The sequence below is a fragment of the Musa acuminata genome, chromosome BXJ1-6, assembly GCF_036884655.1.
Source record: "Musa acuminata AAA Group cultivar baxijiao chromosome BXJ1-6, Cavendish_Baxijiao_AAA, whole genome shotgun sequence".
Lineage (NCBI taxonomy): Eukaryota > Viridiplantae > Streptophyta > Magnoliopsida > Zingiberales > Musaceae > Musa > Musa acuminata.
This window is the reverse complement of record NC_088332.1, coordinates 5,279,057-5,394,489: the sequence shown is the minus strand read 5'-3', so window position 1 is coordinate 5,394,489 and position 115,433 is coordinate 5,279,057. Positions and strand designations below refer to the sequence as shown.

Here is a 115,433-nt window from a genome sequence, read left to right as displayed (position 1 = left end):
GGTGGAGGTGTAGGCTACTAAGGTCTAGTTCCTTGGACTGTCCTTAACACTATCGAGGATGAGGCAGAGGCATTGGACTGCTAAAGCATGGTTTCATGGGTTGTCCTTAGCACTACCGAGGACAAGCCTTAGGCATAAGGCTACTGAAGCCTAGGTCCCTTGGCTGTCCTTGGCACTATCGAGGATGAGGCAGAGGCATAGGGTTGCTAAGACCTAGTTCCTTGGGTTGTCCTTGGTGTTGTTGAGTATGAGGTAGAGGCACAGGGCTGCTGAAGCCTGGTTTCCTGGGCTATCCTTGGTGCCGAGGATGAGGCGGAGGCATGGGGCCATGATGTGTCTTAGCAGTATGTTGCACTTGTCCCTCTTGGAAGATGAAGTGTGGAAAAAGTGTAGTTGGCAATCCGAGGGTGAGATGTTACACTAGGATTATTGGCTAAGTCAATTGAGGGAGAAGTGGGGTGATAATTTACATTATATTAGTAAGAGTTTGGACTCGTTGAGTGAGGCTCAAGAATGCTTTTGATGGGATGAGCAAGAGACTTGTCTCTAGTCCCGAGGGGAAAAACCCTAGATAAGTAGATGTGAATAGAGCCTCGATGCCTGAGATGAGGCAGAGCCATCATTATATTAAATTGGGATAAGTGCCTTCTCTTCCTGAGGGGGCTTGGGACTAGAGGTAATATCTCTTCGCTCGAACGTTTATTAGGAGTAACAGAAGGGTGTGCCTACGACGTTCTAACCCTCATAGCGTCGGAATGATAATGTCATGAGGATCGTCAACTGGTAAGTCGACATGGTTGGTTCACTATTGACGGTGCAGATTCATCATTGTATTCTCCTCTGTGCTGATGTGAGAGTTCTTATATGGCAAATTGACATATAAGAACCCCCACAAGAGAGACGAATGATTCATCGAGATCGATCTGGCCTTAAAACAGTGAGACCGGGTAGAGGAACTAGGATATGCTCGGTTGTGAGGTCCTTCACTAGAGGATGGGTCATCCAAGTGTCTTTGGGCGACTGACGATCCTGCATGACAGGCTGACACCAGGGGTTACCCGACATGACTCCTCTGATGCTTAAGTTAGCCAAGGGAAGAAGACAACAGTGTAAGTTGTATGACTGAGTTAACGTGTAGAGAATCCCCTCTCGACATGAGCTGATGGGTTTCTTTTTATACCTGATCCCTAAGCCTTCTTACTAGCTAGCTTGGAATAAGATCAAGTTAATCGCCTAATCATTCAGGTCTCTGATCTTGATAAGATAGGACAATTATTGATCTCGATAAGATATGACAGTTATTGTCAGTCATTGATGCAAGGCACATAAGAATTCACTACGATGCCATTTTGGGCCTAGTGACTTGGGGCCCTGCTTAGGTATCGACCTTTGTGGTGAATGAGTTAGCATGAGGCAAAATCGTTCCTATAAAGTTTAAACTACAGGGTGCAGGAGTATATGAGGTGGCTTTGATATGGCTTTAAGGTATCGAGATCTCAAGGTGCCACTTGCACAAAGATTGATGTCAAGAGAAATTTTTTGATCTGATTTCTCCGACGCTCGAGTTAGTGATCAAGTTCTCTTATTCGGTATGAATTTTTTCTTAAAAAGAGAACCAATTAGTATAGCATCGGATATTAGCTTTTATACTTAGTTTTAGAGAGAATAATATGCAACAACCCCAACGTCCTCCTCTTGACGTTTTGTCGATGTGGATGACTAGGGAGATAGTCTCAAACAATTTATGTTGGACTTTTATGCATGTGGGCAGATGAGTAGAAGTTGACCAAAACTAACTTCTCAATTATATGTTGATCATTAATATCTGAGTGTGATTCAATGTGAATCTATCTTCTTATTATTGTAATTACTGTTGGCACTAATCTTATTAATTTTTGCCGGCGAAATTTGATGCATCGGTTCATGCTCATGATCAACAACCCCATGTTCTTCGTTCATGCTCAGCTCGGTCACGCAACATATTAAGAACTGTAGATGATCCGTTGCAGCAATGTCAGAACTATCAAAACTTCTAAGGTTTTTGTAGTGACCGGGATCCAAGAAAAGATCCATTGCAACAACGATAAAAGAAATCTGTGAAGGTTATTGTCTTTACAGATAGAGAAAGCATGACTCCCGCTCCTCTCTCTCTCTCTCTCTCTCTCTCTCTCTCTCCTATCTAATCATGGTGGTCAGAACGGGAAGCAGCAGGAAGGTGATAAGGAGAGCAGCGGCAATGATGCCGATGCAGAACCACTTGCGGGAGCTCTTCTGGTACTCCCTCGCCGTCTCCAGCTCCACCGTGCCCCGGCGAACGAACGAGCTGGCGTGCGCGACGTGGCTCTCGATGTCGTTGAGCTGGTGGCCCTGAGCCTCCACCAGCGCGGCCATGTCCAGGAACACCTGGTGCAGGTCCAGTAGGCTCCTCTCGATCTCCTTCACCGCGTCGTGCCGCTCCTGGATCTCCGATATCGTGTCCATCACCTGTCCCCGCCCCTGCTCCTGGATCGCCTTCTGCATGAACGTCTCGCTTGCCCCCGACGAGATGAGCGTCTCGATCGTGTCGTCGTCCGCGTGCGTCCCCGTCACCGTGTAGTACCGCCGCCCGACCGTCTCCTTGTACTCCGCCGCGATCCTCGTCCTCAGCCCCTGGAAGTCGTCCATCAGGTCCTTGAGCTTCTTGCCCAGCCCGCTAACCACCGACGTCCGAGTCCGGTCCGCCGAGCTCCCCGGGCCGCATCCGGGGATGTTCCGGTGCTGCGCGTTGGCTTGGTCCAGCGCCTCGAGCTTGGCCTTCACCGCCTTAGCTTGCCGTAGCACCTGACCAATGTCGGCGTCCATGCGCGCGCGGACCGCCTTCATCGTCTTCGCGCTGTGGGCCGTCTTGCTCTCCTCGTTGGCTTCCTGCAGCCGGCGGTAGAGGCTCTCGAGGCCGCGGAGGTCGTTCTTCACGTTCTCCACCTCCTCAAAGAACCTCTCGAGGTTGGCACCGACGTCGGCGCCCGGCCCGTTCATGCCCGCCTCCATCTGGTCCATCTGCACCTGGTGCTTCAGGTTGGTGTACTGCTTGAAGGAGGTGGTGGAGAGGAGGTCGTTCATTGTCTCTTTTTCGGGATGTTAGTACTAATGTCGATGTCAGTCAGGCATGCAAGCTAATACCACAACTGAATCCTTAGCGTCGATGATCGGGGAAGCGATTCTGCCTTCTCCGACGTGAATCCAATCCGATCAAGAATGCCTCAAGATGGAGTCGAAGAGAAGACAGGAGAGAGGGGAGAGCAGAACGGCAAGAAGGGCAAGAAGGGCCTCAAACGAGGCCAACTCAGAAATGGCCGCTGTCTCAAGGGAGGTGGTAGGAAAGAGAATGGAGGAAGAGGAGAATGGGGTGGTTGCCTTTTGGCTGGATCTCTTGAGGATGTCCTACAAAAGCTGGCATCCAAACACACGAGAGGGAGGTCTCAGGGTTGACTGCGTCTTTGTTGTAAGACCTCAAATCAGAAAGATCATCTCATGCTTTGAGAGCTTATTACTCTTTACTCTGGAGATATCTGTTCACTAAATGTACATTCTAAGCCAATATATGCCACCATTGTGTCGAGATGCATCATTAGGTTATAAGATGGATTTGATCATTGAGAGGAGTGATTGAGGAGGTCAAGTGGAGCCATGTCGGCCCATATTTTAGCCAACTTTGTTAAAGACCAAGTTATTTAGTCACAGCTGGGAAACTACAAACTCCAAGCTGTGCTTTGGGCCAAAAAAACAATGACCTGCTTTGCATCAAATCATTTATCTTTTCCTTTTCTTGGTTGTGGATTGCATATAGGACCAATAACTTCTCTTATATCTCAAATTGCAACTCATTTATTTTTTTTTGGTAAAACCCAAAGTATGAATAAATAATCTCATCTATCATTTGTAGATAATGTTTACTTTATTTTTTTTATTCAAGAGATGATCTTCTATACTGGCAAAATCTTCAATTGGGATGAATTCTAAAGCTCAGCATCTCTTGGGAATGTGTGTAGATGTGCTGTTGCATCCACTCGATGGATCAAGAAATTGTGCAAGTCTTTCTTCTGCAGATGTCATTACTTGGACTGAATCACAGGAACTCCAAGCAAGAAGAAAAAGAATCACTTTCCGCAGGCATCAACAATTCATGCAGCGGGGAGTACTTACAGGAATGTGATGAACGTATTTGTTGTTTCGCTGGAGAAACCCTACGACTTCGTGCAGCTCCTATCGTGAGGAGAGAGAGAGAGAGAGAGAGAGAGAAAGAGAGATGTGGGAATGTATATTGTTCTTCATCTTTCAGGAAAAAGAAAGAAGAAAAAGGAACGGTGCATGAATAAGCCAGAAGACATCAATATCCCGAGAAGAGGACACAAACCTTATCACAGATCATCTTAAGATCTTTCCTCTCAAGCTCATGAAGAAGAATCATGGTCTACAAGAGGGGTCAGCTGATATCTCAATACAGATCCAAGTTGATCAAGAACAAAAAGACTTTTTCTTTCTTGGCCACCAGCATCAGGATGATGAAGAGATAGTCTAGACAGTCTAAGATCTACATGTTGACTTCAGGGGCTTGGACACGGAGCTTGAGATCAATCTCCCGATTCGGCAGGAGGTCAAACTCATAAAGCTGACTGATTAAGACAGGCACATGCAAATTGGTCCCCCGTTTTCACATCATTTCATATAATTTAGGCTTCCAATTAAATGAAGGAAAAGATGTTTGGATCGGATCGGATAGATTGAAAAGTCAAAGCTCACAGCCTACTTTTTTTTTTCTTGTTTTTTATTCTTTTTATAAGAGCCTATGATTTTTTTTTCTCATGTTTATTAAGTTTCTCTCCTTTAATATTTATATTGGTCATCCCACGTTTAAAGGGTAAGATTTTTGTTTCTTCCTCGTTGGAGGCTGATGCCGATGACGATCCAATTTGGAAGCTTATGATTGGAGGCTTGTCGAGCTGAGGAATCAATCATCTTTTCTGGCAAAAATTGAGGATGATAATGTTAAATCGGACTTGATCTTTCCTTCAGAGAACCCGATGAGGTCAGAATATAATATTCGAAAGTTGATTGAGAGTTGGGACATGTGAGGATGATATCATTTGTTGTCCTTTCCACAAGGCCGAAGCTCACCTTATCATGTCCGTGTTCATCTCATCTCAACTCGTAAAAGTAAATATAGTTAATCCCAATGTACATTGAAGTTTATGTGAATGAATGAATGAACGAAGGATGATTTTATATTGGGTAATTTTTTTGAAATTCTTTTTGGGCTTTTCCCGTAAGATATCATCCGTTTTTAAATTTTTTTTAGTGTTTATTATTCTTTAATACCATGTTCTCTTATCGTCACTCTTGTGCCACTGCTTTCTATCGTTATTTTTTTTATCTTATCGTTTTGATCCTATTGTATTTGTTAATCATCTCTTTTACCTCATTGCTTGATCCTATCATTTCTCTCGATCGATAATAATATATTTATTAATTACGTTATCAAAGCAAAAGGAGGTAAAAAAAAAAAGAAGGAAAGATCCATTCATCATTGATGATTGACGATGATAGAGGAAGTGAGAGAAAAAGCAACAATAAAAGAGAAGAGGCGATGAAAAAGGTGTTATTATCATATGCCTACTAATCTTCCTAACTTTATGATGATTGTCTACGATAATGCGAGGTCTTATAGTAAAATAGAGGTGACGAGGCCAAAGCAATTACGATGAGTGAGATCTCATAGAGGAAAAGGAAGACAACTACGATAGGATTGAGACGATGAGATGAAAGCAATCTCATGGAGGAGAAAGAGACAACCATGATAGGATTGGGACGATGAGACGAAAGCGATGACTACGATGAGATAGTGGCAGACCTTAACAAAAGACATTTAGAAAATTAGAAAAGAATGAGATAGGAGAGAACTAAAAATGTCAGCATCTAAAAAAATTTGAAAACAAAAGAGAGTATAAAAAAATCTCCGTTTTATATACATCCATTTGTGTGGTGGCCAAGACAGGTAAAAATCATCTTTACCGGTCCATCTTATTACAAACTCGGTAGATGCGATCATGGAACCCCTTCTTGTATGCAATTGTATTGAACTTTGGCGACACGGATCACACGATCTCATCCGTATGGATCAATACGTTTGGCATCATTCATTGTGTTGTTTCAGCTGTCAAATGCTATCTTCACATGAGTATTTGCTGGCATTGTTGGCGAAGAGGACGACCGGTGAGACGCCCACCCCGCCATTTTACCTCACACAAACAAGAAACACTACAAAGCTACTGACAAAATGAAACGCTGGCGAAGAGACTAATTTTAGACTCTCATTTCTTTGGAGGTCTTTAAGGGTAAGAACAAAAAACAAAACATAATCGATCTGATTAATGAATTACAAAAAATAAGATTTAGAAATCAATCGGGAGGCTTCGGATTGGTGTATGATTGAATATGCTTTCCAAGAATAAGATCGAGTATTCTTCTATTGTGAACTATAGGCTGTTTAATTAAACCCATAAGAAACGTAAAACCTTAACCATTAAAGTTTTTTTTAATTAAAATAAATATTAATGTTAACAAAATTCAATCTATAGGAATTTTTGGTAGATAAAATTTAAAACATAAAACATTTATTGAAATAAATTTCTTGGTGCTACAATATGTAAAGTGTTTTTTAAAAACTTAAATTTCACTTAGCGTGAATAATTTTCATCCCAAGAAAATGAAATGAATCTAAGTTTTGAATTATGTTTCTCTAGCTCAGACTTTAATTAGTAAATATATTGAAACTATATGCATTATGTTTTATTGAAAATATTATGAGAGTTTTTTATTTTATTTTTAATAAAAAATAAGAAAATATTTAGCCAAATAGTAAAGGTGTTAAAATGATAGAAAACCTTTTTTAAAGTAATTGCAATACATTCTCAAAGTCGATCCATTTGTGTCATTGGACTTGTCGCCTACAGCCTTCTCATAAGAAAGGTGCGAGGCTCGACGGTTGCCCTCGTGCCCCCTTCTTTCTCGTGTAGGGCGACGGTGAAGACGACGCAGGATAACAGTGCAAGAAAGAAGATGAATCGATGATGAGGACGATAGAGGAGGCGACACGGGATGAGGACGGATAATTTGGATAATTCTTGAATTAGGAGTATGATTTAGAAAAAATAAAATATAGATAATTGTTTAGAAAATACCCAAAATAAGGGTTTTTTAAAAAGAAATAACCATGTCGTGATTTAACTCACGTCAGTATCCTCTAATTTGCAACGTAAATATCCATCATAAATTCTTTTTATCGACCATTGTGCTTCCAATTTTATTTTTATCTTATATCACGAAAGGGAAATAATTTAAATTATGTGTCTAATTTAAAAGGATAATCGAATTTAAAAAAATACTTTTATGTTGAATCAGATCAGGCCAAAATCATTCCTTAGATTGTCGAGGTAAACATTTGGAAAAAATAAATCTGATGTAATTAACAAAATTAAAAAAAATTATAAAAAAAAACACATATTTTGTGACTTATGGAAAAGAAATTAATCATTGACCGAGAAATCCACAGTCCTTCTACAGATCCGATTCCAATCAAAGAAACTTAACCATTAAAATTTCTCGAATTAAAATAAATATAAATGTTAACAAAATTGAATAATAGAAAATTCGAGTTTCCCAAAAAAAGGGTAAGTTTGACTCGATCATTCGCTATCTACAACATGAGCTGTGGATATAATATTAAATTTATGAGTGGGAATGGTGCCATCCACGCCTGCTACCAACATCGAGTGAGAAGCACAGCGTTAGCAACAGCAACCTTAAAACGTGAAGCCTGAAGCATTGGGAGCAATTCCATTCCTCTCGGCAATGGCGAGCGAGGCTAATGACAGCACAGAAGACGGTGTCAAGATGCCCGAGATCAAGTTCACCAAGCTCTTCATCAATGGCTGCTTCGTCGACGCCGTCTCGGGTAAAGAAGCACTCGTCTTCCTTGTCGCCTTGTCTTCTCTTTCTTTCTCTTCTGGGTTTCTCTGTATGATCACATCAGTTCGCTAAATGAGGGCAACTAGAACTTAAAAAGTGCTGGAATTACATAAAAAACCAAAGGCAAAAGCATATAATTGGCTTTTCCAAAAAATGAATAACAAGAGTACTTATTTACGACAATTGGAAACAAACAAAATTTGAGACACAAAATGGTGCTGGCTTCAATTATATCTTTTACATCGTTGCTGATACAAGAAACACATTTGGGACTTTTCCCCAATCATATCTGACTTCAATTATACTTGATACAGGAAAAACTTTTGAGACACGAGACCCACGTACCGGAGGAGTGATTGCCGACATAGCTGCCGGTGACAAGGAGGATGTTGACTTGGCAGTGAACGCAGCCAGAGAAGCTTTTGACCATGGCAAATGGCCTCGCATGTCTGGCTTTGTAGGTTGTCTTTCCCTTTTAATTATTTAAAGCTACCACCATGCTGATGTTGAGCATGCTGAAAATGATTGACCAACTACTTAGCAAAATGTGGTTTCCATGGTTAGATTGAAAATAACTTCAGACGTTAGGACCAAATGTTCTACATGCAATCAGCAAAGTGAGGGTGCTTATCTATGATAACAAATGACATAGTGAACCCAACGCTAGAGTATGACTGCTATTAGACAAAAGGAGTCAACCAGAACTTGGAGTCAATTAAATGATATCTCCAGATATAGTTTCTAATATATTTTTCTCCTTTTGATACGATCTTGTCATGCTATAATTGTTGTTCAGTTTGTATAAATCATTCTCTAAAAGCTGCAAGCTATAACGTTCACCTAAAGGACTGTCTGCAACTCATCTGATCTCATAATGGTGCTCTGAAGCTACTATAATAAACATCGGTGCTCTGAAGCTCATGTATCTAAAATATAGGAATGTCAGAATAACTATAAGACATATCTACCTCTTTCTACTTTGATCAGGAAAGGGGGAGGATTATGATGAAATATGCAGACCTGATTGATCAGCATGCTGAAGAACTGGCTGCACTGGAGTGCTTAGATGCAGGAAAACTATTCTTACTTAATAAGATTCTTGATGTGCCGGGAGCTTCGAACATGGTCCGATACTATGCAGGGGCAGCTGACAAGATCCATGGTGAGACATTGAAGATGTCAGGAGAGTTTCAGGGGTATACACTGCGGGAGCCCATCGGAGTAGTCGGTCACATAATCCCATGGAACTTTCCGACGATCATGTTCTTCTTCAAGGTCGCCCCAGCCTTGGCAGCTGGCTGCACAATGATCGTCAAGCCAGCTGAACAGACCCCACTCACAGCTCTCTACTATGCCCACTTGGCTAAACAGGTATAGTATATGAAATCACTTCTGTATTTTTACCTGTAAAGGTTGTTTCTAATATGGCTTTCTTGATCATAGCACATTTGGCATAAACTCAAAAAACACCTGCAAAGATTCTCGTATAAGTTTTTAACAGGAAATTGCTGTAAACAATCAACAAGGCATCATTTTATTAAGCAACATGGTTACCAATCAAGTATGAATATAAATCATTAGCAGCAGATATAACACTCTGACACTGGTAAAGAACAATAGTTTGAATTAAAGGGTCATATGATGTATGAATCAAAGTCAAATATGATGTATCTGGAATGAGATCAGAAGAAATTAGACTAATTCCATCAATATTGCAGGCAGGTATTCCTGATGGAGTTCTTAACGTTGTCACTGGTTTTGGTCACACAGCTGGAGCTGCCATTACTGCTCATATGGATGTGGACAAGGTAATCTCTGACTTGTGACAAATGTCTCATGAGCTTGAGTCATCCATCACATATATCTTGAGTCATCCAACAAATGTTTCATAGATCATCAATCTTTATAATGCATATCAACCTGGCTCCAAAACTTCTAAAAGATTCACTACATTGTGGATTAGCTTGCCAATTATATTTTCTTTGGTATTAGGTTAGTTTCACAGGATCGACAGAAGTAGGACGACTTGTGATGGAGGCAGCAGCAAGAAGCAATTTGAAGTCTGTCTCTCTTGAATTAGGTGGGAAGTCACCAGTTATTATCTTCGATGACGCAGATGTGGATATGGCTGTTGATCTTGCTCGTAAAGCCATATTTTTTAACAAGGCATGGATGGTTCTTTCACCCAATCTATATCTAGTAGTCTTTGTTTTCATACAGGAAGATAACACCATTGACAGTCAAATCCAACTACAGGGAGAAATTTGTGTGGCAGGATCGCGTGTCTATGTGCAAGAAGGAATCTACGATGAATTTGTAAGAAAAATAGCAGAAAGTTCAAAAAACTGGATAGTAGGAGACCCATTTGATGCCCATGTTCATCAAGGACCCCAGGTGATCTTCTTTAAAGAAATCCTCACTGACAATTTTCATTCACAAATATGTTATGCTCATAAGTTCCCTTGTCATCATGAAGGTTGATAAGAAGCAATTTGAGAAAGTTCTCAAATACATTGATCACGGAAAGAGAGAAGGAGCTACCGTGCTAACAGGAGGAAAGCCTTGTGGTGAGAAAGGGTTCTACATTGAACCCACAATCTTCACAGATGTCAAGGTAAAATTCAATAATTTTTTAGAATGCAAATTAGAAATTCCTCCCTAATATCATGTAATATTTTGGATAGGATGATATGCTGATAGCTAAAGATGAAATCTTTGGACCTGTTATGTCCCTTATGAAGTTCAAGTAAGTCTTCTTACTGGCGTTTTCATTTGATACGATACAGTATAGATGATTCAAGTATGCTTCACAGAAATCATGTGCATTTGCATTTTGTAGGCAAATGCAGCATGTAATGTTAAAGATTTGACATATGCACAAAGAACGTATGTAGGAAATAATGGGTACTAATATCATGAAACTAATGAAAATATAGTACAATACAGGCAAAAGATTTTGATTCAAAAACATCTGGTTGTTTCTAATTTAGTTTGGAGGTAATCCACTAGCACAAAACATCTAGTTTCTGATTCACCTAGATATATATGGATCAAACTTAACTTGGTCATAGTGATAATAAGTAACCACACAAAAGATGAAGAGGAGAATAAGCATAAGTAACACTTCAAAAGCACTACAAAACACTGCACCTTCAGAAAAGAGAATTATCTGCTACAAAAGCTTTCTTCAAGTCACCTTTGTTATTTTGCTAGGACAATCGAGGAGGCAATTGAGAGAGCCAACAATACAAGATATGGACTGGCAGCTGGGATTGTGACGAAAGACCTCAATATAGCCAACCGGGTCTCAAGATCGATTCGTGCAGGCATCATCTGGATTAACTGCTACTTTGCATTTGATGATGATTGCCCTTTTGGTGGATATAAGATGAGTGGATTCGGGAGGGACAGTGGAATGCATGCTTTGGAGAAGTATCTCCATGTCAAGTCTGTAGTTACTCCAATTTACGGTTCTCCTTGGCGGTAGAGAAAGTACTGAAGCACCCAAAAACAGTTGAAGGCAAAATATTTCATCCTTGTCTTTCAAATATGAACTGAGAAGAAATAAATGGATATGGATTTTGAGGCTGTAACAGCATATGGTCAAGGTTCTAAGTCCTAGCTATAAGATTTCTTCATTTCACGATAGCATAATCAATAACTTGAGGTCCTCGAATAAAGAGCTACAATAGAAGTATAAATCATAAAAATTGTTCTCATCCACATACTAGATGGATAAATCATGTTCAAAGGGAAATTTAGTCGAGTAAAAACACAACCTAACCGAACATATGAGGTTTTCCACATTTATAATGTTCATGGTTTATTTGCATAGTTGAAAGTAGGACAATTACCACATATCCAAGAATCCCAAGGCAAAACCACAAAATAAACCCTCAACTCAAAATCAATTAATATTTTTCTTTGAAAGAAAAGGCATTCATTGATTATGAAACACACTATAAGCAAAAGTTAGTTCCAAATAGAAAGGGAATCTCCATATCATGACTTCATTGAAATACTAAACACATTTTTTGAATTCATATATCAACCAATCTTCAACTGTACGTACATGAAATTGCCGCCTTGCTCCAGCTTATAGAAGGCGAATGCTGACAAACATGATCTATCCAACAATAAATGAATCAACATTGATTGATTGAACATTTGTGTGTTCCCCTTTCAAGTGTAACTGAGAAGACTCACAGATAAAAAGTGTGATCATTTGTTTGGCAGCATCTTATTTTGCTTTTCCAATTCAATAACCAGAGAACAGATGAAAGAGTAAATGATAAGATTAGGAGAAGATAAAGCATGATTAGGAGAGTTCTAACCAATGAATTCATGATCTCCCAGATCATAATTTTTCACGGTAAAGACTAGTTTCTCTTTAGGACCTCTTGGTTTCTTGAAACCGCAGCTCTTCCGTCTTCAACATCTTTCACGGTCATAATTAACAATGGGAATGGATTGTAGAACTGTTTCGAAACCCTAATAAACAGGCACAACTTTTAAGCTAAGCATGAACTCTTTCTTACCGATACACTTCTGTTTGGAAAGAATCGAACAATAACAACAACAAAGCCGTGAGTCAAGAATCGAACGACCTTTAAATATTTCTGCAAAACCCCCTTATTGGGTTGCTACAAGAGCATGCATGATATTGGCAACGACAAGAAATTTGTGCACACCTCGACAATTACAATTGCCATGAGAGTGGAATTAGTAGTTGAAATCACAGAGGATCCAGACACTCTGCACATCACCTGCAGCAGAGGAAAACAAATTAAAGATCAGAACAAGTTCCTTTTCTTCGCAATCCGACGACGGAAAAAACTCGAACCTTCCAAGGTTTGATCGGAATCAGATATGACGATCAAGTAGGTCGTACTGTTTTATCCTTGAAGAGGGGGCTTTTGAAGGCGACGGTTATCGGCAGCGGCGACCGGAAACGGGGAGCCGAAACGACGCGACTCGACTCGACCGTGACTTGAATTGCATGACAGATTGAAGAAACCGGACTTTATACGGGCCGCGTGACCGGCCCAATCGGTTCTGCTGTGTGACATGGCCCATATTTTGCCTATGTGTGCATATTTATTTGGCAAAATAACCATTCATATATAAATACATTTTCCAAAAAATTGTTCTCATTATTCGCAGATTTTATCATGTATGGCCAAAAATTTCTTGGATGCCTTTACCATGTGAGAACTTGGAAGGTGCATTCTTGAATTGGTTTAATTGCTACTGGCAATGAAGAGCAGAGGTCCTACTTCCTGCAGATTGAGTTAATGCCTCAACCAAAGTTATTTATCATCATGTACTTAGTAGTAGTGAAAATTCAACATCTTGTAGTCTAAGTGTTAATTGTTTTTTATCTATGAAATAGGGGAATTTATTCCATATGATTCATCTAACTTGTTCTATCTTAATTCAGTATCAATGCATACTATATGTGACATTAGATGGCTCATGTTTACACTGTGATCAGGTTGCCAAGAGGAAAACATGCATGCAGTCACTATATGTCCATCTCCTGGCCCCTGGCCTTCAATAATTCCTTAGGTATGAACAAGAAGAAACTGTAGCTGCAGTTCCCTTCATGCAACTGTCGGAGAGATATATCCAACTTTGCTAGTTCATGTGTGTCAAGACTGCTGATCACCTAAACTGTAGAGAAGACTTTGTAGGCTTACTGAGCCCTTGAATGGTGCCATTTATTGCAGGGAAATGAATAGCTGAGAGCACTTAAAGTGGTATGTTGCTACAGTACAGCTGGTGCATTGGTGTTTAATGTGAAGGTGTCTGGAATTTTTTGCTAAGAACCCTAATTTTCACTCTTTGTTTTTACTCTTCAACTTGTATCTGTTACCTGCATTGATCATGCAGGTGCTACCGACAGTGTAATCAGCATTGCAAATGATTGCTGAGGATTCCTAGATATCGCTATCTGGAATCATGCATGTCGGTAGGTTAGGTAATATCTATCTGGTGCTTATGATTGTTGAATGCAGAACAGCACATGTCGGTTCTAAGAATAGCTTGGGAATTAATAACCTGTGCAGTATGGTATTTTCTCGTTGCATGCAGATCTACGAGAAGTATTACAGATGCCAATGTGATAGATGGCAGGAAGTCTTCCCCTTCTTTCTGCAATACATGTTCCCTTCTGTTGACTCGATTCAGAAGGCATATGAGCGGTTTAATTGCTGCAGACTGTCAGTGGAATCCTCAGTTTCTTGACTTTCTAGTAAGGCAACGCTGCATTACAGGATCAGAAAGTTGCATGTGGGATGCCATCTATATACACCTAATGTGGCTGAAAACTAATCCAATTCAAGGTCCAATATGATTCCGATTTGGATACCAGGTATCTGCTAAGGTCCAAATAGAGTTCTGGTATCCATACTGATGCACAAACAGTGTTAAAAGGTGATGATATGATGGAACAAACTGTTGCACCGAGATGTTGTTGATGATATGACAGGGGAGACATGATTCATGATCCATATCTATCTGTTAACGAGGGTCTGAGCATGCAAGTGATCCAACAGTGTCTTGCTCATCTTGGTCCAACTAGTTGAGTTCCTCATTTGGACAAACTGAGAAGACATCACTTCCAACATCTTATCACAGAGACACATACTACATGCTGCTGTTAGAAGGAAGAGAGCTATCCGGCAACAGTAGAACACAAGCACACGGGCCAGAGGAGATGGTCACCAACACGAACGACTTCGGCCGGCGGCCATTAAAGCAGGCAGATACATCCCATTTCATCACAAATGTGTTGTCGTCATGAACTCTATGAACATAATTATCATTTTACTAATGTCTGTGCTCATTCTTACCCCTTGATGGATGGAATATGACATATGTACTAGTCAAAATTTAATATATCCGTGATGGGATATCAATTCAGTTAAAATATTATGATGGAAGGAAAGTTGAGTTGCATCTCTCAATAGTTGAACACTCGAAGATGTAATGTCCTCATCATGGATCCTTTTCTAGGATATTGTTTTAATAGTACAATTCATAAAAATACTGAAGAAAACAATAGAGGATGATATTATCATGTATAGGCGATGGACATGCGATCACGACCACCATCATCATCGTCATGATCGAGGGTGAGAAGGTTGACCTCCTTCTCCTTAGTTGGCTCCCACTTCCCCTTCAATGAATGTGCGACTGTTTGCCCACGCTATTGTCTGCACGAACCAAACACGCGTTTACGTAACTCGTCGGCTTTCTCTTTCCCCATCACAACAGTTATGAAATGGAGAAGAGAGAGAGAGAGAGGCGCGACGACAACCGACACCATCCAGCGGGCCCCGCTATCGTCGTCGTCTGCAGCTTTTCTGGTCCTCATCGCGTAAATTGCGGTCGCCAATTCCTCCTCCTTGACTCCCTCCCTCTTCTATTGACTTCTCCTCATCACCTTCTTTCTTTGTTAACATGCATGTTAACATGCGTGCTTATTGACCATCTACGACATCGTTGAGCTATACAAACTCTCCGAACAAAAGGAAAACTGAGCCTTGTCTATCAGAAGGAAGAATAAGATTAACAACAGAGGAGATAAGTGAAGCAGCTCAATCATGGAGGTGCTAAAAGAGCCTCAATCATGAAGCTTCTTTCTAGTTTCCTTCTCCTTTGGTTTAATGAGAGAATGTGCTTTATGATCCTCAAACAAATAAAGGTTGATAAAATACAAGGATTAAGTATGACTTTTTAGGGAATGGAACTGTTGTATCATGCTAACCTCTCTCTCTCTCTCTCTCTTACTTTGTGAAGCTTAGACAGAGAGAAAGAGGAGCACATGGGGTTGAGAGCAATACGTGGAAGACTTTGAGGTGATTTGGCAACCACCGGCCGTCCTCGACCTCTCTTCACGTTCTGCAGTCAAACTGGGTTTCCAAGTCCACACAGGAAGAGATAACATGTAGTAATATTAATAAGAATGATAATGACGATACTTCTCTCGGATGTGTGTGGGGTATTGGATTGAGAAGATAAGAGAGAAGTGGCAGGATGAGGTCGAGCGACGGAGGAGCCATGGAGGAAAGATTAGAGATTGGAGTACAGCTACTTGCCCACTGGCATTTGGAAGGTTCTACTTTTCTTTCATGGAGGGGGCCATATCTACCTAGCTCTCAATTGTTTCTTGCTGAGCACCTTTGTTTGATACATAGAACATAACCCATCCCTTGCTATCTAGTGTAGGCTCTCCTCAAAGCTTTTAATCACACTGATCATGCACCATTAGAGTGTGACGTATCAATTTGGAGTCCAACTAATCGTCAACATGCAATCGCTCTTCGAGAGGTGAAACAACAACCCACACAAATGGCTTAGCCTGGTCGTATGGAAAACCTTCCCAGTGATACCAAGAAAATGAGTCATGCATGGCTGTAGCCAAAGGTGACAACTTGATCCTTATCGCAGAACAGCTGTGAAACGGCGGAGTTCCAAAGCAATACGTTTTGCTTGTGCATCGCATAAAATTCTCCATTCAACACTGCATATACCGATCCATATGTATTGGATCACATTATTATTATTATTAATGCTGTTTTTTTTGTGGTTCTGATGAGGACATGAGCTGTGTGGCCTCCCACTAATATCGTTGATTAGCAACAGGAACGGCTCCACTACTTGATGAGAGGCAGTAATATGTTTTTTGTCGCTGGTTATTTCGTGAACTAATCGTAGGAGGGATTTGGCCACAGTGATGGTGATCGCGGAGGGCCAGCTGCCTAAATTTGGACCACGTCGGAGGGTGATTTGGATTCGGAACAGGAGTTGGGACGTGACGAGGTCGGGGGAGGCGCACTCGCCGCGACTCGTGGGGCCCGCGCACATGCCCGTCGGCTTCGAGCTGAGCCCGCATCATCCATGCACGCGTCCACATGAGACGTCGAAATGACAGTATTATCCTCAACGGCTCGTCTTTTCTCCCTGCCCCATGCGCCAAATGGCCACCGCGTTGGCCGTCGGTTCGGAACCTGCACCAGGGGCATTTTAGACTTTTAAGTCGAATGGTGCGCCCTCGAAAAAAATGAACGCCGTTCTCTTCTCCGCGTCCGCCTAATCAACGGACAAAACCACCCCTAATTCCTGGTTCTTAATTTCTCATGGTGTAAACCGGCCTGCAAGCCTTCTCAATTATGATTAAGCCGGTCTCGGTCTAGCGGTACATTCCTTTGGCTTATTCCATGTCTCTTCCTTTCCCATTCGAATCCAGCTAATAAAGTCGTTGAAACTAAGCCGTCCATCAATTTAAATAAAAGAACCGGAAAAAAAAAGCCGAACCAAGCAGCTTTCGTTTTAAATCGAACCAAAAGACGGATCGGCCGGCGCGCGGGTATAGAAGCGAGATTAGCGGAGGCAGCCACGCATCAGCCCTCCCAATACCCTCGATAACAAAAAGCATTCACGAGCTTTGGAGCTGCTCGTACTCCGAGATATTACCATCTGCCCTCCCAACTCGTACCTCGTTCCCTTCTCTTTTCCTATCCCAATTCCTGTAATCATTGTTCGAGGATGAGATGAAGAGGGGAAGCAGATCGGAGAAGAATCATCTGGTCCTCCTGTTCCTGATCTCAATTGTTGTGTTTGCGGCCACGACAGCGGCCGCCTTCAGCAGCCATGGCCTCACGGACGCCGAGGCCGGACTCATCCGCAGGCGGCAGCTGCTGTACTATCTCGATGAGTACGGCGACCGCGGCGAGCGGGTGAGCGTCGACCCCTCCTTCCACTTCCCCAACCCCCGCCTCCGCGACGCCTACGTCGCCCTCCAGGCATGGAAGCAGGCCATCCTGTCCGACCCCCAGAATTTCACCGGAAACTGGGTCGGCCCCAACGTCTGTACCTACCGTGGTGTCTACTGCGCTCCTCTGCCCTGCAATGGCTCCCTCAACGTCGTCGCCGGCATCGACCTCAACCATGCCGACATCGCCGGGTACCTCCCAGAGGAGCTCGGCCTCTTGACAGACCTCGCCCTCTTCCACATCAACTCCAACCGCTTCTGCGGCACCGTCCCCCACAAGTTCTGCAACCTCGGTCGCCTCTTCGAGATCGACCTCAGCAACAACCGCTTCGCCGGAAAGTTCCCCCGTGTTCTCCTCGATCTCCCCTCACTCAAGTTCCTTGACATACGCTTCAATGAGTTCGAGGGCGCGGTCCCCCGCGAGCTCTTCGACAAGCCCCTGGACGCTATCTTCATCAACCACAACCGCTTCGCCTTCGACGTCCCCGACAACCTCGGTAACTCCCCCGTCTCCGTCATCGTCCTCGCCAACAACCGCTTCCGCGGCTGCCTCCCAGCCAGTCTCGGCAATATGTCGAACACCTTGAACGAGATCATCCTCATGAACAACGGGCTTCGATCCTGCCTCCCTTCGGAGATCGGCCTGCTTAGGAAGCTGACCGTGTTCGACGTCAGCTTCAACCAGCTGCTAGGGCCGCTACCGGAGGAGATCAGAGGCATGGTCAGCCTGGAACAGCTGGATGTCGCGCACAACTTGTTGTCGGGGCGCATTCCGGAGTCTATCTGCGTGCTACCGCACCTTCAAAACTTCACCTTCTCATATAATTTCTTCACCGGCGAGCCGCCGTCCTGCTTGAAGGTGCAGTCATTCGACGACAAGAGGAACTGCCTGCCCAAGCGCCCGTTGCAGCGGTCGGAGAAGCAATGCAAGTCGTTCTTGGCGCACCCGGTGGACTGTAGTGTTTTCCGTTGCAAACCGTTCGTGCCGGCTCTCCCTCCGCCGCCGCCTCCATCCCCACCTCCTCCGTCTCCACCTCCGCCGGTTTATTCTCCTCCGCCGCCGCCACCTTCGCCGCCTCCTCCGTCTCCACCTCCGCCAGTTTATTCTCCCCCGCCGCCGCCACCTTCGCCGCCTCCACCTCCGCCGGTTTATTCTCCCCCGCCACCGCCACCTTCGCCGCCTCCGCCATCCCCCCCTCCTCCATCACCACCACCACCGTCACCGCCACCACCCATGCATTATTATTCTCCACCGCCACCTCAATACTCACCTCCGCTACCGGTGTATCACTACTTCTCGCCACCTCCGCCCTCACCTCCTTGCATTGAGCCACCACCTCCACCAGCACCTTTTGAAGGTCCATTGCCACCCGTGGTCGGAGTCTCATATGCATCACCACCTCCCCCTCATATCTATTGATTCTTTTGAGAATTGTCCTCGTCCCACCCTCCATTGGACAAGAAATTTCTTCATTCATTTGGGATTCTTATGCTCCATCAAGTGTTCAATTTATTAGCCATGTTTTTATGTCTCCCTATGTTGCTTCTCGTAAACAGCTTGGAGAATTTAGATGAAAGAGGCAAACTGTACTGAAGATTGTTGCCCAATGCATGGGACTTCCATCATGGAAATGAAGCAAAGTTTGAGAAGGCAAAGATAAGGGGAGGGTGGGAATGGTAGCAACCTCTCCATAGTAATTTAAATTATTATATATGTTTGGATTTGTGAATAAATGGTTGACAGAGCAAGTGATAATGAGAAGTAGGTGCAGGGAAATGAATGTATAGAGAGCATGAAATGCAAGATATCCAAAACAATTATGGGATTGTTTTCTTTTGTTATACTTTGTTATTTTTATTTATCACGAACACTAGTAGGTTCTCAAAGTTTTTCTTCACTACTACTTTCAATTGTGTCTATACATGTTCAATTTGTAGATCTGAGTGCTTGTATTTGGTCATCTTCTTATGCTGCTGCTTATGCCAAATTTAAGTGTATATTGAATCATTCATCTGTAGCTAACTTTCGACATGTGTGTCTAATGTTGCCTTGTTTTGCCTTTGATTTTGTCTTGGATTTCAGCAGGTAGTTCACAAGTTCTCAGTTATTTCAGATACAAAAACTGACTTCATATATTTTGTTTTCATGATCAAATATATGACTGCTTATCCACTAGGATTCTGCTGAACTTGCTGAGAGCTAGGTTCTGTTGCTTTTAAAAAGTTTTAATTTCAACATATTACTAGGTGGAGATCATCAGCACTTAAAAGTATGCATTATAATTAGAAATGTCATTCTGGCAAAGCTTTGATATGCACAATTCTGGCAAAGAAGTAGTTTTGGTTCATTCATTCTAAATCCAAGTGCCTTCTTTTCGGCTGTAATCTTTGGATATATAAGCATGCTATTTGATTTGAGATATGATCTACTTAGAGCAGCTGTCCAAGGAGCATGTGGTGTTGGATTTTGAGATTCATCAAATGGTAGGATTGAGTACCATGGTTTTGTGCTTTTAATTTATGTGCTCCTTTCTTTGTGATACCTATCTGAGGTTAGCTGTGATCAGATCATGCTTGTGGTACAATCCAACAACTTGGACTGTTGGGGTTTTACTCCCTACATTGAGTTGGGGAACATGAGTAACCATTCACTAATCATCTCTATTGTGAAGGCTCCTAGTCCCATCTCACCCCATCAACCCATGTTCTGATGGGTTCTTATCTTGATGAGTCTCCTTGTTTGTTTTTGCAGCAAACAGTGGCACATGATTCTTTTAATACCATTGGCATTACCACCATGACATTGATGTTTGACATAAATCATGAGTCCTGCCTCCTCTCTCAGCCAGCTAATCTCAGGGACCAACAGATTCCTGGAGGTTGAAGACAACTTGAATGATGTTGGATGTGCAATTAACTTGGATGCTTTTAGTGTGTGATGAAGGATAAATCTAGGGAAGGTGAATCATTGAAACAACAGGATAACTGTTCATGGTGTTTGAATGTTTACTGTATGCTATTTACTAGATTGGCTGGAATTAGCTTGTTCACAAGTGTGGGAACACTTCCACTGGAGAGAACAAATTTACCAGTATATAAGCATTTCAGAGATGTTTTGCATAGTGGATCTTAAAGTCGTAGAGACCTTTTGTTGCATAGATGTTTTTTAAGCAAGTAAAATAAATCTATTTTTATTATCAAATAAATTATCTTTTGAGTTATTCTTGTGCCAGCCTGAGTTGTTCTTTGGCACCAATAATCATTTGCCTGCATATTCATTTATTCACTAACCTATTTTTTTTCTTTTTAGATCCTGTAAGAATAGGTGTCCAAAGAGTGCAGTTTTGCTTGGATAAAGTCAACTAAATTCATAATAAAATACAGTTCAAAAAGAAAGCTGACATAAAAAGAATGCTATTCTAATAATTGCAAGGCAAAAATTAGTTACATGGATCAAAATCTACTTGATCGTTCAACCATTCATAAGTTATATGAGTAAATGATATAATTTTGTTGAGCGAAGAAATTATTGATGTCTTAATCAGTTTAATATAATCCGGATCTATATATGCAGGGTTGTCTAAGGTACCTCCGAGGTAGAAATGTCGAGCTCTCAAAGTACCACCTGCATGGAGATTAAGATCGTGAGAGGTTTTTGAATCCAACCCTTCCGATACCCAGGTTAGTAACTCGAGGTATATGGGTGTAGACGCGACTGGTTAAAAAAGAAAACCTCTCGGGATGGATCCACTAATGATGATATCAATCTGTCTCTCCACCAGCCCTTGAGGTTGCGGTGAGAGTTCTTCGTGCTTTCGGACAAATCGCCCGAAATGTCTCCAATGTAGATGCACTCAATTGCACAATGTAGGCATCGATATTTGAAGCATATCAAGTTGGATAATAGTATGTATGATCTTTTCATTTCTTATGATCCGTGTATAGTCATAATGATCAACATCTATTCATTATCTAATCTAATATTTTCTAAAAAAAAGAGAGTGGGAGGGCTGGCTTTGCATAACCAATAGAAGACCGTAGTAAACAAAGGTAGCAATTGTGACAAACAATTCATCCCTATATTAATTCTCATGTTCAAGAGATAATTGCTATACATCATCAGATATACTCAGCACCAAGTTGTCACCCTGCAGAATCAATAACAGAGGTATGTAAGAGAGCTTTATTCGATCTTATAGGTCTGATTCCCATTAAATCAACAACAGGTGCTAAGAAAACACTAGTATCGAGTGCCCTGTATGGGAGAAAATACAACCCTAAAAATAGGGTAGGGAGATAGCAAATCCGACCTTAACCTTATGGAATTTGTAAAAAAAAATAATTGCGGGAAACGAAAACTTACTCGGATCATTGACATCACGACGGTCGCACTAGAGATAAGATAGATAAAATTATGCAACAAAAAACAAAAAGATCATAAGGAAAACCATGAGGACAAAGAATATCTTCATCATCAACCACCTATTAGAGGATATACTGGTGAGATACTTGAGCAGCGCGCCTTGTGCTCCCTCCACATTAGCTAATGTGTCATCCACGTTCTCATCAATCCTTCCATAGTCAACATCGATCAGTTAGTTCTAAAACTGATATTTTGTAACCTCAATGAGAATTTAGTATCATCTAAATTCATGGTATATCAAAATCAACAATGTTGAACAAATGTGACCTGCTTCTTTGCAATTTTGCTATCAATAGCAACAGTATGAAGCCTCCCATACAAGCTCTGATGATTATTTGTTGGTCACTTTTTAAGTAAACTTGATCTACTATCGATATTAACAAATGATAGTACAAAAAATTGATCTTTTAAACATCTGAATAGCAGGAACAAGATCATAGAACAGTACCTAATTTACCAGTGTGGTATACATTACCAACAGACACATTTGTAAATAATACACTTCCAAAATCCTAAACCTACAAGCATTTCGCAAAGCCTAGAATCAAAGGTTCGATAATGAATCTATACATGATTAAGAGTTTGGAGTTTCTGAATTGGGATTTAAACCAAAAAAAAAATTTCTTCCATTTCATTAACCTGCATACAAGACAAGTTATTCCTACACAGACTCAAAACTCAAGATTTAACAAGGATGTCTCTACAGTGCACTAACCACTACGATATTTCTAAACTAATTTAATACCATATTTTTTCAAAAGATAAAACAGATACTCCAAGCAAGGAAAATAAGCACGAAAACATGTCAAGTAAGAGATAGTGCATTACCTCAATTAACAACGGCAGTGAATGTTTATGTACATATTTTAGAGCAAACTACCCTTATACCCATAAATACAATTATATATGCATTCCATAATATGCATAAAAATAGTTAGTTGGCAGTATCTAAATTCTAGAAATGGATGCTTCTAGATGAATCATATCAAAGATGCTTATGAGTCAAATCTTAAACATGAATAGAAGTTCAACTCAAAACTATGATCTTAATTTGGTGAACACACAATTAACGTATAAAAAAGAATCCCCAAGACATAAAAGAAGGAACCTGATTGCAAGCTCCCCCTGCTGTGAAACCATCGTAGCTAGTTGTGTAAAAATATTGCTCAATTCATGAATTGTTGATTCAACATTCTGAAGGGCTTCTGCTCTGCTCTGAATGTAGTGATCCTGTACTGGAGCCGTTTGCTGTTGTTGCTGCTGTTGGATCAAAGGTTGAATTGATGATGATGGCTCCCCATTCATCATCCTCCTGTCAACCAAGAAAATCAAAATCAATTAATACCAGATTGTCAATGGACAAGTCTTGTAGAATAAATTCAGGATCGTAGGCACATACAACACTAAAACCAAAACACTATGTCTGCAGTGCACTAAATTTATCCAATTCCTCAAAACAACTTATAAGGCCCAACAGTAGCAAGCTTAGCAGATGGATTCTGTATCTTTCCAAATTACCTGGGAAACAAAGAAGAAGAATGTGTTGAGCCATTTTCCCATGGTGCTGAGGGAGCATTAGAGTCACTAATTCCCCTGGACGACAGCGGTCGTTGTCGAAGAAAAGGATTGGTTACATCTTTCGCAGCAGATGAAGAAAACAACTGCCTTCTGTTCTCATGAACCTTGAAGTTCTATAGACAAAATTTCCAATCCTTTAAGCACCAGCTAACTAGTCTGACTTATGCTCCAAGATAAGAAAACAAAAGAAACGACAAGCGCATGGTCAAGCCAAAATAGACGATGTATCACTGGTTTTACCTCAGTCCGCATGGTTAGAACTTCTTTGAACTCCTTTGTTGCACTCATCAGGCGATTTTTCAAATTATCAACTACAGTCGCCGAGTGACTGGTAGTATCTTTGGACATAGTCCCACTTTCATTCTGTGAATTACAGAGGAGTTGCAGGTCTACAACTGCAGAATTCAGAGCAGTAATGTCCTGCTTGATGACTGCTGTCAGTTCTTGAATCTCTACAGCAGGGTCATCAAAAACTGATGTTCTTTTTGCCACTACAAAGTGCAAACACAAAAGGACCTCAATATATAGCATTTGAATAAACAGGAAACAAATGAACATCTGACATATCTAGGATTCATATAGTCATCTAATACACAGACATATATAGGCCAGAAATTAATAGAAAGATGACTTGCACAAAATATTGGCAGTGGTAGATGCACAGACTATTAAGCTCTATTAAGGGCAATAGCACCAGTTAAATCAAAGCTTTCATACTCCTTTCAATTTTTTTTTTTATAAAGTCCTCTCAGGCCCTCCAATCTCTCACATGATTAATTGATTAACCACAAATAACTCACTTTGTTAGTTGGTGCATCGGATGTTCATGCCACAATAAATGATTCACTTCATTTATCTTTAATTGCAATTATCTCTAATTGTTTGAGAAAGTAAGTATTATAGCTTTATTTCTAGTAAACCATGAATCCATCTCAACATCCTCTTCTTAGCAAATTTGTCATATATCTTTTTCTTAATTGTACATCATCTTCATCTGTAAGAAAAAAGAGCAATCTGACACATCATAATTACTTACATTTCGCAAGCTTGGCAAGTTTCTGTGAAGTCTGATGAATCCCAAGGCCAATTTTCGAAGCTTTCCTGTTAAACCCCGATTGGTTTGAGGCCGTAGATTTTGGTCCCTCCAAGATAGATCCAGTGCTTGAGTTCGAAGCATCCGCTACCAATGAAAAGGGCGTCTTCAAGTTCTCAACAGCCTTGACGAACTCCTGCGTCCGATCACGATAAGACGCTTGCCCCGGTCTTGAATTCATGTCCAATTATACCTAGAAACACAACAATCCACCGAAAATGCGACGGAATTCGGCCAAACAACAACACCCAAACTTGATATTATTGTCACCGAATCAATCTAATCGCAGAATTGCTACGATAAAAGCTAGAGTCGAATTCGCTTGCGAAATCTCCAGCCAAAACCCGACGTCTTGCGGCTCAAATCAACGTAAGACCAAGATAAAACCTGCGATTCCAGGAGAAGGAAACCCTATATCTGGGCTCATAGGCCCGCATGCCTGGGGTTTCCAAGTCGATCGATTTCAGGATCGGAGAGAGGAGCGATCGAGGCGACGACGCTGCGATGAATCAAATGTCTTCATCAAATTGAGGAAAGGAGAGCCTCGAAGAAAGACAAGGGGATCTGAAGAAGCTATTTAGCGTACCTTTGAGACCAGTTGCATAGAGAGATCGATCGGCGGATGGAGCGAGAGAGCGAAGGATGTATTGGCCGCGGAACGAGAAGTCGGTTAGGGAAAATTGTCATGTTAAGTGGCCGAAGGGATTCAAGTGAGTGGCGGCCCAATTAAATAGCCCGGGCCAATCGGGCCGATCTCCTAATGGCCGATTGATTTAAATTTACATAGTTGCGTCTTATCGATCAATAGACAAACAAACAATAACTCTACGATAAATTTAAATCAAATTATAAAATTTTAGTTGTTGTCGATTTATTCTTTTTGATCACTTAATCATTTTGACTTTGGACGTCAACGTCAATTTGTTTTCTATGCTCCAATAACATTCATGTTATCCTGCTGTTTTCATGTTTAATTTCAGCTTGGGAGAGGCTGAATTGTTTAGGCCTAACTGAAGTGTCTCTCAATATCTGTTCTTGGTTGTACTGATGGAATTTGGGATTTTTTTTCTTAGCCTGAATGCGGTGGCATTTGCATGGGGAGAGCGCGAAGAGTACATTGATCCGACAACTTGCCGCAAGGAGTCGGTTTAGCAACTTCCTTTTCGCGAGTTTTATTTTTTCATCCAGCTGTCACATAGGGTTTTTTTATAAAAAAATAAATTATAAAAACGAGATTTAAACCCAAAACCTTAGGAATCTCTTAAGTCTGATATATCATCACCATATCATTATCTACGAAGTAAAAAACATATCGAATAAACTTTCAAATTCTTAATCCTTTGTTTTGGAAATAATGTGATGCACGAAAAACAAATAAACATTTATCAAATTAAAACAAAAACTTTGCTCTTCCTATATATTTGTGAAAACACATTAGTTTTATCATTGACTAGCAATTTAGAAGATTCTATTTTGGGTGATAAACAAATATAAGACTTGAAAAAAAAAACCCATCATAATAACACACAGCATATGACTGATAAAGATACACATCATAGTAAAGGATGATTTGTTCGCACAAGCACTTATTTTGTAGAACAACCCTCACTGTACGAGCAGCAGATAATAACAATCATTGGCAGAATGATTGTGAAGAAAAAGTTGGTTTGATTTTCTAAAGAATGAACTGAAGCATAAGTTTTAAGTACTCCAGAAACTTGGCATCATTACGATGCACAACCATATCAATTAGTTAGACCAAAGAAAATAAACTAACATTTTTGTGGAAAAGAAACATGTAGAATACCATGCTGATTATATAAATCAGATATAGTTTGATGTTGAAAATGCACTACGTAGAATCAGAAAGTAATGTTGCCCGCTAATAATATAACACCATCTGAAGCAGCCAGTGAAGCTCATTTGCTCTCGATGTCGTACAAATCGGTTCTACAGGCATATCAAGGACAAACACTATCTGAAATATGCTCTAACAAAAGTCTAAGATGTGAACAATAGTATATATACCAACAAAGAGAGGAGTCATTCATAACCACTAAGCTCCAATTATGTTATGAACAAATAAATAAAGATGTAATGGTGTTTGATTTAGCACGTAAAGGTATAGCCATCATAAAGTAAATATATCATTTGTATGTAAATGAATAACTCAATAGTGTGCAATTTGTTTGAAAATTTTATACTAATCCAGAAGATCCCAGGACTCGCAATCCCTTGTAAATGAAGAGTACTAATGCTATAACCTAATATTAAAATAAGTTATAATGTTGTTTGATTTAGCGTGCCAATTGTACAGCCATCTCAAAATATATATAACTTGAATGAAAATGAAATAAATCCATAGCAACCTTTTGTGTGCTGTTTGTTTAAATATAAAAATAATCAAGATAATCCCTACGGTTTGCAATCCATTGTATTTATAGCAAACCCATTGTATTTATAGAATACCAGTGATAATCTAATATTGCAAACTCAATTAAAGTTTGGTTCAATTCTCAATTAGATAATGATATATGTTTAGTTGAGTCACTAATACAAAAACACTACAGCATGGTAACTTCTATCCTACTGTCCTGCTACTTCTTGAGGTTTACCAGGTCGCAGTTTATAGTGCAATTGTTCTATTTATAGTCTCCTCGAGTCCATACCTGTGTGGGTTATTGTGATCAATTTCACTTCTAATGCAGGTAGGAGACATATATGCTGTCAGAGTTAGAAAGGAATCCTTTCCTACTTCATCTAAAAGTCAAATTACATAGATATCCTCTTCAAAGTGGCCCATATCTATCCACAAATCCTCTGGGTCAAGACAAGGCTGATCACTGATTACATAGGTTGCCTTCACGCAATCTTTGAGAACAGTAATATCCTCTTAGGTGTCATGAAGTATAGTCTGTATGTACAAAACCCTAGTATACGCCCATACCTATCCACAAAACCCTAGTATAGGCTCTATGCATTTCCACCTGTCATTAATTACAAGTTTTCTTGGCTGTATTCACTTTAGTTTGGGACTGTTACATGAGAAGAACTCTAGCTGTGGTGCCCTAAATAACTTGGGCCTGCACCTTGCTTGTTTCCCAAGCTAAGCAGGAATAGCTTTGATTGGTTTATGAAATCTTCACCAAAGGTGAACAGACTCTTGCACAGACTGTACCAAGTGTCAACAAAGACAACGAAGGTGTCATGAAGGATATATCACAAAATTGGCACCATCATGCCATCCAAACAGAACCAACTCGTGATATTATGCCTACTCATATTGTTGAGTTGCCTATACTTCTAGCAAGGCCAACCATGCTTTGGACCTAGCCACTACCCTTGAGGCACTTCTCTCTTCTTATTGGTGATAATAATTATGTTCAATGCCAAGGGAGAGCATCAAATGATTCCCCATCTCCGACGCTGCATATTTCCAAAGTCATGAGTACAAACGGTGCATCAAGTATTGAGGATGTGCTGAATGAAGTCATCTTTTATTTCCCAACTTGCATCTTTTAAATGCCATCAGAACAACTAACTAGAACTCTGATTCATCAATATGATGGCAACAGCTTTGTAGGATCTCCACAAATGCATGAGGCTTACCTTTAATCAACTCATTTTATTATAGGTATAGCATCAGCTTGTTCTACATAGAGCTTCAACTTGGACACATGCATCATGATCTTGCCACCTAAGAACAACTCTAATGTGTTTGTTATTATTCTAAAGCTAATAGCACCTTAAAAGTCCATAGAACTCATAGATAGTTTGCCTCTATTTAGCACCATAGACCAGCCAGGTGTTTATGGGTGATAGGTAGTACTTGTATGAATTTAAGTACCCTGCAAAGGAAACTCGTACCAAAGGATGATGCAAGGACATTGCCTCTATTGCAAACGTTGGATCACATCAAATGTAATTTAACCATATGTTGAACATACAACTCAACCACTTGTTTCGTAGCATTAAGGATGAGACAAAGCAATGAAATACATAGACATAGTAAGCATCAAGGATGACACACAAATAATATGGAAAACAAATTATCAATAGATTTAGGATAAAGCATGGTTTAAAATATTACTTAGAGAAGTACATATCAAGTGGTATCTACCCGGTCCAAGCTTGAACTAGTAAGCGAACCGTATAAATGATTGGTGAGATTTATCAAATAACAAGCTTCCCACCCACTATTTGAACCGAGTGGCAAGGATACCATCCCAAATTTGGCCCATCCCATCTCAAGTTCAAGTCAATTGGTCAAAGTTCTCAGCGAACGCTGCTTAAGAATACCTTTTACTCGACTCTTTCTTTTGTTGACCTTTCTTCTTCTCTATTTCACACTCTATCCAATTTGACATTTTGGAGGGACTCTATCCTTCTTATCGAGAAGAACTCTCTTTCACTCTGAACAATCAACATTTAAGATAAGACTTTTGTTTTTTTTTCCATTTAGAATTTCAATTATGCTTGAATAAAAAACCTTAGTTTTTTGTTCTGAATTAGAACAAGCAAGAACCCACAAAAATCTAGCCTAGATCTATATGGATATGGACTGGATCCACCTAGATCAAAACTAGACCTATATGGGTAAACAGAGGTAGGCATCTATGTAATGTACAAAGTTTGTAATATGATGTTTGAATATATGCTCATGAATCATGATTGAAGTTGCATATGTGCTAAATTCTAGCATCTTTAGAAGTCTTGTTTGGTCCTTTAATTTTTTTCATTATAATAAAAAAACAAGTTATAGAAATAAAAAAGAACAGGAAACAGTGTATTAAACATATAAAAGAAATAAGGAACAGCCTGAAGTGGATATCAGATGGCCTGATTATTACCGACGTATATACACCGATTAAGGTTCAAGGCCAGAATAGCCAATGTGTGTTGAAGAACAAAACGAATTCATTAGAAACAAGGAAATCATGGACAAATACGAGTACAACCCTAAATCAGAAATAGGTGACACATATGTAAGCGAACAAAAGGATACACCAGGTACGCCCCGTGAGCGAAGGCACCGGCCAACACGCCGAAGAACAACCGCTCCCTCATCACCGGGTTGTGCCGCAGCCCGATTCGAACTGTATAATTTTTTTTCGCTTTTGAATTATAATCACATCTAAACAATACAAGGATAGAAGGACGAACCACCGAAACAAATAGAGAGGAGGAAAGAAGCACGTACTGAGAGGGAGGATGGGAGCGTATATGAGAGGGACTAGGAATTTGATAGGAGACCCCCTGTTTTGTCTCTTCATCACAGCATCTCTACGGCAACAAAACAACATCGATGCATGATTCATCTTAGAAGCGTAAACCCTAGAATCAATAGACAAAAAGATGACCGGGATTACCCAGTGGAGAAATCGGAGGACGACGCCATCAGCGAACAGATGGAAGCGGCGATCTACCAAGCGAGAGGAAGCCGTGGACAGGTTTTCCTTTGCTGAGAAGGAAACCGTGGGCGCATATAAGCGGAGCGGAGCGAGAAAGGAAGCCGTGATCGGGTTTCTCCGAAACCGCGCGCAGCTTTTGGGCCTTTTATTCGAGCCTATGGCGGTGTAAGTAAAGTAACGTGGGCTTCACGCTCAACATCTTTTCCGGTCTGGGAGCCCATTTTGGTTGGAGTAGTCAACTAATGGGCTTTCAATGTGGGCTTTCCGCCCAACATCTCTTACGGTCCGAACACCTCCGATTCAAATCGCCCAATGGACCGGACTTGATTAATAATTGTTCTTCGTTGTCCACACAATTCAATTCCAAATTAAAAGAATCAATTTAGGAAGATGATCATATCCAAACACTTATGTAATATTCTAACCCTTTTTTATATAAACACAAGTATAAAATAAAATAAAAATATAAAAATAAGAAAGATTACAATAATATCAAATCAAATATGTAATATATTTTATTAAAAAAATTAAATTTGATTTAATTTAAAAATAATATTTTTTATTGATGATATTCTTATTAATAGATTTTCATTTTTGTAGATTTACAATCTTCAATAAAGAATGTATATGATTTCCTATATTTTTTTTTCTATAATTGTTTTTTTTTTCTCGTTGTCCAGTAGATGTTGTCATGTGATAACTTGTCACATATGTAAAATATCTCTAAATTAATCAAATTTATTATACTAATAATAAGCTAAGTAAATTGCTCCTACATTATAAATTGTTTGAGTTCATATAATTGAGATATAGATTGAGTTTGATGATACAACATCATGATTAAACCAAAAGTTATAATATCAATTTGATATAGAACGACCAATAGTGATTTTTTTCTTGATAATAAATGAATAGAAAGAGAGAAATCAAAGGATAATAGTCAAAAAATAAAATAAAATAAATGGATAAATAAATGCAGAATATTCCCAAGATGAAGGTTTTGAACTACCATACATTTTGTACATTGATGATGAAATCATTTCATTAAAAAATTAATCTTTCTATTCTTGATTAATAAACTTTTATCTTTGTAGAGATAAATCTTCACTTAAGATTTCTAATCTTCAATCCAAAATAAATCTGATTTTTTTTTTATTTTTTTTCTTTTTCTTCATATTCAGTAGATGTTGTTATGGCTACTTATGACATGTAAAATATTCTTATATTAATCAAATTTATTTTATGAATAAACTAGCTAAATTAATCCTGCATCGGAGTTGATCTTTTGTTTTAAGAAATCAAATATGCCTTTGAGTGATTCAAACTCATCGATATGCTTTACGAGGAACGCCATGGTCGGAAGAAGTCTTTTTAGGATGAATAACTGTAAAGCTTACAAAACAAGATAGTAAATTAGTCCTAAATCATTTATCACATGATAGTTCAAAGTGAAATATATATTTATAATTTATATCTATAGAGTGCATGTGGTTCTCAAGTTAAATATTTTTCCTGATCTATCTTCTTTTTTGGATCTCTAAGAAATCATAAAAAATTTTAAAAAGATTGACTCTTTACGAATGGACATACAAAAGTAACGTACGATATAGATAAAACCAACTTTCAAGAGGAAGATTTCTCTCTCAAGGAGAGCTTTTGGGCTTTTTCCTCTATGGGTTTATCATGACTGGAGTAGGCAATTAATTGGCTTCCAAGTAATGGGACTTTTGTGCCCAACATCTCTTATGGTCTGGTCCAATTGGAATAAGAAGAATCACAAATCAAATCAGTGGAGCGTGCCTTCACTACTAATTGCTCGTGATGGTCCACATAATTCGATTGAGGATGATCACAGTCATTGCTAATATGAAAGCTATCACATCTACTACAGACGTTGATCTTAATTTTCTATCACCATTACCCATCTTTGTGGGGCATCACGTCGAGCTTACGCAACAATATTTAAGAGAGAAGACAGCATCACTCGAATGATGGAGATGTTGAAGATAATGGTGGTGACTTCGATTGTGATCGCTCCTCCTTAATCGCGGTTGTCTTATTCAATTGATATGTAGATATATAGATTTAAGTATAGATATATACTTTGATCCGAGATTTCTCATGTCCGTTTAGAAAATGAAAGTAATTTCATGTGATCGAAGATGCTTCAAGATTTGTCATTGAGCCTAATAATAAAATAAGACAATTAGAACTTGGATCGAATCAATTAATTTAAGGAAAATTATATCAATTGTTTCATAGTACATCCACTTACGAAGTATGAATTTCCCATGTATTTCGATAAATATTGTCTTTTCAAGAACTATAAATTCCCTTATTCAAATATATATATATATATATATATATATATATATATATATATATATATATATATATATATACACGATACAATGATTATCAAGTAACAATGGTCATTCATGTTTTGCATACAACTCTTGTAATGTTGCATCTTTGTGGTAAATTTAATAATGATAAAGTCTACAATCAAGGTATAATGAATGGGCAAATAATCATTCAAGAACGAAGATAAATCTTCTTGGATGATTCTTAGGAATATAGTAAAATAATATCAAATTATTTTAATCATTAATCATATATTTTCAATTGTCTGAGTACCCACACATCGTTAGTCTCTCGTATTATCAAAAGCTATTGAGAAGGTTAAAAAATTTAAAATTTCTATCCCTTTTAGATAGGAAAGACCTAACGATAGGTCGAGATTAATTATGATAGGGCATGCGTTCACGAATCAAATTATGATTATGGTTTTGTGATGCTATTTTGTTTTTCCTTGATTATAGGTATTTGGTTTCATAGGACAACCTACATTGTAAGACGATTGCTATTTTCGAGATATAGAGTATTTTCGTGTACGAAGGAAGATGTATATTCAGACACATTCTAAAATCAAAGATGATATCTTCCTCTGAAATAATCCTCCATGATTAATATTAATATTGGTTTGAAACATTCAAGGTTATTATCTTTTTTTTGTTGAATGTCATTATTATTATTATTATTATTATTTATTTTTTTTCGAGTAAGGGTTTACATTTGAAACTTCTTTTTTTATTCGCATCGATGCGAACATACATTCTCGCTCTAATTAGTAAAGTTTAGTTTTGCTATTAAAAAAAAAAAGGGAAGGATATTTGTTACCTACATTAAACTTTAGAATGTGGTTGACTTGGATCGTGGACAAGCAGACCGTCATTCTTAATCTGTGGATGAGGAAGAACAGTGCTTACTCTAATGAAGACCTCTCGAGGACATAGAAGGTTGAAAGCAAGAGAAATCAATGCAGGCTTTGACTCAACCTCTCCACTCCTAACCTAAGTGGAGAACAGATCTTCAAGATCAAGCCTAAGATCTTAATGATGATGGCTGAAAAAACAAAAAATCCTGGTCTAATCTAATATTTCATGCTCAAACCATACACCCTAAGATTTGTTAAGGATGACAAAAGGGAGGTTGGAATCGAAAGAGATCAATGTCTGCTTTGACCTGAGTTCTTACTTCCCACTTACGGCTGATCCATTTTGCTGGAGATCCAATCCGGAAGTGCTATGGTCATTGGATGCTCTAAATATAAAAATCTTCAACATCACGCCTACCTAAGATTTTGATATTATCAGTAGCTGAAAGATTGCTACTCCGGTAGTACTACTACTTTGATGTGAACTTTGGAATGACCTTCGATGCGAGAGGTTGGACAAAGGTGGTCATCGTGCACCTCAGTACAGTAGATCCCATTTGCCTACAATGGTGAGGGTACTTGAGATCCTAGTGAGCCAAGTAAACACTATACACATCATCGGTGCAATGATTGCCCAATGATCTCTTGGAAGAATGAGAAATATGCAGGAATCACAAGGCATAGAAGCTAGAGAGATAGCATGCATGCATGCATGCATGCGGATGAAGAAACTATATCCACAGGCCAGTAGGTCTTAGGCAGCTACAAACCAAGTAGATACCTCCTTTGAATGCTTGCCATCACCTTACTCGAGAATAACTTTGTACAACCTCACCAAACACATGACTCATATAAAACATTTGGAGAACTACTATGCTTGGAAACTTAGAAACAGCTGTTTGTCATCACAGATATGGATTGAGCAAGTTGAATGAGAAACTTTTAGCTTTTCTTTGATGCTGGTGTTTTGTGCATGCATTAGAACTCCAATCCATTGAATGTCTCACACCAAACCCCTTCCCCCAATCATGCTGCGCTCATGGCATAAGCCTCTCACATGCTAGGAGGAATCCAATCGACTGCTGTCTTTTACAAGACACTTCAGTAGGACACAGATGTCCAGCCAAACCTGTGCAGTATGTTCCAACAAGTACAACAAAAACTTCAAACCACAAGATGTCACCCCCCTCCCCCATCACTTCCATCATTTCATCAATTATTGTTTTTACCTTCACTAGCCTTCTTTTCCTCCTCTTCCCACCTGTTACTCTTATCGTTGCAGCTGTCACTGAGCCATCAAGGTCTTGTCTAGCCTTCGACTTGCTTTAGAGAGCTCAATTGCATGTGAAGGCCCGCGGTGATCCTCCAACGTTGACGTTAAGAACAATATCTTTCCTCGTTCTCTGATGAGAAGGAACCCGGAAAGTTCCTTCTCTTTCATCTTCTGAGTCGGCAGGCGGATGATAACATTAGCGTAACGCCGAAATCGAGCTCTTTTCCGATGGAAAAGAAAGTTAAAAGGGAGCACGAAATGGTGGTGGAAACTGCAGTGCAGGCTCGAGAGATTGGCATGTTTCTACTCCCGACACCCTTAACAGCTAACCACAGGACTTTGATGAACGCCACAAGCTGCCTAGTCTTGTCATATCATAACATCTCACTAGTAGCTTTGCTTTTCTTGTTTGGATCGGTGCTGTTAAATCTTAGGTTATCCATTGTTTGATACTGTCCTACTTTTGCTACTTGAGAAATAAAAAAGGGTTTGCTTTTAATAATCAAAGTTTTTGCTTTATCTAATCCTCGATGCTAATTGATGTTTTGCTTGAAAAGACCAGTATGGATAATGAGTTGACCTAATACAAAAACAAAGGTTAGGGGTGCTAGAACAAGCCAATTAATGATCGGTACGATAACATAGATGTTGAGAGTCGAAAAGTATTTTTGGGAGGACAAGGAATCAAAGCATGGAAGAACTTATGTGTGAAAGAAAGATCATAAAAATTAAGAACTGAAGCGTAAGAGCCAGAAAGTCCAAAAAAGTTGATATTGGAAGAGCTACGGTCAAACTAAGAGTGAATGGTAAGTTCTTATCTAGACTTTTATGTAGAATGCTACTAATCATCTAACTTAACTATATTGAAGATCTTTTAGTGTTGGATAAGGCCAGCAGCTCTTGGAGGGGCACATTCACATTAAATATTGCTGTTGAATACTATGAATTGAGACAGCTTCATCGAGAGGTAAAACCACATTTGGGATAAGGATAGCAGTTGCATCATTCGGAAAATTTGTATGCACCGGGCAATTCTATTGATTGCTGGCTCTAAAACAAGCTCAAAAGCTAAGGGTATGGTTTATGCAACTGCTGTGGATGATAAGCATGCATCGTGACAATGTCGTAGCCTTACGCTTCCACCGAGCTTTCCTCCTCTCTCTCTCTCTCTCTCTCTCTCTCTCTCTCTCTCTCTCTCTCTCTCTCTCTCTCTCTTATCAACGATTTCATGGAACTCCGAGGGATGTGGCACCTGACAGGGGGCCATGAATGCGGATGGCTTGTCTCTAGAGAGAGAGAGAGAGAGAGAGATAGAGGAACAGTGCAGCATAATATATGAGGCGGCAAATTCAAAAGAGAGAAGATAAACACTTTTATTCTAATTAGGAATATGATTCTTAAAAATATATCACCTCAAAAGGTTATTTCAAATTACATTGAGCTCATCAGAACACAAATTGAAGGAAACAAAGAGAACCCAATCCCCATTCCAAAACTAAGCTGAGGTTAGTTCCATTTTGTGCTCTGATGAGCACGAGATAGTTTATAATAGGTTTTTGAGGTAATATATTCTCGGTTTCTTTATCCGAAAGAAAACGAAAAAAGATATTATATTATTGTTATTGCAATTAAAAGATTGTTTTCTGCTGAATGAATCGAGACAGAAAAATATTTTATGATGAATAATTCATAAATCATTTTGATGATGAATGAATCTGAACTCCCACCATAACTACTTTGAATAAAAATATGACAGCAACAAATTTGTTTTCTGCTGCAAACTTCAAAGCCATGAAGTGGAGATGAAATATCATTTCGCAATTCCATCTTTTTGTTGCTGCTGCTGTGAACATAGCTACAAAATCCGGATAGGACAAAGTTATTTGGACCAAAAAAAGAAGTAGATATTGAATTTTATTATATTTATTACTGTCGACTTCGATGAAGCACAAAAATATGCATCATTCAATGGATTATCTTTTTCACTAGTGATTCTAAGACCAACTCTCTCTCTCTCTCTCTCTCTCTCTTGGTAAAGACGATGATCAGCTCCGGCGTCTTAATCTTGGGGCCGACTGCCATAAATGCACCGAGGCAATCTGTTCGAGACGATACAACTGAGAACATAATACATAGAAGTAGTCCAATCCATGAACAGAAGCATTGATGTGGATTCCACACTGTTAGCATCATCCGTATCCTGTTCCGCCCATTTATAAACACTAGAGCTTTTCGTAGTTATATAATTATTATTTTCGATGATTTAATACATCAAATTTATGTGAATATGACAAACCGTCGATTGAATATATTATATCAACTCTCACAAATGTCACGTCTTCATATTATCTAAAAATATTTTTCTTAAATTATTAATAATATTATTTCTTCTATATCTAGAAAACGTCGAGCTCCAAAGATGTCAAATGTACGAAGGACCGAGGTCGAATAAGGTTTCATAACTCGATCCCTTCAACACTCAAATCAGTAACTCGAGATGTATAAGTGTAAATGCGAGGGGTTCGAAAAAGATTCTTTCTCTTTATTGTGTTAAAGATGAACTTTTGGACAACCTATAAACGTTTACTTTAGACCTTAGCCCACATGGGTATTATGATGGAGAGTAGGCTTCGTCATTTATTTTCTCATGTGTCGAAGTAAGATTGACTAACGATGTACTCATATCATTTGAAAAGTTGAGATAAATATAATCAATTTTATCTCATTAAATTGATCGATGATTAAAATTAATCTTATCACACAATGTTTAAAAGCTATTTTCTAGAAAATTATATAAAAAAATGACGTCAGTTTTTTTTTCCTTCTCTTAATACGATAAAGAAATAAAAGAATGCATTCGTTAAGCTAAGCGATCGACGTTTCTCACAATTGGCAGTCTCATTCTTCTTCCGTCACACCGATCTCTTCCTCTCCGAAATCGAATTAGGTACGTATATATATATACGCATTATATTTGTCATTATGAAATAATAATTTGATCTCATTTTTGGTTATAAATCGATATGGATAGCGGCACAGGGAACACAGTTGACCGTTGACACGTATGCAGTCTGCCACCAACAGGGCCGCCATGTGTCCGATATCGGCAGAGGCGGCCTCACTGCTCTTCCACGAGGGTCGACGCCATCCATCTACTTCAGAGAGAGAGTGTGTGTTTCTTATTTCTCGAAGGACATCACGCCGCGGTCTACGGGACATGTGGCAGAATCTCTCGAACATGTTTGCAAGACCTTACTCTGCTTTCCAATGAGATTTTGTACCATTTAAGCTTGGCTAAAGATGTGATGAGTCGCCAATTATTTTCGGCTCGACTCCAATCGATTCGGCTTTGGTGACTCAGCCCGACAATCAAATAATTTCTGATCAGAAGATACAGTTCCATAGCATAAAGGACACTTTAGAGCATGAAATTTACAGAAAGTTACCTCTCGTTGATCCTCGTAAACTTAGCTATGCCTATATAAACTCGCACCCTCTTCTCCCTCCCTCCCTCCCTCTTCCTCTCTTTTTGGTTCTCTCTCCGAGGTCGTAGTCAACCTACGCGGTTGAGAGGAGCTAACAAGTTCTGTTTTCGTTTGATTCATCAGCTAGCGCTGCTGGCAGTGGTAGGAGGAGGATGGGGTGGTCATGGAAGTGGTGGTTGTGCCTGGGTGTGATAGGAGCGTCCGTGTTCATCGCGCTGGAAGCTGCGTTGGAGTTCTTGTGGTGGAGGCCGAAGAGGCTGGAGAAGCACTTCGCAAGGCAAGGCATAAGAGGACCCCCATACCGCTTCTTCATTGGCAGCGTCAAGGAGATGGTTGGCATGATGCTGGAAGCCTCCTCCGAGCCAATGACGCCTCAAACCTCTCACAACATCCTCCCCAGAGTCCTTCCCTTCTATCACTGCTGGAAGAAGATCTATGGTACTTCCTCCTCCATCCTCATGACCTTAATTGACTGTTTTTTGCTTTTGCCTTGTTCTCTTTTTAATTTTTTTTGCCATTTCTCCTCTATCACTACTGGAAGAAGATTTATGGTACCTCGTTCAGCTCTTCCACTGTTAGTTCTCCTGTAGTTCTCTGGTTGTAGCAGTTATTGTCATCTCTCCCGTACTCTGTCCCACTTCTATTGCCTTCCTTGGTTGCTCTGTTCCACAATTGAATCTCCCACCTTGTTTTCTTTTCTTATCTTTTACCTACAAACATTTACCTCGGCGACTGTTCTTTCTGGTTTCAATCCCTTTTCTTCACTGTATCGAGCTCACTTTTCCAGGCTCCACGTTTCTGCTATGGTTCGGGCCTACGGCGCGCCTCACCGTGGCCGACCCCGACCTCATCAGAGAGATCTTCCTGTCGCGGCCGGACGTCTTCGAGCGGTACGAGTCCCACCCGCTGGTTCGGCAGCTCGAGGGCGAGGGGCTGGTGAGCCTCAGAGGGGAGAAATGGGCTCATCACAGGAAGGTCCTCACCCCGACCTTCCACATGGAGAACCTCAAAGTAAGCACCACGGTACTGTTCTTGAAGAAATCCATGTGTCGTGGGAGTTGCATAGAAATGTAGGCAGAGGATCAGCTAGTTTCGCATTGATCGAGTTCCTCTGAATCCACTAGTTGCTGATGCCTTTCATCGCGAAGACGGTGCTGCGCATGGTGGAGAATCTGGCGGCCTCCGGCGAGGAGGTGGAGATAGATGTGTCCGAGTGGTTCCAGACCGTGACCGAGGACGCCATCACCCGGACGGCGTTCGGCAGCAGGTGCTACGAGGAGGGCAAGGCTATCTTTCATTTGCAGACACAGCAGATGGTGTTCGCGGCCGAGGCGTTCCGCAAGGTCTTCATCCCTGGCTACAGGTATCGTATCCGACCATCGCCATGCATCGATCGAACACGCATCTGCCATTATCCACGACTAATAATTTTCTGAAAGCAAATTCATAGATTCTTACCGACGAAAAGGAATACCAACTCGTGGAGGCTGGAGAAGGAGATCAGAAGAAGTTTGATCAGGCTGATCGGCCGGCGAAAGGAGCGGGCTGACGAGGAGAAGCCCGACGGCGGCAATCCGAAGGATCTGTTGGACGTCATGATCAATGCGGGCACCATGGCTGCCCCGCGAACGTCGACGATCACCGTACGGGACATCGTGGAGGAGTGCAAGACGTTCTTCTTCGCGGGGAAGCAGACCACCTCCAACCTGCTGACGTGGGCGACGGTGCTCCTGGCCATGCACCCCGAGTGGCAGGGGCGCGCGAGGGACGAGGTCCTCCGCGTGTGCGGCGCAGGTGACGTCCCCTCCCGCGACCACCTCCTCAAGCTCAAGACGGTACACGCTCATCCGCGCGCTTCCTCCATCCATAAGGAAAAGGATCTCTAAAAGGGTGGGTTTTGTGTCTCAGATGGGAATGATACTGAACGAGACGCTTCGGCTGTACCCGCCGGCAGTGGCCACGATACGGCAGGCGAAGGCGGACGCGGAGCTGGGCGGCCGCAGCATCCCCCGCGGCACCGAGCTGCTGATCCCCATCATCGCCGTCCACCACGACCCCGGTCTGTGGGGCCCGGACGTGGCCCAGTTCAACCCCGCACGGTTCGCGGACGGGGCGAGCCGGGCGGCGCGGCACCCGGCGGCTTTTCTCCCCTTCGGCCTGGGCGCCCGGACGTGCATCGGCCAGAACCTTGCCCTCCTCGAGGCCAAGCTCACTCTAGCCGTCATCCTCCAGCGCTTCGCCTTCCGCGTCGCCCCCTCGTACGTCCACGCGCCTACGGCCCTGATGCTCCTCCACCCGCAGCAAGGCGCGCCCATCGTCTTCCGGTCTTTAGCTCCACCATCCGATCCTTGGACGTCGACGGCAGCCCAAAACGACGGCTGCTATTTTCACTGTGACTAAACTGCCTTGTAAGCTTTGTTGTGCCTAATGTAAGGTGTCCGTTAATGATGCGAAACATGCCTTCTTTCTTATTTGGATCACCGACCAACGTGGCTTCACTACATGGCTTTTCTAAGACACAGTATGTTCGTCCCAATCTTCCCAAGACATCATTGTCTTTTCCTGTTCATTTTTATGTCCGCATGAAACCAACTGTTGTCTCCTGTCCAAGACTCAAAACGAAGCCTTCGCAAGATGCTCCGTGGAGATATATATGTTATAGTTCACGTTCACTTCAGATTAATCAAATTAATTGGGGATAGTATATATTCTCGATCAAATTTCACACAAACGGGTTGCTGGTGAAGCTCATAAAATATATCTCGAGGACGGAAAAGATGGAAGTGACGGCCGCATGATGTGCGAGGAGGAGATGGGAGTTGGGTTGTCCGTTTCCTGGTTGCTTTCATGAAGGATAAATGAGGGAAGAGCGTTGGATTGCTGTCGCGCCCTGCGACATGCATGCAAGCGCAGACAGTGCGCCGAAACTGTTGCGGCAAGCGCTCGTAACAGCGCCTGGTGATGTCGACATGAACGAGGAGAGGTCGGGGAGGGGAATGCAGGCAGGCAGGCAGGGGGGGGGGGGTGGTTTGGCGCTTTCCTGGTCGTTGTGAGCAGTCCTTGGATGGCCACGTCCCTTGGTGGTTGCGATGAGTCGTCCACGTCCTGTCTCCAGGGGCAGTGGCACCGGCAGTTAATGGCGGATGGGTGTTTGATCTAATCACGGGTCAAAGAAGGGATGATGACCGTCGACTAATAGCATCCAACGCCTTCTTTATGCGCATTCGAAAGACGAATAAGAGCTTTGGTATTCCTTCCACGATTGGCTCAGCTTTTGCCGCATACAATTGACGAATACGGAAGCAATCTTCTTCGCAAGTGTTACTTCATTCATATTGATTGATTCATCTTATTTCATGTTTGTCTCCATATGAATTTACGTCATACGTGTTAATTTAGAATGTGGTATTTCCATATGCATGCTAATTCAAACCAACTGAGGTTCTTTTTTTGCCTGATCGTACTTTGTATTTATTTTAATATGAACTAATATCATTCAATAGGATTTCAAGATTAATCTTACAAAACTATATTTGAAGCTATCTAACAAAATCTATTTGATTTGATGCTTAAGGTTAATTTAAATTCGAAGAATTTGAGAACATTAGGAGAATCCTATATTTGAAGAATATTTTTATAATAAGATACGAGACAATTATATTTGAGGTGATGATTACATACCCAAAATACCCAAAATGATTATACATTTGCGCTCTAGTCACATATGTAATCACATCGAATCCAAAAAGCATGAGGGAATGATTGATTGAGTCGAATATCTTGTGCTAATCTTCATAAGGTTGAATCGATCACCACATCATCCAAATGATAATGTCATGTCGTTTATTTGGAGCCATGGTATCAACCATATGACGGTGAAACGTCACACATGGTATAGACTCCATGTGACAGTCAGAGTGTTAACGATAGTGTAGACTACATGACAATGAAGTGTTGACATTGGCAATCTTCTAACACATCATCATCTCCGTATCAACAAGTCACCATAAGCAAATTACAAATATGCCTTCTTCAACCTCCCATTGCAGCAGCAACACTAGTCTCTAAAGCTTAGAACCAAAACAAAAAATGTCTTAGTTACAGTCATCAGAAAACATGAATGAACGACAGTATTCTTACTGCACTCCGACGGTCACATATGCCTTTTTGAGTTTGAGCTTGAGAAAGCTTGTTTATTCACTGCAGCAGATTCCAGTATATATATGCGGCCCAAAAGACATATGATGCAGATCTAAAGATGACAGATCAATAATTCAACAACAAAGGATCAAACATAAGAAATAGAAACTCTAGAAAAAAATGAAGTAGAATTTTCATAAATTTACGCTTCCATCACTTTTCACGGTTCCACCATGATTGTCACAACAAGGCATGGAAGTGAAAAAAGTTTTCATTTATAGAGGATGTTACAGGAGAAAAATCATATATCAAGTAGAAATCACACCTTTAGGATGGAAAGGCAAGACATAATTTCTGGCATTAGTACCATACCTAAGAAAAGCATACAAAACAAAACACTAGATTATCCAATCAACTTTTTACGATATATGTATTCTCTATCTTATTTCAATTCATTTAAACTGCAGAAATAATACTAGACCAGGAAATTTTGAACATCAGGAGTTAGTCCAAGATCAATTGTTCAAATACAACCATATATGTTACAACCAATCTCAGTCTACAGGTCCAACTACTTATGTAGGACAAGCTTGAACCACAGAGTCCTAAACTTTTGAATCCAAACTACTAGTTTCATACATCAATATAATCCATCGTCAGCATCTGTAATAATGTCAAGTATCATTATTTGATTGAACTAGTAACCGAATGATGGAGATTGAACAAGCCTAAGCTAAATCAATCAAATCCATCATCATGTTTTCAGTGTAGAACAATTGGGGAACCACATATTATGACAAAATATATTTATTGATGACCCGCAAGGGCAGAAACAACTAACACCTAACTGACGACCACTGTACACATTGCTAAAACTCATGACAATGGACGTACCATTTCTTAGACAAACATCTAATATAAACAAACGTCAGGTACGACAAACATTAAGTATTAGTGACAAACAGCTGAAATTGACAGACCAATTACCAACATCCCTGTTACTTTAACATGTCAAACACACTATGGCATGAAGTGCGATGGCAAAATAACTGCTACCAACAGTTTAAGTGCACATTATCCACCAGCAAGCTGTAAACACCAAAGGATATTTCTAAGCTAAATTTGTTTGTGATGCAGCATCAGTACCACACAATTATAAGCCAATGTTGTGGTACATAAACATGCATCCTGAAATATGCTATCCACAAGTATAGTACAGATCAAATGTCAGACAGTGGAAGAGGTTTCAAATAACAGTTTCAATTGAAGGACAAGACTGAAAATATTCCTGGTAAGCTTCCTCCTCTCATGCCCATCTCACAGGCACAAAGTAAACCTGAAATAGGAGCTAACAGACATAGAGGTAGCAAATTGAGCAAATAAAATGGGCATACAAATAAGATGGATGTGTTGCCACACTATTCAAAGTGCAAAAGATGTGACAACTTCACCATCATCAAAGACCTACCGAAGGTTAAGTTTAGAAGCCTCCTCCACCTTTGACCCTGGAAGAGGCATAATAAGCATCATAATTGGCATAATATGTCCACAAAATTGAACAATTCTCTGGTGTTAATCAAATGGGTCTATAGCATTCTTACTTCTATTTAAAGTACAGAAAAGCTTCACATGGCCATGAGATCTGAAATGAACAAAAAGTATATGAAGGTGACATGGCTTACCTAATATGGGAGATTCAGATCAGTGTGGTGAATACTTATACTGTCCATCCACTATTATATATTCATTAGCAAACAACAAAAAGGTGATGCTGTTCTTGTAAAAATGCTTCCATCATATGGAAGTCGAGCAAACTAAAACTGAAGCATTCATACGTATGCGCTCGTCAACATCTACAAGCAGTAGTTCTCATGCATCAAAGTTAACCACTAAATAATCAAAATCATCTTTTTAAAAACCGAACCTTTCAAATTTTCAAGGATTGCAATGACATAATGGCTTCTAAAGAAACCACAAGCTTGAAGTCATAAATTAGCCAACTTAGGGATAATTTGGGGTTATTAAAGAAATGCAGTTGATTTCCATCTTAGCAACACTTATGGGTGGAATGACTGCAATCAATGACAGGAAGAAGGATGGCCTCCGTAGACCATAAATTCAAAATCAAAGGTGCAATAACAAGTTTATTATAGGATGCCAATTCAATTTGACAAAGCAATCTCCTCAACCAGAAGATAGACTTCTGGTTCACTGAGCCCAGGTTGTAAAATGCTTCATTAATAGACTTCTTATAGCTAAATCTTTGTAATGCAAAAATATTTTTTTTCCACAGAAATACAATTAACAAAGTAATCTCCTTGACCAGAAGATATTCAAATATCTATTCATCAGATACACATACACAGACCTGATTTAATAAAGTTTCTATGCAGGACTGGAAAAGAGTTAAAAAAGCAAAACCAAGTTCAGTGTACAATGCTTAACTAAAAGGAGTCTATATAGCTAAATCTTTGTCATACGGCAAAGGATTTTTCCCACAGAAAGTGACTTCCGTGATATTTAAAAAAGTAATTTGGATTTTCAATATTCAGCTACAATATTGATACTCATTTTACATAAGGAAAATAAAAGAAAAAGGGTATTAAATATCTATGCAAAATCAGTCCATATGTTCCGGTCAACTATGAGATTGTGGTGGCTATTTCGGAACGTATCAAGTTCCTAATCTCCATTAAGTGTTCATCATTAGATATGTTTAACATTAGACGAAGGTTTGTCATAAATGCTTCCCGTTCCCAACTTATTGGACCAGAAGCATATAATGCTATCAAAGTGGACCGATATGCATTCAACTCTAGCTGATGAATTTCTTCTTGCAAGTCCTTTCTAGGAAGAGATGACTCGTTTTCCAAACCACAATAAGTTTCAGCATGGTCAGAATGGCCATACAGTTCTCCGGAAGGATAGATTACATACTGCTCTGATGACCTACATGGACTGCTACTGACACTACAACTACCAACAGAGGATGAAGTACTTTCTGCATCACTGGGTCCTGAAATCCTGACAAGATGATTTTGCTTATCTGAACTTGGTATTCCCCTTCCTGAATCCACTTTAGAACTGGTTCTGTTGTTAAAGGAAGAATGCACATATTTTCCATCTAGCACCTTTTCAGAGGAAGCAACATCGTCTAACTTTTCCATAAAACGTATTGCATGCTCAGAAGTTATTCCTTGATTCCTCCCATCCTTCTTAATTGCCCTCATCTTTCTTCTACCATAATTGCAAAGCTCAGCGGGAAAAGAAATATCAACTGCCCTTTTCTTCGTGCCTCTACAAAACCTCCATTCAGTTTTCTTAGAAAAATCATGATTTTCAATAGGAAAACAGGTCTTTTGAGCAGAATTATCAATCTCCACACATGACTGAACTATATGGTATCCAGACTTCCCTCCTCTCCAATGACTGCTTGGCATTCCACCGTTTTGTTTCCCAGAATCCTGATGGCAACAACACGACAACTCAGGATTTATCAAAATAAACAATAAACAAAATATTAAGTACTCAGTAGCACTGACTATGATAATGAGTATAAAAAGAAAAAGGATTAAAGCAACTGAAAAGAGTTAAAACTATATAAGATCAACTACACTTGCATATTTGAATGTTTGAGCCACACATAAGGATATCAATAAAGCAATCATAATGCATATGAACTAGGATCAAATGAGGAATAAAATAATGAGATCTTACCTTATCAATCGTCACCCACTTGTCACCTTGCCAAGACAGCGGTGTCCTTATCTGAGATTTGTGGGCTGCGAACTCCCCGGAGGAACCAAGAAGCCTCACGAAGCAGTAATTTTCATCAATGACCAACAGAACTTGTGCGAGTTTCCATGAGTTGTTGTCGAATACCTCAACGGCATCACCGGACATAACATCCTTCAGACTCCCCACTGGCGGAGGGCAAGGTCTGATGGCCTTTCTTGGCAATCTGTCCACCGCCACACTGCTATCCGTTGGGTACCCATCATATCTCACAGAATAGTGATGCCCATCCCCGGAGATGATCTCGGCACTCCACCAGGAGCCCGATGGCACCTCCCTCCTGTTCCAAACCTCCACCTTATTCCCCTTCTTAAACATCACGATAGCTACACGACTGCAGCCCCTCCTACAACCCTACAAACACGGAAAATAATCAGCACGTAGCAAACACGATCAGACGACCGATAATAGATCAGATTTTTGTTCCTTCTCTTTTCATCATCTTAACTCAGCATTGCCGAGTTTGAAACAGAAATTTTTTCTTCAGAAAGCAACGATCGATGGAGTCGTCGACTAAGCAAAAGCTTGCAAGAAATCATTCGAACCAACCGAGAAACCGATAAGGATCACTGACCATCCAATGCGTGCAGAAAGAAACGAGAGAAAGGGAAAAGAAATCGAAAGAAATACCAAACAAATCGTCAAATTACAGATGATCTCAAGCTGATCCCCAAGAAAACAAGGAAAAGATTACGCACCGACGACGGCGAGAGAGATCGAAACTGCTTCTTCTCGAGAATTTTCCCCTCCTCTTTTTGTTTTTGTTTTTCTTTTAATTTGCCTCCTCTGCTCTTCGCCGGCTTTTATTTTTCCGCAACAGAGGAATTACACAAAATTCGAAATAAATATAAAATGGAACCGAGAGGGCCTATCAAATCCGGCTTTTTGCGGTGCCTCTCGGTTCCGGGATTTACGAGGGGGCGTGAGCCGATCTCAGCCGTACAAAAACCAAAAGAACCGGGTCACCTACGGCTGAGATCACGAGAAGGAAAGACGCGATCGAGATGGAGGAGGATCTAACGGTCTTGATGTGATCATTAACGAAAGCGGGTGCGTCTTCATTGTTAGACTTGGCTTTGTGGGCACGGCTCGTCCTCCGGAGGATGACTTGTGAGGATTGGTTGGTTTGTGCTGAAAGCTTCCTCATCTTGTCAGGAAAGGAAGGCGAGCATGGAACGTTACACACGTTTGGAGTGTGGATTTGGACATCACGTCTCACAATTAGCACATAATTTAGAGTTGGTGATTCTCTTGCATTTGTGGCATTGGATTATTTGCTTTGGTCCAAATCTCTGTCTAGAAGACCATAAAGACCTAATCGAGGGATATATTATGTCAGTAAAATCTATATAGAATATTTTTTATTATTCCAAGTATTTTTTCTACCATAACTGAGATTCATTTTGGCTTTAGTTTAGTAATTAAACATCAAAAAGTGAAAGATTAACGATTTCATAAAATCGGACTGAAAAAGAGTCATCAAAATAATATAGAAACAATAACTCTTATCACTACATTTTGTATGTGAATTATTTCCATAGCCACATTTTGTATGGGACATGACATACACTCGGAGAGATTTTGATGCAGTGAGGGATGGCAATGAGTGTAGATTCAATTTGAGAAAGGGTCGAGCAAATGTTGTGTACATAAGGTTTACTTTTTGGGTGGGAGAAGAATCTTTCTAAAGGGGGAGAATGAAAACATTCCTCAGGTTTTGAGTAGCTTTATGTTTAGATTAAACATCTATTAGTTTTAAGTTCGCATTAAGTTTAGAGAATACCGCAAAATTAGTATTCTCTAAACCTTTTATCCACAACATTACTACAAACAGTTCGGAGCATGAATTGTAAATGCACTGATTGCAACTATTGCCTTCATTAATTTCTGTAAGTGCACTGGAATGCCTAACCTTTTGTGTGTGTGTGTGTGTGAATTGTGCCAATGTGTATTTCCAATTCATTCTTAGGACCTTTTGCGCTATTATTCTAGGAATAGATCCCATCAGGGGAGAACATGCATGTGCTTGGTAGAATATAACATGTCTTCTTCATATCACCAAGAAAAGGGTACCTTCCATGTCTTCTTCATATAAAGACACGACGCATATAGACTCATGCAGCAACACAAGTTGTACATGCATGGTTAAACTTGTAGGAACAAGAAAAGGAAAACTGAAGTAATAACTTGAGATAGAACTGGTGTGTCATGTTGTCCTCGTTGTTCTCGGTTTGTCATCTTGCCTCTCTGTCTCTGTCTTTCTTGACTTGTCCTGAAGCTTAGGCTCCTAGCCAGAGATTGCATTAAGGTATGTCTCAGTACATCAATAAATTGAATATGGGATCACTGTATGAGAATAATGTTGATTGATTACTATGAGGAAATTAACGATTACCGCATCCCTTTGGTGCCTTGCATCGATAACATTCCCTTCTGCTAGCGAAGTTGTGATGATTGCAGCCCGACCTGCATGCCAAAGAATCGAACATGCACAAAATATTATAGTAATGGATAGACAGCGAACATGTCGACGTGAAAGAGAGATCAAGAAAGTATGGAAGGGAAGGATACCTGGTGCACAACCAATCCCCGGACTTCCAGCCGCCGCCACCGTAGGTGATACCTTGTGAGCCTGCCATTTCACTATTGTCGAATCCGCCGATGACGCCGACCGCGGATTCATCCCTGAAGGCGCCACACGAGTGGCAGCTGGATCGACTCGCAAAGTTATGACCGCCGCATGAGCAGTACCAGTCTCCGGGCCGGACGTCCGAGACGGCGCCGAACGAGGACCCTACGCGACCGCCTCCGAGGCCGGCGTAGTCGGAGAAGTCGCCGCTGCACAGCCTGGGGTGACCGCATTGCTGGCAGGAGTCACGCCTGCTGAAGTTGTGGTGCTGGCATAAACTGCAGTTCCAGTCTCCTGCCCGCCTGCTCATCCTCCTAACATTTCATGATATCGAGTTCTCAGAAATTACCAACATAATCTAATACTTCCACTTTTGTAGCAACTACTGTTACTTGGTATATACATATTAACTAGCTTACTAGTGGGGATTAAGTGCGTAATGATGGAGGATGAGCATAAAACCAAGTTTGGAGTCGATCATAAAAGACTGAATCATAAACTTTTCTGAACAAAGAAATTAACTCGCATTTATCTATAGGAAGGACCCGACAAAAAAATATCTACATATATCCAAGAAATAGTATATATATCTTAAGGCATACATAAATAAGCTTTTCTTATAGTACGTACGTAGGTTGGTAGGCTAGAGAAGAGACGGTACGGTGGAAGAGGAAGAAGGCGGCATTAGGTTACCTGATCAATAAAAGGTGAGACAGGTGAAGAGTAGGGGATAAGGAATAGGAGACGAGATGAGGCGACTCGGTGAGGGGCTCCGCTGCTGTTGTTCGTTGGGTGGATCGGCGTGGCTTTTATACATGCTTGGACCTCAATAATTGAGAATCAAGATTGGGTGCGGAGTCGAGGGAATCATGTCCTTTTAGTTTCCCTCCTTTTGCTTCATGCACTCACCGAACAATTGAGTTGCAGAAAACTCGAAGGAAAATAATAGAAAATGGGCCTCGAGAAGGATAAACTGTGGTTCGAGTCTCCCTCAACTTTACATGATTCTCACCCTATAAATCTTCTGTACAAGGACATGAAATCTCAATTATTACCCACACACAAATCTCTTTTCTCTCTCTCTCTCTCTCTCTCTCTCTGTCTCTTTATGCCTCTCTTTTTCATACATATAAACGATGGCTAAAATTAAAAGTTCTTAGTAACAATTATGCAACGGAGATCACTATAAGCATCTATAAAAACCGACGCTGTTTTCTAGGTGATCGAATGTGCCTTCCCCGAGTAACACTGCTACTTATACTGCAATCACGTTAAAATGACTTAGCTTTCCTGTGCAGATATATGTCAGGCTCCACTCGTAGCCAAGAATCGATTCCCATGGGGCAGGCAATACCCATTCCAATCCCTTGAGTCATTATCGCATTTAGCTTCCCCTTTAACAATAATTGAAAAGGCCATGGATTCACTTTCGGAAGCTTAGCTTCGTCAGTCGGCTTCAGATTGTCTGCTCCCTGTTGACAATTTGTCTGACAAATCTAAGAAGATTAGGGTTTCAACGATAACGCATGAGAACATGATCTTGTTCCCGTCTTGGTTGGGTGACGTCTACGTGGCGTCAAGAGCATGAAGCCATGTGGAATGGACATGAACTGGTGCCTTCGTGTTGCCCTAGGATTGGGTTAGAAGGAACATGGAACACATACATGTACAGAATCAGCAGGCAACGTGAATATTCTGCTCACTTATTATAGCTCTGTAAAGGAACGACCCTCCACCTTATTCCCCCACCTACAAAAGGAGTCGGTCCTCTTTTCAAAGTACTCCACTATCTAAAGGCAATTAGATGGGGAAACAATGGCCTTTACTATGTCGAAATTTCCTTCCTTCAGGTGAATATTCTTAGACACCATAGAGAACTAAGCTCCAAGTTTAAAGAAAGCAACAATGTTCTGATGTATGCACCTAATAATTCATACCTCGAAGACATCGTTTTCTCTTCCATCAAGTGTAGATCATCAGGTCGCCATTTTTGAGCTTTAGCAACAATGTTTCCCAGTCAAACACATGAAGAAGACAGACAGGTAACTATCGACCTAAGCAATAATCTACACGTACATTAGGACAATGAGTATATACCAAATTGATCCGGTCGTTCGAAAACTGAGCACTGGATGCTTCTCTAAAATCGAGTATACATATGACAGATAAATCGAAGATAGTAGCATCTACAACTTTTTGCCGCGATTCTTCAATTACTTTTATCTAAGATAAATGTGTGCGTAATTGAAATCTTGATAGAAGTGGACCGATATGACAGTGAATTGCGTTTCATGCACCAGTTATAGGACTCTTCAAAGAAAAATATTTGAGTTTGAGTAAAGGTAGACGATGGAGGAAGCCTAAGAGTATGGTCTAGACCTTCTTTTCCTTGGATCTAAGCCCTTCTTTCTCCATCTTTTATCAGTTATCCAGGTTCAGTCCCCTCTCTTTCTTTGACCCATTATTATACGTGTTTATCTTGCCTTATCTTCTCTTTCTCATGGCATCATTCTTGGGGGGGCTTTCCAGTCTATTTTTTATCCTCATTCTCTTGAATACAAACTGTGAAACTAAAGTAGCCAACAAATGGATTGCATGGCATGGTGTATAGGTTTACCACTTTTGATCCTTCAGCTGTCTCCCTTTCTGTATCCATTCTGGATTATTTATATGTAGCTAGCTATATATCACTAGGTTGAAACAGTATATAAATGTAGAGTAACATCACTAGGAAAAGAAGATAAGGGAGGGGCACTTTTGAAGTTCGCGTGGGGTTACTTTTATACTTGCATGGACATCAAGAATTTAGAATCAAGTCTGTGTGTGTGTTTGTGTGTGAGTTTTGGGGATGGATGTCGTTCTATGCTTAAGTTAGAATTATCATATGCTAACAATACGTGTTTTAGAGATTAGAGAGTGACATCATTATTCTTTCGAAGCTCGAGTTAGAATTAATAAGTGAAAGAAATGATTATTTTACATTTAGAAACGATATAAATTGGAGTCGGGCCTCTTTTCACACTCCACTTTGTAAAAAGCCAATAGATATATGGAGAAAAATGAGATTTTTCCTTTGTCAATATTTCTTCTTTCAAACGAATATTCTTGAGAAAATTATTATTCAGATTGTGCATTGAATTACAACGTTAGCTTTGTGGTTCATAAATTTCGGAAAAGAATTCTTGAAATTGTGAACGTCAGGGTATATTATTTTCCTTGGAGTTATTCCAATCAGTTGAAGTTTTAAAAAATAAAAGACAGTCGCATAATCTACAACTGAAGCTGAACATCATGTCATTGCTACCGTCGCTGCTGAACTCAATTAAATCACAAATCTACTCAAGGAACTCAACTTCAACTCCACCGTTACTCCTACAATATATTGTGATAATGTTGGAGCTACCTACTTATGTGCTAATCCAGTATTTCACTCCCCCATGAAATACATTATCATGACTTCCACTTCATGCGAGATCAAGTTGTCAGACATCAACTACGTATTTCTCACTTGCATACGGTTGATCAACTAGCAGACTTACTCATAAAACCTCTTGTCCGTAAACTATTTTCACTGCAACGATCCAAGATCGACATCTTTGATAGAAACTCAATCTTGCGATGGCATGATAACATATAAGATTTTTTTAACTGTACGAGGAAATATCTGAGCAGTTGAGAAAAATCCTCTCTGCTAATATATATAAATAGCCATCAAGTTCACTATCTCAGACATACTTTATAATTATATCTTGATTGACCCAATAAGTTACTACTACAAGCTTTAGATTTTACATTGTATTCCATTCTCCATGTAATAGGTGGAGCATTGGATTAATAAATGCATTAAAAGCCTATAATGAACATATTCAACTTTTTCGTGATAATGAATGTTAAAACACCCCAATCGTTAGTTTATTGTTGCGTATATTTAATGTAATATTTTTTTTAGCTTTGAAAGAAAAAAAAAGAAGAAGAAAACATTATAGGCATACAACGCGCACACACATCCATAAAGAAGAAGTGCAGCAACACAGAACTCGTACATGAAACATCGTTAATCCTCTAAAATTATTATAGGTGGTCGGAAGCATTAATCCCAATCTGTTCATTCGGTCATGTCACCCCTCTCTCCGGCGTTCTTCCATAGGCTTTAAATGCCTGGAAGACAATTAAGTAATCGTTTACCCATTAAGTAATTAAATATTGGATTAACATGAGAAGATGGAGTAGTGTGATCGAGAGGGGTCATTTACCGCATCCCTTGGGTGTCTTGCATCGATAACATTCCCTTCTGCTAGCGAAGTTGTGCTGATTGCAGCCCGACCTGCCGAAGAGACGAGCACAAATTTTAAGAGAGTTTATGATCTTGTATAATGCGTAGTGCATATATAAGGAGAACAGCGAGTCTCTTCACTGGTCGACAGGATGATACCTGGTGCATAACCAGTCCCCGGACTTCCAACCGCCGCCACCGTAGGCGACACCTTGTGAGCCAGGCGTTTCCTTGTGGTCAATGTCCTTGGAGGTACGACAAGAGTGGCAGCTGGATCGGCTGGCGAAGTTATGAGCGCCGCAGGAGCAGTACCAGTCTCCAGGCCGGACGTGATTCAAGACGCTGAAGACGAATGAGGACCCTCCACGGACACCTCCGAGGGCGGCGTAGGAGGGGTCGCCACTGGACGACCTCAGGTTGCCACATTGCTGGCACGAGTCTCGCCAGCTGAAGTTGTGGTGGTGGCACGACCAGCAGTTCCAGTCTCCTGGCCACCTGCTCATCTTCTCAACTCCCCTACCATTTCATCAAAATATTTCCGAGAGATTAAGAAGCAAGCGCGCAATGAAACACTAACAGGACAAGAAGCTTGCATGCATGATAGGAAGACAGCAAGAAAGTACGTTTGCGTGAGCGAAAAAAGCTCTACCCAACCTCTAGAGAGTTCCGTCACATAAATAAGATAGCAACAGCTGAGTAATGGTGGAGGAGGAAGAAGCTAGTATTAGGTTACCTGATCAATGAAAGATGAAGAGAAGAGAATAGAGAATGGGAGACGAGGCGAGCCGCGGCCGGTGAGGGGTTCTCGTGTGTATCAACTGATGTCCTTCTTTGTTTGGTCCATGCATGTATACTCACCAAACCATTGAGTCACAGAAATTAAACTGGAAAGATAAGAATAGAATCGTCCTTAAGGATATCGCAAATAAATCTGCGTGAGAGATACCTCTCTCTCTCTCTCTCTCTCTCTCTCTCTCTCTCTCTCTTAACTTTAAATGATTCTCACCCTACATATCTTCGTAAAAGAATGTGAAATCTCAATTATTATCCCATCTGGATCTTCATTATTTTCATGATGTCAGTACTAACACGAACTTCAATCAAAACATGCAATTACTTATGAGAGTTGAATCAACATTATGTCAGCCTCCGTTCCGATCGATAAAGCTCAGAAACAATTCCTGAGTCGACAATACCATTACAATCACTTAGCCGTTGTCGCATGCATTTTACTTGGAACCCATCTGAACATAATTGTATTCGACTCTGCAGGATTTGCTCTCATTTGAGAGTATTATTGTTCACAAATCTACCGATATATAGAAGATTAAATGTTCAACAAAATCGACCACTGCATCATAATCCGATATTGAGGGGCTGATGATGCTGACATGCATGCATGGCATCGGGAACATGAAGCCATGTGGAATCAACGTGAAGCAGTGTGGCTTGGTGCTGGTTAGGATTGGATAGGAAGGAACATATATGCAACGCAGGTAATATTGTACAGTATATATCAGCAGACAATGTGAATATTAGGCTCACTAATTATAGCTTTGGAAGGGAACGTCGACCCACCTCTCATTCCTCATCCTCAACAGGTGCTGCTCCTATTTTCAAGCTCCCACTTTCTAAAGGCTAGTAGATAGGGAGTTCTCTTTTAAATGAATATTCTTAGATATATATATATATATATATATGGAAAACAATATTCCGATGTATACGCTAAAATTAAGTTAAACATCATTTTCTTTTCGATCAATTGGAGGGTTTGATCACCTTAGCAATAATATGTTTCCCGATCAATGTCATGGAAGAAGCCTTGGCTTTCTTTGACCATCTTAACCTTTCTCTTCTCTTCTTATGGCCCATTATTTTTTTGGCACACATATATGTTCTCTCCATTTACGGTCTGCTGTTGGTCGCAGTACAGATGCTGAGAAGAAGATCGAGCAAGTATATAATGGTGAGCTGATGGGATATGTTCTTGGGAAATGCTTCCGTGAGCATCGTCAAAGCTCGACAAGTAGGTCCCATGCCATGATGTATATGTTTCCACTGTACCGCTGTAATTTTTAGGGCAAGTGGGGCCTACCACTACCAATAACTTCGCTAGCAAGCTGGATTATTTATGTGTACTGTACTATATATATATATATATGATTTTGATTTGTTGCACTCCTAAGTCTATGCATCACTTCACTTCACCTCTGGTTAGGATGATTTAAACGCAATCACGTAGTTCCCTTTCTATTTTGTGACCTCGTGATGTCAAAAACACCAAAGTGCGAAGTCTAACCTCTCATCTCGTTGAGATGCAGACACCATTAACTTTTCTCGAGTTGCGTAGAGTGCAGATGGAAGAACCAGAGACATCATCTCGTTGTTCGTGAAAAGCTCGGATGGTGACCCCTCCAAACCAAAGGCAAAGACAAATGATGATGTCCATAGCGATGAGTGTATACATGAGAGCATTGATTTCCTTGAAACTCGAGGTTACATGAGCACTTCATATCCATGGCACCTAAGAATACTCATTTAAAAGAAAGAAATTTCGACAAAACAAAGGCCATTTCCCCCATCAACTTGCCTTTGGGAGGTGTACGTAGTTTGAAACGAGAACAACGAGGTGGCTCGTCGTTCTTTGTCAAAGCTATATATAATTGATGAGCAAAGTATTCACAGTGTCTGCTGATCTCGTAGATGTAACGCGTTCCATGCGTGTTGTGTCATGTCCGATCACAGGGTCACCTACTCCATATCGATTCCACACGGCCCCGACGTCGTCCCTAACGCGTCTTGTGGATCATATTATTCGTTTTCTATCTGTTGATGGAATTAAGATGGGGCCGATCGAGTGCATGCATGCCCTCGTTGGGAGCGAACCTACGCAGACAACTCGATGCTCTAAATTATGAAGCTAATAAACTTTACCGGAGTGAATCCATGCCCTCCTTTTGCATTATTGTGAACGATTGAGGGGTTGAAGTGGGTGGGATTGATTGCATGTCCTCATGGAATTTGATTCCTAGCTTGGAGTGGAGGCTGGTACATAGTGCATGATCAAGCTAAGTCATTCTGTTCTAATATGCAAACGCAAAGCGCTTTTAGTGTTCAAGGCTACTCTAAGATCATGTTCATGAATAGTCTAGAATTCGCCAGGTTATTCTAAATGATAGGTATTAGGCTGTCTGGGTGTCTTGTATATGAATAATCTTCGATTGGCATTACTGTTGTATATAGATGAAAATAGGAGGATTTATAATTCCGATTCATGCAGTAATATCATTTTGAATCCATTCCAATTTGATTTGATATTTTCCTCGTTATAATTATTCAGAAGAGATATCTACATAAATTAGTCTTAGATAATATTTTTTGAAAATGTATATCTATTTAAATACGAATCACACATAAAAAAAAGGTCATATCATAATTGTTCATGTTGACTCCTTAGTAACATAATCGATATAGTTTCCACATCTTGCTCTCTCTTATTAAAACCCTAAGATATTACAACCCAAACCCTAACCCTAATTGTCTGGATTTCCTTGGAAGACTCATTATACACCAAATTATTGAAGGCCCATGGCATGCAAGTATAAAAGCTGCACCGACCCCAAGCAAACAACAGCAGATCAGGCTTTCAGTACTAACTCGTCTCGTCTCCCCTTCCTCGTCTATCTCACCTTCCATTATTCAGGTAAGAATGAAACGACTTCTCCCTCCCTCTCTCCCTCATCGTTCGCTGCTTCAGCCAACGAACTCAGCTGTTGCTTGCCACACAAAGAGCTTATGTGTACTGCTTCTCATCCCCATGATGACTGATCATTAGGACTTGAGAAGATGAGCAAGTGGCCAGGAGACTGGAACTGCTGGTCCTGCCACCACCACAACTTCAGCTGGCGCGATACATGCCAGAAATGTGGTAACCTGAGGTCGTCCGTCGGTGACTTCTCCGACTCCACCGGCTCCGGCAGCGGTGGATCGTCGTTGGGTTTCACCGTCTCGGGGCACGTCCGCCTCGGAGACTGGTACTGCTCATGCGGCGGTCACAACTTCGCCAGCCGATCGAGCTGCCACTCGTGTGGCGCCGTCAAGCATGACTCCACCATCGGCGGATCTGACAGCAATGACATGCCAGGCTCACAGGGTATCGCCTACGGTGGTGGAGGCTGGAAATCCGGGGACTGGTTGTGCACCAGGTATCCTGCAACCTCCTTCTGTACGTTCTATTATTCTTTCTTGCATGTCGTCATGCCGTATCAGTGAATGGTATCAGAGATCCAGGCTTAAAGTGCACTCTTTGTTCTCCTGCTATATATTATTGCAGAAAAATAAGTACTGGTTAAGAGACACACATAAAAGAAGGAACAAGCTTTGGTCTGCATATATATTCCATTTTGAATCACAATCTGCTAATTCGTGTATGCATGCATCTTGGCAGGTCGGGCTGCAATCAGCACAACTTCGCTAGCAGGAGGGAATGTTATCGCTGCAAGGCACCTAAGGGATCCGGTAAATGACCTTCACAGTAACCAAACATAATTAACTAGTAGATCGATACTGATATCTTGAAACAATCTGCGTTAGGTGCTTAAGCCTAGGGAGACTAAAGACCATGCAGAGAGAAGACGATGGACCGAGTGAGAAGAATGGGACCAATTAGTTCTACTTCCGATCCAGCTTTTGTTTAATGCCAAAATATTGGGCGAATAATTTACATGTTGCAAGTGAGACTGTCTTGTTAGCTTGTGTTTGTTGTGTTGTTTCCGACCCTTCTCTTGCTTTTGTAGAAGTTGTGTTGCTGCACTTCTTCCTCGTTATGAATATGATAGTGTGTACGTACCTATGTCTTAATCTGAAAGGTCCCTTTTCTTTCTAATATGGAGGAAGACATGTTCTGTTCTCTCGCTTGTTCTTTCGACGTATTCTCTTCCATGATGTTAGCAGTCCCTCCCAGTAATGGCTTGGCATGTTAATAAAGGAGTAATTCTTTTCCACCACCACTGTTGGAGATGCAAAAACGAAAAAGTGAATCATATTTGTATGAAGGTTAGTGGAGATCACACGTATAGGTCTACATCGTCATTTATCACTCACATGCAATTTTCCATGCATGCAACTTCGGGCATAAAACCAAGATTCTACGTGCTTGAATTTTGTCGGCTTTATCTTTTTCCCTAGTGACGACGTTATTCTACTTTTATATATGTAGTATCTAAACCTGGTAATATGTACATGAAAACGAAGGAAGAAGGAACCCTAAAAGAGAGACAGCTGAAGCCAGTCGGTGAAGACATTCCTAGTCAACCGCAACATGCACCACCACTTGCATTTTGGGTTTTGGTCATCTTCATGGCATCATTTTCCCGGAGAATCGTATCAGCTTACCATTACTTTACCTCTGCAATTTGTATTCAAGAGACAGAGAACATATAGAGAGACTACATGCATAGTGATCGATTCTGATAGTTGCAAACCCTAAAATAATGTCTGCAGGTGAAAGAGAAGACAGATCAAGAATAAAAGCAAGATACACATAACTGGTCTAAAAGATAAATATAGGAGAGGATAGACCCTGGATAAATGACAAAAATGATGGTCTAAGCCATACATACACTCTTAGGTTACTTCCATTGAACATCTCTCTCTTTTTCCCTTCTGTATCATTCTTTCTTTTGAAAGCTTCGGTGTGTGGTGAATGAAATGCAAAAAAAGGCTTACTCTCAGAGAAAGTATTGAATGGATGGATCAGGGAACAAGTTATAGATAGGAGGCTCCACTCACCCAGCCGACCCCTATAAAACAAATCAAGCTGGAATCTTCGATTTAGTAATTATACTCTCATGTACCTATGAGAAGTCTATACTTTGCCCATCAACAAATTATACTTTTAGTTATGGATTTTATTTCTATATCTCGATAGTTTTATTTGCAGCAATCTCTATTCCTATAGTTAAAAACCGCTAATATTACTGTGTGATTGAATCGCAGTAACAGATGCATTTTGCCTGCGGTGATTTAAAGGAAGGAATCAACGTTAAAAGAGCATGCAGTGCTCAGATTAATTTCGAACAGTGGGATCAAACTGGTGTATGCTAATTTTCTCACGTACGTATAATTATTTCTGTAGGTCGACATGCAGTTACCCATTTTCTTCTTCATGTGGAAACATAATTGCCAAAAAGCTCAAACGGTGATCTCTCCAATTGATGGGAAAGGAAATGATGTTTGAAGTTATGAATTTAAGTGCACACATCGGCACAGTATCGATTCCCTTGAAATTGGAGCTGATAAGTATGAGAATATTCACTTGAAAGAAGAAGTTTTGATAAAGCAAAGGCCATTTTGCCTCATCCATGCACTGGCCTTTACAAAGTGGGGGTGGGGTTTGTAAAGAGGACCGGCTACTTTCGAGGATGGGGAATAGGATGTGGGTCGTCACCTTTCAAAGCTATAATTGGTGAGCGGAATATTCACACTGTCTGCTCATACTGTACATGTATGTGTTTCATGTTCCTTGTAAGCCAATCCTAGGTTAACACGAAGACAGCAGCAGTTGATGCTGCATGTTGATTCCACAGTATGGCTTCATGCTCCTGATGCCATATGGGCATGCATCCACAGCTCCCTCGACACAGAGATAATGCTACACCACCGTTTCATCTTCGGGATAGGTAAATGTAGTCTTTTTAGATTTGTGAACGATGTCAGCAGCAGGGAGCGAAGCTGAGCAATGCAAACAATTTGAGTTGCTGAGCTTCCAAAGGTGAATCCATGACCTTATAAATTAGTGTTGAAGGGACGCCAAATGCGATGATGACTCGAGGGAATGGAATGGGGTATTGCATGCCCGCATGGGAATTGATTCTTGGCTACGGGTGGAGCCTGACATATCTGCACAACAAAGCTAAGTCATTCCGAAATGATTGCAGTATAAGTAGCAGGAGGCAGCATTACCCGGGGAAGGCACATCCTTTCTTCGCCTACGGCGGAGACTGTAACTGGCGCTCTAATTATAGATGTCCATGCTTCTTAGAAAGACATGGTTATTCTAAACTAATGCTTACACTGTCCATGTCTTCTATTCATAATTATCAGAAGAATATGACAACCCTCGTTTTGTATGCTGCCCCAAATGATATGTACCAATCGCCAACAAAGAATATTTGTGTATGGGTAATAATTGAGATTTCAAGTCCTTTTACAGAAGATTTGTAGGGTGAGAATCATTAAAGTTGACAGAGAGAGAGAGAGAAGGAGAGGGGCTGAGATGTTCCTCTCTCCTATCATGGTTTAGCTTCACAGCGCAAGCTATTTACAGGTTCCCACACAAATGTTTGTCTCGAGGCCGATACTCTTATCTTCGCTTCATGTTTTCAGCGACTCAATTGTGAGTGCACAGTGCGAAAAGGCACAAAAAAAAGGAGAGGAAGTGAAAGGACATCGATCCCCGACACTCCACACACACAATTCTCAATTATTGAGGTCCAAGCATGTATAAAAGCCACACCGATCCACCCAAAGAACAACAGCGGCAGAGCCCCTCACCGAGTCGCCTCATCTCGTCTCCTATTCCTTATCCCCTGCTCTTCATCTGTCTCACCTTTTATCGATCAGGTAACCTAATGCCGCCTTCTTCCTCTTCCACCGTACGTTCTCTTCTCTAGCCTACATACCTGCGTACGTACAATAAGAAAAGCTTATTTATGTATAACTTAAGATATATATACTATTTCTTGGATATATGCAGATATTTTTTTGTCGGGTCCTTCCTATAGATAAATGCGAGTTAATTTCTTTGTTCAGAAAAGTTTCTGATCGACTCCAAACTTGGTGTTATGCTCATCCTCCATTACGCACTTAATCCCCACTAGTAAACTAATTAATATGTATATACCAAGTAACAGTAGTTACTACAAAAGTGGAAGTATTAGATTATGTTGGTAATTTCTGAGAACTAGATATCATGAACTGTTAGGGGTTGAGAAGATGAGCAGGCGGGCAGGAGACTGGAACTGCAGTTTATGCCAGCACCACAACTTCAGTAGGCGTGACTCCTGCCAGCAATGCGGTCACCCCAGGTTGTGCAGCGGCGACTTCTCCGACTACGCCGCCCTCGGAGGCGGTCGAGGAGGATCCTCGTTCGGCGTCGTTTCGGACGTCCGGCCCGGAGACTGGTACTGCTCATGCGGCGGCCATAACTTTGCGAGCCGATCCAGCTGCCACTCGTGTTGCGCATTCAGGGATGACTCCGCGGTTGGCGTCATCGGCGGATTCGACAACAGTGAAATGGCAGGCTCACAAGGTATCACCTACGGTGGCGGCGGCTGGAAGTCCGGGGACTGGTTGTGCACCAGGTATCCTTCCCTTCCATACTTTCTTGATCTCTCTTTCACGTCAACATGTTCACTGTCTATCCATTACTATTCGATTCTTTGGCATGCAGGTCGGGCTGCAATCATCACAACTTCGCTAGCAGAAGGGAATGTTATCGATGCAAGGCACCAAAGGGATGCGGTAATCGTTAATTTCCTCATAGTAATCGATCAACATTATTCTCATACAATGATCCCGTATTAAATTTATTGATGTACTAAGACGTACCTTAATGCAATCTCTGGGTAGGAGCCTAAGCTTCAGGACAAGTCAAGAGAGACAGAGAGAGAGAGGCAAGATGACAAACCGAGAACAGCGAGGACAACATGATACGCCAGTTCTATCTCAAGCTATTACTTTAGTTTTACTTCGCACCCTTCTGTTGTTCCTACAAGTTTAACCATGCTTGCACAACATGTGTTGCTGCAGTACTTTTTCTGCATGGGTATATATCTATGTATGTCTTCGAAAATGGGCATCATGACGCAAGGTCATCATGAAGGCACCTTTTCTTTGGAATATGAAGAAGACACGTCTCTCTCTCTCTCTCTCTCTCTAGGCTTAAGTTCGTTAAATATATTTCTTGGCATGCCAGAAGAATGGATGGTGATTCACCAGATAACACTCATTCCACATAATAGATACGTGCAATTACTTTGAAGTAATTTCTTTGGACAGCAATAACCAGCCTCTCGATAGCCGCTGGTTTGGTCAACGAACCGATCGATCTTGGTAACATGTTGGGATGAGGAGTCCAGTCTCCCGTTCATATGCCCTCCTGGTTGTCAAGTTGGAATTAAGAACGTCTTGGACATGGCAAGCATAAGCTTTGGAGCACACGAAACCATTGCATCCTTACCTTTTCTATACGATCTAAATGTTTAGTTTCGCTGGCTGGATGTTGTTTTAGTTGCTTAACGCAACCTAACTTATAATGTAGTCAACCAATGAAGTTGTATCAGTACACGTCACTGAAATTATTATTAATGCTACAATAAGATAATACGAACATTAATTCTCAATGTCAACGTTGTCACTTCTTCAACCTTCTATATGTTGCCAGATCACACCTCCCATGGTTTTATCTCATCTGAGAACTACATATCTAGATATAGAGAGAGAGAGGAAACATGGCTAGGCTGCAAAGATCTGTAACAACGTTCAGGAGGTCAGGATCATCAGGGATGGTGTGGGATGAGAACTTCTTGCCGGGGGACCTCAGTCGGATAAAGAAGAAAGAGGAGGAGGGAGTTGCAGGATTCAAGGAAGAGACGATGGGGCACTCCAAAAGCATGGGATCAACGGGAAACATGGGACGCAGAAGCAGCATCGGTGGCAGCAGGCAGGTCGTCTTCCCTGCAGGCTTTGTCTCGCCGGCCGCCGACCCGCCTTCTCCCGACGTCCCTCGTTGCCTTTGCTGTGGATTCTTCAGCCAGAACCGCTCTGCTAATCGATTCAAGCCGAGAAGGCGGTAATTATACTATAGGAATGACAATCATGTATGTATGTATGTATATATATTGTGGCATGACAGTTCACCTCTCTCTCCCCATTGGTTGTCTATTTATTTTCTTGATTGGATTCCCCTTTCGATAGACATAATGTTATTAGTAGAATGTTGATGTATGAGTTGAAGATTGAAAGAAAATATATGATTAGAGTAAAAACTGAGAGAGCCGATTAGAAATATTTTTTCGATTGAATTGATGTTAGATCAAACATACTGCTCCGATTTGGACCTAATGGATTCTGCCCATTAAATTGCTCGATCCACTAGAAGGCCATGTATCAACTGTAACATCTCTTAGCCCATAGTTGACCATCTCTTCGGCAGATGCCGGTGAATCCTTGCAGGATAATAGACCGAGCACCGACCAATGTCGGCAGAAACGATCCCATCACTGACTCCTCCACTGCCAATCGCACTTTGCGTAACGTGATTGCTGTCAACCTCGTCGAAAGAATAAGATGCAGCCGTACGTTTACGGTCTCATCAACAACACGATGAGCATAACTCGACAAATTAGTCACAACTGGCTGTGGTTCACGCTTGTCCACATAAAACTGATACGACATCATTCCTACAAGCCTTTCGATGAGACAAAAAGAGTCATCATCTGGGCCTTATTGCTACTACAAAACGAGTTGCCAAGGCACAAGAAGCCATGTCGTCCTGGCGACAGAACACCATACATACTAAAGCAAGCAAACCGAAAGAGATGGAGGAGACGCTCGATCATTCTTCTTCATGCGCAGGGCTCCTCCTTGACATGGATGGCTTGCGGGAGATACTGTTGCTGCTGCTGTTGCTGCGGAGTGAAGCTGACGACTCTCTTGCAGGCCATAATGGGTTCCCCGGAAAGTGAGATCACCGGGAGGTTCTCGCAGTTGCAGATCTCGATCATGAAGCCATCCGGGTCATGGAAAAATAATTGGTCCACGTAGATCCCACCTTCCTCCACTCGATTCTGGATGTAAGGTATGCCCATCTCTTTCAGCTTCTTCTCCACCAAGGCCAAGCTCTCGCACTGGATGGATCAACGAGCGTAGCTAACTTGGTCATTTCATGTTTTTACACTTCTCTTTCAGTGCTCACAAAGGAACAAGACTCTCGGTGATAGATCTATTTGCTTGGTATGTAAGAAGACAAAGCATGAGTCATTGATTAGGACTAGCGACCAACCATTTCTATGAGCTGTGTGTGTCGCAGCACTCGCGCAGGAGTCATTTTCGCAAACATGTCGAATGCTGCTTACTGTGAAGCTCACTAAGCTCCAATTTCACACATTGTCTATGTCAAAAGATAAATCTCCCTTACAAAATTGAGTTGTTCCGACACTGATTCATCTTCTACTGCTCACAAATGAATGGTAAGCAACTTATGCAGTAGAAGTTGAGCTATATTCTGCTGTCCTCATATAACTTAAGCACGCATGCATGCGCTTCTTCCAACTTGCAAGTACTTCAGTGTTTCGTAGGAGAGTGAATGAAATAAGGGCATGTTTTATGTACATTCAAGTGGTCCTATGTTATTGATGGCAGATTACAACTTGGTTGCTAAATCAATAGCGTTATTGATGGCAGGTCGCTGTAGTCAATAGCTTCGTCTGGTACGATCATAAAGAAAAAGGAAAGAAGAAAGGGTGGGGGAGTATGTGAAGATGAAGCCACGGAAGAATGTGTGCTGAGTCTTTTGGTTAAGGAACACAGTGTGCATCATCTCCTAATACATCCGCAAATAACACTAGAAAGAAAAGGAGGTATAAAGCACAGTATATAAAACAAAGGTCATCGATTCAATTACCTGGAAGGAGATGTGGTTGTCCTTGGGATTGATCTCCCTCTTCCTCGGCATCTTCTCGGGGTCTTCAGATTGCAGTAAGTGGATGCCTATTCCATAGTTAAACAGCCTACGCATCACAAGAAAAGTGATCATTTAGTACACGACTCCATGCTTTCTCCAGTTGCGCATCTCTCTCTCTCTCTCTCTCTCTCTCTCTCTCTCTTTCTCTCTCTCTCTCTCTCTCTACACTTGTGAGCAAGAAAATTAACTTACCAGGCACCATCAAATTTGAAGGATCCGGGCCTCCGGATGGGGAGGAAGCCGAGCACATTCTGGTAGAAATCAAGTGACGTCTCCACTGATCTGCAAACGATGGAGATATGGTTCAAGGAAGCCAGCGGCAGCGCACCACCTTTAGCGCCCAACATCTCCCTTATTCTCTGTTTCTCGACAATCAGATGCAGAGAGACGAGAAGGAGCTGAGAGCAGTGAAACCGAGGAGCAGAGAGCAACGCACTGGACGTGCGCTTCGAGGTGGACGAAGAACGGCAATCGCTTGCGAGCTGTACATATACATGGACGTAGGGGTCCACTTCCTCGCCCCAATCCAAAACGAAGACAGGTGGTGCAACCTGACGTGGATCATGCATGTGACCACGACACGTGGATCCAACTAGATTTCACGATATCTAGAGGATTCCATATTCAAAGCACCATATTAAATTTCCAACACTATTTAAACGTAGATATTTTTAACTCTGCATGTCCTATTCCCGATTCGGGCTCGGATTTAACAGTCGAATTCTTATGGTCTATTTCTTCTTCTTTTTTTGGCTCAGAGAAAAATGCATAGAACTTTCTGTTATATTCACCTTCTCTTATTCTTAATTATTACCTATAACATTTCAAGTCAAACTTCATAAAACTTGGACATTCATAGCTCCATGCAGGACCTCATTACAAATTTGGATACATCGAACCCCTGTTCGTGACATGGACGTGTAAGCTGATAAATCCATGGCAAGGTTGATCTAATTCAAAATGATAAGATCCGCATGATAAACTGAGGTCGAGAGAAGGGCAGATAATTAATGCCTGGGTGTTTCTTTATATTCCAACAACAATTAGAAGGTGTCTTCAAGTTTGAGTGGTTGATAAGCATGTAAGAGTGATAGGAAGCAAAAGGAAATTATTTTGGACATGAAGTGACATGGTAGTCCATCATGTTTTGTGGTGTTCCCATGTGGATTCCTAGTGTGCAACCAATCAAGAAGAGATAGTTGTCTTAGCTTCCATTTACTTATGATCAAGTCACGATGTCTTGATAAAGTTGAGAGTTATGTTCACCACTGACATACGACCAAATACATGCACTTCCAAATGATCGTGATGTTATGTATTAAATCATGGGTTCGTGCATGCATCTCAAAGAACAGCAAGAAGACCTTCCCATGAGCATCTTTAGCCTCTATGGAAACATAGATCTTGTAGTTAACGATAATTGCGCTGGGTTTTCCTGTGATGAGTTAGAGCAAGTGGCAACCACCAACCATGTGCATGCATATGACTTCACTTGCTTATGTGCATGAGAAATAGAACTGGACATGACCTCACCATGGCTGGAGAAAATAAAAGTTCCAAGTAGAAATATTGGAGATTCAACCTTGGTGGCATTTTGTTTAGGTTATATCTTTTCCAAGCACAGTAGTGGATGCTGTATAGGATCTAAGATTGGCTGACAACCTATGCACATTAAGATGGGAGAATTAGTTAGATCCACAACATAGGCTCTTTTGATGTCTGACCTAAAAACCAATCTTACTCTACACTATTATCACACACACACACACACACACACACACACTCTAGATCTGATTTGAGGTTCCATTATAAGGTTACCAGTCGACCATTTCATATATTCTATGGATCATCAAACAAACTGTGATTCGGATGCCAAGAAGGTCTTGATGTACCATATTTAATATGTTCGGATAGATATAATGTTCATATTAAACATGTTTTCACTGGAATCCTCAAATGTTCTTCTGGACTTAGCACCACATTGATCTAATTGGCCCTCTAGTTGTCAACTTGGATTGCTATGGATACAATCTGTGGTCATATTAAAACATTGGTAGGCAACTGTCTATTCTATCAAGAAAGGTTCTTTATTAGTGGTTACATAGGTTGATCACTGAAATCATATTAAAACATCAGCTTATGGCGAAATGATGTAGCTGAATTGACCTTTTGTGTCAGCATCACAACTAATATGAATGTAATTAGTGACGATTTAGGAAAAGTTCAAAGATTAGTTCAACACCACAGTCAATAACCTTTCTCGTGTTATTTTCACCAGGGGATGCTGGCACTGCAGACAACTTCCGCAACCCCTCAACCCTCAGTGTTTCTATCTAAACCTGTCTAAATCTCATTCCTTTGGGGATAGGAATACCAAGTTAACTAAGCATGTGTATATAAAGCAAGTGTTTCATAACGACAAATAGAAATCCTGAGACTGGTTTTAGCGATAATACTGGTAATGTGTAAAGATCAAAATATTGATCCTAGTCTTTAGTGAACATGCAGTAGTAGTAATACTTTGACAGCTATGCAGAATTATCTACTAAGTTTGACATCCTTACCATCAGATCTGCATCCTGCGGTCAGAAGAGGATGATTTGGGGCACTGGTTGAAGCCATACCAGATGCCATTGGGGAGAGGTGTACCGTAGTAGAAGGTGATGGCACGGGTAGCACGGGGCTCATAGACCTTGACCCACTCCGGTGTCCACCCATCATAACCATCACGTCGCAAATATAAGTAGCAAATTCCGTAGCCACATGGCCCTTGGATCTTGAATGTGTCGGTGGAGCAACGTTCAAACACTGCTGATGATGGATCATCCAACCTTGGTGCATAAACCTTGACAGCAAAACAATATAAGAATTGATGATAAACTTTGTTGTGTAGGACCAAGATGGGCATTATTGTATATTGATATCAAGATATAGATGAAATTTTTAAAATAGAAGTCATCTAATAAGTGCATATGTAGGACTACTTGATCAGATCAAGAAAGGATTTAGAGGAAAAAAACAAGAAATTGTTCAAAAAGTACTACATAGTACTATGATGGAATTTTACTAGTAGGTTAATAAACAATATGAAGAATTGGTGTGGCAGTTTTATATGATACTCATCAACAAAGCTTAAGGCAAATCTACAAATCAAATCAATATTGAGTGCGACTAAATATTTGAGAAAGTTTATGGCAGACATAAATTATTTTATTGACTCTTGGTTAAAGAATATTTTAATGAAGTCGTTGAGAAAATCAAGTAACAAAGAAGATGAATATCTATGGCTCTCTACCATCAATCCTAGCACTCCCCCTTGGTGTTTGAATCATGAAACATTTGCAGAATCAACCAAAAAAAATGAAGGAGAAGCCTATCCTATAAGTTGTATTGGCACTGCCATTTTTGCTCCTTGGGAAATCATTGAGTTAACAGTTAACGTGCTGAAATTGTTAGCCTTTCTCTTTGTATGTTAACAGTTAACGTTTGTGTTGGGAAATCATCCAGTGCCTCTACCAGGTAGGTTGTGCTGAAATTTTTAGCCTTTCTCTTTGTATGTTAACAGTTAACATTTGTTTCCATCACAAACAACATAATCAATCAGTCTATTGAGTCCCATTTTTCCCAAAATTTGCTAGATTTGCTAGCTGTTTCCAGTCCATTCAATAGCATCATTCAATAAAATCCTTGCTAATTGCATCAATTATTTTGTACATAAGTTGATTTGTACAATTTATAACCAATATTTTGGTGTCGTCTGGGCATGCTTAGAGTGGTATTTTGAATGTTCCATATTCACACAGGTTTTATTGGTTATTATAATGCCACAATTAGCACTCTCTTTTTTTTTTTGGATAACTTCCATTTTTTTTTTCAATTAATCACTTGTAAGCAATGTTAACTCATGCTTTTGTTAGATTCTGCTCTTTGTTGATCAACATTAGAGTTCTCTGAGATCAGAACCACCAACATAAGACCACCACCACCCTAGAACACTTTTCTATTTAATTTAAAGGAAATAGATAATCAAAATGAGAAAAAAAAATCAAAATGTTTCATTGCGAAGGCAGCTTACTACGCACCAAACTACTTTAATTATGCTAGTAAATGGAGCAGCTTTCTGAAGCCTAATTTTTTTTCATTTGAAGTAAAAAGACATTACCTTATGTTTAATTAATTATATATTAATAGAATCGTGGGCCTAAGATATGGTTGAAACCTGCATGAAATGCAAGGACCAGAACACGTGGGCTTTAGCCCAATAGAAAAGATACATACACCAAGAATGTCACAGTGGCACAAATATGGAGGAAAACATACGCTAAACTAATGAGCCTGCAAGTTACCGGTGAGCTTCATGAGCTGTATACGCTCAACATGAAGCATGAATTTTGATGACAGATTTTGAGAACAGAAATACACAGAATTAATCTGTCATTATGTTGTCTCACATGCTAAGATTTCTTTTGTTCTCTGTTCTTAAAGATACGCTATCAGTATCATCGTAGCAAACCCTCTTACTCCTCAATACCATGTTGGTGTCTATGTTTCTATTGAACAAATTTTTAAGAAAAGCCCAAAGAAAAGAGGCTCTTCAACAGAACTTGATTATCTCATCCTTTGGACGACGGTTCCTAAGCCAATATCTCATTCTCAATCAGAAAGCTAATTGCCTGAGTCTTCCCTTCATAAGAGAATTATCCTTGTAATAGATCAAGTAAGCTTAACCTGCTAAAATTTTCTTGAGTAAATTCAAATTTCAAGTGTCTGGATGCTACTGGGAAATTTTCCCCTTCATCTTTGCAGATTTGTAGATTAATTTGTTTGCTGACTTCATTCATTGTGCTTAACCTATTATCCCTAAATTCCAAGTTTGTTTTGACTAGTAGCCCTAAATTTCGTAAGAAAACCCTAAGTAATGATTGCAAAATGCTATACACTTATATTTTTCGCTTTATCAATAAAATTAGTTCAGTAGAGACAAGAAGATTTTTGAGAATCGAAAAGGATGATCTTTTCTACAGGTCAAGCAATTTAGCAGAGATTAAAACCGCATAGTAGAAAAGGGTGTAAAGGAAATTTAACTTTTTTCATCAAAAGGAAAAGGAATCATAGATAAAATACCTCGTTGCGGTAAGCATCGCCGAAAGCAAGGCTGATCCTGTCCGAGGTGACGCGGCCGGAAGAGCAGCTGGTCTTTATCTTCACGGTGTAGGAGCACGCACTCCCAATCTCCTCCTTTAAGGAAGCGCCAAAACAGTGACCAAATGTAAGCAACCTCTCGAGCAACAAAAGCTAGGTTTCTTCTTTAAACAGCAAAAGCAAATAACCAACTGTGCCTTGATTTCTTGGATCTTGAAGGACGGGAGCGCCCGCGGGCGAGGATCAACAGCCTCGGATCCACAGGATACGAGAAAGGATGGCGAGGATAGCAAAAAGAACAGGAGAAAGGAGATCATAGGGTTGAGCATTGCTCCTCTCTCTCTCACTCTCTCTCTCACACTAGCTTTCGCTGGCCACAAGATGCGTAAGGTCACCCCCGAATGGCTAAAGAAAGTCGAAGCAGGAGGATAGATTTGTCATTTTACTTGATCACCAGCTGATTCGAGAATGGGATTGGCCACGCTGGGGTAGGACTCGGTCGTGTCAGGGGGGGAGCCAGTGCTGCCTCAGTACTCGCCCGGTGCAGCGGACTCGTTCGACAGAACAACGTGGCCTCGGCGCAATTTGCTCTGCTCTATCGATCCACCTAAGATGGGGGTATGTTTCGCCAAAAGCTTCGAGTCTTTTTTGCAGGCGAAATCCGCGGATCCTTTTTGACTAAGATGGAGCTCAGGAGCGGGACTCGGACTCCGCTTCTCGCCCGTGCCTCCCAGGTGTTTGACCAATTGCCTCACTGATTCTTCTGTCGCTAGAACTTCGCCGTGCACAGTGTGATGGGAAAAACAACATGATATGAAGCAATATTTCATCATTTCCTGGTTGAACCAACCATTCGACAACATTTTTTATCTCAAGACAAAAGCAAAGAAGGTGGGGCATGTGGAACGCTCCCTTTTGAACCGGTTGTAGTGGGTGGAGCCGACGCTCCGCCGGATCCGCTGCCGAGTTCGTCGCCGGTTCGTGGATGCGTGTCGGACGAGTAATGGCCGGAAGTGGCAACCCCAGCTCGTGACCTTCTGTAAAGCCGCGGGTCGTGCTGATTCGGGGGGTCCAATTGGACTGGTTGCCCCCCTGCCGTGTTCCAGACGAGGAGTGTGAGCCTAGGAATCGTCAATCATCTGTCCTCGAGGAGAGCTTTCGCCTACTTTTGTTTATTTATTTATTTATTTATTGGCTAAGGTGAAGTACGAGCGGAGCAACAAAAGTTGTCACAAGGACCCGACAGCATTCGGCCAAGCCTCCAATCTCTGCGTTGCTGGTGAGGACGGTGGATCGATCGATCGATCAATCAATCAGATTATTTGATTTATATACGAATATGGGAAAATTTTTAATATTATATGAGTCTTTATTTTGATTGTGCGAAGATGAAAAGTACTTCATCATTTTTCGTTTTTCCAGATTGCCATGATATTTATGATTGTGAGGTGCGGATGGTTATCGACATCTCATCATCATCCCGTTATGATATCATCATAGTTAACATGTCATCTAAATCTCATTTGATGTAGCATTCAATGTCGTGCCAACTAGTAGACTAATTCGGTTCTGTGAAGCTAATAGCGTCGTATGAATGAGATATGAGCATAAAAATCATAATATGTTATCATTAAATGAAATATTTTAATATTAAAAATTTAAAATTAAATAATAATAAATCTAATGATTAGCTCATCTGATCTGAGATTTATAATGATATCAATCTATAAGAAGAACTTGACTCACTTTATCCCCCCTTTATATCCTTTATAGAGCCATTATGAAAAGAACATGAGAAAAAATCTATAATTTCTTAATTCCACGTATTTCAGTATTCAATTATTGTGTGTTATTTGTTGTGTTTGAGTTACTAACAAGTCTTATCTATTTATAAAGGAGAACAAAGGGTCTAAAATAAATAATTAGGATAATTATTTTCTATTGGTCAATAATCATTATCAGAATCCAATCATATCGATAATATATCTTATCAAATTAGATAAAACCATATAATTATGATATATATATATATATATATATATATATATATAATCTTATAGCCCTCCAAATTATCTTGCCACAATAATAATTTTAATACTGTAACCACAAAAATGGCACGAAAAAAAATATTTTTTACAATGATTAATATAATGACATACACTGATTGATCATTAAGGTTAGTACATTCAATACTAGTCCATTTTAACCCTTCGTGTTGGGGACATGATATGTTTCATGACATAGTCGTGTATTTCATCCAAGTATTTATATGTTTGCTAAACTAATCACTATTAATGTGTCTACACCAAATGTTCATATGGTGTCCACTCCAACGAGAGACAAAATTACGTTCTTCTTTGATGATCATCGGACGATCTCCCAAATTTGTTACGACGATGTCTTGACTTTAGAAGCGGCCTACAAATACAAATTAAAATCTCTTTTTAGGATATATAAATTCATTTCATAGTATCCTAACTTGAACATCGATGGAATATTATCGAGAGACACACTCGGGTTGGGTGTTGTCACAAGGCCTCATGGATCCTCATCATCAATTGAGACTTTGAACCAAGTGAGTTTGATCATCCACCTCGGTGTAAACCACCGATAACATGGGTTAGCAGTACTGATAGGTCGTCTCTATTTTTCGTATCTTTTATCTAACAAAGTAACATACGATCGGCATTCTCACAGCTTCTCATCTATTGGCGAAGGAAGGGGGAAGTCCGGCAACAACCACCACCGTTCCGCCTTCTACTCATTACTCACAGCACTCCTCCCCGCCCCCCGAAAGCTTTCTGCCTGCCCGATGCACGTGCACCGATACCTCGATTTCCTTGCATCCACATGAGCTGAAGCCTTTCACTAAACTAAGCCGCATACTAATCGCCATGTTGCATGAAACCAAGTCGTCAGCAGATCGGCATTAAATCTCTCTCTTAAAGATCACATGCAAGCCTAGTACACTTCCCAGCATCGGTTTTCTAGTCCACCAGGAAATCACCTTCTTTCGGTGCGTCTCAGCAGTCAATACCTCTCATCGTAGAAGCTAGTTATCCGCTTCATTCAATAGCTTAGCATCGATTTCCATGAACTCGGAAGCCAAACCGATATAATTATATGCCTTCCAAACCTGTCAGGCGCACGAGAGAGAGAGAGAGAGAGAGAGAGAGAGAGATCTGAGTACTGCCGTCCTGACACTGTTTTGGATCATATATTTCAGCTCCACAGCTCATCTTTGTTTTCTGCAAGAGAGAGGACGGTTGCAGTTTTGACCTACTTCTCGGCATTTATTTGGGTGTGGAATAATCTACGCACACGAAAAGGAAATATGACTTGCACCGGAGAGGAGGGAAGTATTTCATATGTAATCGACATAGGTTGATGACCCTTGTCAGGATCATTCATATTGGTCGGTGTGGTGTTCGATCAACATGAACTCCTCTGATCTGCATGGCTATGCCACGACTTTGATAAGCGGAATGACAGCTACATTCATAGAAACTGCTCAATGCCAAGCAACAACAAAGTGGATTGATATCAGAAAGTTCGAAACCAAGTGGAAACCGAAAGAAAGGAGAGAAGAATCGCATGTGACATCCCCAAAAGAAAAGGTACTGTCCCAAAATAAGAACAAAGGACTTGATGAGGGCAAAAGAGGTTCTTAAAAGATAGCAGAAAAAGATTGATACGATCTCACAGCCAAAAGAATAATAAGGGATACAAGGTTGGTTCTGATTCTTTTTTCCTGCGAGTGATCTTATCCCTGCTACTTCTATACTCATCGATGCTGCGTCATTCCTTCCGTTTGTTCTCTTTTTCTGATACGCTTTTCCTGCTAGCAGCTGTGTCTTCTCTCATGTTCTTTAGTAGTTATGCACAGAAATCAGCAAAACAGATGGAGCTGTTTGGGAATTCAAAGTGGTCATGATGTCATCGAAGCAAAGCATTAAGGTGTATCACAGGCTTCCGTCTTTTACTGCTTACTCAATCTGGAAAAGGAAGCAACTTCATAGGTCTCTTAACTCGAGAAGGAGCCGCAGTTCATGAGTTGCACAAAAAATTGAAGTATGGCAGATATAATCGAAGCAGAAATCCAATCTCGGTTGGAAGAAGGATATCATAAATAAAGTTCTATACTTGATCATTTATTCGAAGAGATGCCATTTGAGTGGCAGAAGAAGGAGAGAATTCTATAACTCAGAGAGGAGAGCTGCATGCCGTCTTTAGCAGAAGTTACAGAGAATTATGACTAAGTTTGAACTATATTTTCAGCAATTAAAAGTGATTGCTTAATTTTTCTTCTTTTACTTGTCTTTTTCAAGACGATGGACCGATGCCACTCCTCCCCTCGTCGCTCCCGGTTCTATGGTGCTCTGGCTGCATCTGCGGCGGATGATGGTGGTGCTGCCCGGTGAAGTGTTGTGCCGGAAATGGCCCCTCAAATGACAGTGGAGAAGGAACCAAATCCATCCCAGGATGAGGCTCTGTCGCCATTGCCACCATGGCGCCACTACCGATCTGGTTATAGCCCCTACCGCCATCCGGAAAACCTGTAGTGCGAAACCTCGCAAGCTCCTGTTGCTGCTCATATCTCCTCATCATCATCTCCTGTTCTCTGGCTGCGGCCACATGAGCCATGGCCATTTGCTGGGCCTCGGCCATCGGCGGCTGCTGCTCTTCGCGCATCAGGATCTGGGACTGCTGCGACGTGCCGGGTGCAGCAAGGCCGAGCCCCATCTCGACCCCCATTCCCGGAATGCCGTAAGCGGTCGAGGAGGGAGACGGCCCAGGGAGGAGGTGGTGCTGACGCTGGTGGTGGTGATGGGGAAGGAAGGGCCCCAGTGCAGCAGGGCCGATGTAGCTCGAGAGCTCCTTCTTGGCGTTGTAGAGATCATGCTGGAGCTGTTTCAGCTTGTGCTGGAGGAACGAGATGTAACCTACGCAGCCGTAGACCGGGTCGCGAAGCCGTGCCTCGGCTTCGTAGGCCAGCGAATTGGCCGCGTCCTCCCGCTGTGCGGGGTTCAGGTCGCTGAGAATTTTGGACACGTTGCTGGCCCCAAACACCCGATGCACATACGCGAACTTGGTAGGCTGGTCCGGCGGAAAGTATGGTGCAAATACGCATCCCGGCGTGCACTTCCGCCGCAGGAACTTGCACGCCGCGCACGGAGAGTTCGATGACATCCACCTCCCTCGCCTCCCTTATAAAAGGAAAGCATGAAAACAACAAACAAACTCACAAATTATTCTGATGGTTGGGTTCGATTTCAGCCTTTCCGGCGAAGAGATCACGTCGCTGGCGAGAATAATTGCACGGAAGAAGAAGCAGAAGGCAGTCTAACACTTAGGGTTAGGCTTAGGGTTTCTCCCTCAATGATCAGATAAAATATCTTTGGGGTGATACTGAGATCTGAGACCATACCTTTGGGACATGAAAGAAAAAGCTTTGAGATCAAAACATGCTCTTGTAATTAGATGTAATTAAGCAGATCTTTGTCTTCTTTTCTTCCAGTGGTGTGAGCAAGTGGAAGAACGTGGAGATCCGAAAAGCTCGCGTCTTATTCTTTACCGATCAGATCAACAATAAGAAAGGAACAAGAAGAAGAAAACAAAGACCAGTATCTTTCTGCGCAACTCGGTTTCCAGCAGATCTCTTCGATTTCTCTCAAATTTTTGTTCTACACAACGGGAAAGAAGACGGTGAGAGATTTCAGCAGATCCAATATGCCATATTTCTCTCATCCTTTTAACATCTAAAAAGGCGATCGGGAGCTCAGATGGAAGGAAACACGAAAAACAAAAAGAAAATAACAAGAGAGAAAGGGAGTGAGGGACCAAAAAAAAAGAAGAAAGGAAGGTGTGGTAAAAGAAAAGATACTCGCTTTCCCCACAAGGATCGGATGGATTTGCGCCTCTTTGGGAGGAGTGGGAGTTGCAGATCCCAACAGAAGTTTTGAAGAAGAAGAAGAAGAAGAAGAAGCAATGACAGTAATAATTAGCAAGAACAGGGGGCTTTGCTTTGCTTAGTTTTCTCTCTTCTCCATCGCGTCGATGTCTATCTTATTCTAACATCAATTATGGTGGTAGTAAATTGATTCTACACACCCGAGCGGGCGGATGGATGGATTCATGCAGTGTCAGCAGGAAGGTGAATTAATTGTGGGGATGTAAAACCTACGTGAATTGCTGGGGGTACGTGTACAGCAGTACTGCTTGTTGGTGGGTAGGTTGGCATGAGCTCGTCTTCCCCGTTGGATTCGCTCTATATCCTTCTTGCTTTGGCCGACTTACCATGTTGTTCTGTATCTAAGGGCATGTATGACCACAGGACGTGTGTACTTTGGGCCTAAACCATGCTCCATGTGATCGCTATTTGTCGACTACACCTCTTAATCCATATGAGCGTGATCATAACCTCTGACAACATTGGTTGCAGGCTATCATTACACCCTCTAATCACCTTCTTTGGCCTATTATACTTACTTGTTCTAAATGAATTCCAGGTTAAAATGTAGTCCAAATTTCAGTAAATAATAATAATAATAATCAAGATAAGTAAATGCCAAGATATACCTCTCAAACTCTTATAAGAAAATGTGATCTCTTTATACCTATCTATCTATCTATATATTTCTCTTTCTCTCTCGTCTGTGCACAACTTGTAAGCTGAAATAAAAAGCTAACTTTCGACTAGAAATGTATAGGCAATAAAGAAAGCTATTATGAACAAAGTTAGAAAGATAATTATCCATCCTACAAAAGCACGTAAATTCACAAACTACGCTTCGTTCGTAAATCAATAAATACATAATCAGAAATTCAATATGCTTCGTGAAATAGGAGTACGCTTGAATTATGAAAGAAGAAGGAATTTAGATTGGCACCGCGAGATTATGCTGTTGTCATAATGCAAAATAAAACTAAATATTGTCACTCACTCTGTAACACCTTTATATATGAGAACTTTGCATTAACCATGCCCGCTCACAAAAAGTTTTATTATTTGAGGGAACAAGAAGACCGGTGGGGTTCGTGTTCAATGGTATAAAGGCACCCTAATTTTGATTTATGTTAAGATGGTGCCCTCATTGTCTCTGTCTTCATCTATCACACCATAACCTTTTCCTCTGGCATGGATGTATCATCACAATGGATGTGAAAATTCACGATGGGTGAAAAAAAATTCCCCTTCGGGTGATATCACCAATTTCTTCGGAAAAAAGATGAGTAATGCAAGTATATGTTAACCTCATATTAAGTTATCACAAAATTAATAATGTCCTCAAACAATTATGAAATGATGATGGAAGAGAACTCCACAACACTTGTCATAAAAGGTTATATATTAGGGAATTTAATTGGGAGTTTAGTACATAATATTGTCACTTTCAATTACTATCTCTAGATGTAATCACTAATAATTTTTTTCCCTTAATATAAATTACTTATAATAAATGATATATTATTTTTATTTAAATTATTAATTTTCTTGTTTGTGTAGTATAATTAAAAAATAATTAAAATTAATTTTTTTAATCATGTTAATTAGTTAGGAATTTTGCTTAATGAATGATTTTTAGAAAATAAATAATTTAAATTTTACTTTTGTGTGTGAACTATAAAAAAAATAAAATAAAAATAAAATAAAAATAAATTATTACTTATCTTTTAGGGAGAGCTCATCTTCTCATGAACTCTTCCTTCATAATTTTTTTACTTAGCCTAATAGTGGAGAGATGATTTCCTAAAGATAGGATCCATTTTATTTTTTTCAACCAATTTTGATTTATATTAGAAAATCTTGATAATAGGATTATTACAATTTTATGATATATAATAATATTTTAATTTTAAAATTTTTATAATTAATAAAATAATCATAATTGATTTGTGATATTAGAATGATTATTTCACTTGGTCTCTTATGTTTAAATGAATTTTAAGGTTGATTTAATTATTAAAATTCTTATTTTTAATTAATACAATATTTTTAATTTATTTTATTAGATGTATCTATGTTTCAAGAATTATATATGAATTTTTATGATTTAATTAGTTTTAAATTTAAAATCATGAATTTAAATTATTTAATTTATGAATTTAAATTATTCTTTAAAATTTTAAAATTTAAAATATAATTTAAATAAGAGGAGTCTAAGTATGGTTTGACTTTAAGTTAAGTTGATATGTTTTATAACTTAATCTATATGACCAAGCATAACTCAGCCCATGTGACCATGTATGATACAGTCCATATGATCATATAGGAGCCAACTTTTGTAGCATAGTATAACCTAAGTTATATGACCAGGTAGATTTAACCCATATGGTTATATATGACTTAACTCATGTGATCAGGTATGATCAAATATGATCCAACTCATATAGTTAAATATGACCTAACTCAGATGATCAGATATAACTCAACCCAAGTGACAAGATATAGACCAGCTCATATAATTAAACATGACTCGATCCATATGATCCAATACAACTCACCAATATTTTTATTAGTTCCTATAATTTAAATAAAAACTTAAGAAAAATCATAATGATTTTCATTAGTTCCTGAAAACAGCTAACAGTCATAAGACTAACAAGATGGAAACAAACCTCCAAAGCTATTGATATATATAAAGCGTCAATCGCAAAGCTTTGGCACTCAAGCTAAATCTTTAAGTTGCTATGGACTTCTGGCCGAACAGATTGAATTTGACTCATCAATATTATATGGCATATTAACCAAAAGACTTGGATCCCTCTGATGTATTAGGATAATCATTTGTGACATCAAAGTTTTTTTTTTACTGTTTTCATCAATTATGGAAGGACTCATATAGATATTATATATATATATATATATATATATATATATATATATATATATATATATATATGGTTACCGAACTATCTTCTATTTTTTAATCTGACCTCCAAAGATCCTTTGTAGATCTCTAAGGTCTAATAAATTTTTTTATTTTTGAAAAAAAAAAGAGTAATCTATGTCTGATATGCTCACAAGTCACTAGTTAGTAGGGTGGAACTTGTTCTTAAGATTATCCACAACAGTCTTAACCTTAGGGATGACTTGGGTGGCTATCTTACAAACACAATATAATTAAAAATGTAATTTTATTTGATTAATGAAACATCCAACTATCCTAATGAACAAAACAATTCTCAAGTAATGCTTGAATGGTGATATGAACTATTCCTTGCAAATGCCCTTGACATTGTCTTCATCTATTAAAAATCATCTTCATCCATATTAAAATGCTTGAGTACATTGGGAGTTCAGAACCCAACAACATTCTCACATCCTATTGCTACATTAGCTAAACAAGTACAATCCATGAACACATATTTTATATGCCAATAAATATATCCAAATAATATCTTTACTACTTGGAGCGACACATATATTTTGTACACCATCTGTACCAGACACATGAGATCCTCCAAAACTATAAAAAATTAATACCAAATCTGACCTGTCATTGACATAAACAAACAATAAGCACATACATGATTCTGAAGAATTTTCTTTACCAAATAGTTTCACTGATTCTAGAAATGATTTTATTTTCAAAATAAGATTCTTCCATAATGCTCTATTTTGGTCCATGGATTTTAGCTTTCTATATTCGACCCATCTTGGATTATAATAAATCTTTTTATCTTTATTACCTACGGATGGAGATGTTGGCTTTCTTGTTTGTTAGTGATGCTAAAACTCTCCAAATATAATTTAAAAAGATTAAAAGTATCAATAAAAAAAGACATGCATAACTCAATTGCATTTCTTTAAAAGAAATAATAATAATAATAATAAAATAAATACTCAAAATAAGAAAAAAAAACATACACATATATATGAGTTTGAGATATTTTACCTTACAAAATTTTTCACAGTTAGGCTTTTTTATTAAATAATACTTTCGAATTAGTTTTTACATTGAGCACTTTTTTTTTTATCAATTAGTATTTTCATACATATATATTTATATATGAAAATACTCTTCATCCTCCATCACCATTAAATATCATTGTTTACGTTACCCTCGCTCTCATCGAGAGTACGCCACCTATCTCCTCTTCCTCCTTCTTCTTTCTCATCCTTCTCATCTATTCTCATTTGTGTCGCCTTTGTGTAGCATTGCTCGTTGTAAGATAACTTTGTCCCTCTCTTTCAACAAGGCTATAGCCTTAGTAATGATCGCTCCCCCTTCCTTGCAATTAGTGATGAGGAGCTCTCTTAGCAAGGTTGTAGCCATGGTCCTTCATTGTTTGCGTTTTCTTATGATTGAAAACAAAGAACTTTTTGGCCCTACTCTTGGGACCCTCATCGATCATGGATCTCGTTTCTTCATTGCTTTGATCGCTAGTGCCATCGTTACTCACCTTCGATGTATCTATGTTGCACAAATAATAGACGAGGGGGACAAGGTTACTGCTCATGAGATGTGTTATATAGAGTTGACGATGAAAGATAAACGACAATAGAGGACAAGCGATACTAGAGGATTGGAGGGGGAGGGGAGGAGGAGGTAAAGATGAAAGAGAGGAAAAAAAGGAATAGATGAGGCCACATGCGACATCACTCGTAGTAGAAATAGCGCAACAATAATAACGATTGAGGATAGATTAGGGGTGCCTAGCGAAGGGTGAAAGTTATTTTCATCAAATTGGTAAAATAAAGTTTCAAGGTAAAAAAAATCAATTAAGATTATCATTTGGTACGAGCCCAACGGTCACATTTTTTTTTCGATAAAATGACCAACTAAATTTATTTTTTAAGCATCAGCAACTTATTGATGAACGGTTTATCAATTAGATTTTGTCAGGACGAGCGAGGCCCACATTTGAATACATCTCCGTTCCCTACATACGAGGCACGAATCAGACGGCTACGGTATGTTAAGCGTTGAACTGGAAAACATACCACAGCGTCCGTATGTATCGTCCGTTGGATCTCCGTTCACGCACTGTCGTCCGTTGGATCTTGATCCAGCGACGCACGTAGACCGACCAGAACCGTAATCCACGTTGGTAATTTACTGAAACTTCTAGGGCATTTTGTATCAAAATTCAAAATTAGGCGGCACTATTAGACAGTAAAAGGTTGACCCCTTAACCACGGTTACCGATGGACGGTGGATAGCTTCTGATCACCAAACTAACCGTCATTCGCTGGCAACCCTCCTCTTAACCAACCGCGGTAAGATAACCCCGGATTTACCATAGAACCATCGCTAACATCTCTTCGCATCGTCGCTCATCTCAATAAAAGGGTTCGAGAGAGGCGGAGAGGAGGCATCGAAGGCGTCTTAGTACACGCCCACCGATCTTTCTTCTTCTATTCGCCACCCCCGGGCTCCTTTCATCTTTATCTGCGAAGCTGAGAGAGTGCATCTCGATCCACATCGGGCAGGCCGGGATCCAGGTCGGCAACGCCTGCTGGGAGCTTTACTGCCTCGAGCATGGCATTCAGGTACGGTCTACTACTTAGACCTGGCGGTTTTCCCTTTCTTTTTTATATATTTTTCGTGCATTTGCTATCATATTATCGGAACAGTGTCATTTAGCGTTTAGATCTGTGCATTTTGGGCAATTTATATTCAGATCTTGAGTTCTTGTCGTCGTGTATAACCGTAGGGTTCGTGTGCTGATTGGCTTATTTATTGATGCATTTTGGCATTTTTGTCGCTGATCTGGTTTACTTGGGTTAGATTCATGTCAGAATCTTGAGTATTATTCGTTGTGGTGCAGATCCTTTCTGCGCTTCTCCCATTTATTTGTCACTCTGCTTTGATCTATTCTGTTGATCGTTTGGTCCGATGACCCCTGACGTTGATGGCCGAACATTAGTGTTCGACGCTATAAAATGAGCTGAGGTTGATCTTCCACAAATTGTGGATACGATGTATGTCTATTGATGATATGTTTCTGTATGTTGTCATGTCCAATTGCTTGCTTCATTTATGCGATGTAGATCCAATGTTTCTGGAAGGATTTTCACCGAGTTGGATGGCTTTGATGATGATATTGAACTTTATCTGTGCTAATTGTGTTTATCAAAGGAATTACTTTGAAATCAGTAACCATATATATTGTTTTGCCGTCACTAGAACACTCCAGACTGAACTGTTTCCAAGTATACCAGACCTGTCCCTAAGTTTTGGTATTTGTAGATCTTTGAAAATTCTGCTTTCGAGGCATACGTAACATTTCTTTTCTGTTGAACTCCTCTTTTTGCTGTAAACCTCAAGTTGGACAATAGCCCGATAGATCTTTAGTTTTATTCATATTGTTGAACAAAAGCAACTTATTTCTGATAGTATGATCAGTCAACAAAAGTTTGTACATTTTGGTACTCAGAACATTGTAGAAATTGTTTTAAGGGTATATATTGTGTTGCTTAGAATTATTGAAACCTTACTCTCTTTTGCAGTCTGATGGCCAAATGCCCAGTGACAAAACCGTTGGTGGTGGTAATGATGTATTCAACACCTTCTTTAGTGAGAGTGGTGCCGGAAAACGTGTATTTCACGTCGTGACGAGTCCTCTGACTCCGACTCCGCTCTGATACCAAATGTTATAATCTGGGCCTGATGGACTAATTAGTCTATCAATTTCATTTGAACCAAATCACTAATCAAAATACTTAAGTTGAAGTTGATAGTAATACATTTATCAGATCTTTATAAGTTAATCTTAATCTTGTCCACTTTTGATGTGTTATATATTCAATGCTATTGGTGGAGGCATTTGCTCTTACCTTGGTTCTCTTCTCCTTGAACATTTATCGATTGACTATGGAAAGAAATCAAAGCTATGGTTCATTGTCTACCCGTCGCCACAGGTCTCCACCTCTGTGGTCGACCCCTACAACAGTGTTCTATCTACACATTCTCTGCTGGAGCACACTGATGTGGCTGTTCTTCTTGACAATGAGGCAATCTATGACATCTGCAGGAGATCTCTTGACATCGAGCGCTCCACTTACCAATCTCAACCGCCTGGTTTCTCAGTTCTTCTATTACTATTTTCATAAAATAATGATTCTATAATAGTTTCGTGTTAACGAGATTTGTCCATGTACAAGTGATTTCTTCTTTGACAGCATCATTGAGGTTTGATGGTGCCCTGAACATTGATGTCACCGAGTTCCAGACTAATCTGGTCCCATATCCAAGGATTCATTTCAAGCTCTCATCCTATGCCCCCGTCATCTCTGCAGAGAAGGCTCACTCACCATGAGCAGCTCTCTGTTGCTGAAATCACCAACAGTGCTTTTGAGCCTTCTTCCATGATGGCCAAGTGTGACCCACGTCATGGAAAATACATGGCTTGCTGCCTCATGTACAGTGGAGATGTTGTGCCAAAGGATGTTAATGCTGCCGTTGCTACCATCAAGACCAAGAGGACCCATTCAGTTTGTTGACTGGTGTCCAACTGGCTTCAAATGTGGCATCAACTATCAGCCACCTACTGTTGTGCCTGGGGGGTGATCTTGCCAAAGTGCAGAGAGCCGTGTGCATGATATCAAACTCCACCAGCGTCGCGGAAGTCTTCTCACGAATCGACCACAAGTTTGACCTCATGTATGCTAAGAGGGCCTTCGTTCACTGGTATGTTGGTGAGGGAATGGAGGAAGGAGATTTCTCTGAGGCTCGTGAGGATCTTGCTGCACTCGAGAAGGATTATGAGGAAGTTGGTGCAGAGTCAGCGGAGGGTGAGGAAGATGACGAATACTAGACAGTAAGATGGTTGCCAGTTTTCTTCGTTCGTTTTGTCAATCCCATCCATGGATCCCTTCGCTTCATGCTGCCTGTATGCCTGTGTTGTGTTGTCATGACTATTGGCGTGTGTGCCTACGTTTTAATTTCATCCCTTTGCAAATCAATTATATAATCACGTTTTCTACGGATTGAAAATTAACCATGCAATTGATATATAATTTCATACATATCATGAATAATAAACATGTTCTGCATGAGTAGTATCATATCATCTTGCAATACCTGAAGTGAAACAAAGTTGTGTAAGGTGAAACAGAGTATGATCATAAGCGGGAACATAAAAGGAACATCCTTCTGGATCGGCTTCATCGAGTAAGCCATAGCTCTCCCTCCAATATTATGCAACAGGACAAGTAACCTTATGCAGCTTACTATTATTATTCAGTAAAGTACTCTTCTTTACATTACATACCTACACCTCAAACCCACAGTATAAAAATCCATAGAATCACAACAAAAACTTTTGGTGAATATACGACAACTATTAAATCGTTACTTACATTACATTGCCAATAACATCAATCATTGCATTTTTAGGACAACAATCTCTTAAGCAATTACGTCGTGCCTCGGCACCACCGTAAACTTCTTATGGGTTAATACATCATGGATGAAGGTGGTATGTGCCATCACCCATGGATTGCCATTGCGTGTATAGCGCAGCAGCAGCATTCTGAGGATGGAAGCCATCCATCAAAGCAAATTGCATGTCCGCTGATGGTTTCCAATGCCTCTTCCTTTGGTTTATAAACCAGTTGTTGATTTGCTTCTGATCAAGACCTGTAGATTCTGCCAAGGCCACCTTCTCGGCTTCCTATTTGTTGTCACATAGATTTTTCCCAGTTAGAAGCTTTCTCAAAGCAAAATCTTGTCAACCTAAAATTAAATTAGTTCACTGAAGGTGTTCTTGGAAGGCCACCACTTCATGCTAGCCTGTTACATGATCTACGTTTCCTATTTTTTTCTTTCTTCTCATTAAATGATAATTCTTATGCGAATGCAGTTTACCATCAAGGAAAAGACAAATCAAAGCTTTTGTTTGCAGTGACAATTAAGGGAGGGATAAGTCACATACAGATGGATACGGCCATGTATAGTGAAGCTCCCACCAGTGGAGCAGCTTCTGGCGGGCATCCTTTGGCAGCTTCTCTTTCTTCTTCTTCTTGGATAGCTGTTGCCTGAGGCTGCTCAGGTAGCTACCGTACTTCTTCAAAAGGTGGTGCTTCAGCTCTTTGTCCTCCGCATGCGGATCGATCTCCCGAAGCTCGGCCTCTCCCCCACTGGCGTCCTGCTCCTCTTCCGTCGAGGAATCAACACCACCACCACCACATTTCTCATCTTCATGATCCAATCCAACAGATAAACCAGATTGAATATATCATCGACGTCATTGAGATGTATTTGCTCCGTTATTATATAATATAGGAAGAACTTCATTTAACTAATCTAAGTAGTTGACAATGCAAAGAAAAGTTAGCATGAAGATATGGAATTATAGCAATAAAGATACAAGGTTCTAATTTTTACATATCAATGATATTAGAGTTAGTAGGTTTCATACGAGTCCTAATTAGGTTCTAACTACTTGGGATAAAATCTAATTTTATTTTAATTTTTTCATGGATTAGGATTTATATTAGAGATTCAAGTAGGAAGAGTCCTTAGAGAATTATAATTTGTTTATATAAATACACATTGAGTCTCAAAGTTTTGATAAGAAGAGACAAAACACTTTTATATATCAATGATATTAGAGTTAGTGGGTTCTAACTAGTTAGGATAAAACCTAATCTTATTCCAACTTTTTCACATATTAGGATTTAGATTATAGGATTCAAATAGGAAGAGTCCTTAGAGAATTAGGATTCGTTTATATAAGTACATCTTGAGTCTCAAGGTTTTGATAAAGGAGAGACGAGACATTTTGGGTACTTTAGAAGATTTTTCTCCAGTGAATTTAGAGGATCGAGAGATCTTGAATTTATGTGAGAGGATGTCCAAGAGATTATATTAAAAAATTTGATTTTTTTCCATGAATATAACTAAGGAGTTATCAAACAACACTATATCTTGCATTCACTTTCTAATATAAATTTTTATTATTGATATATGTATTTTTCCTTTCGGTTTTGAGTTTTATTCTCTCCCTCCTCCAAGAACACCAGCAAATACTAGTTGCAGTCTAAAAGAATATTTTGTGCCCCAAAAAAAGAGTTAAAAACTACAAGTATTAGCTAGGAATATGATTTATCCAATATAAACACCACATAAATAGGCAGTCTTAATGATGTATGTACTTGACAATGATTTTAATATGCTACCAAGAAAATTCAGCCATAAAGGAAAAAAACAAAGATATGGAAACATTGCTTAAATAGCAATTCACACTCTTGTGGACTTGAAAACCTATCTATTTTTATTAGTGGCATATAGAATACGACAAATTTTTTTTTGGCTTTTTAGAGATCAATTACTTTAAAGTAATTGAATTTTCTAGAATTATATACATAAAATTTTATAAGATGCCAGCTACTCTAATCATGAAAAGACCTCAACAATAAGATTTTGGGATCAAATTTGATCTCCAACGCTTATCTTTTATAAAAAAAGAAACTAATTTCCAATCGAATACAAATAAAAAAATAATCGATGTAAGATTTGTTAGGGGAGAGAATGGAGAAAGATGGAAACCAAAAGAGAAACCAACGATCAACAATCAAAAGCATACTAGAAAGCCGACATAAGATTTAATGTGATTCAGTAAATCCCCACCTACATCCACCAAGAAAACTAAATTCTTCATCAAATAAAATTAATTACGAGACTTTTGAGTTATCCCTACCTAAGCATAAATTTTTTTATATATCCTTTCACATAAATTCATAAAGAATTTACACCTCTTCCCTCACTCTCTCTAAAAATCCTAAAAGGCACAATCTCTAGACACCTTAGAAAGAAATCTAGAGCTCCAAAAGTATTCATCACATCTTACTCTCTCGTCTCTCACAAAATCCATAAATACACGAGATATTTATAGAAAAATCAATCCTTAATTAACAGGGCTTTCTTACTATAAGAATTCCTTATCCTATTGCGACACTGACTCCAACAATCATATTCAAATGATTCAGCACTCCTAAATTATGCATGATATGAAATTTTTTGTACGGTTTGAGTGTTCATCTCTTACCTGCTACAATTTTCCTCTCTATAACTACAAAATAGAACTTAAGTATATATGTTGTGAACGATGATAAGAATTTGGTAAATAACAATTCAAGTGCACTTCTAATAGTCGGTAGAGCTAAACCTTTTTGTTCTTACACGAGCAATATTTACAGTGAGTTGAAACTTGACTATCTTGTGAAAAGAAAATATATATCATAGAGCAGTGTTCTATGGTGCAAAATTTTCTATGGGTTTGATCGTAGAGACTTCGTGGATACAGTTGATTGTTCCGATAGACATTTATGATGATGCTCAAAAACCACAAAAGTGTGCATGAAGATCTCGCAAGTTCACTGTGTTTCGTGGAGACGGCATGGCATGGCTCTTTCTCTAGGGAGTCTATCTCCGGCAAACATGTACTGTTATAGAAGTAGGTGGAATTGTTAGCTCATGGATCGATTAGAATAGTAGTCTATCTAGCATACTTTTTTATGCTTATTTGCAGAGAGAAAGGCATAAGGCATGATAACATTACTAGCTGCAAAAAAGCTAAGCATAGGGATTAGTCTCGATGCAGCTCCTCTTTTGGAATCCTAAAGATTGCCATATGATGGCAGCCGTAAATGGAGCGTATTAGTCACCACCTTGTTGTGGTTTCCTCATTCATGTGCATATTGCTGCTGGTCCAAAGAGAGAACATTCTCTTCTTGCTTTGGTCTCCTGGCTATTGGAATCCGTGCCAATAAACAAATGGTTACTAAGAGAAAGCAAGAGAGGGTCGAGATCAGGTCGAGGTTGAAGAAAATCGAGGTTACTATAGCCTCGTGATAGTGCCATAGTTTCACGTTATTATATTCCATTAGAAGCTAAAGAAAATATGTAAATGCCATCTTTTTAGCATCTATCTATTCTGTGAACTAGAGATCTCTGATCGGTCAAGGCCTGCTTCAGTCTTAGTTGCTGCCAAAGTTGGAGGAAGTATACTTCCGGTAAGTAGTTTCGTACTACTTACTACTGGCACGCTGCCATACCTACTCATTGCACTTACACAGGGTGAGATGTTGAGCCCTAACACCAGAAAACTGCAGCTGATCTCTTTACCTTTTGCTCTCTTCTCTTGGAATCTGAGAAGCAAAGTTTTTGGCCGAAAGATTGACAGCAAATAGATCTATATCAAACCACATGGAGTAGAAGCTATAAATGCCGAGCGAGTGCTAGAAAAGCTACTTAATGGTACCCTTCGGTATACCAGAGGAAAAGATGCCTCGAGTGGAAGTGTTGGTGAGCGCATTGAACTGTGACTCCATCTTCTTGAGGAAGTCTGTGGCCTCTTGCAAGGGTCTCGTTAGTTCTTCCCTGTACTTGATGAGCATCTCACAGTATGACTCCTGTTGTATATATATATCTCACAATCGATTAGCTTTAACTGGAGATCGATCGTGTGTGTGTGTGTATGTGTGTGTGTGTGTGTGTGAGAGAGAGAGTGAGAGAGAGAGAGAGAGAGAGAGAGGAGGAGGAGGAGGAGGAGGAGGAATGATCGGTACCATGAACTGGTCGAGCTCCGGATCGGGATAACTGCCGCTGTGAAACCTCGGGCGCGACGCGAGCTCATGCGTTATGGCTGAGAGCCTCTCCACCACCTCTGGTGGCGCTCCCACCTTGAGAGACGCACATAAGAACATGAGCCGTAAGAGAAGAACAAGAAGGCTTATGCAGACACACAAGAGGTCAACGAACTAGGAGAGACCTTTTGGCAGTCCACAAAGGCGCCGAGGAGCGTGGAATACCGAGGGTGTGACATGATCCTTGCCTTGATCTCTTCTATATCACTTTGGGAGATCACTCCTTGACTTAGTGTTTCCACTCTACTCGTTTGAAACTGAGATGAGCCTGCTTCAGTCTTAGGTGGTGGCGTATGGAAGTAAGGATGAGAGGTCGGGTAATAGTAGTAGCTCTGCTCGTACACGGCTGACCTCGGCGGCGGAGGAGCTGATGTAGTGGTGGTGGTGGCGACAGCCGATGAGGGGAGGTATAGGAAAGCCCCCCTTGAGCTGCCAGCGCTACTACTACCATCACCAAGGTGAGGCAATTCTTCCATTCTCTAATACTCAAACCTATCGAAAGTAAGAAAAAATGGAAGCTGCGAAGATAGGATACGTGGGTGCAAAAAGATTATTTCCCAGGCTTATTATCATAAGAACCAGGAGTTCGATGGATCAGAGGGGGGGGTTGGGGGAAGAGATGGGGAAGAGTGGAGGCAAAGAAGCCCAAGAACCTATGGAGAAAAGAGACGAGAGAGAGAGAAGGGAAAGCTATTTCTGGTGGCTTTCTTTTCCGATGTCAAATCACGCTGATGGGATATGATGCATACTTCCATCTGCAGTAGGGTTAGATCCACAACTTGCCAACATCTTGGTTTTTGTCAAGCTAAAACACCTCTTGAAATAACAGAGGGAGCACACGAAGCCGCCTTCATATCAACCGACCTTTCGTCGGCCACCCTCGGCGTCGGAAGTTCTCATCGCAGCCTTCCTTTCCGCCTCCCACGTAGATCATCTCTTCTCCGAACCTCGAAGCACCGACCAAACTCGATACACGTCGACTCCAAATTTCACCATACACACATGAAAAGAAATCTTTGTCCCATTTATAATCAAATGATAATGTAGTTTATATATGTGTTTATAGCATATTTCCTTTCTATTAATGTGCATCTCACATGTTATTATTATTATTATTATTATTATTTTCTTTGAAGCTCTAATATTCAACTTATGATTAGGTTTTTGCTTTCATTTACTATGCTATCAACTTATTCATTTAATTTTATTTGTTAGGGTTTCCTAAATCCCTATTAATATGGTTGGGAGAGTCATTTACAGTCAGTATAAATAGCCAAATTTACACTGATAATATTTATGGTGTTTATTTCCCATCGTCATCCTACAAAGCCAAAGCATTACTTGGTTTCTTTATTATTGATGCAATCGATATTATATTAATTGAGCTAATAATTTATTGAAATTTGGGTGACTAAATTGGATATTTGTTCTCGATTGCGTTAATTTTATCCCCTTTTCTTTTACCTTTGGGATGGAAATTAAAAAGATTCTCCGGAAACTAAGAGCTCCAAATGGCCTTTGGGAGTTCGTCATGATGAGACAATAGGCATTCGATGCAGCGGAAGATGGAACTTTAGATGGTGATACAAGTGGCCGGGAAGAATAAAGAGAAGAAAATTGCTGGATCAAATTAGACACAATCAAATCGATGTATACAGACATGACTGTAGCCATTGTTCCAAATTACCTATAGCTGTTAATAATATATATATATATATATTAGAAATGATTTATATTTCTATGATAATTTGACATGAACGAGGTACCATTAGAGTAAAACTCAAAATCCACATGACCCAAACACACGTTTAATCCAAAATTAATTTAAAATAATTTTTTTTAGAGATGATTTATATTTTTATGAGGTGAAACTGAACCTAAAGTATCAAACATCGAGTGTTTAAGGTCTCGTTTATTATATTTTTATCTTAAATATTGATACGATGATCATGCACTAGATTCACCTATCAAAGATCGAGGATTCGAGACTTCATCAAATATATTTTAAAGGTTTTGACTAATTTAATTGATAAAAACTTCAATATATTATCATAAGATCGTAAGTCTGAATCTCACCTTTATCATAAAAAAACCATCAAAAAAATAATTCTACATTCATTTTGTTTGATACTCGAATAAATACTCACGCCTTATTAAAGTCAAATCTAATTTTCTATATCATTAAACCAATCATATTGTGATTCATTTTTGTTGAGTATGTGTGTTCTAAAAAATGGGTTCATATATATTCAAATGATCCAATACTTTAGGAATTTGAGTACAATACATGTTGAATAATTAAAAAGATAAAAAAAATAACCATTGTCTATGGGAACATAATATTGTTTGCAATTATACTAATCATATACAATCTACAATTCATTCTTTGATCATTAATTCTCATTATTATCTATTATAAATAAATATGGCTTATTTTCTGACAAATATATTTTCATTTTAGAATGCCTTAATTAATTACATATGTCAATTAGATCAATTAAATATCACTCGTAAGACATGCTATATGATCAAAATCATTCCGCAATAATTTCTCATAATCTCCTCGAAAGAGGAAACAAAAAATGATGTGGTCATTCAACTCAACCTGTTCATCTAAGCTCTGGTTTTTATATAGTTCTATTGTTTCCTTTAAATGTTTCTTACTGTTTTACCTCAATGATATATGTATATATACGTACGTATATGTTGTGGTGTTGTTTTGTTGGATATAGTGGAGATAGGCACAAAGGACTGCCTATTTGTTTGGAATAGAAGGCTAAAAAGGAGAATCTGTAGGTCTTCCTTAGCTTCAGCTCACACATGGAAGCCTATGCTACAGGCAAAAGCATGTTGGATATGAAATATGATCGACTGTTTGCATCACAATCATTTATCATGTGAAACATTTCTCTAACTAGAAACTAATATTATAGAGTAAATTCCAACAGCTTATGCACTGCAAGGGGAATTGTTGTGTTCATCTTCTACACATTAATCCATCTCGAAGCCCATCACACCAAAGCTATGCAATTAATATCTCAGAGGTCACAACAAATGACAACATAGGCAGCACGAAACATGAATATAACATGCAACTCAACTCAAGCAAATTGAGTGGAAAAGTTGATCATTTCTTGGTACCCATCTCTAATGATATTAACCTTTCATTTGCTGTCATTTCATAGATTTCTTAAGCTCTTTGTTAGAGTTACTCGTTTGTCTACGTAAGAAAGAGATTAGGTTAGGCGCCACACAAAAGGACCTATAAAATGTAATGTGGGTATTGTAGCTTTCACCATCGTAGACAATGAGTCAAAAGATGGATGGGTGCATAATTATTTTATCTTAGAGGGCTCTCCTCATTGGTTATATATATTATATATAGGATGGTGATTCAGCATTTGCTGAAAATAAAGTAAATTTAAATAGCAAAAAATCCTAACAATAAATTCAGCAATATAATAATTATAGAAGTTTGCCTTTAACCATAATATTGCTATGATTTAACTCATCAAATGTATACATATATTTCATTTTTTTTTTCTGTGTTTAAATATGAAGTTTGATTTCATTTTATAGACTCAAAGGACCGAGCTAAGCTCAAAGCAAACTTGTATGTTTTGTACTATATATATTGTAATATTTTGTAGTAGTGTCCTAATTAAGTCATAGCAATCTTAGTTTCTAGAAGCTATAGCTCGTAAACAACTCGAGCACATGGCTATGAATCATCTCATAGATTTGAAGAGGGTGGGAGTGGTACAAATCAACATAATTTAGTGGAAAGATCCTTTAAGTCATTTATGATGGAACCACTAAATTAAATAAGCTTATATTCCATATAATATTTTGATATTTGGGTTTGAATGTATTGAATTAGGATTTGTTGATTAAAATCTATGGAATATTAAAGACAAATGGTAACATATTAAAATAGAGGAACCTAACTCCTCTTCTCTTGTTCAATCATTTGAGATGTAGACATGCTCTATGGCCATAAACCAAAGATGCATTCTTGGGATACAAACGTAGCTTCCATGTGTAACCATTCTTGCAATTTGTACGAGTGAGGAGCTTGGAGCGATGGACATGTAATGCATGTTCTTTTCATGTCCTTTGCTATGCTATCTATGTATCTATCTAATCTATCGAATAATAATCATTCGGGTTTAGAAAGCAACACATGTCAAGCTATAGAGATTGAATGCAATTTTATGCCGTCGTGCTTCCATTTCTTAAGCTATTGTACGTGAGAATCTCAGCTTTGAGTTTAATTGGTTTTCTATCTCAAGAGTATAAGAAGAAGTTTGGATCGGTTGACCTATTGGGGTTATGAAACTCTCATTTAGTATTGTCATTTAGGACCTTTAAAGTATGTGTCATGGGAGGGTAGAGAATTTTTCATGAATTAAAAATTAATATTTGATTTTTCTATCCTATGTATCTATAAGTTTTGATCATAGGAAAGCAAGAAATAATTTGGGTGCTGTTGAGTTTCTCTTTAGAGATAGATGCTTTCTTAGGGTTTTTTAAGATGATGAGAGAAAATATATAAATTCTTCAGGATTCATACAAGAGGATTGTGACTAGGTGAGTATAAATCAAGGTCTTGTAATTGATTTCATAGTAAAAAATTTAATTTTCTCTATGAATATATATATATATATGAGTTATCAAACTAATATTCTTTGGCTTTGAGTTTCTCTCTCCCTCTCCAACATTATCATGATATAAAATTTTAGTAATTCAAGAATCATTTTCGTCGATGGAAATGTATTTCACTCGTTTATTTTATTAGAAACCCTTTTTATACATATAGATTTTACACCAAGTTATTATTATGGAAATATTATACCCGAATTATTTACTATAAGAAACCTTATCCGATTTGGTCGATAAAGATATAATTCTTGATAAGAATGATCAAGAGGTCGATAAAAAAAATCCTCATCGACCTACTAGAATTTATAAAATTCAAAATCGAAATAATGTAAGGGGAACATTTTTATGTTCACGGGACCCTACAACATTTAGATGATCAAATAAAGTCAAAAGATAGTCAACAATGGGACGTGAGATAAGACCTCGTTAGGTGCTTGCAATTGGTTCTTCTGCTTGAGTGGGCCATTAGTCGTACTTGGATTTGAAATTTAAGTTTGTTTTAACTTTATTCTCATACATAATTCGAAAGTTGAATGAAATCACACTTAAAAATCAATTAGCCACATGAAGTTAAGCAGTTAGTTTGATCATTCAGACATAAATTATGGTATTTCTTAGCCATATGAAGTTTTAGATTTAGTTTTCCACATTGCATATATTTTCTTCTTTCTTAATTAATATTGTGCGAGTTGTGATTAAGTTGAGAGAATATTATGAACATTTTCAATTTTCTCAATCCATTCTACTAATTTAACACATAAAAAATTGAATTTCATATAAGTGAGATTAAAGTAAAAGTAAGCTATATATAATTTTATAAGATAAAACAAAAACGATGTGTCGAGACTTAAAAACACCTCATTTCATACTATCAACAATAACAATAGAAAAGATGAAATATTTTATTCGAATAATTAGATATCGCTTTGATGAAATATAAAAGGTGAGAAATTACTTAAGATGATATGAGCAAATGTTGAATAAAAATAAACATTCGAATATGATAGTCGAAAAAGATAAAATAATTAATATTAACGGTAGTAAAAGAGATAGAAAAAGACGTAAAAAGATTTATAGATTCTATAAGTAAAGACTTAAGTATTCTAAACTTAATTAAATATATGATTTTTTATAAATCTCAATGATTATAACAATCGACCTTGTTATTATTATCACATCATATTATCAATAATTAGAATTTTTATTAATTAAATTAGTTAAAATTTCTAAAATTTATTGAATAGGGTATAAAAGACCTCAACCTCCCATGTAGATTTTGTCTTTCCTCGTAAGTGACTTGTCATTAGAGCCTACACAAGAAGCAAAGTCTTAGGCATTAAAAGAATAATATCATAACGTGGATTAACGAATCATGGACACATAGATAATATAAAATAATTAAGCTACAATCACAACTATCGATCATAGCATTTTTATTTATTTATTTTGTTGGTATTCGTCTTCCAATCATGCAAATTTGCAAAGGACACGCAATGCGTAAAGAGAAGACGCTAAACGAGCAAGTTCTTATTAGCGTTGGTAGCATCTAGCGAGCTAGGCTTTGCCTTTCTGGTAGTAGTAGAAGGGAAGGTCGACTAAGAAACCTCTCTCTCTCTCTCTCTCTCTCTCTCTCTCTAAAGAATGAGTCGAGTTGGGCGAGTTTCTCGCTTCACTCGTTTTGCACTCCTCGCTTGCTCCAGTGAGCCCTCATTCAAGAGTCACATCGGCCAGCCACTCATTGGAAGATACTCCGCGGTGTCCATCGGTCAAAACATCATTGACTTGGATCTACTTATGTATCATTTAATATTTTCAGATTAGTTTAATGCATTACTAATATGATTTTGATTAGGATGAATTTTTTTTTTTCGAAAAAATCTCTCGTTTGAGTTTTATAAAACCTTTTTATTTTTTTTCCATCGGAATCTTCGATTTGTTCTCATTCTCAAAACGTTCATGATAGGATCGTAAAAATATTATTGTCATTATGTTGTATACCATAAAATGTATTATATATCTGTTGAATATACTATAGTCGAGGCATAAAGATTAAAAAATATTAATATAAATTAATTGATCATTCTTGGTGAAGTTTGAAAAAAAATTATTAGTTTTGAAATAAGAACACAAAAAATTATTTTCTATACCAATTATAATAATTTTGAATAGGATTATAGTATCTATGCTACCTAGTAAATATTATAACTGAGGAATAAAGACTCATATAATATAAATATGTTTATCATATGATAATGTGGATGTCGATAATGATCGGATTAGTTCATGTAATTTAACGTTACTAGTGGAATGACTCAAATGCTCGTTCGAGAGCTAAGATGGATTTAAGTACATGCTTCGCGAGCGACCTACATAATGATCGTAATCGAGTTGATTTCTCGACACGATCTCTTTAACGTTCTAAGTTAGTAATCGATAAAAGGTAAAATATACATAAAATAGTCTTTTATAACGAGTTAATCGAGAGAAATATTTCATAGTATTTCTTATTTTGTCATTCTCGTAATATTTCTCAAAGCTGATATTTCGAACTAATCTCCACGTTACCTAAATGTTGGTTGGATTCTACCTGATATCATCTCACTGCTCAGTGGGCCGCCATGTCTCGATGAGCTTAAGGTCAAAAAGCAAGGTGCAGTTCACGAAGCCAAGACGACAACACAGTGCTCAAGCGACCATCAAGTAACCGAGCTCGTACCATTAAGATTCGAAGCCAATGAGCTCATTCCCATAGTTGGACTTAAGGGAGTTTGGGTCATAAACAGAGGAAAGAACCCAATGAATTCCAATAAAATCTGTAATATATCAAAAAAATTCATATCAATGTTCATTTTATTAGATAAGTTTCTCAGGGGATATTGTTTTTGACTGCGATAGATCGGAAAGTCTTGAACATAAACAACATCTTTTTTTCTTTTGAACCCTCTCCTCTCGACCCCAACACCATCTTCTTCTATACAACTTTGGTAGCTTGGCAGATCGAATGTCCTTAGTTCAACAGCTCGACATGTCGGACAAACGTTGACTTGCTTCCACTTGGGATCCTTCTTAACATCCAATTCATTAGCTATTGATCTTAGAGATAATAGCCTACAAAACAATTATAATATAATGATGTATAAACACATACTTTTGTTACAAGGTAGAATGAAAATAACAGTTCTTCGACCTGAGACACTTGGCAGTTGGGAGGAAGTCAAATATTCGATCATAAAGACACAGATGATTACTTTCAAGCCAAATGCTCCTTTAAGGAGCACAATAATGATAGGGCCAATCTATATAATTTATATATATTTCGCTCGCTCTCTCTCTCTCTTTCGTTGTTTTCATCCGCGATAGATGGAAGAAGATATGGTGGTGGGTGGTCTCCGTGATGAACGCATGACAAGAATCGCCGCGCGATTCTCGCGTGGTCTGTCGCCCTCCTTGCAGTGGTACGTCATGCATGCACCGATGAGAGCTCCCAAGAACGACCTGTGGCTGAGAAAGGATCCGATTCGGACGACACTCGACGCTGCTCCGCCGGACGTCGCCATCACCAACATACAAGACAGCAGCAGCACTGCAAGAAAAAGGCAAAGTAATTATAAAGGTCATACGCTCTACAGTGGCAAAGGTCCCACGTCCCGTTCTCGCTTTCTGGTGCTGGTGCCTACCTTATCATCCTTATCCTTCGCATGGCGTTTCCACCGTTCGGTTGGTATCTCCTTCCACCTTCCTTGCTCTTTTCTGTTCGTCCATTTCCATTGCTGTGATTTTGGGACGTGTAAGTGACCGAAATTAATGATTAAAAAAAATGGTATATATATATATATATATATATATATATATATATATATATACTGTATATATTTATCATATTTTTTTGTGAAATTTAGACTCTATTTTGTTTTATTGGCAAACTCATGGTTTTACAGTTGTTTACTTCCACACTATTGCTATGTAGTTCGGCAAATGGTGGATTGTCATAGAACGCACTCCTTGCGTGAACCATTACGTCGTGGTAGAGGTAACCCTTCTCGTTTGGGAGAATTGACGAAGACGGGATTCGAGCTGACAAGAGACGTCTCGTGCAGTTCCACCACGATCAGAATGCAAGAAGAAACATGCAAATGCTTCCTCCACTCTTAGAACCCGACGGCGACGCCGACCAGCACCAGGCCGTTCATGATCGTTGCAGGTGGAAGAGACCGCTCCGACCCTACTCTGCTTGCCAGTCGATGGAGGTCAGAGAGAGCTCAGGACCGGGCGGTGCATGCCGGAACGCCGAGAGACGACACCTTATTGTTGGCTTTGAGTCCCCCAGAGGAGTTGAGGCCTTCAATGTAGCTCAAGCTGGGCATCCCTCGCATTGAGGAGTTGAGGCTGGAGCATCAGACACCAGCTGCTGAGAGTGTTGCTGCCAGTGGAACTCACAAGTCTGCAGCACAGGACACAAATGGGATCCTACAACTTTCTTAATTAAACATCACCTGTATTATCTTGTGGGTTTGAGGATTAAAGAGTTGCAGTGATGCTAGCAGGAAAGGAGGTAGGCAGTAAGAGTTTTGTATGAGAAGGGATAGAAGCGGGGTAGAAGATGACCGGCCGTCAATGAGACTGACTATATCCATTGCTGTGGTGGATAAGGTTAAACCCAGATGATAAGATAAAATAATTTGGATGAGGATGTAAAGTTGCATTGTTAATAGATTATTAGAAAAGATAAATTTTTTTCTTAAAAAAAATGAAATTTTAAACAACCTGATAAGTGGACATAATACACTATCACAAGCGTATGGCAGATAAATTTTTTAGCCGTAATATATAATATTTTTATTAAATAAATTTGAATTAATTCTAACAAAAAATATATTAAATGTATATTAAATTTTTATGAAGAGAAGCAAATATCTTGATTAGCAGGATAAGTGGATTAGAACTAAGATACTATGGTAGCCTCAAAAAAGTTTTAACAGTTTCACTGAAGTTAAATAACAAGTAGAAGGCTACTGTTAATACATGTTGCAATCTGCATACTCCACAAATTAAAAACTTCTATGCCTCTAAATTGTAAGGCTATTGATCTTAACACAACAAAAGCAGTAATTATAAAGAGACCTATTACAAGAATCAACAATGTTTTTTGTACTAGGATGTTATTCAGCATATATAGAGAGAGAAGTATCTATATATCAGCAGTGTAATTGGGCTTGTTCCAGCTCGAGATATTGTTCCATCTAACAAGATGCAACCACATTTTTACTGGTTCATTCGTGGTGGAACAACTTTGTATGGACAGGTGCAGATTCCTTTGGCTACAGCAAGTATAGCATTCGATTGTAAAAGTCAATATCGTGCGCCAGAATATAGAACACAACAACCTTCAATAAGCATGAGTATTCTTCCATCCTCGCTGCCGAGCTCTTAGTTCCCACATGGAAGTTAGTTTCTTTTGTTCTAATAGTGCAGCATCAGCTTTCTCCCGAGCTTCCTCACAGGTATCCATCCCTGAGTTGCACTTGTCAGCTTCCTTTTGATATTGTGATGCCAACTTCTTGGCCTCAAGCAGTTTCACATCAGCACGATGCTGAGCTTCAGTTGCCTCTTCCTCTCTCAACTTCAATTCCTCTGCAAGAAGGTCAGTGAAATTCTTGTCCATTTCTTCACTGACCTCTGGGTCATGCTTTGCACAATCTGCAACGGCTCAAAGACACTCAGATGAGTGATGGCATTGAAAAAACAAAGAAATATTATAACCACATAAATATATACAGATACATGGTGTACGGAATAATCTTTAGCCACATGAACATGTCATGAAAAGAAGTACGGAATGATCTCTAGCCAGAGGCGATTCACATGGTGTTTTCACAACTAATATAGCACATGCACCCAAATGTACTTCAGTGAAGTTGAAAAAAAAGAGCTCTTTTGGACTTTTGTTTATGATGACACATCAAATACAGTATCAGTACACCCAACCATATCGTGTATGGGTCAATACTATTTGATACTCGATACATGAGGGGAGGGAAGATAGGTAACACGCTGCAACAGATGGTGCTGGTGGAGCGGCTGAGGGTGGCAGTGACGTAGGGGGGAAGAAGGCGGTGCCAGTATGATGGTAGTCGATGACAGATGACAACATTCAGGAAGGAGGGAGGGTTGCAATGAAGTAGGGGTTGGAGATGGTGGTGTAGGAGCATTTGACAAAGTGTCATGACAGGCGGTGGCAAACGACAAGAAGGAAGGTGAAGGATAGGAAGGAGCTTGGCATGGGAGTCCACAGCGGATTGCGAAATACAATGGATGGCAGGCGGCATGATGGTGTTAGCAGAGTGGATGGGGGCAGCAGTGAGGAAGAGGAAATCTGGAGAGGGATTTATGGTTTACAATATTCAGGTACCAGTACCAGTACCAGTCAGTATGTTTATCACCCATTATAGCTTGGTACCTTTAAAAGACTGCCTGGTGCACCCAATGTAATAAGTATCAAGTGACAAGGAATGTCCCAAACCAAACCTGCAACTTTGGGCTGGGCAAAATTGCCAAATTCAGTTACCTTCAGCATCATCTAGTGCAGTATAAAGAGTCCTATCTAATATCTTTTTTTAAACGACATTCAAGATACCTTCTCTAACTTTCAATATTTGAACACATCTAGTCCATAAATTTGTACAACGTTAGAAGTCAAGGATCATAAACCAGATGTAATGATAGTAAAATACTAGCAAAATAATCTATTATATACCAAAATAAATAGCAACTTTCCTCAATCTTTTCAAGCACTACAATCTATTGTATACAAAAATAATGATAGGAAAAAGAATAGCAATAAAGAGGGACAATAAGCTGGATTTCTCTATGTTCATATGTTTACATGGACAATAGCCCATGTGTTTCACATGTATAGAATTATATATTGAGGTTGCTTAGACTTATATGAGTTAATGTTACCAGATCTGCACATGCAGCAACGTTCTGATGGAGAAACCATACTTTGCTTGGAGATGCCAAACTCTTTCCATTAAAAAGGAGCGCTTTGTGTGGTTTACCTTATCAACTCAGCTATGATTTTCACAATGAACATACTTTGTTTTAAATTTGTTTAAATCTAACCAAACATATCGCGATCCAACCCAAATTTAAAGGGAAAAGAGAAAAGAAGCAAAGGAGAAGAAAGGGATAATGGTGTTATTGGGTCATGTTGTCCTGCATTTGATGCCTGCAGGAAAACATATCAAACAAGTAGCCATTTCTTGGAGGTGGTTTGCGAGTTTCAAGCTGGAGATTAAGAAAATGAACATCAATAATTTGGAAAAGAAAAGAAAGTTTTAAGTTATCATTTATTCTTCTTATGGGGTATCAAAGCCGATGAAAGTGATAATCTATATTGTTTTGAGGGCCATAGGAGAGATGAAACCTGCATTCCAAAAAGAAAAGAACAATATATTGGTGAACTTTAAGGATATGAATATGATGACATCACAACACAACTGCTACTTCATTTTCTTACTAAGTTGCCTTCCACATTACAATTAAAGATGAGGAAGAATGAAAAACTGAAGAAACATATATTAGTTTTATTCAGCCAACATAATATTGGAACAGAGACATTACCTTACTAATCCATTCCTACCAGAGAGAAAAAGGAACATAAAACAGAGAACATATAATACAATAAAACACTAACAATGTACAGTCATATACCGCTTAGTTTGCATCAGAAGGCATGTCTGAGGCAACACTATAAAATAGAATTCTAAATTGGGAGATAGATGTAGCTTTAAAAGGTACAAGAGAAGAAAGGAACAAAGAGAACCATAAAAATTGAGCATTTACATATAACAAGAAAGGTTCAAACTGGTTTCGATAACTCCAACCTAATTCTTTCACCTGTTATTATTACCACAGGAAAATAATAATAGCATCAATAGAGGCCCACTAAACCAACCAACTGCGGCAAAAACAATAATATAATCAAACTTAACCACACATTTAACTCATCTCAATCTATCCGATACAAAATGCTGAACATATCAAGAAATAGATCGTAGAATAGTTGCAATCACAATATGGAATAATGAAAAGAAGTCATGCCACATTTTTCAAAGCTTAACACAGATCCATCTCAAGCAAATTAGTATTGCAAACATCATTGCACCATTTCAAAATAATCATCAACATCATTGCAAACCATCAGAGAAGTTATTACTAGGAGGCAAACACACTAATAAACTAAATCAACTTATGTCAGACTGCAAATTACCATGTTTCCTGTACAAAATGAAATCCTAAATGCACAAATAAAGACAAGGGGGAAGAAGGCACTAACCCGTGGAAGACACATTGATCAGCTCTGTAAACAGAAACACAAAAGATTCATAGTTACAATTAGAGGAAATTGATAAGGAAAGAAGCAAAGCAGGCGCTACACATGTGATAATTCGACAATCACTCTACAGATGCAGCGAATCTACATTTACTATAACTTATGATCCCGTGATGATCAGATCTTGAAACGAACAACAGCGCGAGTCAAGATCCACATGGGAAGAGGCATCAGATCATCATCAGATCTGAGCACGGAAGCCAAAGCGGGAGGGAAGGTGATGGGGGAGCACCTTGGGGGAGGGAGAGAAGGGGCTGAGCGGAGCAATCGCAGGGGGCGCAAAGGGGGCAGGCGGAGGAGCGGCCGAGGGCTTCGGCGAGGTGCCAGTAGAGCGGCGGCCCCACGATGTAGCCGGCGAGGCCGAGCGCCATCACCACCAGGACGAACCTCACCACGGTCGGGTTCAAACCTCCTCCTCCTCCTCCGCTGCCACCGACAAGCCCCCCGGCCATTTGCCCTAGTTTCCTTCTTTGGTCCCAGCAGATTCTCAAGAAGGGCGGAGACGGTAGCAGAGGAGGAAGGCGATGACGAAAGTGAGAAGGACAAGCAGGTGGGAGCGAGAAAAGAGGAGGAGGGAGGAGGATGAGGCCACCGCCACCAATGGGATGCGATGCGGCCGCCAGCAGCGGTGCGGCAGTCCCTAACGCGGCCCCGAGCGAGTGATGATGGAAAAGGCTCTTCAGCCCCATCCTTTTTCTATATCGGACGCGAGGTTCCCCTGTTTCCACCGGGCCAGGAAACAGGGATCCCACCTAATCCAACAACGTTTCGATTACCAATTAAACCTCATGCTTATTGGGTAGCTAATGGGATCTTAATGGGATGTATTCATTGAGCCGCCTGTAAGCTTCATTAAACTCAGTTAATATATGTTATAATCCCTAATTTAGTGCAAGACTGCTATATAATTAGGTTTTGATGTTATAATCCCACTACTGATTGTCTCTACCAATAGCTAGTTTGAGTTTAAAAAACATATATATATATATATATATATATATATATATATATATATTCCCTAATTTCTCATCATCGTATTTCTTTTAAATGCTATTTTTAAATGATGACAACTGCTTTGCTTTGACATTTAATTTAAGATAGAGGAGCAATGTAGGAACGAAGGAAACTGATGTTTATAATACATAGACGCAAGCAAACGAGGACTACAGTGTTACTGAATCACTATTTTTCACATCGTGGTTAATGATAACAGTGAAAGGAGAACAATTTCGCATGCGTAACAGAGAAGGGGAACAGAAACCAAGAATATGCAGATTGTAGAACAGAAGAAGAAAAAGAAGAAAGCAGGACATGTAGTCGCTTTTTGTTCTCGAGCTCTCAAACATCGTCAGGCCCGCCCTTCTTCGCAAGGTTTGGTGGGGATGAAGCCACTGCATCAGGAGGGGCAAGCGGAGCGACGCAGACCCGCGAGCCGACGCCGGCACGCGCTTCCTCCCTCCCCTTCGCTCTTCCCAGCAAGAAGCACCCGAAACCGAGCAAGACGGTGAAGAGAATGAGGGGAAGGGAGATGACCATAACGAAGCCCATCTCCGACCTGATGCCAAAGCCTGCGCTGGTGAGTCCGAGGACGTTTCGTGTTGAAAGCGTTCGCTTGCAGGTAGAAAAGAAGCTGGTGGAGTTGATCTATCTATCTTTCCAAAGATGATAGATTCGAGTATGGTTTAATAGATAGTTCACAACAGCTCTTGGCTTTAGGGCAATAATTCACATGACCGTTGTCCAACGGTCGACTTTGTTAAAACACTGCATGATGTTTAAGACTAATCCAGAACATTACATGGATAGATATAGTTGAATGTTGGTATGATAACATCATTTACTAATCAGATGTTCAATCAACATAGATGAAATCAGATTAAAGATGATTGTGAATGTGAAGACTGTACCTTACAAGACCAACTCACCTTTCAAATGTAGCTTTCAAGATAGGAAGGTAAACAATATAACAATAGGAAGAATGCAACAAAATCCCATACATACACTTTTAACTCAACCTACAGTGTTCCGGAGGGAACTCCAAACTCCAAAGTACAAAAATTAATGAAGCCAATTTATAATTTCAGAAGTTCATGCACGAAATCAATAATATGAACAGCAACACCAATCAACAATTTAATGGCCATATACTGTCTTAGAGGATGCACAAGCAGAGTAGCTTGTTTCAACCATTTACTAATACAAGATTCTGATGATGATCAAAATATTCAACTAGTATAACCCAATTGCATCGGGGACTAGAATCTGAAAACCTCAAACACTTCTCCATGGGGAATGAGTAGTTGAAACAATGTTTGATGGGAGTTCCATGAATCTCAAAGATCTCTGGAATTAATGTGCTCGATCTCTGAGAATCTCAAGGTCCAGCTCCGAGGGATCAGTAGCCTGAATCTCATAGTGAACAGCATCTTCGCACGGATTCACGATGTATAAGGGGACCTGATGGAAGAAGGAACAAGGAAAAGATGACACCGAAGCATAAGATGTTACACGAGAAGAAGTCCCACTGAAAGAATGTAACATAACTTAAAATAGTACACAATTTTCAGCTTATACTGGAGATGAGAAAAAAATACGTTAACTAATCACCATAGACATAAAGGAATGATGATATTTTAGTGCTGTTTCCCGAGCACTAACAACAATGCTTCATAAATATGCTGCTGCCCTCAAAATAATACATAAATGCTTAAAGCAAAATGGACTAAAACAATCTTTTCTAATTAAGATGGTAAAAGACTTTCATAGATTTGCAGTATAAACAAGGCAGGGGCCATTAACTGAGGTTCCTTGTAGGAACAAACCATGAGATCCAAGTACTAAAGAGGACAATACCTCATAAAGGACACAATGAATTCCCAATCCAAATTCAATTATCAACAGTTGAACCTACCATAGGGCCCCTTGGCCACATCAAACACAAGGTACCTCCGTTTGGCCATGCTTAATACAAGCTGCCTCAACTAGGGAACTCCCTTATGATATAGATAAGGGAGTCAGTAGTCCCACATCATCCCTTCGCCATATACAACAAATGCTAGCTTTGGACATACACAGAGGAGGCTACCTAAATGTTGTTGCTGTTGTTAGTGCACCTTAATTTTGTTTATTCATCAACAACTTCACAACATGAATTACGAGAGCTTGCCTTATGCAGCTGCTAGCTACAAGCATCTAATAGTGTGCATCTATTTTGTTCATCCTTAATTCATTCAAAAGTTTAAATTATAAATACGTATACATATCAAGTATGGATATATCCACCACAATAGCACCGGTAAAGACATTTTTAAAAAAATTTCTAGGATGAAGAGTCTCACCAGGCAATGAAGAGAATTTTGCTTTTTTGACAATTCTCTTCAGTAACAAAGTCAAAATCATAGATGGCATATCGGCAATCGTTTTCAGGCAGAGATGTCATAAAATCATCATAGCTTTCAGTTGCACCTCCAGTCTTCTCCACAACAACCTGCTTTTGCTTCTCATCAATTTTGAATATCACATATCGATGTGTCTTCTTTCTCTGAAGTTCTAGGAATATATCTTTGCAATCCCCCGCAATACCCATTCCAGAAGATGCATTTGACTGACAATTGGAGATAACGTTCAGGAATCTAAAATACAAAAAATCGAAATTTAATCATTAAATTCATGCTGAGCCACCAAAAGATAGATTCGCTCAACTATGAGATAAGAGGTCAATGTGTTTTTGGAGAAATGTTGAAAGGCCCAGAGTCATGCAGTGCAAGAAGGCTACCAATCTGGCATACAGAGTATGTGCTTTATGAAGACCCATATAAAAACTAATTATTATGGCATTATGAATCCTTAAACCCAACCATCACAAACACTCTTTCATATAAAGCCTGTCGAAGTTCTCACTTGCAGGAGCATTCAAATCAGAACTTTAGAATGTTGATACAACTTACAAGCACACTAATCTGCCTCATTGCCTGCTGAAAAATATTGGATCGATATGAGATGCAAAAGGTTTACTATCAACTGCCTTGTATTCTTCCTGTAGGTTTTCTTTTGCATTTTATATTGGACAAATTAAGAATCAGCAGACACCGTATGCATCAGAAATTCAAAATTCAGGTATCTCAGTGATAAAATTCAGAGAGCTGAAACAAAACCAGAAAGTCTATACCAAAAATCAGTCTCTCTTTCTCCAACTAAGGCTACAAGAGCAGGAAAAGTATTCTCTGACAGTAACACATCAATGACAATTTCGAGAGTTGAGTGATCTCTCTGTTCCTCGTCTCTCCTGGTAGCAGCAGATATAATAGCAGAGATGAAGTTTACACATCAATGACAATCCCTCCAGTATATCCCTCCAACAACCAAGAATCACCATATAGACAAACAAAAAGACCCACACCCCAACACCCCCTCGTTCCTTTCTTCCTACCATCCAACAGAAGCTGCAGAGCTCCTGTGATAAATATTAATGATGACAAGAAACCAGGAGACCGAGAAACAGAATGGATGGAACCAGTTAAATGTTGTCTCCAATTTGATCCCAATTATGGATTCTGATGAACTAAAACTTTAGGTATGATTTGAACAAAAGAAGACTAGTTCATAATGCAACCACTTGAACAATGAAGACCGCATCCTACCCTTCCACAATGTCTAGTTCTTGAATTTTGCAGGGATATTCTAATATACACATGTATGTACATGCAAGTTTGCCTAAAAGAAAAATGACATCAAGAAGCCAATATCACCACTGCAGGCCTACAACAAGACAATTCTTTCTTCTATTCACATCCTACAAGATGTAAACGCAAATCGACGCCAACAACCCACGATCGACGACGCAAACAGAGGTCACTCGACTGATTCCCAACAAAAGCAAACTGGCATCACATAGACTATAAGCAGATCCGATCAATACCATATATCCCGAAATACCACAAAACTGAACAAAATACACGAAGCTATCACATCAACCAAGAATAACCACAAAGCAAAGAGACGAAAGAACAACAAAAAGGAAACGAAAACTCGATCAAGAAAGGAAATCGAACAGAATATCTTACATACGATCGGAGGAAAGCCATTTTCCACGGCGACGAATTAATCCTTTTCCGTCGCGATTACAAAAGCAAAGACGACAGTGAGCGGTAGAAAAGGATGTACGCCGAGACCACGAGTTGGGGGAAAAACACGAATTACCCTCCCCGACCGCGGTGGGTGCAGAATGCGCCTTCCCTTATCCATACAGACTGGGAGGCCACGTGAGCTGATGCCACACCGGAAGCAAACACGATAAGGCTTGGACTTGGGCGGTGGATAGGACGCAGTGGCCCTGGCAGCTTCGTCGATTTGGACCGGGCCAAGTTACCGCCACCGCCACTGACGTCCGGTCTTAGACCATTTTGCCTCTTTCCAAAAATATCAGAGATGTCCTACAAAAGATGTAGCAAGTTCTTTTTGTCGATTTTGGGAGAGAGTAAGGATCGATCGGTTTGATCTAATGTTAGTCGTTTCGTAAAAACCACTATTTAGTGTTCAGCTCATTTCTTCACAATCTTTTGCTTTAAAAAACGATCAACTTTCCCCGTTTTCACTCTACTCTCTTCTCCCCTCTCTGGTTTGGAGCTGAGATATGGTGTGTTCCCTCGATGAAATCATGCAACAGCTAGTTAGGATAGCGGTTGAGGTAAGCGATCTTCCTTTTTTTTTTTTTCATTCTTTGAAAGTGTTATATTTTTATTTAGTTTATAGTATTTTTATGTTTGCGTGGAAGAGGAACGAAGATCCACTATGACGGAAGTATGAGACCAACCACATTTCGAGACCAATCACGATAGAAAAAGGATGAAAACATATTATAACGGAGATTTAAAATCCACCACAATAGAAAAGGGACGAGGACTTACCACGATGGAGACTCCAAATCTATCATGGTGGAAAAGGGATGAAGGCTCACTATGACAAAAACTCGAGATCCACCACCATGGAAAATGGACCATGACCCGCCATGACGATGGGGACTTAAAATCCACCATGATGGAAAAGGAACAAAAATCCATTACGACGGAAGCACGAGATCCATCATAGTGGAAAAGGGATAAAGACCCGCCACAACATGAACCCGAAATCCACCATGGTAAAAGAAAGATAAATGCCCACTACGATGGAAGCCCGGGATCTACCATGGTGGAAAAAGAGATGAAGACCTGCTATGGTAGGGACTCGAAATCCACCACGGTGAAGGGACAAAGGCCTATTACAACAGAAGCCTGAGATCTACTACGATGGAATTATCGGTCCAATATGCTCGAGGTGTAGGATCGGGAGGATCGACTCATGCCAAAACATCGACAGAAGTATCGGGTCAATATGCCTGAGACGTGTGAACTGGGAAGATCGATCCATGCCAGAACACCCACCACGACGGAAGCATCAGACCAATGTGCTCGAGGCATGTGAGTTGGGAAGATCAACCCACACTAGAACACCCACCACAGTGAAAGTATCGAGCCAATGTATCCATGGCATGAGAGTCGAGAAGATTGACCTATGCTAGAACACCTATCACGATGAAAGTATCGGGCCAAGGTGCTCGAGACATGTGAGTCGGGAAGATTGACCTATGCTAGAACACTTGTCATGATGGATGTTGTGACAAGTAGAGGTGCAGATATGAGATATCCGCAAAACCCTTAGTTTGGATCCTATAGATAAAATCCAATTGAATAATTGAATAAAGATATAATTGGATAATTAGATAGATACCCAACAAGGATAGGATTCATTAAGGGTTAAGCTGCTTGCACCTATATAAATAGAAGATACCTCATGGCTCATAGACTATTAACTTCTGGTTGTCACCCCTCCTATTCTCCTCAGCCTTCTCTCTTCCTCCTTGGCTTTAGTAGCCTTATGGGGCACGAGGAGAGTGAGATCCCACAGTGATATGAAGAGTGTCATCGCTACGTCTACTATGTGGATCACTACTAGAGAGGAGTATGTAAGTTCTCATTCATCCACTCCATCGAATCTAAAAATTTTAGGGATATACGATTTCCCTAAGTAACACTTCTAACATGATACGTGCAGTTTTCGATTTTACGATTTTCTCGCGCACCAATCATCGCACAACGACCAAGTACTTAATGTTGGGAAATTTGATTTTGTTTTTATTTTTCGCTACGCATGAGATACCGACCCATGATTTTCCAGCAATATAGACTAGTTGTCCACATAGATGGTTGTAAAGGAAGGACATACGAATCAATCGCTTGTTAACCATGACCCCCTAGCTTCCCAGGTATAAGAACCAATCCCTGATACTTGAACAAGGGTTGGATTCCTCACACTCTAAGCCCTCCTATTTTCATTACCCTACAAAAAGGCTAACTTGATTGTCGAAGGAGTCAGATCAGAAAATTTCTTGAATATCGACCTTTGTATAGGGTTTCGAGGAGATTAGAGCTCACATTGGATGCACAACGATCATCTCGGATCCACCTCGACTAACTTATTCCCCATTGCGACCTCCTCACCCATCTACCATGAGGGACATGGGAATGACTTTGCATCTTCGGGATAAGACCGCGCCATGTTGATCCTTGATTGATGGCATCAAGACAACAACAACTTCCACATATTTCGATCTTATTCTTAAAATTCTTCTTCACCTAATTTTATATAAATGGATCTATATCCTAAGACGATCTAATCATGTACAAAAATTTGGATCCAATCGAATAAAATCTAATCCAAGAGAGAGAGAAACGCTAAACCCGATTCCCAATTTGATCGAACGAATTTAGCTGAACCATTCTGTAATCCGACCCAAAAAGCATTGATCATCCAACCAAATGATCAAGCATGCCAATCCTTTCAGGACACAAAATCCTCTGTAGAAAGAATACCGCCCCAACCAAGTTGTTGAGTTGGGTCAAGAAATTGTCGTCCGTCGCCCAATCAATAGCCGTCCTTCTCACTGTAGCTGTTCCATACCTATCCGATAAGATGGCTGGAATATTCCGCTGTCAGCCGAGGCGAGTGGCTGCATGATCCAAAACCCAAATGGCTTGCCCACCTCATCTTGGCGGTGATCTTTGTCGGAGCTCCACCGGTCGTAGCCCCATCACGGTCCCCCCACCCACGAGCTCGCTTTATCAACGGTCTAGAACGTCTCATCAGCTCGCACGAATCTGGAAGCCGAGACCGCGTACCTACATCCCATGCCTTTTACATTTCCGCCCTTCGCGAAGTCCAAATTCTTTGTTAATGCAGTGTTGACACTTCAGATAACAACCCACGTGATGTTCTATTCTTTGTGGTCCAACAGAGACTATCAATACACATAAATTTTCTTGGCCTAAAATCCAAAATTGTAATTGGTCAAATGACATTTTAGTATGCGTTCCGAAGAATTAACTAAAATTAAGGGGGCTTTTTGAAAAATTATCAACCAAGCATTCACAATTGCTTTCGGGCAGTGGACGAAATACGAATGTGTCAGGGTCTAAATTGCAATTTGGGATTCGTACAGTACAAGGCGTGCCATTTGGATTGCAAGAAAAGCCACCAGTCGACGATTCCACCTGCCTCCGACCTCCTCCGCTTCTCCTCTTCTTCCTCGTCCACGCCACCGCCGCTGCCGTCGCCTCGACCTCGTGAAGATGAGGGAGATCCTCCACATCCAGGCGGGGCAGTGCGGGAACCAGATCGGCGCCAAGTTCTGGGAGGTGATCTGTGATGAACACGCGATCGACGCCACCGGGGCGTACGCCGGTGACTCCGACCTCCAGCTCGAGCGCATCAGCGTCTACTTCAACGAGGCCGTCGGTGCTCGGTACGTGCCGCGGGCCGTCCTGGTTGACCTCGAGCCCGGCACCATGGACGCCGTCCGCTCCGGGCCCTTCGGTCGCATCTTCCGCCCCGACAACTTCATCTACGGCCAGTCCGGCGCCGGAAACAACTGGGCAAAGGGCCACTATACCGAGGGTGCCGAACTCGTCGACGCTGTGCTCGACGTCGTCCGCTCCGAGGTCGAGAAGTGCGATTGCTTGCAAGGTCCTTCGTTTCTTTCCTTCAATTCTACATCTCCTGATTGTTGAATTATCTTTCAAGAGAACGAAAGAGTAAATAGTGAATTTTGTAGAGAGAAATTAGCTATCTAAAGAAAATTATCTTCAAATTTTCGAGTAACATTTTTTTTTTACTTTGTCGTAATTAGACAAAAATTATGCGTTTCTTTTATGACATATCAATTCAGTAATTGGTGATATATAATCATTTTCATTGTTGATCATCTATTTTCTTCGCTGCAGTTTTTTGTTTTAACAGATTCCTTATAATTTATTGTTCATATAATCATAAGGTACAATGAAGTATCTGAGACCATAAAGGTACTCTGATGCGTTTTTGAGTATTAATGGTCTATTTTAAGGCCTTAAGAAGATGTTTTGTTCTGCAGTGGTGGTATCGATCGTGTTACTCTCACAATTATCTAAATTGTACTGAGCAATTTACGTTCACTAAATCAAATTTTAGGATTCAGGTGTCTCCTATCTTAAACTTCTCTTGTTTGATATTTGGTAAGTTTCTATGTGCTTCTGTCTTGGACAAATTGTGCAACTCCGTATCTAGATGTCACCTGTTTCTTGTTTACTTGTTGAGAAATTGCTGAAAGATAAACGAAATATCTTTACATGGGCTTGGGGGTGTGTCTATTGCAATTGCAGCTGTTTGCAAGTTTTAGCTGTGGGCGCTGTGGCGGAAACCAGTATATGATTGCAATTTGTCATCCTTGAGTTGTTAAAGACTTGAATTCAATGGCTTTTTGTATTTATAGACTCAGCGATCTATGGGCTTGTAATGGTTTGTTTTTCTTCCTAAGGGTTGATGGTGTTCTGGTAGTGGTTTTGCATGCTGGGATTACTAGAAAAATCCAACAGAAGAGAATTGACAATTATCAAGGTCAATCATTTGAATGTTCAAGACTCTCTTTGTTGCAGCTACTATCAAGTATTGAAATGAATCTAGCTCCAAATGACCAAATTTTGCTTTATCGATAGTTTCTTTGTTCCTTTCTTCTATTTGGAATTATTTTGTTAATAATCAAGTTATCTGGCCATTGGGATTGAAAGGGAAACTTTTGTTCTAATGCAATTGATGTAGCATGGTTTCCCTTGGTCTTCGCTCAAGTTCCTGAAAAATAATAAGAGACATTGGTTACTTACTTACTTCAGAGATTAGTATTTGTGGCATATTAGTCTTATCATGGCTGAGATTTGTTACTATTGGTAGCAAGGCTATGACGAAGTTGCAATTTGTTTAGAAGGAAAATGAATGCTTAAAGTACTTCAAAGAAATCAAAGCTTTGCTTGGAAAAACATCAGGCATTTTCTTTCACTTAATTACTTGGAAATGCCTAATGAAATATTTTCATGTTTGTTCTTTTGTTCTTCAATTATTTTTGTCGTTGAATGCATATCATTGATTTATCTGTAAGAGCAAACAATTATTCTCTTGCCAGATCTCTTGAGCTCATTGTGCAGTTTCCACTTTTGTATTGAATGTCTGTCTTACAAGCATGATCTAACTCTTGGCTGACTAACAGGATTTCCTTGCCATAGAATTTCACCTGTTTCTACTCCCATGAATTCACAGGATTCCAGCTATGCCATTCTCTGGGAGGTGGCACTGGATCTGGCATGGGCACTCTTCTTATCTCAAAGATCAGAGAGGAATATCCAGATCGTATGATGCTCACCTTTTCCGTCTTTCCATCACCAAAGGTCTCGGATACAGTAGTAGAGCCATACAATGCTACTCTTTCAGTTCATCAACTTGTTGAGAACGCTGATGAAAGTATGGTCCTTGACAATGAAGCTCTCTATGACATCTGTTTTCGCACTCTCAAGCTCACCACACCTACCTGTAAGTCGAAGTTTAATCCATTGCTACATTTCCTCCAGTTCTATTGTTTTTTTCATCTAGTCTCCTGAAGATTTAAGTTCCATGTGATGGTCAACCATTTGAGATTCTTTTTTTTTTTCTAGATTATCTGACTATTCTTCATTATATATCATCGCACTTGGTCCACCCTACTTTAACACATGCCCTACATTGATGAGATATCGCATATTGCTACTCCTTGCACTCTAATATTTATCTTTGCCACAGTTGGTGACCTGAATCACCTTATCTCGGCCACCATGAGTGGTGTCACATGTTGCTTAAGATTCCCTGGTCAGCTTAACTCTGACCTCCGGAAACTGGCAGTCAACTTGATCCCTTTTCCCCGCCTCCATTTCTTCATGGTTGGATTTGCACCCTTGACTTCAAGAGGCTCACAGCAGTATTATGCCCTCACCGTGCCGGAACTGACCCAGCAGATGTGGGATGCTAAGAACATGATGTGTGCTGCTGATCCACGCCATGGGCGCTATCTCACTGCTTCAGCCATGTTCCGAGGAAAAATGAGCACAAAAGAAGTGGATGAACAGATGATCAATGTCCAAAACAAAAACTCCTCCTACTTTGTGGAGTGGATACCAAACAATGTCAAATCTAGCGTGTGCGACATCCCACCGAAAGGGCTGAAGATGGCATCGACCTTTGTTGGGAACTCAACCGCCATTCAGGAAATGTTCAGCCGGGTCAGTGAACAGTTCACGCTTATGTTCAGGAGGAAGGCCTTCTTGCACTGGTACACCGGTGAGGGGATGGACGAGATGGAGTTCACCGAGGCAGAGAGTAATATGAATGATTTGGTCGCCGAGTACCAGCAGTACCAGGATGCGACAGCTGAGGAGTACGAGGTGGAGGAAGAAGAAGAGGAAGAGGCTGCCTGAAGCAAGACCTCCGGTCCGGTTTCTTCGAGTGGGTTTGGTCGTTGTGACATCGAGGACAGCTTCATCAATGTCTGTATGCTTCATATTATGTGTGAATGTGATGTTGTGAATTCTGAACTGCTGACAATAAGATTTCTATGTACTTATTTGTGGTTGCTGTTATGAACATCTGATTTGTTGTCATGCAAATCACCTGTAATATTGCACTGCATTGTGTTCTGAATTTGAATCGGCTATAGAAAAAATTGTTGCACGAAGAATTTTCTTCTTCTTCTTTTTATTAATCTCATCTTTTCATTTATATTATAACAAAATAAATGGTTTGCTCACATTTTATGGTATTTCTGTCATTTTAACGACCTTCTCAGTGCTACAGGAGAAGCTGCTTCGTTCGGTGAGGGAGCAAAGCAAACTCGATCGGTGAACATTGCCAGTGTCGTGTCGCCTTCTTCGGTGCTCATGCACACAAGGTGTTTGTCTCTTCTCCATTAATCAAACTGCAAGCAAGCTCACGGGTACGAAGTCTCTGATCTCACCAAACAACGCCACTCGCAGCCTTCCTGTGGACCATCATCTCCAACGGCTCCTTCGCTGAATCCTCCAAAAGCTGTTCGCAGAAAAGCGAAAGAGGAAGACGAAAAAACCCAAAAGGAAAAGCTGCACTAATCTTTCTTCCCCATTTTGCATCATGGGATGTTTTAGGGAGAAGAAGAAGCTGAAGAGTACGTGCAACCCCACCCTGGGTATTCTCTTCGCAATTGCTGGGTTTTGTTGCTCCTTCTTTTCATAGCACCTACTCTTTCTTTCGTACATCCACGTGAGGAGTAGTGCTGAACACTCTATCATCCCCATTATTCGAGTCAGTGCCCACACACTACTGCATCGTTCTGCAAGAGCCTTTGGTTTTTTCCTCGCCTGCAGATCGAGTGGAGCCAAATCAGTGTTCTTCCGTCTTCATCAACCCATCTTTATCTCTGGATGGGTATCATCCCATGGATTCAAACAAGCGTGTTGGAACTCATGTACACCGACTCATCAATGAGCAGTGGGACAGAGGGAGGACATCCAGAATCTATTAGACACGTCAAACCTAAGATACATATAATAGACATATGTGCCTCTTGTTCTCCACTGTTCCTTCTTGTATCGATTCATCGGTGTCGCAGTACTCGTCAAGTACAAAGTACAATCATGGACTTCTCATCATTAATGGATCGTATTGGAATCGATATGATTCGAGATACATTCTGATTTGAACTGAATCCGATCGAATTGATGATGAGCTATATGAATTGAACATGATCGATTTTGTGACGAATCTGATTTAAGATTGAACCCAACCTGAGTCGCTTGTTCTTGACGACCTACGAAGGTCCCACACCTCACCTTTTCTTCGACTCCCAATTAAGGTTTCCTTCATCCACGAAAAAGGAGATCAATCCTCCGATTCGTGAAAGATCAGCGGAGCCATGTCGATTGATCGAACCCACTGGCGAGCGATGCCCTCCGCAAGTGGCAACTGCAATCACCACCATTCGATTGCAGAGACCCTCATCTTGATGACGCCACGAATCGAAAGCAATTACAAGGAGTGTACGCCCACCGCCCTGAGGAAAGATCGGAACGTTGGGAAGAATCTTACATCTCTCTCTCTCTCTCTCTCTCTCTCTCTCTCTCTGAAGACATTATTCTTGCTTTTTCTTTGGTGAAAGCCCGTTTCTTGTGATTTGCTGTGCTGTTGGCTCTTTCTGATATCTTTTCCTTTGGTGGCAGCAGCAGCGGCAGTAGCAACAGTCAAGTGCATACCCACCGAAGCTGCAATTATAAAAAGCTTCGCACACCTCCACACCCCCTCCCAAAGCAAAAGAGCAAAAAGCTTCAGATGCTCTCTTTTCTCTCCACCGCTCTCCCTTTTATTTCCTTGGCAGTGGTCCTTTGAAAGGCATTC

At 39.9% G+C, this 115,433-nt stretch overlaps 19 protein-coding genes, 1 long non-coding RNA gene and 2 pseudogenes across 24 annotated transcripts in view; 9 read left to right on the top strand and 13 right to left on the bottom strand.

The window, feature by feature from the left end:
• Positions 1 to 2,080: 2,080 nt before the first annotated feature.
• Positions 2,081 to 4,280, bottom strand: LOC103986979 (syntaxin-124-like). Its single transcript, XM_009405141.3, has one exon. It carries the CDS (start codon positions 3,097 to 3,099, stop codon positions 2,176 to 2,178), a length of 924 nt encoding a protein of 307 aa, XP_009403416.2. The 5' UTR covers positions 3,100 to 4,280; the 3' UTR covers positions 2,081 to 2,175.
• Positions 4,281 to 7,776: 3,496 nt separating this feature from the next.
• On the top strand, positions 7,777 to 11,597 carry LOC135675800 (aldehyde dehydrogenase family 2 member C4-like). Its single transcript, XM_065186323.1, has 9 exons — positions 7,777 to 7,990; positions 8,319 to 8,461; positions 8,992 to 9,375; positions 9,723 to 9,812; positions 9,997 to 10,170; positions 10,261 to 10,398; positions 10,481 to 10,618; positions 10,689 to 10,750; positions 11,218 to 11,597. Exons 1-9 carry the CDS (start codon positions 7,888 to 7,890, stop codon positions 11,489 to 11,491), a joined length of 1,506 nt encoding a protein of 501 aa, XP_065042395.1. The 5' UTR covers positions 7,777 to 7,887; the 3' UTR covers positions 11,492 to 11,597.
• LOC135675801 (uncharacterized) lies at positions 9,339 to 12,971 on the bottom strand. Its single transcript, XR_010514005.1, has 3 exons — positions 12,848 to 12,971; positions 11,201 to 12,770; positions 9,339 to 9,474 (listed from the first exon to the last, which is right to left on the bottom strand). It is a non-coding gene; the product is annotated as an uncharacterized LOC135675801 (long non-coding RNA).
• Positions 12,972 to 17,383: 4,412 nt separating this feature from the next.
• LOC135675797 (leucine-rich repeat extensin-like protein 3) lies at positions 17,384 to 19,624 on the top strand. Its single transcript, XM_065186320.1, has one exon. It carries the CDS (start codon positions 17,562 to 17,564, stop codon positions 19,200 to 19,202), a length of 1,641 nt encoding a protein of 546 aa, XP_065042392.1. The 5' UTR covers positions 17,384 to 17,561; the 3' UTR covers positions 19,203 to 19,624.
• Positions 19,625 to 21,951: 2,327 nt separating this feature from the next.
• LOC135675798 (syntaxin-32-like) lies at positions 21,952 to 25,616 on the bottom strand. Its single transcript, XM_065186321.1, has 6 exons — positions 25,463 to 25,616; positions 24,820 to 25,375; positions 24,024 to 24,274; positions 23,724 to 23,896; positions 23,314 to 23,517; positions 21,952 to 22,354 (listed from the first exon to the last, which is right to left on the bottom strand). The coding sequence occupies exons 2-6, from the start codon at positions 25,055 to 25,057 to the stop codon at positions 22,195 to 22,197; spliced, it is 1,026 nt and encodes a 341-aa protein (XP_065042393.1). The 5' UTR covers positions 25,058 to 25,375; positions 25,463 to 25,616; the 3' UTR covers positions 21,952 to 22,194.
• Positions 25,617 to 26,410: 794 nt separating this feature from the next.
• Positions 26,411 to 30,404, bottom strand: LOC135675799 (uncharacterized). Its single transcript, XM_065186322.1, has 4 exons — positions 30,246 to 30,404; positions 30,077 to 30,159; positions 29,882 to 29,972; positions 26,411 to 26,826 (listed from the first exon to the last, which is right to left on the bottom strand). The coding sequence occupies exons 1-4, from the start codon at positions 30,272 to 30,274 to the stop codon at positions 26,796 to 26,798; spliced, it is 234 nt and encodes a 77-aa protein (XP_065042394.1). The 5' UTR covers positions 30,275 to 30,404; the 3' UTR covers positions 26,411 to 26,795.
• A 7,889-nt stretch (positions 30,405 to 38,293) lies between these two features.
• LOC135675796 (cytochrome P450 734A6-like) lies at positions 38,294 to 40,865 on the top strand. Of its 2 annotated transcripts, none has more exons than XM_065186318.1 (5): positions 38,294 to 38,700; positions 39,050 to 39,273; positions 39,387 to 39,625; positions 39,713 to 40,097; positions 40,171 to 40,865. In XM_065186318.1, exons 1-5 carry the CDS (start codon positions 38,415 to 38,417, stop codon positions 40,660 to 40,662), a joined length of 1,626 nt encoding a protein of 541 aa, XP_065042390.1. In that variant the 5' UTR covers positions 38,294 to 38,414; the 3' UTR covers positions 40,663 to 40,865. The 2 variants fall into 2 exon arrangements, with proteins under 2 accessions (XP_065042390.1, XP_065042391.1); XM_065186319.1 differs by having other exon boundaries at positions 39,050 to 39,285; positions 39,411 to 39,625.
• A 4,026-nt stretch (positions 40,866 to 44,891) lies between these two features.
• On the bottom strand, positions 44,892 to 47,037 carry LOC135675795 (uncharacterized). Its single transcript, XM_065186317.1, has 3 exons — positions 46,896 to 47,037; positions 46,120 to 46,551; positions 44,892 to 45,866 (listed from the first exon to the last, which is right to left on the bottom strand). The coding sequence occupies exons 2-3, from the start codon at positions 46,513 to 46,515 to the stop codon at positions 45,045 to 45,047; spliced, it is 1,218 nt and encodes a 405-aa protein (XP_065042389.1). The 5' UTR covers positions 46,516 to 46,551; positions 46,896 to 47,037; the 3' UTR covers positions 44,892 to 45,044.
• Positions 47,038 to 48,231: 1,194 nt separating this feature from the next.
• Positions 48,232 to 49,603, bottom strand: LOC135677649 (uncharacterized). Of its 2 annotated transcripts, none has more exons than XM_065190019.1 (4): positions 49,520 to 49,603; positions 48,769 to 49,140; positions 48,593 to 48,663; positions 48,232 to 48,484 (listed from the first exon to the last, which is right to left on the bottom strand). In XM_065190019.1, the coding sequence occupies exons 2-4, from the start codon at positions 49,134 to 49,136 to the stop codon at positions 48,477 to 48,479; spliced, it is 447 nt and encodes a 148-aa protein (XP_065046091.1). In that variant the 5' UTR covers positions 49,137 to 49,140; positions 49,520 to 49,603; the 3' UTR covers positions 48,232 to 48,476. The 2 variants fall into 2 exon arrangements, with proteins under 2 accessions (XP_065046091.1, XP_065046092.1); XM_065190020.1 differs by having other exon boundaries at positions 49,457 to 49,595.
• A 3,468-nt stretch (positions 49,604 to 53,071) lies between these two features.
• On the bottom strand, positions 53,072 to 53,602 carry LOC135675392 (RNA-binding protein involved in heterochromatin assembly dri1-like). Its single transcript, XM_065185545.1, has 2 exons — positions 53,259 to 53,602; positions 53,072 to 53,150 (listed from the first exon to the last, which is right to left on the bottom strand). Exons 1-2 carry the CDS (start codon positions 53,600 to 53,602, stop codon positions 53,072 to 53,074), a joined length of 423 nt encoding a protein of 140 aa, XP_065041617.1.
• A 3,144-nt stretch (positions 53,603 to 56,746) lies between these two features.
• On the top strand, positions 56,747 to 57,870 carry LOC103988234 (transcription initiation factor TFIID subunit 15b-like). Its single transcript, XM_009406787.3, has 4 exons — positions 56,747 to 56,802; positions 56,935 to 57,304; positions 57,547 to 57,617; positions 57,693 to 57,870. Exons 2-4 carry the CDS (start codon positions 56,946 to 56,948, stop codon positions 57,698 to 57,700), a joined length of 438 nt encoding a protein of 145 aa, XP_009405062.3. The 5' UTR covers positions 56,747 to 56,802; positions 56,935 to 56,945; the 3' UTR covers positions 57,701 to 57,870.
• A 2,713-nt stretch (positions 57,871 to 60,583) lies between these two features.
• On the top strand, positions 60,584 to 63,170 carry LOC135675793 (uncharacterized). 2 transcript variants are annotated; one of them, XM_065186314.1, is made up of 4 exons: positions 60,584 to 60,722; positions 61,084 to 61,462; positions 61,552 to 61,622; positions 61,731 to 63,170. In XM_065186314.1, the coding sequence occupies exons 1-4, from the start codon at positions 60,599 to 60,601 to the stop codon at positions 61,736 to 61,738; spliced, it is 582 nt and encodes a 193-aa protein (XP_065042386.1). In that variant the 5' UTR covers positions 60,584 to 60,598; the 3' UTR covers positions 61,739 to 63,170. The 2 variants fall into 2 exon arrangements, with proteins under 2 accessions (XP_065042386.1, XP_065042387.1); XM_065186315.1 differs by having other exon boundaries at positions 60,614 to 60,722; positions 61,095 to 61,462.
• LOC135675391 (uncharacterized protein At1g15400-like) lies at positions 62,612 to 62,956 on the top strand. The gene has a single exon (XM_065185544.1). The coding sequence runs from the start codon at positions 62,612 to 62,614 to the stop codon at positions 62,954 to 62,956; it is 345 nt and encodes a 114-aa protein (XP_065041616.1).
• A 334-nt stretch (positions 63,171 to 63,504) lies between the features above and the next one.
• LOC135675792 (glyoxylase I 4-like) lies at positions 63,505 to 65,491 on the bottom strand. Its single transcript, XM_065186313.1, has 3 exons — positions 65,038 to 65,491; positions 64,786 to 64,891; positions 63,505 to 64,009 (listed from the first exon to the last, which is right to left on the bottom strand). Exons 1-3 carry the CDS (start codon positions 65,412 to 65,414, stop codon positions 63,728 to 63,730), a joined length of 765 nt encoding a protein of 254 aa, XP_065042385.1. The 5' UTR covers positions 65,415 to 65,491; the 3' UTR covers positions 63,505 to 63,727.
• Positions 65,492 to 67,238: 1,747 nt separating this feature from the next.
• Positions 67,239 to 70,947, bottom strand: LOC135675794 (embryo-specific protein ATS3B-like). Its single transcript, XM_065186316.1, has 3 exons — positions 70,176 to 70,947; positions 69,970 to 70,083; positions 67,239 to 67,690 (listed from the first exon to the last, which is right to left on the bottom strand). The coding sequence occupies exons 1-3, from the start codon at positions 70,314 to 70,316 to the stop codon at positions 67,412 to 67,414; spliced, it is 534 nt and encodes a 177-aa protein (XP_065042388.1). The 5' UTR covers positions 70,317 to 70,947; the 3' UTR covers positions 67,239 to 67,411.
• Positions 70,948 to 74,092: 3,145 nt separating this feature from the next.
• On the bottom strand, positions 74,093 to 76,163 carry LOC135677647 (LOB domain-containing protein 36-like). Its single transcript, XM_065190018.1, has one exon. It carries the CDS (start codon positions 75,175 to 75,177, stop codon positions 74,311 to 74,313), a length of 867 nt encoding a protein of 288 aa, XP_065046090.1. The 5' UTR covers positions 75,178 to 76,163; the 3' UTR covers positions 74,093 to 74,310.
• Positions 76,164 to 83,055: 6,892 nt separating this feature from the next.
• Positions 83,056 to 83,919, top strand: LOC135675390 (tubulin alpha chain-like; annotated as a pseudogene).
• Positions 83,920 to 84,149: 230 nt separating this feature from the next.
• On the bottom strand, positions 84,150 to 89,220 carry LOC135675791 (homeotic protein knotted-1-like). 2 transcript variants are annotated; one of them, XM_065186311.1, is made up of 5 exons: positions 88,711 to 89,220; positions 88,508 to 88,621; positions 88,201 to 88,351; positions 84,871 to 85,133; positions 84,150 to 84,609 (listed from the first exon to the last, which is right to left on the bottom strand). In XM_065186311.1, exons 1-5 carry the CDS (start codon positions 89,059 to 89,061, stop codon positions 84,400 to 84,402), a joined length of 1,089 nt encoding a protein of 362 aa, XP_065042383.1. In that variant the 5' UTR covers positions 89,062 to 89,220; the 3' UTR covers positions 84,150 to 84,399. The 2 variants fall into 2 exon arrangements, with proteins under 2 accessions (XP_065042383.1, XP_065042384.1); XM_065186312.1 differs by having other exon boundaries at positions 88,213 to 88,351; positions 88,711 to 89,219.
• A 9,115-nt stretch (positions 89,221 to 98,335) lies between these two features.
• LOC135675790 (uncharacterized) lies at positions 98,336 to 102,318 on the bottom strand. The gene is made up of 3 exons (XM_065186310.1): positions 101,875 to 102,318; positions 101,586 to 101,609; positions 98,336 to 98,944 (listed from the first exon to the last, which is right to left on the bottom strand). The coding sequence occupies exons 1-3, from the start codon at positions 102,092 to 102,094 to the stop codon at positions 98,634 to 98,636; spliced, it is 555 nt and encodes a 184-aa protein (XP_065042382.1). The 5' UTR covers positions 102,095 to 102,318; the 3' UTR covers positions 98,336 to 98,633.
• Positions 102,319 to 103,700: 1,382 nt separating this feature from the next.
• LOC135675789 (actin-depolymerizing factor 11-like) lies at positions 103,701 to 106,698 on the bottom strand (annotated as a pseudogene).
• A 3,501-nt stretch (positions 106,699 to 110,199) lies between these two features.
• LOC103986963 (tubulin beta-7 chain) lies at positions 110,200 to 113,745 on the top strand. The gene is made up of 3 exons (XM_009405123.3): positions 110,200 to 110,699; positions 112,299 to 112,568; positions 112,815 to 113,745. Exons 1-3 carry the CDS (start codon positions 110,306 to 110,308, stop codon positions 113,483 to 113,485), a joined length of 1,335 nt encoding a protein of 444 aa, XP_009403398.1. The 5' UTR covers positions 110,200 to 110,305; the 3' UTR covers positions 113,486 to 113,745.
• A 1,148-nt stretch (positions 113,746 to 114,893) lies between these two features.
• Positions 114,894 to 115,433, top strand: part of LOC135675788 (subtilisin-like protease SBT2.3) — a 10,645-nt gene continuing 10,105 nt past the window's right edge. Inside the window, exon 1 of the mRNA XM_065186306.1 lies at positions 114,894 to 115,433. This exon is cut by the window's right edge and continues 518 nt beyond it. The gene's annotated coding sequence lies outside the window, so the exon portion shown is untranslated.

What these genes read in the sequence shown, in the direction of transcription:
- LOC103986979 (XM_009405141.3), bottom strand. Translation starts at nt 3,099, where the DNA reads ATGAACGACCTCCTCTCCACCACCTCCTTCAAGCAGTACACCAACCTG.
- LOC135675800 (XM_065186323.1), top strand. Translation starts at nt 7,888, where the DNA reads ATGGCGAGCGAGGCTAATGACAGCACAGAAGACGGTGTCAAGATGCCC. An exon ending in ATGCCCACTTGGCTAAACAG is followed by an intron (nt 9,376 to 9,722) that starts GTATAGTATATG and finishes TCAATATTGCAG; the next exon opens with GCAGGTATTCCTGATGGAGT. An exon ending in ATGTTCATCAAGGACCCCAG is followed by an intron (nt 10,399 to 10,480) that starts GTGATCTTCTTT and finishes GTCATCATGAAG; the next exon opens with GTTGATAAGAAGCAATTTGA.
- LOC135675797 (XM_065186320.1), top strand. Translation starts at nt 17,562, where the DNA reads ATGAAGAGGGGAAGCAGATCGGAGAAGAATCATCTGGTCCTCCTGTTC.
- LOC135675798 (XM_065186321.1), bottom strand. Translation starts at nt 25,057, where the DNA reads ATGAATTCAAGACCGGGGCAAGCGTCTTATCGTGATCGGACGCAGGAG. An exon ending in TCTTCTTCTTTGTTTCCCAG is followed by an intron (nt 23,518 to 23,723) that starts GTAATTTGGAAA and finishes CTTGGTTGACAG; the next exon opens with GAGGATGATGAATGGGGAGC. An exon ending in CAGGGGGAGCTTGCAATCAG is followed by an intron (nt 22,355 to 23,313) that starts GTTCCTTCTTTT and finishes TGACTATGGAAG; the next exon opens with GATTGATGAGAACGTGGATG.
- LOC135675799 (XM_065186322.1), bottom strand. Translation starts at nt 30,274, where the DNA reads ATGGCGTCGTCCTCCGATTTCTCCACTGG. An exon ending in TCCTCCGATTTCTCCACTGG is followed by an intron (nt 30,160 to 30,245) that starts GTAATCCCGGTC and finishes TTGTTGCCGTAG; the next exon opens with AGATGCTGTGATGAAGAGAC. An exon ending in GCTCACGGGGCGTACCTGGT is followed by an intron (nt 26,827 to 29,881) that starts GTATCCTTTTGT and finishes ATATGCCTGTAG; the next exon opens with AACCGATTTGTACGACATCG.
- LOC135675796 (XM_065186318.1), top strand. Translation starts at nt 38,415, where the DNA reads ATGGGGTGGTCATGGAAGTGGTGGTTGTGCCTGGGTGTGATAGGAGCG. An exon ending in TCCACATGGAGAACCTCAAA is followed by an intron (nt 39,274 to 39,386) that starts GTAAGCACCACG and finishes TGAATCCACTAG; the next exon opens with TTGCTGATGCCTTTCATCGC. An exon ending in ACCTCCTCAAGCTCAAGACG is followed by an intron (nt 40,098 to 40,170) that starts GTACACGCTCAT and finishes TTTGTGTCTCAG; the next exon opens with ATGGGAATGATACTGAACGA.
- LOC135675795 (XM_065186317.1), bottom strand. Translation starts at nt 46,515, where the DNA reads ATGTTTAAGAAGGGGAATAAGGTGGAGGTTTGGAACAGGAGGGAGGTG. An exon ending in AGTGGGTGACGATTGATAAG is followed by an intron (nt 45,867 to 46,119) that starts GTAAGATCTCAT and finishes TGTTGCCATCAG; the next exon opens with GATTCTGGGAAACAAAACGG.
- LOC135677649 (XM_065190019.1), bottom strand. Translation starts at nt 49,136, where the DNA reads ATGAGCAGGCGGGCAGGAGACTGGAACTGCAGTTTATGCCAGCACCAC. An exon ending in GGGGATTGGTTGTGCACCAG is followed by an intron (nt 48,664 to 48,768) that starts GTATCCTTCCCT and finishes TTTGGCATGCAG; the next exon opens with GTCGGGCTGCAATCATCACA.
- LOC135675392 (XM_065185545.1), bottom strand. Translation starts at nt 53,602, where the DNA reads ATGAGCAGGTGGCCAGGAGACTGGAACTGCTGGTCGTGCCACCACCAC. An exon ending in GGGGACTGGTTATGCACCAG is followed by an intron (nt 53,151 to 53,258) that starts GTATCATCCTGT and finishes TCTCTTCGGCAG; the next exon opens with GTCGGGCTGCAATCAGCACA.
- LOC103988234 (XM_009406787.3), top strand. Translation starts at nt 56,946, where the DNA reads ATGAGCAAGTGGCCAGGAGACTGGAACTGCTGGTCCTGCCACCACCAC. An exon ending in GGGGACTGGTTGTGCACCAG is followed by an intron (nt 57,305 to 57,546) that starts GTATCCTGCAAC and finishes GCATCTTGGCAG; the next exon opens with GTCGGGCTGCAATCAGCACA.
- LOC135675793 (XM_065186314.1), top strand. Translation starts at nt 60,599, where the DNA reads ATGTATAAAAGCCACACCGATCCACCCAAAGAACAACAGCGGCAGAGC. An exon ending in TCTCACCTTTTATCGATCAG is followed by an intron (nt 60,723 to 61,083) that starts GTAACCTAATGC and finishes ATGAACTGTTAG; the next exon opens with GGGTTGAGAAGATGAGCAGG. An exon ending in GGGGACTGGTTGTGCACCAG is followed by an intron (nt 61,463 to 61,551) that starts GTATCCTTCCCT and finishes TTTGGCATGCAG; the next exon opens with GTCGGGCTGCAATCATCACA.
- LOC135675391 (XM_065185544.1), top strand. Translation starts at nt 62,612, where the DNA reads ATGGCTAGGCTGCAAAGATCTGTAACAACGTTCAGGAGGTCAGGATCA.
- LOC135675792 (XM_065186313.1), bottom strand. Translation starts at nt 65,414, where the DNA reads ATGCATGATCCACGTCAGGTTGCACCACCTGTCTTCGTTTTGGATTGG. An exon ending in TTCAAATTTGATGGTGCCTG is followed by an intron (nt 64,892 to 65,037) that starts GTAAGTTAATTT and finishes TGTGATGCGTAG; the next exon opens with GCTGTTTAACTATGGAATAG. An exon ending in ACAACCACATCTCCTTCCAG is followed by an intron (nt 64,010 to 64,785) that starts GTAATTGAATCG and finishes TGATCCATCCAG; the next exon opens with TGCGAGAGCTTGGCCTTGGT.
- LOC135675794 (XM_065186316.1), bottom strand. Translation starts at nt 70,316, where the DNA reads ATGCTCAACCCTATGATCTCCTTTCTCCTGTTCTTTTTGCTATCCTCG. An exon ending in AAGAAATCAAGGCACAGTTG is followed by an intron (nt 70,084 to 70,175) that starts GTTATTTGCTTT and finishes GCTTCCTTAAAG; the next exon opens with GAGGAGATTGGGAGTGCGTG. An exon ending in GCGATGCTTACCGCAACGAG is followed by an intron (nt 67,691 to 69,969) that starts GTATTTTATCTA and finishes TTTGCTGTCAAG; the next exon opens with GTTTATGCACCAAGGTTGGA.
- LOC135677647 (XM_065190018.1), bottom strand. Translation starts at nt 75,177, where the DNA reads ATGTCATCGAACTCTCCGTGCGCGGCGTGCAAGTTCCTGCGGCGGAAG.
- LOC135675791 (XM_065186311.1), bottom strand. Translation starts at nt 89,061, where the DNA reads ATGGAAGAATTGCCTCACCTTGGTGATGGTAGTAGTAGCGCTGGCAGC. An exon ending in CGGAGCTCGACCAGTTCATG is followed by an intron (nt 88,352 to 88,507) that starts GTACCGATCATT and finishes TATATACAACAG; the next exon opens with GAGTCATACTGTGAGATGCT. An exon ending in TTCCTCTGGTATACCGAAGG is followed by an intron (nt 85,134 to 88,200) that starts GTACCATTAAGT and finishes TGGATCATGAAG; the next exon opens with ATGAGAAATGTGGTGGTGGT.
- LOC135675790 (XM_065186310.1), bottom strand. Translation starts at nt 102,094, where the DNA reads ATGGCCGGGGGGCTTGTCGGTGGCAGCGGAGGAGGAGGAGGAGGTTTG. An exon ending in CCTTCTCTCCCTCCCCCAAG is followed by an intron (nt 101,610 to 101,874) that starts GTGCTCCCCCAT and finishes TTCTGTTTACAG; the next exon opens with AGCTGATCAATGTGTCTTCC. An exon ending in GATCAATGTGTCTTCCACGG is followed by an intron (nt 98,945 to 101,585) that starts GTTAGTGCCTTC and finishes GAGCCGTTGCAG; the next exon opens with ATTGTGCAAAGCATGACCCA.
- LOC103986963 (XM_009405123.3), top strand. Translation starts at nt 110,306, where the DNA reads ATGAGGGAGATCCTCCACATCCAGGCGGGGCAGTGCGGGAACCAGATC. An exon ending in GAAGTGCGATTGCTTGCAAG is followed by an intron (nt 110,700 to 112,298) that starts GTCCTTCGTTTC and finishes ATGAATTCACAG; the next exon opens with GATTCCAGCTATGCCATTCT. An exon ending in CAAGCTCACCACACCTACCT is followed by an intron (nt 112,569 to 112,814) that starts GTAAGTCGAAGT and finishes TCTTTGCCACAG; the next exon opens with TTGGTGACCTGAATCACCTT.